Below are 102500 nucleotides of genomic sequence, written 5' to 3' on the forward strand. Positions count from 1 at the left end.
TTTCTTTCCATCATGTTTTTACTTTTTCTTTTTTTTTTCTTAGGTGTTGCTCTGTTTTGTTCATCGTTCTTCTCACGGTGTTGAGCTCGTAGAGCAGCAGTTTGACTAACCCTGTGGGTCGTGCCCCGACCCTCAACCGTTCTGTAGAGGGACTTATTTATTTGTAGAGATTATACTATAGTGCTCTTATTTGTATTTGTATGGGGCATTTGTAAAAACTGCTTTAGAAATAAAAAAATAAAAAAGTCAGTCAGCAGCCTTTGCGTTGTCTCTTTTTTTGTCTGTATTTGTGTGTGTGTGTGTGTGTGTGTGTGAGAGAGAGAGAGAAAGCGAGAGAGAGAAAGAAAAAGATAAAGAAAATGTGTGAACATAAACCAATGCAAAATTAACCAAAATAAATTTCCATTAAGTGTACTTATAGAAGAGAAAACACTAAAGCCTTCAATTTAACATTATTGCTTCGCATGCAAGTCCTGCTGATTTGACGATATCGGACCAGGAAGCCATGACATTTTCCTCCTACAGATACAGGTCTTGTTATAACCTCTATGTACACTTTCAAAGTTTGCAATACTTCGGTTTGTCTGTAGAAACCCTCACCACACTACCACAGAAGAGCATTGTTAGTGGTATAAAATACCAACGTGGCACCTTGCCGGGTTAGCATCTCTGTAAGCCCATTCAGTGACAAAATAAACGGTCTTGCTCAAAACGCCACTAATTAAGGTAATTTTGCTCTCAAATCAAAAGTTAAAAGTTGTTAACTACCGTAAATAGACCCTAGGTTGTGTACTCCGGTGTTACACTTTAAGACATAATACGTGTGTATGTTTGTGTGAGAGAGAGAGGACTTACTGCTGATCAGCTGGTAAAGTGCAACTGCGGGGGAAAACCTCAAGAGTCATATGAGCTAATACCAGGGGTGTCAAACATACGGCCCGCGGGCCGGATGCGGCCCGCTAGATGGTTTAATCCGGCCCAGACTTGTAGAGAATACATTTCTGACGATGTCAAAAAAAAAAAAAATCTCTAGCCCATTCCTGTGAGGAGTTATGAATTTTCAAAGAAATAACCGAAATGCTTAATTCAGCCGCTAGGCGCAGCCAAAAAACAAAAACAAAAAGTTCGGAGTTGACTGGTCCTGTGCTGTCAGTTTGGCTACATTGTCGGGAGAAAAGCAGGCGTTGCGACAAAATTCAGAGACAAAGTGCAGCCTGCAAACGGAGGACAAGATGTTTGGGCATTTTATTGTATTTTGCACCAGGAAGTGTTGTGTTGTAAAACACTGAACTTGGATCATGTTAAAGTGTGGTTGTGCAAACTGTAAATTTAATCAGGTCGCGAGGTCTGACTCACCGTCAGTTTGACTGTTTTCTTAGCTGTAGTACGGTGGTTAAGCCGAGGTGCCGTACTCAAGCGTTTCTTTGAACTACGAGAGGAAATTGGACAGTTCTTGGAGAAAAAAGGCAGACCAGTAGCAATTTAAATGCCCGGAATGGGTGCAGGATCTGGCCTTTATGGTGGATAGCCTATTACACAGCACCGCCACCTAGCCTACAAAATTATTTGATCTGATGTAACCTAATCGTATCAGTTGATCGTATTGCTCATGCACTGCTAACTTATGTTTGTTAAATTCATTTTATTTGTCATACATTTGCACATTTACATTTTTAAAGCAGGATGTTAACTTTCTTCATAGCTCCCACTTGAGTTTAGTGTGGTGAGTTGGTTCAGGTGGTCAGATGTAAAAATGTAGGCCTATCCACTCAACTATAAAAATAAACCAGTTGTTTATGAGAGTGAAATGCATTTTATTTCAATTTCATTGGCCTCTCTGAATAAATGTGTAATAATCTAATATATACCTTGTCATTATGTAGGCTACAAATGTAGGCTTAAGGGTAAAGCATAGCCTACTGAAAAAAACTAAGCTGGAGATTTGGAGTTGTCAAAGGATGTTTTGCAATTATTTCACTGGTCCGGCCCACTTGAGATCAGATGGGCTGTATGTGGCCCCTGAACCAAAATGAGTTTGACACCCCTGAGCTATACTATAGATAGATCAGCGAAACCCTGGAAGCACACACACACACTTATATTACTCATACAACAACAAATGAAATACCCATCCACACGCATTCCAAACATTTTGATATACCTAACACACCCTAATGTACTCAAACTTTGGACACTCATCGACTTACACAAACACAACACACGCTCTGGGTCCCATAGTGTCAACCCTGGCACGCTTGTCAGTTGCTGGGAACTGGCACTAGTCTTCATCACTCACACCATCAGTCATAGCAGTCTATTCACTTTTTAGTAGGTCTACTGACAGGTATATACTCATTTCACACATACACAAACATACACACACACATCAAAGGGCCAGCACCCATTCCATCAGTTTGATGACTTACTTCATTCGACATACTATTGAATTTCTTCATGCTATGTGTGCTGAGTGTGTTTCACTAATTCACAGATTGGGATAAATGCAGAGACCAAATTTCCCTCACAGGATATACAAAAGAGTATATATACTTATATATTGTGAAAGAGTGTTTAACAAAAGCTTTTGACACGCCGATGATGGCTAGGCTGAAATGCGTTTGTGTTAGCGGACATGATCCAATAAAAAGCATTGTGAGAAAAAGCTTTGAGAGACTAAATGTGTTTCATGTGATCATGTTTGTGTCTGTGAGTGTGTGTTTGTGGTTGTAGGCCTACGTCTGTGAGTGTGCATCTGTAAGTATGTGTCTGTGGTTGTGTGTGTCAGATGTTCACATACTGCTCCTCAGATGGAACCACATGCTTAGGTCAGTTAACTGACTATTTTTAGGATAAGTGTCCATCTGCCCCTCCAACTCCCCAAAGAAAAGAAATAGGATGATCACACACATACACACACACAGACAGACACAGAGACATTAGCGTGCCTAAGATCTCTGGGTGCCTCCGCACCATCCTGAGACTTATCACGCGCCATACTTTAGGTTCTTCTCGAAATGCAGAGATGTGGCAGCTCCATGCCACATGTCATTCACAAGCCCAAAAAGACGGAACAGAGCAGGCACTGGCACCAGACCATGGACACAAAGCAGGGTGGAGTGTGTGTGTGTGTGTGTGTGTACGTGTGTGGGTGGGGGGTGGTGATGGACGGATGATTCTGGGAAACTTTACAGTACAGTTCAAATAAGTAGAGAGAAATCTGAGAAGGGGAGTGGCGATTATGCAGTGGCGTAACTATAGTAGGTGCAGCAAGTGGGCCCGTGACCTCCCGGAGCACGGAGAGTGACGCGTCACTTTGACGATCTATCGGAAGATGAGCGCTTAACCGATGCAGAGAGATACTTCAAAGTGCAGGTATTTAATGCAACTCTGGACATCATAATCAGTCAGCTCTCCCAAAGATTTGCAAGTATGCGGGAAACTTGTCATGTGTTTGAGTCTTTACGTCCTATGACCCTTCAACTCGCAGGTGATGATGAACTGCTTGAAAAGGCAAGACGTTTGTCAGACCATTATAGCAGGGACATTGCACCGACATTCCCAACACAATTCCTCTCATTCAGGTCTTGCTTTAAAGCAGAGATTTTACAGAAGTCATCTATTTTTCAACTTGCCAAAATGCTGGTGGTAGATTATGACAGTGTAACATCCACATTCGGGGAAGTGTGTACTCATGTTGTTTCTGACATTGCCTGTGACTGTGGCAACAGCTAAGTGATCTTTTTCCAAACTCAAACTTATTAAGACCTATAGGCAGGGTAGGAATTTCACGGCGGCCACGACGGCCATGGCCGTCTTTGCCCCTTGCGTTGGCCGTGATGCCCCATTGAAAATCAGAGGTTTACAGGCCACTGTGGCCTTGGTGCCCCCTTCTTTCAATATTCTGGTTTGCGTCCGACTAATAGCGTATTTTATTAGCCTATGGCCTGACAAAATAATCTTAGCATTCACAGCGCAAATTAGTAGGCCTATTTTATGCAGTGGAGAAAGTGACAGCGCATGGCAAGAAAGAAAGTGCGTCCAGATTCACCCATTCTTCTCAGTTTAACTACAGTACTCGCGAAGTAGCCTACTCATCATACAGACATCACAAGTATCACATCACATGAAAGAGCTTTTTCTCAGCTTGTAAACGATGTTAGCCGTTTGGTGAACGGTTCGCGAGACAAATAAATACTATGATTAAATAGAATCATAAATTCTAGGTCCTGCGCCTATCTTCCTACCCATTTATCTTGGTGGAATACTTCATGAACCCTTCGTTCAAAACATGGCAAACCATATATCAAAATAAACAGCAGACCTTACCGAACACGAAGGTTTAAAACAGTCCCCTGTACAGTTAGCCGTTCCAGAGTAATCCGGTTTTGAATTTGCAGCAAATTTCGACATGCATGTCTCCAAATTTGGGCTTTAAGTTTCACAACGTGTTTAAATTTTTCGATGTGATTTCATAACAGGCCAAATACAAAATGTAAATGTTACAAATATCGCCTATATGTCGGTAAATATTAAAATCAGAGGATATACAGCTGACTAAGAGTTTGTTAAAGTAGCCTTAATGATCACAAAATGCTAAGCATGCATCTAGGCTATTTGAGTTTCTTAAGCTGTGCTTAAATGTTCAATACATGACTTCATAACAGGGCAAATATAAAGTAAATGTTAAATATAGCCTAGATATCTGTAAATATTAGATAATCAGATGATTTACAGTTCTGTGTAATATGTCATGTTTCATGTTTTTGTAATGTTTCATACAGTGATACAGGTCTACTGCAGTGAATAGGCTAAATACAATGTTGATCATTTTTAGAGCCTACTACTCTATAGGCTAACTTTGGCCTTTGTGCCCTGACATGTGGCCTTTGTGCCCCCCACCAAATATGCACAACTGAAGGCCAAGTGGCCTTGCCCCTAAAATGGTGAAATTCCAAGCCTGCCTATAGGCCTACCTAAGGAGCAGCATGGGGCAGGAGAGGCTCCGTGGGTTAGCTATCCTGTTAGTGAGGTTGTTTAAGGCTCAGTCATTTCAAATTTGTGTTAAAGTTTGGTTTTCACTTCCAAGTTGAAGTTTAGGGTCTATAGAACAATTTGAGTCCGAGTGTCAAACACACAGATAAAAAATGGCCTCTGGGGGGCGCCGTAAAATATATAAACTGCTACAACTTTCCATTAGATTATCCAATTTTAACATATGAGGTATGTATGGATTCAGAATCAAAGGGAGAAACTGGTGTGCTAAGCATTTGGTTACCAGATTAAAAACACACTTTATAATAAACACACTTTTAGCCCATGGACAGCAAAATTGTGCTTTTCTTTTAGATAAAGGGTGGAAATGCCCTCAAAGTTGCAATGAAACATAATTTTTAACTAAATTCTTTGATGCAACAGTTGCTTTTCTGGACCAGTGAGTGACATTTGGGTAATTTTCTGCGGCACACCTGATGATCTCTCACGGCCCCAGTGGTTGAAAAACACTGTCGTAGGCCTAATCCCTTGCATTGCCACAAACAAACATTAGGCCTATGATATCCCATGCATGATAGATAGATAGATAGATAGATAGATAGATAGATATACTTTATTGATCCCTAGGGGAAATTCAAGAAATGACATTTTTCAAAGTAAGGTCTGACCCAAAACTTGTTGCAACAGAATTTATTTTCACATTTTTATATTTCAATTGGTGATTTAAACACCATAGTAAAAGTCCATGAAAATCCAGTTGGTGGAAATATGTTAAAATGAGGGTTGTTTTATGCATTATCTTTCAGCAAATACTGACAAAAATGGCATTAGAATGTTGTAGAATAAGCATTCTAGAATATCTGATTTTTAGAATATTGCATTGTTGAGGAACATTCTTTTCCTTTGAATCAATGGAAATGGTTGTTGACAGGGATTGACTGATAGACTGTCTGTCCAATCAGAGGGGCCTGTATGATGCCTCTTTACTTTGTACAATTTTGAGATGGGGTTAAATGGGGGTTTCTGGGCTATAGGGCCAGATAATAGCGGTATTAAACCGATGATGTATCATCTTGAGGGTCACCAAGTCCCCAAAAAATCTTCAAAAGTGACCTCACTGCTAATAGCTTATTTAGAGGGCATGCAGGTAAAAGCCTGTCCAGCCATTTAACTACTAATGTTAACGGCAGGAGTTACTGAATGGTATGAGATTATGAGATTTTCCTTTTTCTCCAAATAAATTTGCTTCCCTTCAAGGTTGGATTTTTCCTCATTTCTTTCATTGTGAGATTACAATAAATTAAAGTTTTTAAATTAAAATTAAAGTTTTTAGTCAATTTTAACCGAGGTGCCAATAATTCTGGAGGGTACTGTATATAATTGCTATAATTATTGCTATAATTTTAAACTATATTTTCTGATTCAAAGCTGAACAACTGAACAACAGCTGAACTACAGCTATAAAACGGACTAAAAGCTAGATTCATGTCAATTCAGGTTGGTTTTTACAAAGTTAAATTGTGTTTTGTTTTATAAATCATGATATTGAATTATGCAGTGCAAGATGCCTCAAAGACAGTAGACAAATGCAGAAAGAAAGCCACAAAAGGCAGTGGATCTCTCTCTCTCTCACACACACACACACACACCACACATACAAACAAATAGATAAAGATTTCACCTGGTGGGGTAAATGATCTATATACTATAGTATGATGTAGTTTGTTGTAAGATTCCATGTTGAATTTTGTTTCAATATGGGTCGCTATAATTTAACGGATTGAACTGTAAATTATGCTGACATATGTTTAAAAATCTTGTTTCATGTGCCCCTTTTTCAATTTGAGCCCCTGGCCCTCCAAAGGTCTCTGCACGGCCCTGATATAGAGAGCTAGGCAATGCCCATGATGATGACTGAGCTGTGTAATGGGTCTGTTGCCTACTTTAGGCTATCACGACTACTTCATGACTACCTAAAACCGTCTTTATTCAGAAACTGTGTCATTGGTCATTGATTTATGTACTCAAAAATAGCCCTCTAGCCTTTTTCACAAGCCTGTATTACGCAATGGGTTCCTCAAAAGTCCACGCACATTATTATTGATTTACTTTCTTCCAGATATAAAGTTCTTTTGTGATTGTTTTTGTGAATAAAATGATGGCTTGATTGAAAAAAGTTGGTACTCATGATCCTAAATTCATAAACTCAAAGTTGCAAGTTGCAAGTCGGCTTTATGCAGCCATATTTGTGTATGGGTATCTTAGGTATCTTTGTGCTTCAGGGATATTCTGAACAACGATCTTAAATCGAGTTGAGTGATTACCCAGGCTTTATTTACAATAACTTTAAAAATTATGTTTCATAGCAACTTTGAGGGCATTTCCACCATTTATCTAAAAAAAAAAGCACAATTTTTCTGTCCATGGGCTAAAAGTGTGTTTTTAATCTGGTAAGTGCTTAGCTCACCAGTTTCTCCTTTTAATTCTGAATCCATACATACCTCATATGTCATACCCCACTATGTCCATTGAAAATACGAGAGCCAGAGCATTAAATATTGGGAACATCGTTGACGATTTTGCACAACGAAAGGCTCGTAAAATGGCCTTCTTCTAATGGCCTAATTCACGCATATTAAGGATTGTATGCATATGAATGATTTTATTTGGTTTCTGGACGGTTAAATAAGTTAGGCTACATTAAATTTTGTTTCTGCGCAGTGCGAGTTTATAAGCAAGCAATCTACGCTTGCCGTTTCAGCAGAGGGTTGAAGAGGCGCATTGAGTGTTCCCATAATTCCATGCGAGTTGATGTTAATGCAGTAATATTAGATTACCCTGGCCTGCAGGCTGTTAATAAAATTATTTTTTAATGTTTTTACATGTAATGGATATGTAGTCGTGTGTTTTTTATTTGAAATTGTAATCTGTAACTACTAAACTACTTCGGTGCCTCAGGCCCTTTGCATAAACAATTGAAGTCACCCTTAATGTGTATTGCATGTATCAGAGCTAATTCATCCTGGGCCAAAGTTCGTCGGTATGGGGCCCGCGTAGCGCTCTCGCACCTGGGCCCACCATTGGTTTGTTACGCCACTGCGATTATGCCATTGTGTCCATTGAAGGTAGACCATAGGCCTGTGCCCACCCAACCACACACACCTTTAAAGAAGTTTAAAGATGCCCTGCCACACGTATTTCATTACTTTGTGGTAATGTCCGAAGTTCTACCATGGACTCTGTAACATTTTTTGTGGAAAACATGCCTTGGTTATCTTGTTTCAAGCCATAGTGTGGTATTGAAAGCCTGCATGAAGACTCAGCTCAATTTGCGCCAGTTCTCATTAATATTCAACGAGCTAAGCTGCTTGACTCTGATTGGCTAACAGCTAGTAGGTTTCGTCCATAACATGACAGCCATAGAGCATCACAGTCCCGCCCACAGGAGTTTCCGGAAGTAAGAATTCAATGCAATTTCTCCATTCACAATTCGGGTATAAGCCATAAAAACTTAACTGCACATGGTAGACTCAAAACCAGCTACGGCTGTACTAAGCGATTTTGTATGCTCATATAGACGCCAAAAGTTCACGGGGCACTAACCTCGTTTTGAGATAAATGTCTTTTATTCGCGATGTCTTGGATAAGTACTTACCCACACCTGAACAATCCCACAATCCCACAGTGATGCCTCTGATTGGTGGAAAGGCCGTTCAGTCATAGTTTGAAACTTGAATCAGCGAAAATTATTGACAAGATGGCGGAGTCTTTTACTGCCTATGGCGAAAATCTTAATGTGAATAAAAACTTTCTAGACGAACATTGGTACTTGTATCAACAAGGATTGTGGTTTATATATCACACGAACTTAGTCAGGGCCAATACACCATCAAATAGAACACTGTAAATGCTAGTTTGAACACTTAACTTTTCAGGTAGCCGATAGGCTAGCTAATCATTAGCCTTTCAGACATTAGAATGTCATTAGAATGCTGCTAACATTAGCCTACATGCTGCAACACAGGTATGAAATATATTATGTTTTAGTGACCTTGTTGTTTCTATGAACATGAATTGTTGTTTATATGAAACATCAACTTAGACGAGGCATAAAAAGCCCTGTATATCCCCATTAAGAACGTAAACCTTTGAACTAGCTAGCTAGCTGATAGCAAAGCTGGATGCTACCACCGGGTAGACACTGCAGTAAAATGGTTAGCAAACCGTCCATGCCCCCGGCCCGTGAATATTTCAGTTTCAAGGACGAAATCAAGAGTGTCTAAAGGGGTGAAAACCACTTTAAATCGGGTCACATTATTGACTGTTGTGTGTCGAGGGTCAGCTTGTGGGTTTTGTATGGGCCAGCATGAGGAACAAGACCTATCAAACCTACGAAGTTGTGTGGTGAGTTTTGCAGGGAGGTTGGTATGCTAGTTAACATTAGCTAGGCTACTGTAGCCTTCATACTGTACGAGCTATATCAATCATTAACCTAGAAATACTTCTTCGTACATTTAATGAACATTTTGTGTAATAATTCAAGTTAATAAACTGAATATGGTGGTCCAAGAGCAGACCATGCACCGGTCCATGCATCAGGATGGCAGTCAGATACGAAGCACTGCACAATGTTGCTAACGTTAACGTTAACCGCTTTCACACACACGATATAAAATACACGATGGTAAATATAACATTCAATTGTACCTTTGACTTTTTTTGGACTTTCTATTCGTTTTTTCACTCGAAATGATATGTTGTATGCTTATGAGTTACACCGTAGCTGATTAGCCTAAGACATGCTCTAAAACTCTTTAGATACGGATTTTTCCAAAACGTCAATGGGAGAAATGAATGGGAAATTTACTTCCGGAAACTAAGCTCTCTCGGAGGAGGGGCGGGACTGTGATGCTCTATTATCAACTAATTTTAGCTTCATGGCATGAACTTAGCTTGGCTAGCGAGTGCTAGCATTGTCCAAATGTGCATAAATAAAACCTGCTAGGCTAGCGAGTTCATTAAACCTGTATAACATAGCACTTCCTTGAGTTGACAATTACGTTTTACTTACAGGCACTGGTGGTCATAGACTGCGATGGTAGCCTGCTCCAGGCTTCAACAGCAACCTTTTTGCAAAGTCTGTGGCATTGTTCCAAAAAATAAACTGAAGCCATTTGATCCTCAAGTCTGGGTTCTTGGGCAAAATGCATTGTTGAAGTTCTATTTGTGCATAGCGCACAAGTCCGTTGACATTCAGCCATCTTTGCATAGGCCTACGAAAACTAAACGAGCTAAACGAATTTTGTGGGCAAGGTCTCCACTGGTCGAGCTCATGAATAGTAATGAGCTCATCAATTCCACGTCAATCTGAAGAGCTTTTGCAATTGGCCAAATTTCTCTGCTTATTTCTTTTCAGTGGCTAGAGCTGACAGAGGAGTTAGCTGTTTTATTTTCACATTCACAACATAGCAAAAACACATATTGACCTAACATGTTTAAAAAAATACAAGTAAAAACGGTTTTGTGTGGCAGGGCACCTTTAAAATAATTGAATATAACAAATGTATGATCATTGTTATATAACACACACTCTCTCTTTCTCTCTCTCACACACACACACACACACATAAAGCGCAGATATAACCTCCGGAGTACATGCGGAGGTTTGTCAAACGGAGGTCCTACCCTTCGGATGATTCAGATATGATGCTAACCTGCGGACCTAATACTGACCTTATACGGACGTATGTGTGAACGACATACACGCACATTACAGAATCTCCGTGTGGTTGTCGAGTGAGGGGTGGGGGCTTGTAGAGTTCACAAGCTGCGAGCTATGACGCAGAATATATGCGGCCGCTGCCTGTCACAGCTGCTTTTTGTTTAAAAAGTGTAGCCTATGCATTATAGGCTAAAGAAGAGAAATCTATTGTGCGTAGGCTAATACTTGAAGTAGGATAGTCACGTAAGTGCGCACATACAGTATTTGTATGTGTGCTTCGAATAAACACATTTATCTGTTTTCAACGTTATGTACCAGAATCTGGTTTGCGTTGGAGAGAGAGAGCATGCACACACTTTATGGTAGGCTACCAGCCAATTCAGTAGGCTAACTCAAGACTTCAAGGCCATCATACAACGTTTTTAAGCAACAAACAAAATACTAACATAACAGTGAAGTTTTTTCATGGTTTATTTCTCCCCTAGCATGATATGATTTGAATTTAGACAACTACGCCATTTCAGCGCGGTGTATGAGTAGGCCTAAGAGCGAGAAGTTTTATAATGCCCTTGCCACTCCGACTCATCAATAAAAACTGCGCGCACACACACCAGACCACTTGACTTTACATCATTAAACTATTTCAGTATATTGCTTTTATGATTGTCAAAACCACACCTAACTTATGGCGTCTCCACTCCACAGCAAAAGTGTCCTAACCACGTTACAGCTACGTTTCTATCTGAGCGACTCCAATAGTGAAAGGATTTCAGTGTCATATTTCGGTAGCACTAGCTAAGCTGTCGTGGAACTCGAGATGACATGTCTACTGATAGGCAACAGGTCTCACCCACACGAAATTCTAATTGCAAAAGATGCATCCTACCTCATCTTTTGTAGGCTACTGTAGTTATTCGAAATTGGGCTTTTCACAATCCAACGATATATCCAAAGTGCGAACTAGTTGGTGATGGTCTATGAAAACTGCCAGTAGGCTATGTATGCTACACGGAGTTCTGACAGGGCTGTGCATGGCCTAATAAGCAGGCAAGATATAACCCACGATCGCCATGGTTTCGTTGTCAATTCGTGTTTGTGGTAATAATGACAGCAACAATAAACCATCTGTACACTGTAAAAAATAACATTACATCTTACTGCAGTAACACAAGTATACTTTACTTACTATAGGCTGACCTAGTGTTCTTACTAGAGTAACATTAGTAATGTGCCGAACTTGCATCAATGGGGTCTAAAACTTGAGATACACGAGTAAGCTTCACAACTCAGACCTGAGTAAACTGGACTCACGCAGTGCACACGCGCACAGTCAGCAGAGGGAGCGTTCTGGATTCCACAGCCAACGGTCGGCAGTGTTACGGTGTGGCTGACTTTTGGGATGGGAGTGTAACGCAGCTTCACCAGTGACTTGCTCTGTCCGGTAAGTTTACAGTATGTATTAATGTGTCAAATGTTTACAGTATAGGTTGAACTAACAGCATTTGTGCAAAACTGTACATTGGGTTTCATTAACAGCTGGGGTAATGTTAAGTTCAACTTGCTAAGTGGCCGATATATGCGCTAGCTGCTAACAGTTTGCAGCTAACTGATAGCAGCTATGCGAGTTAACATTGCCTCAGACCATGCAGAGCAGAAAACAAATATTCTAGGTATTCAAGCCCTTTGATATTTTTTGTTATCGAAGTTATGAGGAAGTGGTGGCGCCTGGGGTCTAGAACTAGCTGCTAGGCTGTATAAATTTGCCAATAGCAGTTGTCTTCATGAGCTCTTAATGAAGTTTAGTTCTAACGCTTGCTAGCATGCTAAGTTGATTCAAAACGTGTAAAGATTAAACTGTGTATGGTTTACGTCGATATTCCTACTGTATTGATAAAACATTGATAATTGGACTCATAACCTTACTGACTGAGAAAGCCATGGTCTTTTATCTAAAATCTTTCGTTGTGATTTAGCAAGACGACTTAGGTTGCAGTGTGTGGAATTTAAACGAATGTGCCGTTATTGAGGTGCAAAATGGCGTCATATAATTCCAACATATGATTGACATTTTAAATTATATTGTGATAAATGTACTAGGCCTGAAGCAATAGAGAAAATTCAGTTGCCAAATCATAATATTTTTAGCTTATCAGTATTAATTAGGTCTCTGGAGAAATAATTTAAATGAACATTTAATGTGATAAACTTAATCAGCTGTTTTAGTTAAACATGGCCAATAGATGCATATTGATAATAATTTTGCCCTCTTTTTCTTTTTGCAGTTGGAAAACTGAAAATGCAGAGCAATGAACTGGACATGTAAGTTGTGCTTGTTTGGATGTGAAGTCAGAGGTCAGTTGCTCAAACACTACAGATTGAAACATGGAGGTTACACCAGAATACGACCGAAAAAAATTGCAGAGGGTGGTGAAAACTGGCCAACGCATCACCGGTTCCTCACTCCCCTCCATCAAGGCCATCCAGGGCAAGTGATGCTTGCGTAAGGCGCGCAGCATCATCAAAGACTGTTCTCACCTCAACCACAGACTGTTCACCCCACTCCCCTCTAGGAAGCGTTACAGGTCTCTCTGCACCCGAACCAGCAGGTTCAGAGGAAGCTTCTTCCCTGCGGCTGTCACCCTACTGAACTCTAGCTCTGCATCCCGGTGACAACCAACCAACTAAGCCCCCGCCCGATGCCTCCTTGCCTGTGCCTGTTGAGGTGTCCACCATGACCATGGAAACCTTGACGGGGGACACCCACCCCCGCGGACAATTGCACTACTCTATCCCACCCATAGTGTTCTATTTATTTACAAATGTACATACTGTAATTACACTTATACATGGCATTTTCTACTGCTCTTCATACTATTCATCCTGCACATACACATATTCTTACTACTCTTATAATGTTACTGTTTCTGCACTACAATGTTACCCCACTGCACATAGCTGTATACTGTACATATATGTCTATATGGTTCATACCGAATATCCATATTTATTCTGCTAATACACTGCACATATTTATACCTAATTTATATTACTCTAAACCACCTTCTGTAAACCAACTGTATACTACTGTTTACACCGCATATTTCTTATCCTGTCTATGCACCACCTGTCTTTGTATATCACATTGCATTTTTCTGCTTTTTTTGCACTTCTAGTTAGACGCAAACTGCATTTTGTTGTCTTTGTACTTGTACTCTGCAAAATGACAATAAAGTTATCTAATCTAATAGTGCCAACTATTTGTGTACATTCTGCAAGTAAACTTTACTATCCAACATAAAGTACCCTTTACAACTCAAAGTAAGGGTAACAGTAGTAAGGGTAACAGTAGTAAATACAACTTTGTTTTTAAGTAAGCTTTACTCGAGGGCATGAAGTAAACTTTACTAGTTGGAAGTAAGTAACCAGAACTTTAAAGTCTTAAGTAAGGATAACTTCTTCTAAGTAAGCATTACTTGTAGACATCAAGTAAACATAACTTGGAAGAGAAAAGTTTTGTTTACTTAACTTATTTAAGGCAACGAGTTTCCACCCTTTTTTCAAGTAACCATTACTTATTATTTTTTACAGTGTATCTTACGATCTTCATCATTCTTGACAGATCACCAGACTCCTCTGGATGGTCATATGCATAGCCTATAGCCTACCTTTAGTTTTCATTTAGATTTTAAACACGAATCTACTGTCTTTACTGCCGGGAGAGAAAAAAAATCCTGTAATATTTTCTGTAGCCTAATTCTGCCTAAGGCTATCAATGAACAGAAAACCGTGTTGGCTAACAATTTATTAAATACTCCTGTTATTGTCGTCAACGACGTCACTGTAGGCTATACTGCCTTTTCAGCGCCTTCTGCTTATGATTCAGTCTTTTGAATTCGTTTGGCCTTGCCATGCAGTTGTAGGCTACAACGTGCCATTCCCTTCATGTATTCTATCAAAATGTTGTATGCCCTCATGGACAGTAGCTCCGTGATGTCTGCATCTTTCCAGGTCGGAGATTTTCTGGACAGCACTATGCCACTCCATCATAACACTGGCATTTAAGTCAGATCTAACCACATGGACGCACGAAAGAAACATCACCAACACGCCCTCTCACTAGGTGTGATTTTAACAGCATGTTCTACTTCTCGTTCAGACACAGCACATTTACATAATGTCCGGAGGAAATACTAGGGGGGGAGTAGTATAAACACCGGGTGAATTCGGACTTCCATATGACCGGTTATGTCGTTCAGATATACGGCCCCACCGTTTAACATCGGCAGTACCTCCGGTCTTACACGTATGTCTGAAAGCGCTTATACACATACATACACACACACACACACACATACACACACACACACACATACATATACACACACACACACAAAGCTTGCCAAAAGCTGGTAGTGGTGGCAGCGCGTGTGTTGAAGATGTGACGACATAAGGGTACACCATTAGCTGTGGCATCCAACTAAGGACACACTGCAGGGGGGGGGGGGGGTACCATTAAAGGGGTACAGGGGTGAAGGGATGGGCTGGGAGAGAGGAGAGGACAGTGTGTGGGTGGGGTGGGGGTTATACATCTAATCTCCACTGCTCAAACACATTTCCCATCAAGGTGAAATGAGATGGGGGATATCATGTCTGTCTGTGTGTGTGTGTGTGTGTTTGATAAGTGACATTGTGTGTGTTTGAGTGTTTGCTGAACTGACTGTGGGAAGCTGCAGGTGTGTGTCTGAGAGCTGTGCTTTACTGAGTAAACACACAAGTGGCCAAAACACACTAAGGTCAAATTCACAGCCACACACAAACACGCAGACACACACACGCACACACACACACACACACACACACACTGTTATTTACAGATAAGAGCTCCGGCTCTCGTTGTGCTTGTCAGGAAGTTCCTCTCCAATCTGGAACCCATGTGGAGGAAGGCCTAGTTAGTTTTTACTTACTGCCTACCCAACTCTTGACAGACACACACACACACACACACATGCATACGTGGCTGTAGTTGTGGCATTTTACATGGGGAGAGGGGATGATACAAAGGTACAGAGGGACATTGAGCAGCTGGTGGAGAGTGTAGCCTGGGCTACATGATAACAAGAACTAAGTGATGGAGCAGGTATAATCTAACCTGACCTGTTACTGTTGGTTTACAATGACTGCTGCAGGTTTTGGCCTCTGAGTGATTGCCAATGAGGCCTAAATGCGCCCACTTTCAGTGATCCACGTCACTTAGTTGCAGTCTTGGGCAAGTTACTTCAAAATCGTAATGTACTATGCATTACTTATTACTGTCATTTCAAAGTAATTTGTTACATTATAATATTACTGTCTCTGAATTGTAAGGCATTATACTATTGCATTACTTTTAAGTTACTTTCACCAAAATATCTAGAAATATGGATTTGCCATTCTAAATGCAGTTTATTTCGCTCAATGCAGCTCATTGCTCTTCCAATGGAGGGAGATGTGGTATAGCATAATGACTGAGCTAGGCTTAAGGCTAACAACATACAGTAAGAATGCAATAGGCGCAGTGCTCATGATGCAAAACAAGGAACAATCATAGTCAGAATTTTGTTAAAAACCGACAAAAGGTCAAAGTCTGGTAAATTGTGATATAAATACTGTAACTTTAAGGCCTAGGCCTGCTCAATAGAGAGCCTATTGTAAATTAAAGCTTAATTAAGACATGTCAAGATGGTGGCCTACTGGCCATTTCGGTGCCCTAAGTGAGTGGCTTTGAGTGAGTGACATTTAAATGATAACTTAAACACCTAAAGTAAAATAAAAGACCTATTATAAAGACCATTACTGTGTGTTTTTTAACATTAATTTCTGAAGAAATGCTGTTTTCTTATAAATGGTGCACGGTCACTTTAAGAGCATTGATCTTTACGTTCTCATAATGCCCTTTTGTCAGCTCTTGTTTACAAGCTTTGTTTGTTGAGTTACATTGATAGCACAATATTAACAATAATATGCACAATGTTAAGTTGTTTTAAGCAGCCTTCATTGCTTTGGAAAGTATGCAATGACATGTTGCTTCACATTTCGTTTTGCAAATAAAAGTGAATTATGAGCCTGGTATCCACCTAGCTATCTGAATGGATTTTTTTGTCGACTTGGCCTATCATGTGCTTCATGTAGCCTAAATGCTTGGGAAACTAATCATTGAAGACCCACCAATTCCATTTTACTAGTACTACGTGGTGGAGATTGAGAGAACCCAAAAAGTATCAAACTTCCATGTACCATGGTGTTAGTGCATTCTGACATTGTAAACGTTATTGATGAAGAGTGAAACGCAGTTTGCAGTAAAGCTACTATTCATTGGTTACATTTGGGTGCCCCCTCTGTCCTTTGGTGCGCTACGCAAAGTGCGTGATGCGCGTGGTGGGAGCGGTGGCACTGCCAGGCTACACAATCTTTTTTCTGCATTTATATCCCTTTATTATCTTTAATTCAAGTTCACAGCTCAAAGCTGACATGCACTAGAAGAACATAGTTTGTGTTTTATCAAGAATAAAAAAGATTAGCGTGGCACCACTTTAGATGTTTCATTATGACTTGTGCTATTTCGCGAGGCATAGTGAGATCTTTCCGTTTCGCACACAAAGTGCACTAACTATTATGTTCTTCATATCCTTGTCTCTGACAAGCTAAAAATAATGAGCGTAGGCTTATGTCCATCCCACAAATAGAGTCCGACTTTGAGTCTGCTGCAGCCACAGTCATCTTCAACCAGTATCAGGAGACGTTCTACTATTTTGCGCGGATTTTTTCTCGTCTGTTGTTCTCGGGGTGGTGTTTGCGAATATGTATCAAAACAAAACAAGCGCTTAATTTTGGGTTAAAATGCATTGTAACTCGCGTTTCTGAAGTTTGTACCGAGTAAATATTACCCAATTTTATTTTTGTAATGCCTTACATTACCGCGTTACCGCAAACAGCAATATATTACAGTAATTACATTACTTTTGTAACGCATTACTCCCAACACTGCTTAGTTGAAAAGATATGCATATTTAAGAGTAATGCAAGGATTATGTATTTAATTAGGTGTGACTGACCGATTTAAGGGTCGCTTGGGCCAAATATGCCAGGGCCGATTTTTTGTCCCAGTCTGTCCCTAAGTTACTCATCTTGCACTGGATCATCTTCCTCAATCTGAATATTCATTGTTTTGCACCTTTATGTCACCAAAAGTAGGCTATTGGTTTTACCAAAATATTTGGCAAAGCCAAATAAAGCCATTTTCTTCAACAAAATAAAATACAAATGATAGAATACTATTTTGTATTTGAAATACTTATTTTAAATCATCATCAACCGTTTTTTATTCAGGGAGAAATTGACTGAGCATCAAGCTCTTTTACAGCAATGCCCTGAGTTTACATGTATCAGATTATTGCCGAAAGAGAGGAAGGGGTGTGTGTATGTGTGTTTGTGTGTGTGTGTGTGGGGTGGGGGGTAGAATATTTTTTATATGATTTATTTTATCTTTATACCAATATTCATATATAACTTGTTATACCTAGCTTTGTCAACAATGACTATTAATTCATGCAAATAAAAAACCCCATTTGATTTTTATTTTAATTTGAGAGAGAGAGGGAGAGAGAAAGAGAGAGAGAGAGATGAAGAGACACTGAGTTACTGTGAATGAGATGGGTCACCTCATCCGATACCGTAGAACCCTAAGGCAGGGACTGCTCTCTCACAGGCAATCTGCAAAACTGACATCACCATGGAAACCAATCCGCCAATCTGCTGCGAGCGTGGCCAACAAGCCTGTCTGGTGGAGCAGCATCCAACACAACTCTGAATCAGCACCAACTGGTTTACTAGAACTGAGGGGGCAGCCGTGGTCTACTGGTTAGCGCTCGGACTTGGAAGCGGAGGGTTGCCGGTTCGAACCCCGACCAGTAGGCACGGCTGAAGTGCCCTTGAGCAAGGCACCTAAACCCTCACTGCTCCCCGAGCGCCGCTGTTCCTGCAGGCAGCTCACCCGCCGGGATTAGTGTGTGCTTCACCTCACTGTGTGTTCACTGTGTGCTGGGTGTGTTTTACTAATTCACTGATTGGGATAAATGCAGAGACCGAATTTCACTCACGGGATTAAAAGAGTATATATACTTATACTTATACTTATGATTGATGATGACTTACGATACTTATACTTATATATATACTTATATATATACTTATACTATACCTATACCTCTCAGTCACAGAGATGAGCCGTATGGAACAAACTAAAGTATGTTAGACTGGTGATCAGGAGTGGGTTCAGCTTCATCTTTCTTTCAGTGCTATGATGAACATTCAAAAGCATTCATTAAATTTTACCTCCTTAGATTTGGTAGCAGGGGCGGACCTGCCATTAGTCATGGTCAGGCAATTGCCTGGGGCCTCGGCCACCAGGGGGCCTCGTCACCCCCATATCGTTTTTTTTTTTTTTTAAATAAATGATCACGCATCCAAACAATATATTCTAATCCATAATAAAGATTGGAAAAATATTTTGCCTCATGATTGCTCATAAACTCATCATAAAATCAAATGACTGCAGTGCAGGTCCCAGCAACTAGCTAGTCTGAACGAGGTCTTGGTGAGGTGTGGAGTTGAGCGATTGACAGCAGCCATGAAACGTTTCCAGAGTGGAAGTGATAAACGAAAAAGAAAAAGGGAGGAGGAAGAATTTAGAAAGAAATTGCCTAAATTAACCAACTTCTTCCAGTCGAAGAATTCTTCCACGGAAAAAAGTAATTTGGACAGTGATGCAACAACATCTGCAACATCTGCTGAGCTGGGTGGTGTAGCTAATGCTAGCTGCAGCAGCTGTGGCACTGATGCACCACCACCAGCAACTTGCACTACATATTCTTCTACTGATGATGATGATGATTATGATGTTGATCTAAGTGAAACAGTCGTGAGGGACAAGATCACTGTCACTGCCGAAGTCCGCACTGGTGCTGTTGGTGCTGCTACGGACACAGTAGCAGAAGCTTTGGGTGCAACGAAACCAGTAACGTGAGTAGCCCTAACACGATACCTAGCACTACAGTTATCAGTGACGACCCTGCATTATGGCAAGACACCATAAGAGATGCAGAGCGAGTTGAAATCGTTAAAAAAGGCCCCGTGCAAATTAATAACTTTTTTCCCCCCAAATTCCCCAAAAATGCAGATAAACCACCCAGAAGATTTACGGTTGAACATTATTACATGAGCATGAAAAATGGAGAAAAAATAAACAGAAAATGGCTAGTTTATTCGGTCAGTGCATACGCTTATTGTTTTGGATGTCGGCTTTTTGGAAGATCGAACACCTCATTTAGTTCGCACGCACGCACACACTCACTCTCACTCTCTCTCCCTCTCTTCTACACATAGCCTACACGGACAGACTCTCATACAGTACATAGCTACATAGAGTATATTCACACAGACGCCAAACCCCTAGCCTACACTTTCTCTCTCTCTCTCTCTCTCAGACAGACACACACACCATTCATAGTAATACTTTCAAAGGTTTTTAGCCTACTACTGTTTCTTGATTGTCATCTATGGCAAAAAATATTTGTTGTATTTGAGTATGCCTCAGCGTCCCATTATTACATAATAAAGTGTGTTTTAGTTTTAGGGTTGTGGTGTGTGTGTGTGTGTGTGTGTGTGTGTGGGGGGGGGGCTCGGAGGGGCCTCGAAATCCTTTGCCTTGAGCCTTAAAGTGTCCAGGTCCGCCCCTGTGTGCTGGACAAACAAGTCGGATCCATGGAGGCCCTACCTCTCAACTTACAGGACTTAAAGGATCTGCTGCTAACATCTTGGTGCCAGATACCAAAACACACCTTCAGAGGTCTAGCGGAGTCCATGTCTTGACGGGGCAGGGCCATTTTTGCCGCTAAAGGGGGACCTAGACCTAGGCAGGAGGTCATAATGTTATGACTGGTGTACCAAAATAAGTAATCAAATACAGCAAACAAAAATGTAAACTTTTAAGAAAAATAAGAAATAATGCATTTTTAAAGACATCTCTTTTGTGTAATTTGTTACTTTGCTACTACCAAACAGGGGCGGACCTGGACACTTTAAGGCCCAAGGCAAAGGATTCCGAGCCCCCCCCCCCCCCCAACACACATACACACACACACACACACCACAACCCTAAAACTAAAACACACTTTATTATGTAATAATGGGACGCTGAGGCATACTCAAATACAACAAATATTTTTTGCCATAGATGACAATCAAGAAACAGTAGGCTAAAAACCTTTGAAAGTATTAGCCTACTATGAATGGTGTGTGTGTCGGTCTGAGTGAGAGAGAGAGAGAGAGAGAAAGTGAGAAAGTGTAGGCTAGGGGTTTGGCGTCTGTGTGTGAATATACTCTATGTAGCTATGTACTGTATGAGAGTCTGTCCGTGTAGGCTATGTGTAGAAGAGAGGGAGAGAGAGTGAGAGTGAGTGTGTGCGTGCGTGCGAACTAAATGAGGTGTTCGATCTTCCAAAAAGCCGACATCCAAAACAATAAGCGTATGCACTGACCGAATAAACTAGCCATTTTCTGTTTATTTTTTCTCCATTTTTCATGCTCATGTAATAATGTTCAACCGTAAATCTTCTGGGTGGTTTATCTGCATTTTTGGGGAATTCAAAGTTATTAATTTGCACGGGGCCTTTCGATTTCAACTCGCTCTGCATCTCTTACGGTGTCTTGCCATAATGCAGGGTCGTCACTGATAACTGTAGTGCTAGGTATCGTGTTAGGGCTACTCACGTTACTGGTTTCGTTGCACCCAAAGCTTCTGCTACTGTGTCCGTAGCAGCACCAATAGCACCAGTGCGGACTTCGGCAGTGACAGTGATCTTGTCCCTCACGACTGTTTCACTTAGATCAACATCATAATCATCATCATCATCAGTAGAAGAATATGTAGTGCAAGTTGCTGGTGGTGGTGCATCAGTGCCACAGCTGCTGCAGCTAGCATTAGCTACACCACCCAGCTCAGCAGATGTTGCAGATGTTGTTGCATCACCTAATTTTTTTTTGAAAACGGCACTAATCATTTCAGAGGTTTTCGATGGATTGACCGTAGGTCGGAAAAGTGGAAAGAAGATTAGCTTCAAGGCTATTTTTGTTTTGTTTTAGCATGACTGTTTTTGAAGATGATCATGTATGGTAGCTTCAACATTAACACGACTTGGTGAGGATGATATTAATAATAATACATAAATAAATGTTTAACTTTGATGACTTTGAAGGCGAAGGAAGTGTGAGAAGAATTTCTGTGTATCTATCATACGAGTTACAAGATTCAGTTCGATGGCTAACGTCACGAAGTTAAGTGTGAGTCTGCGCAGTACTGGGGGGACCAACTGAAAAATCGTTCTATTTGACTCAGTGCCCTCCCATTGAAAACGACGGAGTCTGTTCGTCCATTTCTTTTACTGTCTATGGTCCGCCCCTGCCAGCACATCCCACAGATGCATGCTCAATTAGATTGAGATCTGGGGGATTTGGATGCTGTTTCCATAAAAGCGTGACATGGTCTGCAACAATGCTTAGGTAGGTGGTTGTGTCAAAGGAACATCCACATAAATGGCAGGACTCAAGGTTTCCCAATAGAACATTGCCCAAAGCATCACACAGCCTTTGCCGGCTTGCCTTCCTCCCATAGTGCATCCTGGTGCCATGTGTTACCCAGGTTAGCGACACACATGCACCCAAGTCAACACCAATCCTGAACCATTTTTGCTTTGTGGCAGGGCGCATTATCCTGCTGAAAGAGACCACTGCCTTCAGGGAATACTGGCCATCCACATGATGTAAAAGAAAACGTAATTCATCAGACGAGGCCGTCTTCTTCCATTGCTCCGTGGTCCAGTTCTGATACTCATGTGTTCATTGTTGGTGCTTTCAGCAGTGGACAGGGGGCAGGAATGGGCACCCTGACTGGCCTGTGGCTACGCAGCCAAAGTCCTTTTAGGCAAGTCCCTCCACTCGGCGGCCATATTGCAACGCTTTTTGGCACTTATCGGGCATCTATTTCGGCAGAAATGTGCGTGTGCAAGGCTTCACGACACCAACCTTGCTCCAGTGTTGAGATCACAACACAAGATTGGCACGATGTCTTCACAACACACCAGATTATTGGCTCAATGTATTCACAACACACAGCATGATTGGCTCAATGTATTCACATGTTGACGTTTTTCCGCGGAAGGGGTGGGATAGGTGAAGACAACTGCCATTTTGGCGTTACAAACTAACCCCATGCATTTCTAAGGGTTTTTTGAGTGCTGTGTCTCCTCATTAGAAAGTCTCAGATGCAGCCCCATACACAACAAAACTGTGATGCACTACAGTATGTGTTCTGGCAACTTTCTACTAGAACCAGCATTAACTTTTTTTTTTAAATTTGAGCTACAGTAGCTCATCTGTTGAATTTGACCACACGGGTCAGCCTTCGCTCCCCACATGAATCAGTGAGCCTTGACCGCCCATAACCCTGTTGCTGGTTCACCGCTTTTCCTTCTTTGGACCACTTTTGATAGGTACTGACCACTGCAGACCGGGAACACCCCACAAGAGCTGTAGTGTTGGAGTTGGTCTGACCTAATTGTCCAGCCATCACAATTGGGGCTTTGTCAAAGTCGCTCCTACGCTTGCCCATTTCTCCTGCTTCTAACACATTAACTTTGAGGACAAAATGTTCACTTGCTGCCCAATATATCCCACCCACTGACAGGTGGCATGATAATGAGATAATCAGTGTTATTCACTACACCTATCAGTGGTGATAATGTTATTATATGTTATTAGGGGTCTAAAGATCTATTCTAAAGAGTATCTGTTCAGCATAGACTAATTAATATTAAGTCTTAATTATGAATTATGTATATTTATGGTATTTGTTTATTTTCATTATTGATCATTAATATTGTGTTGACATTATTGCTATTATTACATTAATGTAGTCTTTACAAACTTTTAAAAACTGTTTACTGTTAATTTTTAACTATTGTATTGTTTTATTTTGTAAGTCGCTTTGGACAAGAGTGTCTGCTAAATTCAATAACCATATTATGGCTGTTTGTGTTGAACTCCTGTATCTTGCACGTACACAGCCAATTTACTAAGGGAGTCAGAACATTTTGCTCAGCTGTCTGTGTTAATGTCCATGTTTCTCCCTGTGTGTATTAGTGGCAGCTTTGGTCTTTAAGCTCCATGTTGACAGGACATTCATTTCTGATGAATGATATAGCATAATAAGACTGTTTGCTTTTTATCACATTCAATATTATCAATAAACAGGCAAAGTAATTTCCCTCCTTTTATTTCTGTCCCTGCATCTCAGACACGATCTCATTACACACACACACACACACACACACACACAACACACACACACACACACACACACACGCACACACACAGTGACGCATTGTGGTCTGACTCATCCAGGTTAGAAGCAAACACACAATATCCAAGAACGCAACAAAGCACAATTTCACAGATGCACTATGACACAACGGCACAGAAATAGGAAAGATCAGTTAATCTTAGACTTTTAATGACTCACTGTCAATTGTCCGACTGTAATGTTACAGATCCTAACCCAAGATTTCCCATGTCAAAATACAGCTTCATCATTATCCAGAGCAGGCCCAAGCCCTGATGGGGCCCTAAGCAAAATTTGATTTGATTTGGGGGCCCCCTACCACCTTATTGCCATCAGTAATATTGAATATTGTCAACACCCCCCCTCCCCCCCAATATAATAATATATATATATTATATGATCCAAAACAATCACACTTATTTCAGAAATGTCTTCATCTTCATGTCAGTCAGTGAGTGAATTACTGTGAACTGACCTCCACTTCCTGTTTAAAGCATGCCTGTGACTGCATAAACTGACCTCCACTTCCTGTTAAAGCATACCTGTGACTGCATGAACTGATCTCCCCTTCACTCTTAAAATGAATGTGTTAAAAAACAACACAACTTGCGTTGCTTTTAACACATCTCTGTGTCCAGATAGGGACAACACAGTTTGTGTTGTCTCCAAGACATTCGTTTTAAGAGTGATACTGTTAAAGCACACCTGTGATTGTATTGCTGTGGAATCACATGGGGGACTGAGACAGCGCTCTCACATCTCACACCTGTGTGTGCTTCTTGGCTTGTTGTCCTATTTGCACATCGTGTGGCTGATCGTTGAACTGGGTCATGCAGCTCTGGTCAACCAGATGGACTGGTATTAGGGAGTGGGGACTTTGAACAAAACCAAATGTTAGTGTGTTGTCCCTCTCTCCCGTCCTTGCACACAGAGACAGTTTTACATTAACACACACAAACACACACACACACACACACAGGTTACTCACTTACAGTATCCCTCCACTAACTCTCCTAAACCATCTGGCTTGAAACAGCAGCAGCTCAGTGGTAGGGCCTCTGTGGCTATAGGGGCCCTTAAAGGCAGTTTGTGTTTATGTGTCTGGTCTGTGTGTGTGTGTGTGTGTGTGTGTGTGTGTGTGTGTGTGTGTGCTTGGGAGGGGAGGGGTGGGTCTCATTCCACAGTCCACAGTGTGTGGCCCCCTAAAGGCAAAGCAACTGAGGGTGCTGTTTGCAGTTTGTCATGTGATTATACTCCACACACACACACACATACCACCCCTAGCATTTCTCTCTCTCACTCACACACACACACACACACACACACACAAACACACACACACTCACACACACACAATACACTCCTTACTTATCTCACACACAGACTTGCAGAAGGTCAGGAGTGGGGAGACGGGTAGTCATGTGCTGTGTGTGTGAGTATGTGCGGGGAACTGAAACTGAAAAAAGGGCCTCCGGTACCCTTACTGTGCCTTTGGCATCACACACACACACACACACACACACACACACACACACACACACACACACAACATCCAGCCACACTCCTCGCCTTCTCATGAGGTACTATAAAAAAAGACTTCTACAGAGTGCAAAACAATTATTTCTGTATCTAACACACAGCCTTCTATTAGGTGGACAGTGCCGTTTACAGTAAGAGAATGCCAACCACACTTCAACCAAACTAGGCTAGTTAATTGGCAGATCTAGCGTCAACTAGACACAGTCTATTTAAGGGCGTTTCTCCTCTTTGATTGTTTGCACTGATGATGGTCTGAATGGGACCGAAAACGTTTTGCACTTTGGTAGCACGATACCCTGTTTGCCCCATACCAGAACTGTATCTAACACATACACACACACACACACACACACACACACACACACACACACACACACACACACACACACAAAGCTTCTAATGTCTAATGCAAGTGGCTTTCTTGTCAATCATCTTCAGTGACAACTAAACAAACACACTCCTGCCCTCTGCTGGTTTGAGCATTGCATTGCAGCCACACCATAGGGTTTGGTTAGCATGAGGATTGAGGAGACAAGTCATTACAGTAAGATAACATTCATAAACAGACACACACACACACAGGGCCAGAGTGGGGCAACTTTTCAGCAAGGGAGTTTCAGGCCCAAGACCGGCCCACTTTTTCCATGGTGTATGTAATTGGATAAATGAAGCAACAGTTCAGCTTACTTTCCTAGTTTTTATTAGTACCATGATTCAACAAATCTGTAAAGGTTATTTAATATTTAATTTAATCTGAGAAGTTAAAAAATATTCCACTATTCCACAAGGATAGGTTGATACGTTAACAAAAACATAAAGAAAGAAATAAAACATTTGAAATGTATCCCACTCTTCCACAAAGAGGCATATCGAACTACTGTTTACACATGATGTTCTGCATGGGTACTGTTGTTTGGTGATTTACTCCATTACTACGCCCACTTCTGAGTAAACAAGGCATATAGGTTTATCATATACTGCTGTCTGTTCTTTCTTACATTAAATAACTTTAAATTCATAATGTTTACTTTGTTATCCTGTCTACCTGTCCCTAGTCGTGGCCTCCTCAATGCTAATTTTGGGCTCATCCTCATTTTCAGCGGGGGACTGGCTTATCTGCAGTGGTGGAATGTAACGAAGTACAAATACTTCGTTACTGTACTTAAGTAAATAGTAGTCGAATATAGCCTAACCTAAAACTAGCTTAATTAAAATGCCACTGCCCATACTATTTTTTCTTTTAGAATATAGATATTAAGATAATAAATCATTATGCAAATACTTTTACTTTTAATACTTAAAGTACATTTAAAAGCAGGTACTTTTTACTTTTACTTAAGTAGGGTTGTCATTGTGGTACTTTTACTTTTACTAAAGTAAATATTTCTCTGTGTATTTGTAGGCTACTTTTACTTAAGTACTGAGATTCAGTACTTCCTCCACCACTGCTTATCTGCTGCTCAGAGTCTACAAAAAAAACATTAAGAGGTCATTTTACTGCATACACAGATAAAGCTTGAGTTTTGTTATCAATATTTGCATAATATTTGCAAAGTCTACGAATCGCCATATATGGGGTGATAAAAAGTCTAATATTTTGATTAATTTAATATTTTGCTTGCAAATAGGTTGACAACGCTACAACGTTCAATATTATCACAATAATTACGTTGCTAATCATTATGCCTATCTCTCTTTACCAGTTACCACTTGTGTCTGTCCTCTTGAAAAAAATGGCTTTCTTAACCTTGCGTTTTTAGCCCCTCCTGGCTATTTTCTTCCATCCATTCTCCCTGACGCTTATCATTACGGTAGGGCCGACCTGGCTATCGAATCTGAAAACCTTTGGAAAAGACGAGCTATATGGACCCAACCAACTTTATTTGGGAGAGGAAAACTCGCTCACATGGTAGGCCTACAACCCATGCAGAGGCTGTGATGTCAGGCATAGAATGCAGAACGTGTGAACTAACTTTAAGACAAGATAGCTATAACCAGAGACGATTAATAAAGGATCTTTGCTATAACGTGACAAACGTCAATATTTTTTTGACAGCCCAAAAGTGAAGTGAAAGTGAAGCAGCCCACTGGGAATTCTCCCGATTCTCCAACCCGGGCCTGCACACACACACACACACACACACACACACGCACGCACGCACACATTGTAGAATGAAGGATGCGACTGAGCTCAAATCTCAGATGAGGATGTTGTTGAAGGGGAAATTCACGGAAGATTTTAATCTATTTAATTTCCTCTGGACAACAAGGAGATCACTTTACGTCCTGTTAATTGCAGAATCTCGGTACGTGTGTGCAAGTCACTGAGTACATCTGTGTGTCATTCAGCCTCTGAGTGTGTGTGTGGTGTGTATGTATGTGTGTGTCTGTATGTAGGGGTGCAGACCAGTCAACATGACATGAGACAGGACCAGGGCATGGGAAAAAATCGGCTGTTTTGGTCATTGATTTTTTAAGTGCACATCCACTGAATGAGAGTGTGCCTATGTATTCACAGCGGATGGACTGCAGTTAACCCTATCGCCTCCATGCTCGCATCTGAATGACCAGTCCAGACCTGTGACAGATCCGTGCCGGATCAGGGATAGATTTGTGTCTGGAGGCAACTGCTATCTGCAGAGCTCCATGTCTTCTCAGCCAGCAACTCAGATCAACACAACATCACCATCAGATTGGATCAACAATGAGTGGGATGGATTGAACCAGATTACCTTTTTTGTTTTTTACATTTCATTTCACTGTAAACTGCTGGTTGGTCTATGAACAGCTATCTATATATTTTCTGTATGTTTTTGTAGGGCCAAAGATTATTTCATCACTTATTCATTTCAACACATGCTATAATGTTAACATGAAACTAATAAGCAATAAACACATTTGTATGCAAAGTGCAGTCTTTTGTCTTCTTTCTTATCAGTTATAAGTTTGGCCCAGCAAACTCTAACTCTAACTCTAAAAGATGAAAAAGAGGCTGAGTGAAGCCTGCTTCTATACACAATTCCATTCAATGACACATGCAGAGATGTGTGAATGTGTGAGCGCTGTTGTTGGTGGGCTATATGCAGGGCTGTAGTGGAGGCTAAAAACAGGTAAACACAGTTTATCCACCTCTGAAATGTCAGAAATAGAGTTTATCCACCTCTTATTTGACCAAATATAGTGCTATCCCCAGCTATATGTGTTCTGGTTTTCAGTGTGTGTCTGAAGTATATGGTGAGTGAGAGAGGGTGTGTGTGTAGAGGGTGTAAGGTATGAATGTGGGAATGTGTGTTGTGTGTGAGTGGAGCTTGGCAGCAGTTTAATTTGTGGGCCTCCAGAGTGAATAGACAGTATGGAGACGTATGTGTTCATTCTAATTAGCTGCCTGTTATGAATAGTGTGTGTGAGAAAGCTTTGGAATAGACCCTTGGGAACGTGTGTGTGTGTGTGTGTGTGTGTGTGTGTGTGTGTGTGTGTGTACAACAGTGTGAGTTGTGTTGCTTTCCTTTGCTTTGAAACATGTGTGTGTTATAAGTGTATGTTTGTGATATGTGCATCTGTTTCATTGCTTTATTTCCACTCACCAGCGTTGTCACATTCCTCAACCCACTGTGAAAACACTCAGCATGGATCTGGCGTGGAATGGCATGGCGTGGCATAAAGGCGTTGATTGCATGAGAAAGCCTCCTGGAATGTGACATGTCTAGGTTGATTCATTCAAAGCATTATGCTCTTTTTCTACACCACACACTTCACAGGCCTGCATTCCCTGCTGCTTTTGCAGTAGGCCACACACACACACACACACACACAACCCTCCCACTAGCATGTTATGCAGGGTTGCCAACACACAAGCTTTTGGCGATCAATCAAAATGGAATTTACATACAGCATCTCACACATTTGATCAGTTTTTGGTCGATCTTCACAATCTACACCAGGGGTCGGCAATTACGTTTGGACCCGGGCCAATTTTTTTTCAGACAATGGCATCGCGGGCCATAGCTTTTGTAATGGGGGGGGGGGGGGGGGGGGGGGGGGGGGTGTTATAGGCCTACTATTTAAATTATTAATTATTATATTATATTAAAATAAACATCATCTAACTTTTAAAATGCATTTAATTTAATTCCATTAAAAACGTTTATTTGCTTATGTGCGCTGTTTTTATGCCGCCTGCTGCATCTCCTGTCGTCTCTCATGAAACAGGCGACTTGCCTAGCAACTTGCCGTAACTAATGTGTAGGCTACAAATATTATTCTTTTGGATGACGTGTAAATGATTAGCTGAACATTGCTATATGCTAGTTATCGATGCAAAATGTCGTTGTCAAAAGCCTTGAAAAGAAAAATTGATTCAGAATGCAGGACCTACAAAGAAGAATGGAAGCAGAGGTATGTGTTGAGCCTGCCTGCATTTCTTAATGCCAAGCCTATTAATTTAACGAAACATAGGCTATTTTTGACCTTGCCCACTGGAAGAGGGAGACAGGACACTGTTGTTGTTTTTTTGCACAAGATTACGCGCACTCGCGTGCCAATACCGTTCCGACCTGTGCGTCATGGATAACTGCAAGGATGTTCCACCTGTTTTGTCACTTTAGTAGGACTATCATCTATATCTCAATAAATGTTTTGAAATTGATGGGATTGCTGTAGGCCTTTTTTTCTTTTTAAAAACATGGGGTTAAAAAAAAAATTCATTCAACAGCAAATTAACGTCATCTCGCGGGCCAGATAGAATCAATGGCGGGCCAAAATTGGCCCGCGGGCCACTATTTGCCGACCCCTGATCTACACTATCGTTCAGAAAGATAAGCATACAGTGGGCCTATGCTTCTTTGTTAAGGTACTCTGCAAGCAATACTCCCGTCCAAGAGTGGCGCTGTAAGTCACAATCCTCCAGAAGGATGTTGTTGCCGGATGTGCATGGCGTAGGGTCCTGCTGCTGGAGAGTACCCATGTGTCTCGGCAACTTTAACTGTGATGTAAAGCAGACTTCGCTGTACGCCATTCGTGTCAAACACAGTGAAACAGAAAAATGGGTAAAAAAGGCAAAAAAGAAAAGAAGGTGAAAGGGGCGGAGAAGACGGCCGCCAAAATGGAGAAAAAGGTGTCCAAACGGTCGAAAAGAGAGGAGGTAAAGCGTTGAACGAGTAACGTTGACCACTGTTGTTAGCAGGGAAAAATATGATTCGATCGATACACATAAATTGTCAACAATCTCTCTGTCTATTTGTGCTCCATGGTAGGAGGATCTAGAGGCGCTTATTGCGGAATTTCAGCAGTTGGACGCAAAGAAGACGCAGGTAGTGGAGACCACCTGCCCACCGCCCTCACCCAGGTGAGTGGCTGCAGTATGCAGAGCTGTCAGTTTAGAACAGACATGGGCAACATACCACAGGCAGGCCACATCATTTCCCTAGCCTAGGCTACTATTGTCTGATCCACATGTTCATAGTCTAATTCCGCATAGAGTTAATTTAATGATGGTCTTTAAAATGTTGCTGAGTGTTGATCAAATGGTGGCACAGGCCTATGGTTGTACTGACTCCTTCACATTTTCATGGCCTAGCCTAAATATATAGATATTGTACTGCTTTTTTTCAGTCTTTGTAAAAAAATAAAAAAATCATTTTTGAGAATGAGGATTAAATACTGGACATAGATTAAATATTGCCGTTTTTACTTTTACTGTCTCCCTCACATTTTCATCTGTTCTAACGAGTAGTAACCAAAACCATATGATTTACTTAATGTTATACAAGAACAGAATATAATTGAACAGAATTGAGTTCAGACTTGAGTTCGGTATTTTGGGAACGGCCCTCAGTCCCAGTTTGTCATGTGGCCCCTTCGGGAAATTAGTTGCCCACCTCTGGTTTAGAATCTCTCATCTTAACCCAAAAGAACTTTGAGGTGTTCATGCTCCCTGTGCCCGCAGGCTCAACGCCTCTCTGTCCGCCCACCCCGAGAAAGACGAGCTAATACTGTTTGGTGGGGAGTTTTTTAACGGGAAAAAAGTAAGCATTGCATGTTTTCATCACTTAGGCTAAATCTAGAGATGTGTGATATGACTGCAACAAGAAGGTCCAGAAAAGATGCAACAATGAATTCTACATTTTGATGCAGTATGATTACATTAATCCAGACTTCCATCCTGTAATCAACCCTTGTGTGTAGATTCTGTAATGTGACATTGAATAAAGCTGAATGTTTACTTGATTTTCAGACTTATCTGTACAACGACCTGTTCTTGTACAACATCAAGAAGAACACTTGGATGAAGCTGGACATCCCCAATCCCCCTCCTCCACGCTGTGCTCACCAGGTACTGTTTCAGCCTGCCTGTAATATATGGACCCTTTCAACAATAAAAACAAAAACAATCCTTGAACGTTCTATTTGGTTCCCAATCTACTTCCTCTGCATTAAGATAACATATGGAATGTTACACCAGAAGTCTTGTGGGGTCAACTATGATGCTGATAATGGAACTCTCTTGAAAGGGTCTATATCAGGGGTGTCAAACTCATTTTGGTTCAGGGGCCACATACAGCCCATCTGATCTCAAGTGGGCCGGACCAGTGAAATAATTGCAAAACATCCTTTGACAACTCCAAATCTCCAGCTTAGTTTTTTTCAGTAGGCTATGCTTTACCCTTCAGCCTACATTTGTAGCCTACATAATGACAAGGGATATATTAGATTATTACACATTTATTCAGAGAGGCCAATGAAATTGAAATAAAATGCATTTTACTCTCATAAACAACTGGTTTATTTTTATAGTTGAGTGGATAGGCCTACATTTTTACATCTGACCACCTGAACCAACTCACCACACTAAACTCAAGTGGGAGCTATGAAGAAAGTTAACATCCTGCCTTAAAAATGTAAATGTGCAAATGTATGAAAAATAAAATGAATTTAACAAACATAAGTTAGCAGTGCATGAGCAATACGATCAACTGATACGATTAGGTTACATCAGATCAAATAATTTTGTAGGCTAGGTGGCGGTGCTGTGTAATAGGCTATCCACCATAAAGGCCAGATCCTGCACCCATTCCGGGCATTTAAATTGCTACTGGTCTGCCTTTTTTCTCCAAGAACTGTCCAATTTCCTCTCGTAGTTCAAAGAAACGCTTGAGTACGGCACCTCGGCTTAACCACCGTACTACAGCTAAGAAAACAGTCAAACTGACGGTGAGTCAGACCTCGCGACCTGATTAAATTTACAGTTTGCACAACCACACTTTAACATGATCCAAGTTTAGTGTTTTACAACACAACACTTCCTGGTGCAAAATACAATAAAATGCCCAAACATCTTGTCCTCCGTTTGCAGGCTGCACTTTGTCTCTGAATTTTGTCGCAACGCCTGCTTTTCTCCCGACAATGTAGCCAAACTCACAGCACAGGACCAGTCAACTCCGAACTTTTTTTTTTGTTTTTTGGCTGCGCCTAGCGGCTGAATTGAGCATTTCGGTTATTTCCTTGAAAATTCATAACTCCTCACAGGAATGGGCTAGAGAATTATTTTTTTTTTTTTTTTGACATCGTCAGAAATTTATTCTCTACAAGTCTGGGCCGGATTAAACCATCTGGCGGGCCGCATCCGGCCCGCGGGCCGTATGTTTGACACCCCTGGTCTATATGGACCCTTTCAACTGCATAAACAAACATGTGCATACCCAAAGCCATTTCCGGTGGCACAGAAAACAACATTGAGTGTAACTTGGTGACAAACAAAAATAAATGCATAAATAAATAAAAAGATAAGTTGTAAAGTCAACATTTTCTAGAGCATTACGCTAAAATCCGATTCATTTTAATTTCACAGTAGGCCTATCTGCGTTGGTTGAATGTTTCAACCGGAAACCTTCTGGGAAAAGATTGGTCTATACCAACAGGTCTTGGGTGGTGGCAGAACTATGATGCCCTTGGGCAGCATTATCATGTGATTTCTTTGTGTGGTTTGGAGTGTGACGTGTGTGTGGTGCATTTGAAAATTTCACATGAATCAAATATTGAACATGAACGTGAAGGCGCCAGTTGACTGTGTTCCAGTACAAATATTTCAACAGCTTATCTGTCCTTGTGTGTCACTCTTGGACATTGTTGGAATATCACTGACTTTTGTTGTGTCTATAGGAAATATGCAGAAGTTCCTGCTTGAATAATGCTTAATTGAGTCTTATTTGGACCTATATGGACTTGAACCTAGGTCCTCGTGGGTACCGGACCCATATGTGTTATGGGATGCTGCCACTTGAGCCATTGCTCCCCCCCCCCCCCCTCGTTACAGGGTTTTGAGTTGAATGTTCAGTACTGTTGTGTGATCCCCGCCTTAAAACACGATCCAGGCAAATGGGGACCTTTGCTGTTCTTCTTTATGACCACCAGGGGGCCTGCTTGCCCTTGCAGTTCTTGGCCAGACTGCTTGCCAGTGTGGTTTAATGAATGTGACCATATCACTCTAGTGATGTGCAGTCAGCTTTCAATCATTCTGGATATTCAGTTTGGCCTTTTGTTTTTGTTTCCACCTTGCCAATGACTGTGTTTACATGCACTTCAGTATCGCGGTTTTGTGCTTGAGAAATCTGGTTATGCTAGCTGGAGGACTTTGAAAAGAAACCTGGGAGACTGTTCCCTGTATACACCTTATCCATTGCTTCTGTGTATTGGTTTAAAAATGTTTATGCTGAGTTGTGTCTTATCTCCTCTGACAGGCGGTGGTGGTGGCTCAGGGTGGGGGGCAGTTGTGGCTGTTTGGTGGAGAGTTTGCTTCCCCTGACGGAGAGCAGTTCTACCACTACAAGGACCTGTGGCTGCTGCACCTCAATCCGCTCAAATGGGAGCAGATCAAGTAAGATGTGCAACATATACTGTATATGCACATAGGTATTCTGTTGTCATTGAATATACTATTTCTTGCACCGTATCCTAACTACATGCGACGCGAATGAGCTTCAGGGACAACATTAGTTTGATTTGAGGGTTAGACGACAATTTGAGCAGAACTTTTGTCAGACAGTCGGTTTCTATTTTCTTTGTGTTGCTCACATCGTCCTGCTATATTGAGTGAAAAACATGATGCAATACAGGGGCCTATTGAACGGATTCAGTGTGGACAGAGAGCATGCAATGCTGTGCGACAGTCGGACGCTGTCATGCAGTTAGGACAAGCTGTTACTCAGGCACACTTATAAAGAGACTCTGACATATAGGTGTTCCATATGTGTGTCATATATTGCATTCTCATCAACCTCACAACTCATCAGGGTTTTTCTTTTTATCTCTCTCTTTTTTGCACTTGTCACTCTGACCCCCCCCCCCCACACACACAAACACACACACACACACTCTCACACACCATTACACCCTACCCCCCAAACACACACACCATAACCCCCCCCCCCCCCACACACACACACACACACTCACACACCATTACACCATACCCCCGAACACACACACCATAATCCCCCCCCCCCATATGATGGCAAGATGACGCTGATGTTAAATTGCGAAGGGATTTCTGATATGTTGTAATATGTTATGATTTTAACCCTTAGAACCCGATTGACGCAAAGTGCGTCAAAAAACACACCCTTTCTTCTCTGTTACATTGCTCCGGAACTGTTCATCGCAGCGAGATGAAACCTTTATTGCATGACAGAGCAGAAGGGGGGCTTTCCAAAGAGACTACACACTTGTCTGTACGATCAAGTACGAAAATTAAAAAAAATCATGAAATTAAATCAAATTGCATCATATTTACAGTCTATACTTCTCTGCGTTCACCTGCGCACCCATTACTCTCGTTTGAATTACTCGCGAACCCGTAATCGCATAGATATGGCAAGCATATCAGATGAAAGAGGAGACACAGAGCTATCCATTGGTACCATGTATATCGATCCTTCTGGCTTATAAAAACAGACGAAGTAAATGCAAAATAATAACATCATGTACACAAACCAACGCTGCACCCATTACTCTCGTTTGAATTACTCGCGGACCTGTGATCGGATAGATATGCCACGCATGTCAGATGAAAGAGGAGACACGAAGCTATCATTTGAGACCAAGTACATCCTTCTGGATTATAAAACAGACGAAGTGACAGCAAAATAATAACTTCATATAGCTGGACTTACCCCACGTTTTTGTCTGTTCTTGTGGCAAAGCATGTTTATAATCCAACTCTATCGTGTGTTTCTCTATGGCAAAGCATGTTAATTATCCGGTTTTGAGATCCTAGCAAATTCCTGCATGGCATTCAATTCAAGGCTCACATTGCATCCCAATTTGTTCAACAAAGAAACACCTTTTTTGCCTTTACTTTGTTCATGGCAATGCAGTAAAAAGTTGAGAATCATTATGAGTACATACACCATAGGCACGCAGGCTAACACGCAACCTCGGGTCAAGTCAGGTCAGATCAGTTCGTGTCACAGATATGGAGCGCAAAAAGGTCATTTTTCAGCACTAAATAAAAAATGTCATTTATTTCTGTAAATCACACACCGCATATTTCTGTAAATTGCTCAGCCCCAGAGTATCCCTCCAACATGGCAATTATATTGCCCGATTCAGGACAGTCTGCCCTACACACACATGAAATGCATGTAAAGCTATGAGCTTGCTGTGGTCGAAATATAAGAATTTTTATAATATGCTTTTTATATTTTAATTCTTTAAAAATCAAAATAAAATCAAAGCTAGTACTAATACATGAAATGATGGCAGATCTGGATAGCCTAGACTCTGCTGAATAAAGCAATATATAATATGTGTGTGTGGCACTTACAATGACCAGAATAAATCCAAAACACACACCCCACACACACACAACATACCCCCTCTCCACACACACAATTAATATACCTTTTTATTACTACTATTTTATTTATTTTGTAAAGTGGCTCTTGAGCACAAGACAAGAGTACTTGACAAGAAACTTGAACGTCAATTTCAACTTTAACTTGTTGTTGTTGTTAATTATGTATGCACTGTGTTTGTGTGTGTGTGTGTGTGTGTGTGTGTGTGTGTGTGTGTGTGTGTGTGTGTGTGTGTGTGTGTGTGTGTGTGTGTGTGTGTGTGTGTGTGTGTGTGTGTGTGTGTGTGTGTGTGTGTGTGTGTGTGTGTGTGCAGAGCTCCAGGCGCTCCTTCAGGTCGCAGTGGCCATCGGATGGTTCTGTGTAAACGACAGCTGCTGGTTTTTGGAGGCTTCCATGAGAGTACCAGGTATGAGCACACATTACACTGGCACATGTGATGGCAGCAGGTAGGGCCACACATTACACTGGCACATGTGATGGCAGCAGGTAGGGCCACACATTACACTGGCACATGTGATGGCAGCAGGTAGGGCCACACATTACACTGGCACATGTGATGGCAGCAGGTAGGGCCACACATTACACTGGCACATGTGATTGCACCAGGTGTGGGCACACTTTACACTGGCACACGTGGTGGCACCAGGAATGGGCACACTTTACACTGGCACATGCGGTGTCATTAGCACACTGATCTCTAGCACCCGGCACAACTGACACAGGCACGTTCTGTTTCACTCAGAGGGGTGTACATGCACAACGGGTGTGGACTTGCATTCAAATTTAACACAACCTGGTGCACAAAAAGAGAAGCACAATATAAAATGCACTGAACACAAAATGTATGGGTACGATTGGAAAATAAAATCGAGCCACTAAATTAATTTATGTAATAGCAGTAATTTTTGTTGATTTGACTTTTAAGATATCTGGATTTGAAAAGAAGTTGAAGAAGAAGTAACTTTGTAGATTAGAAGTAGAAAACTTGATAACATACATCTAGGCTATGTATGTACAGTAATTATGTATGTTGAATAGTATTGGTATTTGGCAGCTTGGGACATGTTCATAAACTCACTGTCAGTGGGCTACAAACGGTCAGTGGGCTACGACTGGTATCAAAAAGAAAGTCTGAACAACTGGCAAAACTCTGCTCAGCTGTGATGGCCAGTCTTGCTGTGTGGCAGTTTGTGTGTGTGTGTTTTATGAACCCATGAATGTCAAAGCCATATCATCTCTGAAAATATTGTAATCTTATCTGTAAAGAGTTTGGGTCCAAAATGCTATATCCTCCATTTTAATGAATTTTTATAAATATTTTTTACATTTTTACATTTTGTTTACCAAGTACTTTCAGTGGAAATGTAATTGGGTATTGTTATTTGATTTATTTGTTCTCAGTCAAAACAACAGAACTGCAATTTTATTGATATTACCTGAAATACTTACTCACTGAAATACATATTAATGTTTCCAAAAATGGATTTATAGTGTTTTGGAACCAAACTCTTTCAAATTTGACTGGTGGGTTCAAATAAAGAATTCAAATGTGTGTGTGTGTGTGTGTGTGTGTGTGTGTGTGTCCGTGTCCCACAGGGACTACATCTACTACAACGACGTGCACTGCTTCAGTCTGGACTCGTTTAGCTGGACTCGTCTGGCCCCCTCGGGCTCGGGCCCCGGTCCTCGCTCTGCCTGTCTGATGACCGCCACTTCAGACCACTCCGGCATCATCGTCTACGGAGGCTACTCCAAATCTGTGAGTGGCTGCTGGCTGTTTGTTTCAGGGTACCTGCGGGGTCTTAAAAGTATTTAAAAAAATCTTAGTATTGAAGTATTGAAAAAAATCTTCTCTTACATCTTCTCTTACATTTAATATTGTAAAATTAAGGCCTTAAAAGTATTGAATTTTGTTTACAAAATCTTGATTTTCATTCACTAGGTCTTATTTTTTCCTTTGGTAGTATTAATGGATATCGTAATGTCAATTAATTTCCATAAAGACCATGATATTGTAGGTTCCAAGGGGAAAATATGCATCTCTTCAGAACATAAACAAACTAATGTGAACACTGTTTTCACAACATGGATTGTTAAACAAACTAATTAGCACAATCTGCAAGTAGCCTAGTAAGTAAGTAAGTATATACTCTTTTGATCCCGTGAGGGAAATTTGGTCTCTGCATTTATCCCATCCATGAATTAGTGAAACACACTCAGCACACAGTGAACACACAGTGAGGTGAAGCCACACTAAACCCAACGCAGTGAGCTGCCTGCTACAGCGGTGCTCGGGGAGCAGTGAGGGGTTAGGTGCCTTGCTCAAGGGCACTTCAGCTGTTCCTACTGCGACCAGTTGGGTTCGAACAGGCAACCTTCCGGTTACAAGTCCGAAGCCCTAACCAGTAGACCACAGGTGCCTAGGCTGCAGGTTAAAACATTTCAAATCAAGTTTACAAATAGAAGCCTAGTCTACCCTATTTTATTTAATAATGTTAGCCTGAAAAAGTGTCTCAAGCAAATGTTGTTCCAACAAATATACATATCATGCTTATTCTAGTAGGCTAATGAGTGTCCATAAGGCATATGACATCTTCAAAAATGCCTAATAATTCAGGTCAGGCTCAGAAATTTTCTTTGTTTTAAGGCCTTAACCATGTCCGATAAAAAAAAACTTGTAGATTGTACACACCCAAATTATATTTTATGTGAGGCGTAGCAAAGTCAGCACCCAATTCACTTCTACTGTATCCAAAGTCATGAGCAACAGGCAGATGCAAGACATGTGCAAAAAATCACCACTTTATTCAATGGCCAATAGTTTAGACATTGCCTACATGTAAATCTCGTTCACTAACTCTGTTTTGGCAGCAGTCACACCAATTTTACAAAAGGTTTCTAGAACTAACAGTAGGGTCACATGGGATCATGTTTTGTTGCCCTGTCAGATTTTACTGAGAGAAATGCAAATAATCTAGTTAATAATGTCGTATTGTTATAATGTTATATTTATTTTTATATGTATTTATTTATTTATATTTATTTTTATTTATTTATTATTTATTTATTTTCTTATTTATTTTTATTTATCTTATCTATTTTTTTGTCACTGCTACTAATCACACTTAGTTTGTGTTGATGTATGGCCTTTTGTGTAGATGTATGGTCTTATTGTTATGACTTATTAGCTAACCTTTTCTTTGTATTTGTTCAGCACTTTGGCTCAACCCCTGTTGTTTTTAAATGTGCTATATAAATACATGACTTGACTTGACTAATTAAGATATGGACACAGTGCCATCGGTTTGAAAAAAAAAATGGTATCGGGACATCCCTAACGCACACACACACATACAGTGCCACCGAAGTAGGATACCCTGGTTGTAGCCTGTTCATTTTGGCCTGTAGAAGAAAAAAAATGTTGCGAAGTTGGTATTAAATTATAAATATAAGAGTTTGGATTGGAGAGTCTGTGAAGTGTCTTGGCACTCAAGTGAATCACCTGTCCCCCCGGCCTCTGCTTTATGGAGGGTCTAGGGGAAGTGGTCATGGCACTAGTGTCCACCATCAGTAGCTTTAGGTAGATCTGTCCTGCTCAGGTTCTGTTCCATTCACCACTTGATGATGGATTAATGAGAGTGTCCCCCCCCCCTCCCCAACAGAGGGCCAAGAAGGACGTGGACAAGGGCACTATTCACTCAGACATGTTCCTGCTCAAGAGAGACGGCAAAGACGACCAGGGTACATTCACATTACACCACACAACAGTGCCGACTGTTTGTATGAATATAACAATGTGTGTACTGCATGCACACAAGTGTAGACTAATACATGTCCGTGTGTGTGTGTGTGTGTGTGTGTGTGTGTGTGTGTGTTTGCACATCTGTGTGAGTGTGTGCATGTGTGTGTGTTGAGTCTGCTTGTTGATTTTGGTGTATGTGTCATAAGAGACAGAGTCACATACTGTGTTTGCTTGGGCAAATAGAACCACATATATGTGAGTGCATAGCCTAATATGAATCTGTGTTGTGTTGTGGTGTGAGCGTGTTGGAGCTGCTACTGGTTCCAGTATCTGACCCTTAGTCTCTCTCTCTCTCTCTCTCTCTCTCTCTCTCTCTCTCCCTCTCTACCTCTCTCTCTCTCTGTCTCTCTCTGTCCCTCTCTCTCTCTATCTCTCTTTCTCTGTGTGTCTGTCTTTCTATCTCTATCTCTCTTTCTCTGTGTCTCTCTCTGTCTCTCCATCTCTCTCTCCCTCTCTCTCTCTCTCTCTCCCTCTCTCTCTCTGTCTCTCTCTTTCCCTCTCTCTCTCTATCTCTCTTTCTCTGTGTGTCTGTCTTTCTATCTCTATCTCTCTTTCTCTGTGTCTCTCTGTCTCTCCATCTCTCTCTCCCTCTCTCTCTCTCTCTCTCTCTCCCTCTCTCTCTCTCTCTCTCTCTCTCTCTCTCTCTGTGTCCCTGCTGTAGAGAAGTGGGCCTGGTCCCGTGTGAGCCCTGGGGGTGTGAAGCCGGTTCCCCGCTCTGGCTTCACGGGGGGAGTGTGTGTAAGCGCTGGGGCCCGCACCCTGCTGTTTGGGGGCGTGTGCGATGACGAGGACGAGGAGACGCTCGAGGGAGATTTCTTCAATGACCTCTACCTGTACGACATCACCAAGAACCGTTGGCACCCTGCCAAGTTAAAGGTGTGTGTGTGTGGGTGTGTGTGTGTGTGTCACAATTAAAGTAAAGTATCACCTGTTGTCTTTTACCCATATATGCACACATATATATATATATATATATATATATATGTAGCTGCGTGTGTGTGTGTACATACATACACACACGCACACACATATTGCTATACATATACTGCTCAAAAGAATTAAGGGAACACTTCAATCATTCACTGGATCGGTACTCTGACACTGTTTGGCTCTGAGCACAAGTAAAACTTTTGAGGCGAGTGTTTTATTTAGCAAGAACTGTCAGACATTCTGTGAATGTAGTTTGAGAATGGAGAAAAGGGTGGAAGGTTTAAAAAAATGTGTTTTAACAATTGTGGAAAACTACTAAGTGTTCCCTTAAATTTTTTGAGCAGTATACATACACACACACACGAAAACACACACGTCCATGCACACATTAAAAACTCTTCACACACACTTGCAGGGCACCAAATCAGAGCGGAAGAAGCGGCGACGGGGGAGGAGAGCAGGGGACGGGGACGGGGGTCAGTCGGAGGAGACGGCCGAAGACAGCGCGTCGCCACAGGAGCCTACTGAGATCATCAAGGAGATCGTCACGGAGGACGGCACGGTGATGACCATCCGGGAGGCAGTGCCCGTGGCCAGGGCGGAGTCTGAGAGCGAAGAGGAGGAAGATGAGGAGGAGGAGGATGAGGAAGAGGGTGCGGCGGCCTCGCTGGTGGAACCCTGTGCCCGCTCCAACGCCATGGCAACCGTGAAGGGGGGCCGTCTCTACCTGTACGGGGGCATGTTTGAGGTGGGAGACAAACAGGTGACGCTAGCCGACCTCTACAGCCTCGACCTCCACAAGATGGACAAATGGGACGTCCTGCAGGAGATGGACCCCAGTAAGTACTTGTGTGTGTGTGTGTGTGTGTGTGTGTGTGTGTGTGTGTTTGAGACCAGTCAAATTCTGCTTCTGCTTAAATTCAACAACAACAACAATGCATTGCACTTATATAGTGGTTTCTCAAGGCATCCAAAGCATTTTACAGTGATGGAGGAACCTAACTAACCACCACCAATGAGTAGCATCCACCTTGGTGATGCATAGCAGCCATTATACACCAGAACGCTCACCACACAGCAGCTGGGGGTGGAGAGTGATGGGATGAGGAAATCAGAAATGATTTTCACCTAATACCCTCATTATACACGTAACACACATTATGCACATATAACGCACTCTTAATTTAAAATCTGAAACAAATATTAAGATTTAATAAATAAATAAATAAAGGTAAATATCCTAAAGGTAAATATCCTGGTCCTATCCTATCCTGGAATGTAGCAGTGGTGTCAACAGGTTCAGACATGTTTCTCTACAGACATTCAGATGTGTGTGTCCATGTGTGTTTTTCTACAGAGGCTCAAGAATGGCTGGAAGAGTCTGATGAGGAAGATGATGATGACGGGGATGAAGAAGCCAGAGGCGGAGAGAGTGATGAGGAGAGTGAGGAAGAGGAGAGTGAGAGTGAAGAAGGTAATCACCTATACTCCTGTCCTTTTCCTTTTTCTGCGTGCATGCCTGTGTGTGTGCGTGCGTGTGTACACGTGTGTGAGCGTGTGAGTGTTTGTGTGTGAGTGTGCATGCATAGTGTAGTTATATCAGCAGCAGTATTGTGTGTATTACTTGTACTTGTGTAACCTCATGTTGTGTGTGCATCTCAGCAACAGCTGTGTGTGTGTGTGTGTGTGTGTGTGTGTGTGTGTGTGTGTGTGTTGCAGAGGGTGATCACCCATGTGTGCAGGCCGGTGAGTCTCTGGAAGCGTACCAGCATCGGACAGAAGCGTACTGGCTGAAACTGGCACGGACCAACATGGGACAGGATGCCAAGGACAAGAAGGTGCAGAAAGTGGCTGTAGCCATGGCCAAAGTCTTCTACGAGGACCAGTGAGAGCTGTGACCTGAACTGTTTGTGTGTCTGTTTGTGTGTGTGTGTGTGTGTGTGTGTGTGTGTGTGTGTGTGTTTTTGCTAAGATTTTTGTACGGTTTGCACGCTTGTCGTGTGTGTGTGGCTGTATTGCCAACCATTTGTATCTGCAGATGGTTGCTGTATTAAAGACTTTATGCCAATCTCTATTTGTATGTGCTATTTGCACACACACACACACTCTAACACTCTTAGCCCACTGATCCACGTTCCTTGTGGTGAAACAGTGACACACACACACGTCACACTGAGCTAAACTCCTGCAGACTGAAGTAGGTTTTAAAACCACAGGAGTCCAGATGTCATTTCCTTCACAGGATTCACCTTGGGTCAAGTGCATAGTGTACCTATAAAACAGCTCTCTCCGACACAGTTTAAGTTACGGTGAATTCTCTTTGGACCACGAGGCACTGAGCAAGGTTTAGAGAGGTTAAGTGCATCCCATGTGGGGCGGAGGTTCCTAATAATACGGCGGAGGTTCCTAATAATACCTGGAATGGAACAGGAGCTGTGTGCAGGTGGAGGAATTTCAGATTAGATTAGATTAGATTAATTTTATTAATCCTCTGAAATTGTTTTTGGACAAAAAATACTGGTTGCAAAGTACAAATGAAGTCCTTGGGTTATATGTTTATAAAATTAAAATTGATTTTTTTCCCCATCAAAGAAATGTTAAAATTCTGATCTGTAGTTGATTTATTTTTGAAATCATCAGAAAGCTGCCTTAAGGTGTAAACATCAACACATAAACAGGCTGTGATGAAAGATTGTGATGGACTGTTTTAGTTCTAAATGCACTTCTGAGAAAAGCTCAATTGGATATGCAGAATTATATACCGTAATCACCATTCTGTGATTTTTGCTTCCTTAATATTTCATGAATAATATCATATTTGCACCTCATCATATTTTATGTTATTTGGTCCAAAATAATACATAAAACAACCAATAAATAAATACCCCCATCCAGCTAAGTACAGTCCAATTACAGTAAAGTACAGTGTACTTGCTCATTGTGCAGGTTTAACCTTGGTTAAAGGCTGATATGTCAGGCTCCTCACTGTACAGCAAGATAAGGTTGTTATTATTATAAGATAAGAAAGATAAGGTTTATTATAAGGTTATTATTATAAGGACGCTCAAAGTCTGAGTAGCCCCACTCTGTCTCTAACTCTGCCTCCATCTGATTGTCCAGCTCTGGACCCTGAGAGCCCTTAGGGACAGTCCCTGCTCAGGCTTGCTACAAATGCATATTGTATGGCACACACACACATACACACACAGTCAAATACAGAGATACAGCCACACTAAATAATACAGGTTGATCCATGCATACGTACACCTACAGACATGAGTCGTCCCAGCGTCAGGGTTGTGATTGCATGCGTGCTGTTGTTTCCAGAGCCGGGTATATGATGCGTGTTCCCTGAGATGGGCTCAGGTTGAGATCCGGGAACATGATGCGTGTCGTGACATGGACTCGGGTCGAGCCTGGGAGTTCCTTCCATAATTGAAAGCAACTTAACGAAGCAGCAAGAGGAAACTTCACAGCCAGAGAGCAATCAGTGTAACACACGTCCCTGTGTGACCCACTTTTCTGTGTGTGTGTGTGCGCGTGCGCGCAGGGAGTTATGAATAATAGATTTAAGATGGATGAGGTTATACTGCTTCCTCTCCTTTCTCTTTCTCTCTCTTCCTCCTCCCACGTCTCCTTCTGTCGAGCTCCATATCTCCCGTCTGAGTGCAGGTTTTATAAATAACTAACAGGCCTTTTTTTTGGCTTCCGCTCTGACGTCCTGAGGAGCACATGCTGCCTTCGTCATCATGCACATGCGAGCATCGAGCACATGCTGCCTTCGTCAGTAACTGTGTGTGTTTGTGTGTCTTCACACTCTGTCTTTACTGCGAGAGCTTAGAGTTCTATGTGGCTCTACAATGTGTTCTTAGACCGTCTTAGACAGTCTTCACCCTTTGGAGGGGAGTAAGACTCACAACAGCAAGCATGTACTCACCTGGGTTGCTGCATCTCACAGACGCTCTCACTCTAACTCTGCTCTCTTTGCATCCATTGAAGGTAATCAGATTTGTATGGACCCTTTCAACAAGGTAAACAAAAACAATGCTTGAACATTCTATTTGGGCCCCAATCTACTTCCTCTGCATTAAGATAACATATGGAATGTTAAAAAGGAAGTCTTGTGGGGCCAACTATGATGCTGATAATGAAAATTCCATGAAAGGGTCTATAGAGCCATTACTAGAAGTATTTCATGGAGCTTTTAGCGAAATCGAGAACGCCAAAGGCAGTTGCAATCCCCTTTTATAAAGGAGAGAGGTAAGATAGTTGGAAAGAGGGAGGTGTGTGTGTGTGTGTGTGTGGGGGGGGGGGGGTAGAAAAAAAGCGGGAGCCTAAAATCTGGCACAATATTTACATTCAATACTCCATTTCTCCAGGAGAGAGGAGAGCAGTCACTGCACTGAGCAATAACTGTGACTGTTATTGTCCCGCTTTAAATAACATGGCGGTTAAGGCTTTGTGAATGACGAGTTCTGGGTGGAACACGCGGAGGGAGTAGGTCTCTCTCCTCGTGATTGGTCCACTCAAAGCTGCCAGGCTCACGAGGGAGAGAAGAGCCCTACAGGTTCCGCTGCCACACTCTCCGTGTCTCCATTTGAAACCCCATAATATTCTCAAAGGGACAGGCCACAGTGTGCTGCGCTGATTGCGATTCTGTAATCTCTCCTGAAATTGGCAAAGCAAACACACTCAAACACGTCATACACACACTCACTCTCTCACATACACACACACACACACACAGAGGTACAGACAGGTCACACATGGGCGGATTGTGAACTTTCGGGCCCCTGGGGCCAGATGTATTAAGGGCCCCCCACTTATTGTCGTATATGTGGGAGGGGGGGGTTTGGGGGTCCTCCCCCAGAAAACTTTTAATTTGTTTGATGTGATTTCCTGTATTCTGGTGCATTTTGGGGATGGCCAATACTAAATTCAATCAGATTCATAGCCTACATCCTGATTTGTTGATACTGAGGCAATGATTCCATGCAAAGGCTTGGGCTTCAGGGCCCCCTGACCCCTTGGGCCCCTGGGCCTGGGCCCGGTAGGCCCGTGCAGTAATCCATCCCTGAGGTCACAGAAAGGACAGTAGGTGTCTGTGGAAGTTAAGTGAATTTGAGTTCCAGTGTTTGTTTTTATAATTTGATTTGTTGTGTGTTTTGTAACAAAATGATACACACACACACACACACATGCTCATCATTATGTCAGAGATGATACTGATTAAATCAGTCCACCACATGGAGCCCAAGTAATAGTGTAAGCTGTGCAAAACAGAGGTCTTCTGTGTTTTATGTAGGCTAAATCAGTGCACATGTTTGAGTGTTTCTGTATACTGTATATGTGTGTGTGTGAGAGAAAGTCTCTGGGAAAGTCTCTGGGAAAAAAACACAAAACAAGTGTTATTACTTTCAAACACTTTCATTATTTTCTCCACAAAACTCAAAACAAAAAATAGACCAAATCAATCAACCCCAAAGGAAAGAAAGAGAGAAAAAAAGAAAGGGATAAAGAAAGAAAGAGAAAAAGTACGGGATAAAGAAAGAAAGCAGAGGCGAGAGAAAAACAGGCATGCTGAGGCATGCGGCAGGCGCAGAGAACCATGGGATATCTCCAGGGTTACAATAAAAAAACACAACTGAACTCAGGACCCCCTCATACACACACACACACACACACACACACACACACTCCAGTTTAGAGCAAAACTCACTGTCAGCCTCTTTACTCTTCTCTGAGCTCTTTGACCTGACCTCTACTGCATGACCCAAGACGACCAAAACCCTGCAATGAGGAACCTGCCACACATGTAACAGATGACCTTTGACCTATTTTGACTTCACTTGACTGCCTCCTGGGTCCTAATCCATTCCAGTGTCTGCTGTGCTCTGGGACACAACCTGGAGTTGGTGAAGCACTGTAGCTGGCCAGGTACACTACAAACCCCTGGACTGTCAACTTCCACTAACACACACACACACACACACACTTGAAACAGATGCATATTTCTGTCTTGCACATAAGCACACAGCAGCTCTTTCTAGTGATGTTCTGTTATGCCGGACGGAGAAGTGGAGATAGATGTGAACAGAGGAAAGAGGGAATAGAATAGGGAAGCGAATGACAGGAGGATGGGAGAAAGAAAGGAACAAAGAGAGGGAGGGAGGGAGAGAGAGCACAGAGTATGGATGATGCGTGAGTGATGTTATGTGAGGGATGTAGTTGTGGAGGTTGACATATCTGTCTCTCTGCTGCAGAGCACATGATACACACACTCTTCCCATCTGCTTTGATGTGTGTGTGTGTGTGTGCGCTAGTGAGTGAGTGTATGTTTGTGCAGTAGTAGTGAGTGAGTGTGTGTGTGTTTGTTTGTGTACTAGTGTGTGTTTGTCTGAGTTTGTGTTCAGTTCTAGAGTGCCCCCTGCTGTCTCGGCTGATTTGGCAGCAGGATGTGCACCTCTGGACTGAGCTAACCTTATGCACATCCGCCCCCCAAAATAGACACCATTTCAAAGCATTTAAATTATTCCCACCTTTTTTCTGTTCCCACAATAATTGCAAAACTAGAGCAGTTTAATAACTTTATATATTTTTTGTCCCATAATTTGTCTATACAAAACTAAAACATACGTTTGCATGCAACTTTTTTGTTGTTTTAAAAAACAAGGCATTCAGCGTTCTTTTCAGGTGTCTTGCAAACAGCTAAAAAACTTTTTTTGCATTGTTTTTTAAATGCTCTTTTTTCATAAATAGTGTTCTTGAAAGCAGCAGTTGGAACATAACAGTCTCTGACCATCCACAATGGAAGTCCTGCATCTGTCATACACAAGGTAGCCAAGGGTGTGTATGTTTGTCTGTGTGTGTGTGTGTGTGTGTGTGTGTGTGTGTGTGTGTGTGTGTGTGTGTGTGTGTGTGTGTGTGTGTGTGTGTGTTTGTGTGTATGTGTGTGTGAACTTGAAGAAGAAACATATTCTTATCAGAGAGGGGAAAGTGAGCGAGAGGTAGAGACGGGGTGCTGCAATGTGATTGGCTAAAATGAGTGGGAGGGACCATCTGGCAGGAAGAGAACTGCAGCCGTCACACCGAAGGTCTGCAGAGGAGGAGCTCAACAGCGCCCTCTGCTGGTAACAGAGAGTGGGGTCTGCGGCTCAGCTTAAGACTTAAGATCTCCCATCTGACCATCACTGGAAAAATGTTTCAGATAAATCAGATGACAACACAAAGCTAACACACACACACACACACACACACACACACACATACAATGCAGATGGACTACAGCCTTCCTGCAGCGTAGAGTTCCTCATGCTAACAAGTTGGTCTGGATATGGACTGGCTCCCCCTGGTTACCTTGGGTAACAGCAGGTTGCCATGGTTATGTACATTCTGTGGGAGTGGCTGACCAGGCGTGAGGGGACCAGGAGGCTCTTCCAGCTGATGCTCCAAGAGAGGTAGTCCTATTTCAGACCTCAGCACACACACACACACACACACACACACACACACACACACACACGCACACACACAGACAGACAGACAGACACACACAGACACACACATACAGACAGAGACACACATTCATTTATATGCATGGCATACAGGCATGTCAGAGTGGAGGTGGACAGGAAGAGAGTGTGGTGGGTTGGATGGGGGTGGGGGGTGGGGTGTAGGAGAGATGATGCAAGATAACTGGTGAGAGGGATGAGAAGTTGCAGTGAGGGAAAGAGGGAGAGAGAGAGATGAGATGTAATGAAATTAGAGAACTGTTTTTCAATCATTGAGACTTTTCAAATCTCCCCTCCCAACATAATATATAAACACACAAACACACACAAACACACATACATACACATACACACACACACACACACACACACACACACACACACACTACTGATGTAATTTCAAAACACTCTCCTCACGTGACACCACACACATCATATAACAACACACTCCCCTCCCACTTACATACACAAACATAAAGCCATACACACCCCTATAAGAGTAACTTGTCCCTCATGATAACAAACACTCAACTCCATAAGAACATCAAAGCCACCAGCTGCATTGGAAAGGCAGGAAAGTTTCAAAACAAAACCAAAACCAAAACAGAAGAATATCATACAGAAAAGCATAAATGGATAACTTAATACATGTACTGTATAAATGGATAAGTTTAACTACAAGTCTTTTACAAAGGATGCAGTGACTGTGGAATGACACCCAGAGCTGAACGTTCCAGCATATTCAGGCTTGCAGGCCTGGTCAGTTCATCCAGACATCCTGCTGCGCGAGTGGGTCCGTGTCACTGCGTGTGTGTGTGTGTGTGTGTGTGACCAACCAAACACGCGTGTGCGCGGGTGTTTGTTTTGTCCATGTCAGATTCATTCCTTCTCTTTCCTCCTTTAAAGGGACACCAGGCAAGCCTGATGCTTTTTCTCTACGAAACTCCCCCCTCGCTCGGTCTGAAGCTCTTTTCCTTTTCTTTGCGTCTTCCGTCAAGGGTTTTCGCTGCTTCTTCGCCGGCTCTGCCATTATACACACGTTTGCAACAATCTCTAGCATTTCGTTAGCCTGCCTCTGTGCTGTAAACTGATCCTGCTTCGGTCGGCGGGTAGGATACCCCCGAACTTGCAAGTGGGATATTCTTCCTACAGGCAGTAGGGGCAGGCGAGAGAGCCTTCATTCGCCCCGTAATGAGTCATTTAACCATATACCGACTTAGGAAGATGATTAATTAACACAAAAACGTTGCCTGGTGTCCCTTTAATTACTCGTCTGTCAGTCCACCTGCCCGTTTATTCGTCCATCCGTCTGATCTTCTGTCCATCCGCGCAGTGAGACACATGAGGAGGGTGGGCCATCCCATCCCGGACCAAAGAGTTCAAATAAAAAAATGAATAAACAAGATGGCAACTCCTATATTGAGCAAAATCACCATGACAACCAGGATGGAGCTGGAGCCCTGTTGAGAGAGAGTGAGAGAGAGAGAAAGAGAGAGAGAGAGAGAGAGAGAGAGAGAGTCAGTGCAAACCGCCATGACACTAGGAGCTTGTATTCCCTACCTAAAGCCTCTAGACAGACACATGTGCTGTATATTCACACACGTGTAGAATATGGATGTGATGTAATGTTGTGTGTGTGTGTGTGTGTGTGTGTGTGTGTGTGTGTGTGTGAGAGAGAGAGAAAGAGTATGTGTGTGGTAAGGCTATGGCTGCCCATAAGGCTGTGTAATGTCTATGAATAACAAATGTTCCTGTGTGACTAAATGTCTGCATACCAAACACATTGTGTGCATGAGTGTGTGAAAATGTTTATGTTTATGTGCACATGTATAAGTGAATAAGCATGTGTGTGTGTGTGTGTGTATGTATGTGTGTGTGTGTGTGTGTATGTGTGTAGCTGCAGTTGTTTCTGTTTCATGTTAACCTGTCTTACACAACTCTGCTGCAATGCCCGCTCTCAGCAGCTACAAACATTCCCCCCTCCCCTTCCCCCATCCTCCGCTCCGATTGGCTCCATCTGAAGCGAGGCATAAGCTGTTCCCTAGCAACAAAGGTGGGCGAGCCAATGCTGGGCAGTGCTTGGAAAAGGAGCGCTTTACCAGACTGCTGTTACTAAGGAGCAATAGGCATTCACTAGGGCACCTGTGTGTGTGTGTGTGTGTGTGTGTGTGTGTGTGTGTGTGTGTGTGTGTGTGTGTGTTTGTGTGTGTGTGTTTGTGAGTACGGCACATGTTTGTTTACTTACTGTGTTTGTGTGTGTGTGTGTGTGCTTGTAAGCCTTGGTCCTTTCAGTTCCTTTCAGGTTTCACGGTATCACACTACAAACGACTGAGGAGAATACCACATCTTGCTTGGCAGATGCTTTTATCCAAAGTACTCTTCATACACCAAACATAAACTACTCTGCAGAAGCACAAACTGAACACTTAACCTTCACAATATAGACCACCTAAATGATCCCATCCCCTAAATGAGCCAATCAGAAAACATTGTGGGAAGTCAGGTTTAGTCGGGTGTTTAACTGAGTCGTGCCTGAGATTTCAAATAAAAACAAACTCTACTGTAATCCTGAATATCAAAGCAAAATAGGCCGCATTACGTAACAGAGGTGATTCTCTCTCAGTCCAAGCACTTTCACAGAGTAACCCAGAGGTGACTTCTCATGTTGTCCTTCGGAGAAGCGAGGTTACGTAATTAATCATAATAATGACATTTTTACATTAAAGTTCAGTGTATTAAATATATATATATATATCCAGCAGTAGCCCCAAAGCATTACAGCAACAGCCCAGTGTGCCCCACCTGCACCATGTGTGTCAGTCTGAATGGCACACATGGACTCAGACCAAACAGTAATGGTAACTTCCCAATTGTGTAGCTTTAAATGATATTTCAATGCCAAAATTGTATACCAGTCAAAAGCAATGGATGGACACTCAAATATGACCAAAAAAGAGGTCCAGGACTGTGGTATGGAAGAGCGTAACAGACTTGGTCTGTGCAATATGGTCCAGTATTCATAGTAAAGTGGTGCACTGGTGCAGAACAGCAGAACCGTTTACTGACAAGAGCTGCAAACATGTTCACTTGTAAACTTCTTCAAACAAGATCAAGTATTGTATTATATGAATGTTTAGAGAGTAAGTGAGAATAAAGAAAGAGAGAGAGAGAGAGAGAGAGAGAGTGAAGTGAATGAAAAGAGTAGATTACAGTGCTAAAATGGAGTGGAGGAGAGAGAAAGAGATAGTGAGAGAGCTCTGTCTCACCCCATTAGTTTTGAGCTGGGTGGTCTTGAAGTCATCTTGTTCTAGTGCAATGGGACTGGACTTCTGTGGGGGGGAGAGGGTCAGATCCCTGCGCAGCGGCCGACCGTCCGGCTTCTCTCCTCCGCCTCGGGCGTCCTGCTTCGACTCCGAGTCGCCCCCCGCCCCCCCTCTGTCCTTGCTGCACTCGCGCGCCCGCTCGCGCTCCCGGAGCTTGGCCCGCTGTCTCTGCTGCGCGTGCGTGGGGTGCGCGTCGCCGTGGTGACGCTCCTCGTGTCCGTGCGCGTGCCCGTGGTGCTTCTGCGCGGCGTCGCGCGGCTGCAGCGGTCGCATCTCGATCTCGTAGTTGCTCAGCTTCTCCTCGTCCAGCTGACCCAGGCCCTCGCCGCCGCTCTGCTGCAGGAGCCGGTGGCCGCTCCGCGAGCCTCGAACCCCTGCCCTGTGATTGGACGAGGAGGAGGAGGAGGAGGAGCCGTGCTCTCGGGGCCTGTGATTGGCCGGATGCTTGCTGTGTCCGTTGCTGTGTGTGTCCTGTGCTGACCCTCGGGCCCCCCCACGTGACCCCTCCATCAGGACCTGGATCTCCGTGGCGCCACCACCACCCCCGCCTCCTCCTCCGCCGGCCTGGTCATCGTCCACTGCGGTCTGCCGCAGGAAACGAGCACTCTTGCGCCGGTGGGCGGAGCTCTTGGGGGAGGACGGCCGACTGGTGGGAGGGCTTGAGGTGGGAGGCGTGGTCTTCGAGTAGAGGTCAGGGCTGTCCGCCGTGCCACTGGACTGAACCTCCAGCTCGTTCTCGCTGGACACCTGCTGCTTCGGACGTTGGCACTCCACACCTGTACACACAGCACAGAACAGGACAGGACAGTCAGATGTGGACAAGAGACTACATTACAGAGACTTCATTACAGAGATTTCATTTGGGTCAGAAGATCAACACTTCATTAGGCACCGTAGGGATGTCAAGTGATTCTAAGCCAATTCACTTTTTGCCATACTCAGCAAATAATTATTTCCACACAAACCGTCTGTTCTGTGTGTGCACTGAGAAAAAAAAAAAGAACTCCAACACCGTCCTGCTATTCTACAGAGCCCTGACTCTGTGAACTAAAAATAAACTAAACTAAAAACAGTGTGCACCCCTGCACACACTACACTGATCAGCAACAGGTGGCGGTAGTGTGCACCTACACAGTCCACTCAGATGCCTCTACTGTATGTGGTGATGGAGGTGTTTCTCATTCCCTTTCAATGGGCACTGGTTCTGCTGCATTGCGTTGTTTGCATTGCATTTGCTGCTTGAGGCATAAAGTTGAGAAAAGTCAACTCATGTCAAATCATGATTATGCAAATGAGCAATGACAGCTCTCAACCAAGTTCAGTAGATGGCCAGAGATGGCTGCATTTGCAGATAAATGAAATATACACGGCACAATCTATAACTCCCACTATTGTAACCCAAAAACACATCTGAGGTGATTATTGGGCCAACTATACAACGTCAGCAAGTTAACCACCCAGTGTGAGCTGGTTTTCATGCTGACCTCGTTGGATATCTGGACAACACGGAGCATAGGCGTCTTTGGTGTCTTTGTCTTTGGCTATTTCTAGGTCATTTTTTGATTTGTAAACAAAAACAAAAAAATGCCTCATAGCACCTTTAAGCTTTAAGCACTGCGTCACAGAACAGTACATTACAGTAAAACCAATGACTTCTAGTGAGCATCTGTAGGTAAGCTTGAGCTGAATTGCACTATACTATGAAGTATAAAGCAAAATTGCACTTCAATCAGAAGTGCACAAGCTGTGAGAAATACATGAGAAGAAATAGATACAGCTCTTTGTAATGAAATCAAGTCCAAGAGTAAATATAGTCCGTGTATATTAGAATTCTAGTAGGCTAATTTTCGATTCTAAAATATTTTTAGCATGATAAGCACAGACGGAAAAGTCCAGGAGATATCACTGATACAATGTTGTTGCTATAGTGACTGAGTAAGTAAGCTTTTTGCGTATTCACTCTCTCAGACATGTTATCTACAAACTAGAATTTCCACATTCAATTTTATATTGTGGGATAATGTGGGAAAAGCCAAAGACAGCTCTGTCTTACCCTAGTAAGTAAAGATAAATAATACATCTTCTCTCATCAATTTCAGGAACTTCCATCGTTTCAGTGGACAGTGATCTTGAGCAGACCTGACAGAGTAGCTATGTGTCCATGTTTATCTGTGTGAGTGTGTGTGTGTGTGTGTGTGTGTGTGTGTGTGTGTGTGTGTGTGTGTGTGTGTTTCTGTGTTTCTTCCTCCTCCAGGTTGGTGTGTGTGGGCGCTTTATAAAGGTCAGTGATGACCTCTTTTCAGCCTCCTGTTGCTCTTGGCATTACTCAGCTCCACCTGGCACAGCGGGGGACGCCACCAGTGTGTGTGTGTGTGTGGTGTGTGTGGGTGTGTGTGTGTGTGTGTGTGAGCGAGCTTCCTGACGCTCCTGTTGGCATCACTCACCTCCGTTTGCCACAGTGGGGGAGAGAGTTTGTGTGTGTGTGTGTGTGTGTGTGTGTGTGTGTGTGTGTGTGTGTGTGTGTGTGTGTGTGTGTGTGTGTGGTATATGTATTTGTGTGAGTTGCAAGTTATAGCATCCTCGCTTATCACATGATTCCATTGCTGTGCACAACTGAGTAAAATTTAAACCCACAACTAAGATGTAACAAATTCTGCCTAAGCATTAGTTTTCCCACTAATGTATCCACTAAATCTTCTAAACTGTTACTTTCCCCCCAAAAAAGCTAAGTGTCCACACTGTCCTTCAGCACTCTGCCCCAAAATAAATCAGACATTTGTGTTTTGTTACCAAATAGTAGGTGCCTGTCTTCATGATGGTTATGAGCCATTCTATACCAGTCTAACAGCAGTGAGGTAATATTAAGCTTCGCAACCTTCTTTAAACAACAATGTGGAGAATGATCAATCAATCAATCAATCAAAATTTATTTGTATAGCACTTTACAACAACCAGTAGGCGTCCAAAGTGCTTCACATCAGAGACTAAGAATAAAAACAGCATATCAAGCAGTAAAAAGATTGACATGTAGACATAAATAGAATTTTCACACCACTACTGCGTATTAAAAGCCATTCTAAATAAGTGAGTCTTTAGTTTAGACTTGAAAAGACCAACGTCTGTAATTGTACGAATATCAGGGGGTAGCTTATTCCAGAGTTTCGGGGCAGCAACCGCAAAAGCCTGCTCACCCCACCGTTTATACCTGGACCTTGGGACCTCTAACACCAATTGGTTAGAAGACTGCAAAGACCGCAAAGGGACTTAAAAACAAACAATAAAATCTTAAACTCTATTCTAAAACGCACAGGGAGCCAATGTAGTCTGTAAAGAACAGGAGTGACATGTTCGCGTCTAGGTGTGTTTGTTAAAAAGCGGGCAGCAGCATTTTGCACAAGTTGCAGACGTGAGATGGATGTTTGATTTAAGCCAACATACAGGGCATTACAGTAATCCAATCTTGAACTATAAGCATGAATCGCCTTTTCTAAGTCATGCCTGTTAAGGAAGTGCTTAACTTGAGCCAGGAGACAAAGCTGAAAAAAAAAACTCGTTTTTACCACATTAATGATTTGCTTGTCAAATTTCATGTTACAATCAAAAGTAACCCCCAAATTTCTAACAGCTGGCTTAAGATATGTAGCCAGAGCTCCCAAACTCAGAGCTGGACCGTTTGGTGATGCATTGATAACTTCACAGGACACATCACCGCAGCAACAGATAAGAAGGCTGAAGCTTAAACAGGTAATGTGTACACACACACACACGTGTATTCCACTGAATGGAAATGCATGAACATTCATATAGATGTCTCCCTTGGAAACAAAAGGGTATATTCATGTAAACTGACTCGAATTTTCAAACAAGCCCTTTGGCAGCTATGGCCTTGGTGACAGCCTTTATATAGGAATGGTGTTATTGTTAATGAGTCTGATGGAGATCTGTCATCCTCACCATTTCTGCGCTGCTGGAAGGAGGGGCTGAACTCTTTTGCGGTGAGCCGGGCTAGACGACACTCATCCTGGGCCTTTAGGGAGGCGCCCACGGCAGCTTCCGCCTTACCCCGAGCATGGGACGTCCTGGAGAGAGAGAGAAAGAGAGAGAGAGAGAGGGAGAGACAGACAGAGACAAAGAGAGAGGTGTTACAAAGAGGATATTCTTCAATGACATAAGGACTGCATATTTGTTGAGAAGCATCACTTTCAGATCACATCACAGATTCGCCATGGCATCAAAGATGTGCTGGCTCTAAAATGCTATCCTGACATGCTGTAGTAAGATCATTACGACATGACAATTTTTTGTCACTTGATCACCACACACACACACACACATACACATTTCGAGGTAGGAGAAACAGAGAGCATGTGCTATGGTGACTGTAACTGGTTCATGTCTCCAGTGATGTGTCAGTCTGTGTAAACATGCCCAGAGAACCCCTCTGAGCAGTGTGAGTGAGGATGTGTCATTCTGCATATGTTTTGTGGCTGGTCTTGACCTGCTTCAGTTTGTGGATGAGACTTTATGTAGAGAGTATGCCTTTATGAGAGAGTATGCCTTAATCGTTGAGCCGGTGTTTGTGTATCAGAGACAGCGTGTGTGAGGTATAGTCGGAGACAGCGTGTGTGAGGTGTAGTCGGAGACAGCGTGTGTGAGGTATAGTCGGAGACAGCTTGTGTGAGGTATAGTCGGAGACAGCGTGTGTGAGGTGTAGTCGGAGACAGCTTGTGTGAGGTATAGTCGGAGACAGCGTGTGTGAGGTATAGTCGGAGACAGCTTGTGTGAGGTGTAGTCGGAGACAGCGTGTGTGAGGTGTAGTCGGAGACAGCGTGTGTGAGGTATAGTTAGAGACAGACAGTCAGTGTGTGTGAGGTGTAGTGGACTCCTTCGTCTGGTTTTAGGCCGCTATTAACTCTAACCCTCTAAGAACTGCAGACTCATCAATAATGTATCCACAGAACCAATGTTCCCTACTAGAGTACTCTCTCCAGCCCCCCCCCCACCTCTCTCTCTCTCTCTCTCACTCACACACACACACACACACACACACACGCACGCACACACACACATATACACACACCGACACACACAGACACATGTGGTATAGCCCTCTACATTATTACCTCTTATTTTGACTTCTCACCCTGTCTGTCTATCTGTTCTTCTGCCTCACTACTGCTCTTCTATTCCTCTCTATCCCTGTTTCTCTCTCTCTCTCTCTCTCCTTGTTTGTGCAGTAGCTGTCTTGATGCAGTATTGCATGTCGATGTTTATGGATTTTTTCCTGTTTCTTTTTGCCCCTGGCTCACTTCCGCCAGCCAGCCTGTCCGCCAAGCCAAGCCAAACCATGCCATGCACAGCAAATGGGCAAGTGTGTGTGTGGGTGTGTGTGTGTGTGTGTGTGTGTGCATGTGCATAGAACAGAGCAGAGAGAGAGAGATAGTGTGTGTGTGAGAGTGTTTATTTGTGTGTCTGTTGGCATAGATTTATTGGTGCATGTCAGTGTATGCATGAGAATGATTTCGGTGTCTTCGGTGGACTGATGTGCGTGGGTGTGTATATGTATGTGTCAGCAGTGATAGGCATGTAGTCCTGTGTGATGTTTGTGTGGTAAGCCAAGATTGTGTGTGTGGGAGGGAAAGAGAATGAGTGTGTATGTGACGTGTGTGTGTGTGTGTGTGTGTATATGAGTGGGATGTGGGGACTGTGTGTGGAGATATTCCTCCATACTAGTTACATGTTCTATGCAAATGCATGTGATGTGTTTAATGTGTATGTGTAAATGTAATGTCTTTCAGTGTGTGTGTGTGTGTGTGTGTGTGTGTGTGTGTGGTGTGCTTTAATAAAATGTGCACATGAGTGCATGTGTTATGCATCTTAATATGTATACATGAGTGTGTATATGATGCATTTAATGTATGTGTGTACGTGATGCATTATAATGTGTGTATGTGGGAGGTGAGATGAGGTCAGTATTGGGACCAAAGCAATCTGTGGCATAGCTTTCCTCCTGTGTCCTAGCAACCATTGCAGTGTGTATGGGGGGAAGGCTGGATACCATCAAATAGATATAGATAGATAGAAGTTGCTGCAGCCAGGCAGCTACAATGCTACACTCTGGGGGCTCATGAACATGGGGGCTCATGAACATGCCCTGAGTGTATAGCCGGAATTCTCCTTTAACTGAGAAAGGGTTAGCCCAGCCAGCAGCTCAGACATCCATCCATCAGAAAAATGTGCAGTGGTCTCTTAATGTTTTCCGGAGCTGTATGTATCGGACCAAATACATTACATGCACACCTTGCTATCAGTAATATATGAATAAATATATTACATACATTTATTATATAAATATGATGAACATATTTCATTCAGCAGAAAACATTTTTTTTACAAAAAAAGGGAAAAAGCCTTTGGACAAAATTTCCTGGACAAAATACACTTAGTAACCTGCCGACTCAGAGAATGCCTTGACCCTTTGGTGCATTTGAAATGTCTTGTAATAACATATATAATAAAACAACATTCCTTTTTTACTGTAGCAAAACATTTTTTTTTTTCAAGCGGAACTTTGTTTTTATACATGAAATTCCTTCTGTAACTTGTAGTCACACAATGTATTATGCTTAATCCCTTCCCTCTGCATTTTGTGGCAAAAAAATATAAATGTGGGCTAACTACATTACTTGGACAAAATTACTTTACTCTATAAAATGAGTTTATTTTGTCCACAAATTGAGAAGTGCATTCAAACTTATGCCCAGAAAATTAAAAGCATGACAGTTAACTCAATGCACAACATGAGTCTTCCATTTTGTTTTACTGTGCTATGTGTTTTTCCCCCATTAGTGTGTGTTTTTGTTGTTTTTGTTTTTGGACTGATGATGAATGATAAATAATCATTAAATCTAAAAAATTGATAAATAATGATATTACTTATGATACATTTCACATCACGGATTGCTCTCTGTCAATAAAATCTCGTCTGTTGGTCACTTGGCGCGCCATACAGCCACATACTACATGCTTTCATGGTACACAAAATGTATTTTACCGACCTGTTAATGGCCAAGTGTGCATCTAAACTAAGTGGTAAGCAACTAGTAAAGTTAGCACATCAGCATCTAGCTAGTTATTATTTATCATCCAGGGACCACATGGAGAGACTTATGCCACAGTTGAGTATTGAGATAGTGGACATTTAAGCACAACTGCATGACATTTAAAGGTCATGTGTCTTGCAGTTTAATGAAACATGTCAACATGAGATTAGTCTTGTCAGGATGAACCATGAAAGAAGAAATAGTTCTCACTCTAATATATTCACTGCAAACACTGCTTATCTAACCAAGTGTTATTAATCTTATTTTAAGATAAGAAAGTTTGACTCTTATCAAGACAAATTTGCTTAACACACTTGCAGCCCAATTTGCTTGTTTTTAACTTTCTAACACTGTTCAGGACCAAAAATGACCGATTTACACATTCCCTGTAGCATAAATATGGTATTTTTCATCAGATTGCCTCAAGACCTTAGGATGTCCTCAGTGCCGCTGCAGGCCATTTCAAGCCCTAAGCGGAATTACATTGTGGTGCCTTTAAATTACATAATGTAGCCCTCTCACCAATCTGAGTTTAAACATGGTCAGTAGTGGGAACCGGATAATCGCAAACTCTTATAGCTTCGTCTTTGTTGCTTTCATGATTTCCTTTTAAAAGTTTCTTATATTAAAAAGAAGATACACAATGACAATCCAGCTGGAATCTGCCTGTATCTTTGTCTCTCTCCTGTGCACGCAAGATGCGTTCCCAATTAAGCGGAGTAATTAAAGTTAGATCTGCTACATGGAGGACCCAAAAATTAACATCCTTGCATGTACAGTACCATGCTATTACCATTGTAAATTACCACTGTAAACGTTCTCAAGGAAGAGTGAAACGCAGTTTGCAGTTTTTGGTGCCCCCTCTGTCCTTTTGTGCGCTACACATAGTGCGTGATGCGCGTGGTGGGAGCGGCGTCACTGGATGTCCTTCACAAAAGGCATTTGAACACATGAAATTCATTGTCTAACTTCTTTGAATTTTGAGTGATTTATTCAACACACTTTTTTTTGTTTACGGTCAAAAATGACCGCCATAGGTGGGAAAGACTATAATTTTCATCCAGGAGATGAAAGACACCTCTATACACACACTCCTACAACTTTCCTGTGCTTGTGTGCCCATTCTACACATGAATCATACTTTCCACAAGAAAGCTTTGAGTAATTGGGAGCCCAGTGTTTTCTTGAACTAAAGTACTTCTCCCCCAATGTGAACCACACCTGCCAAACAAATCAATCTTGTGTAAATTATAGGAACCCATCTCAATGTTCGCACACACATGCATGTGCGCACACATGTACACCCACTCACACACACACACACACACACACACACACACACACACACACACACTCACTCACACACACACACACACAGCAGTTCATGTTGTCATGTTGCCACTTATGCATATGAACCACCAATGTTCACACATACATGCATGCACACACACACCCACACACACACACACACAAAAACATACACACACATGTGGGGCAGTCGTGGCCTACTGGGGGGCAGCTGTGGCCTACTGGGGGGCGCTTCGGACGTGTAACTGGAGGGTTGCTGGTTCGAATCCCGACCAGTAGGAAGCGGCTGAAGTGCCCTTGAGCAAGGCACCTAACCCCTCACTGCTCCCCGAGCGCCGCTGTTGTAGCCGGCAACTCACTGCGCCGGTATTAGTGTGTGCTTCACCTCACTGTGTGTTCACTGTGTGCTGAGTGTCTTTTGCGACGCCACATTTTCAGTACTTCACTTCCATTAAATCATCAAGAAAAAATATCGACATAAGAGTGACATGACACTGTCATGAACACATCACACTCTCATGACACATGAACCCTAACCCTAATCCTAACCCTAACCTCTAACCCTAATCCTAACTCTAACCCTAACCCTAAACCTAATCCTAACCCTAACTTGTTATGACAAAAAACCAATGTAACTTAATAACAGAAGCGTTATGTCATGAACGTTTATGACTTGTTTATGACACGTTCATGACACGTTCATGACAGTGTCATTTCACTCGACATGTATGTCGATACTGTCAAGTAAAGTGTAACCAAAAATAAGCAAGCTTTATTGATAATAAAAATGTATCAACAACTTATTATAACATATCAATGTAGGTGTCATAGGAAATTACAAAAAATGGCATGTTGCCCTGAGGCAACATTGTACCATAACGGACTCGCTTATGGCCATACCAAATAAACTAATTAGGGAAGAAAGTGCATTATATTTGTAATTAAATTAGCAAGGCAAAAGAAAATATTGCATATACCTGTAAGTAAACTGACAAATCTATTGCTTGCATTTGTTAGAAACAGAGTTTTAAATATGTAATACTTTACTTTTTAATTGCATATGTCTGTTTCTTTCCACACTTGCAACTGCCTGTACACTTTATGTGTGCCTCCTAAATTTTATTTCATTCTACTTTCTTACCTTTTACTTTTAATGCAAATCAGGTTTCTCAGCCAAGTATACTTGTGTATACAAGGATTTGGTCTCTGCATTTATCCCATCTGTGAATTAGTGAACACACAGAGCACACAGTGAACGCACAGTGAGGTAAAGCACACACTAACCCGGAGCAGTGAGCTGCCTGCTACAGCGGCGTTTGGGGAGCAATGAGGGGTTAGGTCTGGGGTCTCAAACTCCGGCCCAATTCCGGCCCGCGACCTAATGTCAAAATAATATGTAATTTGGCCCTTGAGGGTATTTTTAATTGCAACAAACAACAACACTGGTTAAAATAGACGATAGATCCAAGACGGTGACAAATCCCATTTGTAGGCTACTCTCCTCCAGTTGCTAGACATCCAGAGCTTCGATTCAAGCCCAAATTCGCTGCACAAAGTTTTCAGGCCTATTACACACGAGAAACACGAAGATGTGCATTTGCAGGCCATAATTTTGCACAAATTGAAGCAGAAATAGGCCAACACCAAATGTTGAAAAAACTTTCACGTGTGATGAAGTCTTGGGTAGGCTATGTTATTCACCTTTTCTGATTCTGAAGGAGAATATCTGCCTTATCTGCCGATTATGATCGACTATTGACAGTGATAGACACGGTGCGTCTGTGAATGGCGGTGCGTCTTTGCGTGTATACGACTGTGTCCACTAAGCATACCGTGCTTATTTCGACCCTCTGCCCAACATAGCTGGAGGTGGCAGTGGTAATGGTGATGATAGTGTCCGTAATGGACGTGGTACAGACAGCAGGGGTAGAAAAATAGGGCTCTAAAGAACTGCAAAGTCACCCAGGAACTGATTTGACCAGGCTACATTATTGTAGGCCTATAATAACGGCTTGTGGTTATAGGCTAGTAATAGTTTACTATTGTTGGTTTACATCTTAGGCCTACTGTTTTCCTGTTAATTTGTTATATGGGTAATATGACAAAAAAGAAAGTAAACCTGCTCAAATATGTTCAACATCCAGTATTTACTGAAAGGTGCATAATTTGAGGTGCTTGCTATCCAGTGGCAAATTAGATGGGAAATTTACCCCCTTCATAAACTTTTGCTTATACTCAAAGATTTTTATATTTACAGTAGGACTTTATCTCTGACCACTTTCAAACCTTTTGAAATTTTAATGTCAAAATCCAATGGTGCTGTTTTCTTAACCCTGGCGCCTAAAGTTTGCCATGCAGGTTTAAATAGGTTATGAGAGGAAAATATTTTTTATTTGGTGTGAAACACACATACCTGTTTTTATGCTTTTTGTTTGTTTTTATAATTTGTATTAATATTTATTTTATCATTATTTTATTTATAAGCTAAGGTTGCTAGCACAGGTGTCTTAAAAAAAGATCACTTGCAACACTTGCACTTTCTGTTTGCAGTTTTGTGTGGTATTTGAAAAAAAACATTGCATTTTCAGAAATAGCCGGCCCTCCAATCAGATGACGTTGGCAGAAGTGGCCCCCAGCTCATTTGAGTTTTAGACCCCTGGGTTAGATGCTTGTTCAAGGGCTTGTTCAGCCGTTCCTACTGGTCGGGGATCGAACCGGCAACCCTCCGGTTACAAGCCCGAAGCCCTAACCAGTAGGCCTGCCTGCCTCCCTTTTTACCCTACAATGTTTAGTGCTTTAAGTACACGATAAAGTGCTCTACAAATAAAATGTATTATTATTATAAAAAAGAGCCTGTTTTTTTCATGTTGCGATCATAGTGCAGGTTTTGTACTGAAGTTTGAGGCCAGGTGGGGTGACTGCTTTCTCCTTTTGCTACATAATGCCAGAAGTGAAAGGGATTGCTGTGATGCTAAAGGAAGTGCGCTCAAAGTAAGAGTATGAGGGACCCCATGGAAAGGCAATGCATTAGTTAGGCACCCTGTGATGAACAGTGGATGGAAGGATGTACGAGGGGCACCTGTATGTGTGAAGTGCATGAGTGTGCTTCATGAAGTTTTACAGAATGCCAGCATATGGTTGAGTATGTGCCCTGACTACCATACCAACATCCATGGCTTTTTGGTGTTGCGGTCAAGCTGCACACTTGCTACCCCATAGCCCCAAGTTTGAAGCCTGACTGATCCCTCTATTTGCTACAGTGTAGGCCTATCCACTGTGTTTCTCTTTTGAGACAAATTGCTTACTAAACTTTCAAAAAGTCAGGCGCTGGTCTCAGAGAGAAAATGGATGTTGCTATGTGTGCATCAGTACGCATACATGGGTATACATGTATGTGCACAAAGTCATGGATGTGTGTGGGTGCTTGTATGTGTATACCTGAGGGGATGTTTGGGGAGATTTATGGAGCTGTTTACCAGTAAATAACAGTGATCTTGATGATATCATACGATAATTTGTATGTTTTAATCATTATAACTACATGGTAATGGCAATGGTACAATGTTGCCTGGGAGCAACAACTGAATTTAGATTTAGATTAGACTAAATTAGATTTTTGTAATAAGACTTGTAATACATTGAAAACCAGATATATATTTTTGTTCTATGTTAAGTTATAGGTGTTTTAAATGAATAAGTTAGCTTTAATTCTTAAAAATAGGAATTATTTTACTTTTTACCGTTATGGTACAGTGTTGCCTTGAGGCAAAACATTTTAAAAATATATATATAAAAAAAAAAATTATAAAAAATATTATTATTGTTAAAGTGTACATTTTTAAACAGAAAAAACAATGCCAATATTTTTCCCCACAAGGATAGCATGATGCGTACCATACTTTTTGTCATTTTTATTGGTATTTATGTTAAAATAAGAACAGTTAAAACTGTCGAGAACGAGACAGTACGAGAAAGCACCAGGTAAGCGTTTGCCGTGTTAACACTGAAAGAGATATGCAAAAACAATATGAAGACTAGTTGGTTGTCTCATTAGGGAAACGTTCCCCTGGGACCGTTTTGGCTTAGCTTACACACGCTCAGCAGTATTCTTTGGTTACCAAACCAAAGTTTTGGATTAATAGTGCCTATATCTCGCTACGTTTCACAAAATATAAGGGCACAAACCCTGAACTGCCGTCTATGAGTTAACTGCCACATCTTGGTGGGTTTTTTTTTTTCGCGAGCAACCCGGGGGATAAAGCTCAATTGTCAACACGCTCGACTTCCGCTCCGAGGTGCAGCTGTTCGCAGGTTCGAATCTGGCTGCGTGCAGGGCCGAGCCGTGCAATTCAACCCAACGCACGAAGACCAGACCACAGAATGTCCAATAAGGACGGGCTCTGACCAGACTCAGCACACAGGCGGATTCGAGCTACAATGCTAGCTTGTGTAAGCTACAATTTAGTTTGACCAGTACTGTAGTACTGTAGTAAACAACGTCTAAACGTCTCTCTTTCCGCTGGGTTGCTGGCTATTTGCACCTCAGAAACGTGTCGGGTGGAACGTTTGGCTGGGTTTGCCAAAACGGTCCCAGGGCAACGTTTCCCTAATGAGACCAGGATGCAAGACTTAGGACTTCGGACAGCTGACTGAAAAAGGTTTGATGATGTTAGGGACAGGGCACAGCATGATGATTACAGTAGGCCTACAATTCATGACAATTCCTACCATAAAAGAGAACCTATATAAAAACCTGAACTAGTTCATGGAGCATAGGTCTATTGAGTAGAACATCATGAATAGCAGCAATGAGATGATTATTATACTCAGTAGTAATACAATTCCTAAATATGATATAATGAAATGAAATAAATGTGTTACAAAGGTGATATGATATGCACAAGGCTTTAGGCAAAGCAGCCTGACTGAAGTTGCTGACGCTACAGCTACACTCTCGCAAATTATACTACTGAACTGTATTCTCATGCTTGGGTCATACTGTTGACTAGTTAAGCAAACTGGTAAAACAGTTGCAAAAATTAACAGTTAACTTATAAGCATGGACCCTAGTGGTTATGCTTAGCTGTGGTCTTATTAGCCTGTACCCTATAAGTGCTGCTTATGCTGAACTCTGAGTTGGAGTAAGTACTCTAGATAATTGCTTTCATAGTAAACTATTTGCAGGGTAGTCTGGAGCAAAGAGGACATAGGTTATGCTAATATTATTGTTGGCCAGCAGCCCTGTTGGCACTTTAGGGAGAGTTATGCTCAGTTTTGAGCTGGTTAGCCTGCACTCAAATTGACTGATAATGCATAGCATGGTGCTATGGGGCGAGTCTGATGCACTTAATGAGATTGAAGGGTTAGCAGGACAGACAAATATAGCAGTTGCATACCTATGCTAGGGAGATACCATGTGCAATAATATGCCTAGCTAATTGGTCTGAAACGGTTCGATGGTGTAGGTAAAGAAGTTTGCGGGGTGGGGGGTTGGTTGCTCTGTATGGGGGGCAGTGTTGATTAGTATTGATAGACTGGCTGTAAACCGAATCTATTGAACTGGGTTATATTTTAGTGAGCTAATTAAATCAGGTGGCAACACAACAACTCGATTAAATCTGTCAACTTCCACAGTATAAGGCCCCGTTTACACGAAGGGATGACGCAGATATTTCCCTGCGGTTTGGCCTCTCATTTAAGTCACCCTCTCCCAAAAAATCAGAAAAAAATCACAGGTGTTTGTAGACCAAACCTATGCATAAATCTTAAATAGTATATCTGTATCACTAATGGTTCCAAAACTACAGCCCTTTGAAGTTTCAAGTCATTTTAAGCATCGTGGTGAACAATCCTTTTTGTTCAACTTCCAACATTATTGGCTCTTTTGGTATTTCACACACATTAGTGAAACTATGTGAATAGAAGTACATTTTCCTGTTGAATTAAACAATCCAATCAAATCAGGTGTATCTTGTGTAATTTCCCCTCTGCAAAGCTCTGAAAATGGCTATAAATTAATTATGTGAAAAAACATCACCACCTTTGAGGGCTTGTCATTCAAAAAGTATGTGACACATCAGATTTCTTTCCCACTCATGTATGGATTATAAGGTCATGTCCATGCATTAACTTTGGTTGTTAACATTATCATATTGTCAGAGCATTTTTATTAAATTGGGCTTGATTTTCAAAAAGCCCGTTTTCATCTTCTCATTTCACCACGTGGACAGTTAACAGGATTTTTTTTAATTTTACCATATATCATTCTGTATGTGAGGATCATCTGCCCAAAATTTGGGCTTGTTGCTGAGTTTCTTCATTGAAATAAGATTTTTTACAAATATTGTCTATAAATCCACTGAATTTGTACTTTATCTGCAGTATCACTTTGCACCACATGTGGTGCTCTTTTAATACAATGGAAGTCAATGGAAGAGTAAGAGAGTCACTTGTTTGCTGCACATATCCAATCTAAACACACAGTTTATGGTTCATATGGTTCAAGTAAAAAGGGGTTTCTAAAATTCAGTGCATTGTCAGATGCAGAAAAATCAATACTAAAGATTTATCATCTTTTTACAAATGCCTCTTGGATCCACGAGTCCTCAAACCTTGTTATGAATACTTGTGATGGAAACACACATGGTCATCTTCATCAAGTGAAATACCTTGATGAACTGAATTTTAGAAACCCATTGTTTGATTGTTTGTTAAAGCACTGATCTCCATCTTGATGCTCTTTGTCTATGTATCACAGAGGACTGCATCCCAAGCATGACGATGAATATAGACTTTGCCTAACCAGCTGGCTAGAAATTATTAAAGTGCTCACAAAGGCACTGATAGGTTGAAGCAGGTGTAGAAAACTCATTACAAAGATGGTAATTATGCTAAATCCTCTTGCTGCATGTATGATGACCAGTCAGTCTTATGTGTGTATAATAACTTGATCAGTTTATTTTCTCTAAATAAGATTTATGTATGAGTAGTATGTTGTTCATGTTGCAATAATTATTTGGACCAATTCAACTATGAACCATAAACTGTGTGTTTAGATTGGATATGTGCAGCAAACAAGTGACTCTCTTACTCTTCCATTGACTTCCATTGTATTAAAAGAAGTGGTACTGCAGATCCAGTACAAATTCAGTGGATTTATAGACAATATTTAAAAAAAATCTTATCTCAATGAAGAAACTCAGCAACAAGCCCAAATTTTGGGCAGATGATCCTCACATACAGAATGATATATGGTAAAATTAAAAAAAATCCTGTTAACTGTCCACGTGGTGAAATGAGAAGATGAAAACAGGCTTTTTGAAAATCAAGCCCAATTAAAAAAAAAATGCTCTGAAAATATGAAAATGATAACAACCAAAGTTAATGCATGGACAGGACCTTATAATACATATATGTGTAGGAAAAAAATCTGATGAATTTGTGTCACATACTTTTTGAATGAGAAGCCCTCAAAGGTGATGATGTCTTTTCACATTATGAATGTATAGCCATTTTCAGAGCTTTGCAGAGGGGAAAGTATACAAGATACGTCTGATCCGATTGGATATTTTAATTCAACAGAAAAATTTACTTCTATTCACATAGTTTCACTAATGTGTGTGAAATACCAAAAGAGCCAATAATGCTGGAAGTTGAACAAAAAGGATTGTTCACCACAATGCTTAAAATGACTTTTCAAAGGGCTGTAGTTTTGCAACGATTAGTTATACAGATATACTATTTAAGATCTATGCATGGATTTGGTCTACAAACACCTGTGATTTTTTTCAGATTTTTTCGGAGAGGGTCACCTGCCAAATTGCGCTGAAATTGGGTGATTTCACACGGAATGACCCAGAGGGTGAAATGTCCGTTTATGAAAATAGCCGGTCATGTATAAACGTAGCCTAAGTCTTCTTGTTCTTTCATTGTCTATCCCAGTGTAGGGCAACTGCAACGTGACTAGTATGTATCCAAAACGACAGAGACAAAGACTCTGGAATCAAACTCAGTTTATCCGAGTTCCAAGCGCCAAAGCTAGCGCCTTTTTGCGCTACCACATCTCAAAGCCTAAGCTATTAGGGGATGGGGATCTCCTGTTTGTCCAAGTTCCAAGCACCAAAGTTAACACCTTCTTGCCCATACCACATCTCAAAGCCTAAGCTATTAGGGGATGGGGATCTCCTGTTTGTCCAAGTTCCAAGCACCAAAGTTAACGCCTTCTTGCCCTACCACACCTCAAAGCCTAAGCTATTAGGGGATGGGGATCTCCTGTTTGTCCAAGTTCCAAGCACCAAAGTTAACGCCTTCTTGCCCTACCACACCTCAAAGCCTAAGCTATTAGGGGATGGGGATCTCCTGTTTGTCCAAGTTCCAAGCACCAAAGTTAACGCCTTCTTGCCCTACCACACCTCAAAGCCTAAGCTATTAGGGGATGGGGATCTCCTGTTTGTCCAAGTTCCAAGCACCAAAGTTAACGCCTTCTTGTCCTACCACACCTCAAAGCCTAAGCTATTAGGGGATGGGGATCTCCTTATATGGGCAAAGATAGCAGTTTTGGGTCCTTTTCATGGACGGATTATGAACTTTTGGGCCCCTGGGCCCAGATGTATTAAGGGCCCCCCACTATGTGGGAGGGGGGGTTTGGGGGTCCTCCCCCAGAAATCTTTTAATTTGTTTGATGTGATTTCCTGTATTCTGGTGCAGTTTGGGGATGGCCAATCCCCTTGGGCCCCTGGGCCTGGGCCCGGTAGGCCTGTGCAGTAATCTATCCCTGGTCCTTTTTGTTGGTGAACTTCAGAGGACTTTTGGAGCAACCCTTTTTCCAATGGCTTCGTTCATACATCAGCCGCACATTAGTCAACTGATGACCATCGGTGTTGGTGAAGTGGAGCTGCAGATCTATGCTCATCATCTTCCCAGACGTTATTAGATGTCTGACTGCCGGCTTGGTCGACAGTCCCCATTATATGTAGTTAAAATAGCTATTTAAGAATGAGGAGACTTGGCTACTATTCGACTGCTAAATCACTAGATCACTAGTCAGTGCTGTAGACCGCTGACAAAATGGCTAAAGGGTGAATGGGCTACACACTGTGTATGAAAGTAATATGAAATGGGACCTTTTTCTACAGCAACATGTAAGTTGTGAAAATCTTGAAAATCTTGTCAACTAGCACAAATCGGTAGTCGTGAAACCCCTAGGGTACACTAGGCTACTATAACTAGGTTACTATAAGGCTGAATATAAACATGTGGTTCTAACCACCTACCACCTGTAACTCTGTTTTAAGGAGCAACTCAAAATTAAAAGCATGGGGTAGGAGTAAAAATATGAGAAATTAGATTGTCCTGTGTGTGCCTGCCTGTGTGTGTATGTTTGTGTGTGTGTGTTTCTGTGTCTGTGTGTGTGTGTTTGCGTACAATACACACAGATAAAGAGGGAGAGAGAGATAGAGTTGGCCCTTTTCCATCTCTGTCATCCTGGCCTCTCCGGCTGCAAGCCAACACTGCTGGCATAATGCGGAAATCTCTCTTCCTCTCTCTCTCCCTCTTTCTTCCCCCCTCCCTCCCTATCTCCCTATTTCTCTCTCTCTCTTTCCCTCCTGCTTATGTGCCTTCAGGAATGACCCAAATAACTCCAAACCAAAGAGCATGTACTGAGCTATAAGCATATAAGAGGCAACTCCCAACAGACAGAACCCCATAGAACAACTGATTCTGGAATACGGACCCATAACTGGACTCGTTCTATTCCTGGGGCTCGTGCTAGCTTGGACTTTCCACAGCGTTCATCTTACTTCAGTGAGAAAGGCGAAGAAACAGGCTTTCAGTGTGTCTGGCTAGGGTACCAAACGGTTCTTTTAAGGGTATACCAAGAGATCCCTCTGTATTCCTCCAAAGGCCTTGGAAAATGAGGACTAATGAGTGTACATAAAGCAAGCAAGGGTGCCAATAAACCACCACACTCATCATCACTTAACTAGTCCAGCCAGAGATAGGTCCAATGAGCCACCTGACCCCTGACATCGTATATTTCCAACTGAAAAGCTTCTCATCACTAACCAGAGGACCATCTCTTGATGAGACGCAACCCTGCTCACCTGGACTGGGCGATCTCGGCCTTCTGCTTGGCGACATCCGCAGCCTTCTCAGCGGCGTCCACTGCTCGGTCCACCTTCTCTCGGATCTTACTGGCACGGAGCGGGATGAGGTTCTTCCTTTTCCCGCTCACCAGAATGTTCTGTTTGTACTTGCCCTCCTCTTTGGTTCCGTCGGGGAATGTGGTGCATCCATATCCATGACGCTTGTTGCTAAGCCACTCGCCCTGGTAGCACAGTCCGTCGGAACGCCGGCTAACTCCGCAGCCCGTACGCTTGTCGTTCTTCCACTCGCCCGCGTACGTCTCGGTTGCCGTAGCATCCACGTCGTCGGGGATGACCTCAGCAGCGGCCAGCTCCGACTCGCCATCTCCCAGACTGATGGTGGAGTTGACGTCGGAGGCGTTGGATGCGGAGCTGACCGTGCTCATCCCGGCCTCGCTGCGGAACGAGCTCTGTTTGCTCCGCTGGCTGCTCAGCGAGCTGCGCGACTCGGACTTGCGCAGCTTCAGGCCCGACAGCAGGGAGCGCCGGAACAGCCCGCGCCTCTTCGCTGCCCCCAGGAGCTCCGTCTCGCTGCTCTGGGCCGTCAGGACAAAGCCGCCGCGCGACACGGAGGGGCTGGTGGCCATGCCGCCCGGAGCGCCCCCTGCTGGCCCCGCCACGCACCCCATCCTGTCGGGCAGCAGGGCAGAGCCGTTGCTGTGCTCGGAGCGAAGGGAGTTTATAGAGGTGCGCAGCGGGGAGCGGATGACAGCCGCCATCCCGTACGGGACGCTCTGACGCAGCCCGTAACCGTGCCGCATGCCACCCACCCATTGGCCCTGGTACGTACCTAAACACAGGAGGGAGACACACTGTCAGTGTACATACACAACACATTATGCGCATAGCAACGCATGCAAAACATTTCTAATTTGGTTGATGCATATAATGTTCATGCACGTGTGTGTGTGTGTATCATTTATGTCTACCATGTGAAATATGTATACTTAATGGTGTGGAGAGTGAGAAAACATGACATCACACAAGAGTGACTGCATGGATTTGTGGGAGAGAAGCAAAGAACGTTCGGAGAGACCAGTGGTCACCAACCTTTTTGAGCCCAAGATTCCTGACCTCGCCCTGAACAAAGGCAAGATCTACTTTGAAGCGTCAAAAGAGAATCAAAGCTAAAATACTTCCAATTTAAGGCCTTTTATTTAGGCAAATGTATCAGGTCAAAAATATCACATCCTCCACCCCCTTATACAGGCGTCAATGAGATAACAACACTTAACATAGTCTTTACTTACATGATTTTGGTTTTGATTTTCTAATTGGAGTAAGTGTTTGTGACAACACGTCATGATAAATTTGATAATGTTTGATCGATGTTTGAAGAATCTTTCAAGTAATGAATGCGCACGAAAGTGAAAGTAACCTAAGTCTAGGCGCTCCGTGTCTGTGCACGTCTGCAATCGATTACATTCTTCACATGGAGAACAAATTCCTGACAGCTCCTGATCGCTAAACTTTCGTTTTCATTTTCTGCCAGTTAGCAGTTGATGTAGAAAAGGCTAAATAGTAGACCAGTTCCACCTAGCCATCCCATTGAACCCATTCAATTTGGCACCACTTTGACATCAAATAACGTTACAGCTGAAGCGTTTTAAGCCTTTATATGAACTTTTTCTATTTTTGGAGTAATACAACATTGTGTGATTGCCGTCATAACCTCGTAACTGACTTAAAATAAACTTTTTTTCCGAAATCAATGCTAACGTGACGTAATTTACGTAATGAGCATGCGACCAGAGCGGTAGAGATGCGCGGATGGGCTATTATTTTTAACCGTAACAGCATAGCAAAACGTATCATCCATCCGGCATCCATCCGTACCAACGTTTTTTGACCAATTTTCAAAACCGCACCCGCCCGCCATCCGCTGGTTGTTTTAATGTATATGGGTGATGCGTTTGATTGGTTCAACCGCCACCCGCCCGAATTTAATTAAAATATTATATTTCTTCACGTCATCCGCCCGATCCGCGGCTGTAACCGCGAACCGCGCATCTCTACGCGTCTGAAAGCGTCGCACAGGAGCAAAATAACTGTATTCTCTGGATAAGTGCGAAAGCATTGGAGCACAACATTTCAGCGAAGTTTTGATGGATTGACAGTAGGCTATGTGGCGAGTGCTGTTTATATGAAATCACATTTATCTACGAACAACTAGGACATTTAAGAAAAGTAATGTAGACGTTGTGGTAACGAAGTAAGGGGCTACATACCTAATCTCTCGGTGCAGCTATCACAAGAGTTACACGAGTCAGACTACGTGCCTACATTACATCTACGTCCCCTGAGCCTGCGCAGAAAGCCAACAGGAAACGGTTGAAATTTGCTTAACCCGCCTCGACTGACGTCTACGTGATGACTCTGTCCATATCTTTTACTGTCTATGAGTCTGACGGATGGAGTGTGCACTTATAGGAAATAGCTAGGACCAAAGCCTGCTTACCACTCATCAGCATAAATGACCAGACCATGGACGGATTATGAACTTTCGGGCCCCTGGGCCCAGATGTATTAAAGGAGAATTCCGGTGTGACCGTAATACAGTATTGACCTAAAGTATGTTGAAACAAGATACCGAGTGTGAATGTATGTCTCATAGCTCATCTCGGCTTGTCAAAGTTCTCAATGTCTCGTTTTAATTGTCAAGGCCCTCGGAAGTCTACCAATGAAGTATGGAGCTACTTTGAGCCTCGTAAATGGTGTAAAACAGTGATTTATTTGCATGGCTAGGCCGATGCCCGAGGCACCCCCATAGAAAAACTGTTGGTAGCATCGGCTAACTAGCACCAGATTTCTGAGTGCAGGGGACAAGCCGAGATGAGCTATGAGACATACGTTCACACTCGGTACCATGTTTCAACACACTTTAGGTCAATATCACACTGGATATCACAAGGGCCCCCCACTAATTGTGGCATATGTGTGTGTGTGTGTGGGGAGGGGGGGTTGGGGCTTGGGGGTCCCCTTAGGGGTCCTCTGTACTCTGAACACTGTAGTGAGTCAACATTAAAGACACTGGATTGAACACTTTACTAAGTCAACAGTAATGACACTGGACTGGACACTTTACTAAGTCAACAACAGTAATGACACTGGACTGAACACTTTACTAAGTCAACAACAGTAATGACACTGGACTGGACACTTTACTAAGTCAACAACAGTAATGACACTGGACTGAACACTTTACTAAGTCAACAGTAATGACATTGAGAGCAACAGTGGCGTGTTGATGGTGACGTGAGACTGGCAGTGCTTGTGTGAGAGGCATTAAACGCAACACTAATGATATTACAGGAGTGGCAGTGCCAGTCTTAATGACATTATAAGCATTAGTGCAGGATGCAGCAGTGATCACGCCATTGTTAGAGGCACCTGCAACAGAAACTGTGGTAATGTCATTGGAGTAATGGTAATGCTGTATGTCATTGGAGTAATGACAAGGGTAATAATAATAGTAAAGAACTTGTTGTAAAGACAGTGCTAAGTAAAGACTCAAACCAGCATTATTAGAAGCAATGGTAATATTATTTATAACAGTAGATAGAGAGGGAGAGGTGATATGATACTCAAACTATGATATTATATTCTGTAACAGTAGAGGAGATGCAGTGTTTGGGACAGTAGTAATATGTCCCTCCAGGTTCTTACGGATGTTTGTAGATATTTACAGGCAAAAAACCCCAACAACAACAACAACAAAATTAAATAGGGGCAAATCACAAATGAGGCAGAATTGCAACCCGTAGCAAATAATGCGGAACATATCTGCATTTGCCTAATTTGTGCAGTTGCAATGTTTCTGGCCGGACGGAGTAGGCCACTTAGAACAGCAGTGCTAGAAACAGTCTCAATAACGCTGCAGGCATAGTGAAATCAATGGTGATAATGCCTGAGGAACAGTACTAATAGAGGTTGCCACGGTAACAATAGGAGCAGCGGTGACAATGACATTGAGAAGGCAGTGATACTGTATCACAAGCAGAGATAATATGATCAGCTGTTGCATTAGTGCCACAGATGATGACATAAGTCATAGTAATGTGACAGGCAATAGTAGTGGTACTGGGAACAGTAGCATAAGAGGTAATGAAACCTCTGGAGCATTAATACCATAATAGTAAAATTAGTCCCAGCAGTATTTAACTAACCAATAAGTTTGTATGGTTACAGTTGAGGTATACTGCAGATGCTATTGTCAAAACTGAAACTGTATTAGAGTCAGTCATAATGATATCAAGACCTGAAGTGCTCATCAATCTGGTCAAATAAAATATTTATGCTGAGACCGATCTCCACTACAGACTTCTGTGGCATTTAACAATACACCCGCTGGATGAGGCCATAGGCTGAGGAAAGCATTTCATAGATCCACATCTGACATGAGTATGACATCATGCAGACAGTAATGATATTGATTATAACATGATGTTAACAATGTAAATATCCTCAACGTATATTTTCCTTTTCAAAATATCCCTGACAAATGACAGTATGGTGACAAGTATATTAGCAATGGTCACTGTGGACAGACAGACAGTGGCACTTTACACTGGCAACACAAGTGTTATCAGTTATCTCTGAGGATTTGTGTTCGCACTTGTCATTGCATAATGACATTATTCTCACTACAACGGAGGATCCTGTCATTTGTCTGTCTCCTCTCCTGCATCTCTCTGCACTTGTCTTTTTCTCTTCTTCCTCTCATCCCTTCTTTCATATCACTTTGTCCATGCATCCTCCTTTCATCTCTCTCCTGACCTCTTCTCTGTCCTGTTCCTGTCCTCTTTCTATCCTCCTCTCTCTCCCTCTCTCTCTGTTGTCCTCCTCTGTATGCCTTTGTTGTCCTCCTTCTCTCTGCTGCTCTGAGACCAGCCGCTACTTTGCTCTTTCCACTCGCTCTACTCACTGGTGCTGAAATCTGGGACAATCTCTCTCTCCCTCCCTCCATCTCTCTCGCTCTCTCTCATCCTCCCTCTCTCCCTTTCTCTATCTGCCTCTCTCCCTCCCTCTCTCTTATGCATACTCATCTGCTCTCTCCCTCTCGCTTCAACTCACAAACACATACACACACACAGAGACATACACACACACACACACACACACACACACACACACACACACACACACACACACACACACACACACACATACAAGCAGACACTCACACTCACTCACACACACACACTGGGTCCATAAGATCCATGCAGCAGCGGGTTTCATCGATGTGATTGTTGTGTTGTGTGTTTAGCTGTTGTGTTTTTGACCGATGCATGTGATGTAACGCTCGACGGCTCTGAGCTGGTTACTCAACCCTTGCCTCTCTCTAGAATAGCCTCGCTGGAATCGGCTGGGTGAGTCCAGGTCTAGACAGTAGAAATCCTAGCAGGGTTTTACTGTATTCCAACTGCATTCTGGGACAGGTGAATGCACCCTTAGTGCAGTGCTACTAAGCAAAGCAAAGTGGTTGACCCAAAATACTGTGGGGGAGTTTTTTTTATGACCTATCTTTACTACTCATAACAGCAATATCACTGGGACTCACTTTTATTTCTCCTTCTCCCTCTCTATCAGCATCTCTCTTTCTCTCACTCTCATCTCTCTCTCTCTCTGTCTACATTTGTGCTCTTTCTCTCTTTCCTAATCCTCTTTCCCTTCGACCCACTGTTTCTCCTCTTTTTCTTGCTCTCTCTCTCTCTCTCACACACACACACACACACACACACACACACACACACACACACACACACAGAGCTTCATAAATATGCCCTTGTTCCCTGACATTGTATTGATCTCTGTGTGAGTTCGTTTGTGTGCGTGTGTGTGTGCGTGTGTGTGTGTGTGTGTGTGTGTGTGCAGGCGTGCGAGTGAAATGTAAAGAGCTTGTGTGGCTCGGTGCGCTTCAGTGGGATGTAATCAGCACTCCCCCACTCTCCTTATCCTGTCACCTCCAGCGTGGTGTCTAAACATCAGTGTGCATGTGTGTGTGCATGTGTGTGTGTATGTGTGTGTAGGTGTGTGTGTATATGATCTCATAAGTACTCCAGAGTGTATAACATGATTGAATTGTGGAAAGGCATTAGATTAGAATTTGCTTTTATGCAACAGGTTTGCTTCTGTGCAGAATTATGTGCAGTTTATCTCAGTACATTACATTGGTACATTGGTACATTACATTTCCCAGGTCAGATTTAGATTTAGATTGTTCAAAAGCAAAAAAAAAAGTAAAACCTCACTTAGCCCATAAGGACGTGTATGGATGTGGCCATCATGAAAGAATATTCAGTAACAGACTATATCAGACAATGTGTTCAGTCATGTTTTGATCAATAGACTTTAAAGATCATCCTTACATAAAATCATTCAGAGAGATCTCATTCATTAGAATGGACAGGTTTTATAAGGTTTTTTGGGGGGTTTCGCAAGATGTAGTACAACAAACTTCGTATTGTATGGGGTCATTTGGGAAAATGTAAACTTTCTCTATAACAAGAGTGGTTTTGAGGAGTGGTTTGACTCAAATGAATGCTGATTACTGTTCTTTCTTTTTCAAAGTTTTTGGAATGAAAGTTGTCGATCATCATAGGTTGGATAACAAGTTCTCAAAGAATGTACATGACATGCAGGATTGTCCCAATATTTCTCAACAGAAGGTTGTTATACAATAAGGTTGCTATACAATAGGTGTTGCTATACTGCCAATATTCTCAAGTGATTCTCTGGATCCTGCTCCAATATTTTATATATATTTTCTAAATAATCACAAAGTTGAATTGATATTGTTGTCAGTGACATGAATAGCATTCAACTTGCTTGAAAATAATATTGAGTTGGTTGGAGACATCCCTATTTAACAATGTAAGTATTTTACTTTTGAGATATAAACTAAGCATTTTGAGTTAGTTATGGGCTTATGCAGGTAATCCATTGCGTGGTATGAATTGTTTTGAGAAATGCTGTTTTTAAAATGTTAAGGATTATTTTTTTAAAAAGGGAACCAAAGTGGCTGAGACAAAACTGTAAAGATGACACAGCTACACCACTTAACCAGCATGCCAAAGCCAATTCACCACTTACAGTTATGCTTCTGCTAGGGCACACATGAGGAGAGACAGAGAGTGCTGACATTAGCCAGCCCACATGTTCATCCATGTAGGCAGGTTGGCTCTCAGCACTTCTCAGAACACCCTGGCATGTCTCAGAGCCCACCCGCACCTCCCTGCCCCCAACACACACACACACACACACACACCCTGGCATGTCTCAGAGCCCACCCGCACCTCCCTGCGCCCACCACACTCACACACACACACCCTGCACCCAACACACACACACCCTGGCATGTCTCAGAGCACCCTCGTATCTCCCTGCCCCCAACACACACACACACACACACACACACATCCTGCCCCCAACACACACACACACACACACACACACACACACACTGGCATGTCTCAGAGCACCCCCGCATCTCTCTGCCCCCAACACACACACACTTCACACACTTCTCCACCTGCCACATACAGCATGCACATACACTCTCTCATTCCTCTGAAGTACACACACATAGCCCCCACCCCCACCTCACACATACAGTTCTCTCTCTCTCTCCTCTATGTCTTACAGACACACACACACACAAACAGAACCAGCCACTACAGACACAAAGGTACAGCAAAGCAGGGGATTATGGGGGCACAACACCACAGGCACATTTCCAACTCTCACAGCTCCATGTGTGCGTTTTACTCTTTACGCCAGTTAGGTCTGATTATTTTTAGGCGTGTGACTTCTGAAGTGAGGTCGGGCTGAATGCTTCTTACACACTTCCACCTTCCTGCATGCACACAGAACAGACGAGTTTCTCATTCCTTGTGTACAAAGGTCACAAGTAAACAGAAATCTCTCATTTAATTGTAAATAGATGCACCCTGTTCCATCATATCATCTGCCATTGTGTGGGTGTGAGTGGTGGGCTGGGTGACAGGGAGATAAAAAAATCAGGCTGCTCACTTCATTTCTGGACCGATACTGTCTGGTGAGTGCTGACATACAGGAATTTCTCAAACTAAATGGTGATGAAACAGTATCACTTCTGTCACTTAAAGCTGATTTGATGCAGCTTAAAGCCAAAAACAAATAAAAATAAACACTGTACAGTTCTCTGATGTATTTGCCTTGAAATGTGTGTGTGCGTGTGTGTGTGTGTGTGTGTGTGTGTGTGCGCGTGTGTGTGTTTGTGTGTGCCTGCGTGAGTGCATGTGCGAGCGTGAGTTTGTTCTCCACAGGCATTGCACAGTTGGCAATCAGAGTCCTACAGGATATATAGGCTACATCACTTCTTTTGCCTGTGTGTGTTTGTGTAATGTGATATGTTTATGTAGGCTATGTTTGTTGAGGGAGTATTGGAGTATTTGAGTCCATCTCAAATATCTCTCTCTCCCTCTTTCTGTGTGCATGTGTGCGTGTTACAACTGAACTAGGATGTGCAGTTCTTGATGGAGACTCTTGGGTATCAGAATCTGTCCCGGCTAGTTCTCTTGGAAACACATTTTCTTCCCCCCGACCATCTGCAGCTTCCCTTAAATACGTCAGGCCTGCGTGAGTCAAAGCTTCTCGAGCACGGAAGAAAGGTCCCCCATGGGACAAGAGAGCACGTAAACTGTTTTTCCTTTGTTGTCACAAATCTGTAACCATGAGCAACGCCCCTAATTAGTGTAGCAACTATCAACGGAAGGTGAAGAGCACACCGGCACTAATGCTGATCGGATAATAATAATCATTTTTGTAACAGTCACTAGCGCTGCATGCTGCTTTTCACTAACACAGTTTCACAGGAGAGCAGTCACGACGCCGCTCTTCTGGCGCTGGCCCTGGTACTGAAACTGAGAGTGGGCGGATGCTTATTTTTGGTTGGTTTAGAACAACGTTCATATTCAGTCTGAATATTCGAAACACGACAAGCGGAGCCGGTTCTGTATTAATCACGACGGCCCTGTTGCTTATCCAGGCGTGGATGAACAGCTCGTATGGGAAATCGTTCCCCGGAGGACTTTTGTGTTCATCAGTGCACATGTGATTTCAGTTCCCCGCAGACACGAGAACCGGGCTCTGACGACGAAGCCGTAAATATCTGCATGCGTAGTCGATTAGCTCAAAAGCTGCCGGCCATTGTTTTTTTTTTGTTTTTTTTTGCGCGAGGCTGTTCTGTCCGAGTGGCTCAGTCTCGCATGTCAGTTATCGGTCACGTAGCCGTGGTTATCTGATTATCTACGTTTGTTTCCTTTCAGCGACTGCAACTCACATGTCGAAACGAATTCACTCGAGTCGCGCCCCTTTGCCCACTCGATGCGCTATGGAGGGATGGAGCAGAACGGTAACGGTTAATGCGGACAGATCAAAGACGCGGAAACATCACAGCCCCCTGATTTAATCACGCGCCTCTCCCCAGGCTAGACTTATAATCATTTCTTTAACTATTTGCGCCTCATCATGTTTCTGGGTTGGAAGTGTCCGAATGCATATTCTCTCACATATTTAGCAGGGAGAGATAATTGGCCGTATTTAGCCACATTGAGAGAATCCCAGAGTGAGTTAAATTAATCCAGAGATTACTGATATTTAAAGTAAAGCAGACATTAGTGCGTGGCGTTGAAATTAATTATTAATCTGTCTCATTGACCAAGTCAGCTCTGGCACTGGCCTCTCTCTCTCTATCTGCGTGTGTGAGGGAGAGAAAGTGTGAGAGAGAAAGTGTGTGTAAGAGGGAGAAGCAGGAGTCAGACTGCGTGTGGCCTACAGAACGGCCCATTCGTTATGGAAACGCGGGGATCGATTCAGAGATTGATTAGGGGACTCAATCGGTTGTCTATATGTGTTTGCAAACATCTCAAATGTTAAGAAATAAAATATGTGAAGAATTCTTGGAGGTTTAGGAGAAATAGCCCTACGACACAAAGAGACGTTGACAACGTGTGAAGGGGAAGTCATGTCGTCTGCACTGGCTGGCTGCCTTTAGGCTAGGCCTACTACAAAAATATACACATAAGCTTTCTTTACCAAAATTCACTATCCAGGGCGGTACACTTGCTAACGACGCCACACAACACAAAATAAAGCCCCTGTTAAAAGCTAAATCTCTCAGTAAGCTTACACCGACTACGAGGCTGTTATCCGGGTAAAGGGATTTCGTTTAGACTTTTTCCTGTCGTGCAGGCAGTGGCGTCCTTCTCATCTGAAACAGTCTTCATTTCAAGGATTACAATGAGCAGGGAGAAAGAGACCACGATGACTCCTAAGAATAGTTTTTAGCAGAATCAGGCGAATTTATAATGTTCATTTGTGGATTACATTTGATATGAAACTTGAATATTTGTAGCAGAGGGTTTGGCAGTTTGTTGCAGTTAATGCCTGTGAATTCTTGGGCCTTCAAACAAACTGCATTTCAACTGAGTGGACCAAAGTCTGGAAATGGAGTAGGCCCTTGACCGTTTTGGTGATTTGTGATTTAAATATGCCAACCTTAGTTGTCAATATATCTCAAGAACTGCCTACAGGCAGAATGTATGAAGAGGATGGAGCGTTTACCTTGATTCATCAGTTCAATGTTAGGCTACCTTTAGCTAACTGAAGGCCTGTTTTAGAAAGTAAAGGTATAGCCATTGTAACTCTCCATCTCTGTCCCTATCTGAGACTCTCGGTCTCCCTCCTCTGCCTACCTGGTAATGATTAAGCAGCCCAGATTAGCACCCAAGTAAGTAAACACCATTACTGGGCCCGACCAGCCAATCAGCAACCAGAACACTCCATCCCTGGTGACATGCTGACCTGCTCCTTGTGTCTCCACGGAAACCTACTGTACAGGGACAGCAGAGCTAAAACACTCTCCGCATACACGAGCGCATGCTCTCTATGTGTGTGTGTGTGTGTGTGTGTGTGCGTGTGTGTGTGTGTGTGTGGAGGTGTCAAAATACAGATTGCCAACCTGTATGCCATCTAAACAAAACTTTTTCCAGAGGGATGTCATGTTATGGAAAAGAAACACTTACATGCCCACACAAACACACAACATATTGCAGGCCTGATAATCAAAAACACAAAGCCCATCTATACCCATAACCCTGCCCATATCTCCTTCTCGCCTCACTCTGTCCCTCCTGCCCATTGCAACCTCTCTGCTTCCTCTAGTGTCTAGTGGGGTCTGTGCCAAGCTTGGCAGGTGCACTGGCCTCTCTCTCTCTGAGCCTGCAAAAGTCTGTGTGTGTGTGTGTTTGTATGTATGTATGTGTGTTTGTTGCTGAAAGTGAGTATGTGTGTGTGTGTTTATATGTGTGTATGTTGCTGTGAGTGTGTGCGCTGCATGTGTGTTACATGTGCCTGTGGTGTGTGAGTATACTCTGCTTGTGTGTGTGTGTGTGTGTGTGTGTGTGTGTGTGTATGTGTGTGTGTAAGCCTCTATGTCCCCCTGCAGAAGTAGAGGAGATGCCACAGGCAGGGTGGTGAGAGATGGAGAGAGAGGCAAATGGGCTTGAACACAACAACAGCCAGGAGGAAACATTTGAGCTCTGTGTGTGTGTTTGTGTGGGAGAGAATGTATTAGGGTTAGGGTGTGTGTGTGTGTGTGTGTTCGTATGTGTGAGAAAGAGTGTTAGAGAGAGGGGGCATATGTTCTAGGTACAAACAAGTTGTGTATGGGAGTGTACCCTTGTGCATGCATGTCCGTGTGTGTGTGTGTGTGTGTGTGTGTGTGTGTATTCACCTCCGTCCGAGTACGTTTCCGTTCCATAGCCGTCCTGCAAGCCGTTGTTCCACGTTCCCTCGTACTTGCCGCTGGTCCCGGTACTCTCCCGCAGGCCGTAACGGCCCTTGAAGCCGTGGGTCCACTCGCCCTTGTAAACCCACTTGCCCTTGTTCTCCACGCCCAGGCCGTGCCTCTTGCCCTGGGCCCATGTCCCCTGGTAGGTGTTCCCGCTGGGCCAGGTGTACATGCCCAGCACCTCGAAGCCGTGGCTCCACGAGCCGCAGTACTCTCCCTGGCCCTTGGGGCCCGTGCAGATCCCATGTCCGTGGGCCTTGCCCTCTTCCCAGCCGCCACAGTATGACCCCCCATCATCAAAGTTGAACCTGCCCCCAGTGGACATGCATGAAATAGGTTTTTGGCAAATACCCCAAACCTCAAAAAAAAAAGAAAAAAAAAAAAGAAAAGAAAGCGAAAAGAAAAGTAAAGGAATCTCTAAGCGAGCTCTAATGAGTGGACTGAGTGTTGTCGAGAGGTTACGAATAGGAAGAGCTGTGATAGGAAGGTGCAGTAGCTAACCCCCCCCCCCACAGGTGGTGCCCCCACCCCCTGAGGAAAAGCGTGAGAGTTTCAGACCATTCTCCTCTCCGCCTCCAACTACTGCGGCCTAAACTCCAACTCGGATCAGAGGCCCAGGGGGCTCAAGCTGAGGAGGAAGCCAAGACCTGCCATGTGTCACCCCTCCCTCCGCCTCGTCTCCTCCTCAGCTCCCCCTCTCCCTCCTCTCTCTCCAAGCCCCACTGGCCCTTTTGACGTTGGGCCGCAACAGCAGCAGCCCCCCCCTCCTGCGTCAGACGCCTGGAGCTCCGCGCGACGCAGGCCAGACACCGCACCGCTCCCGCAAACGATCACACGCCTTCCGCCGAGTTACGACACAACATCCCATGGGTTATAAACAACCTCATCACGCAGCAGTGGCAGCGGCAGCGGCAGCAGCAGCATCCCGGTGGGCTGATATCATGCAGCAGCAGGCAACCACCAAGCTACGAGAGGCAGAGTAGTGGCAGCATCCGATGCGTTATGAGAATGATAAATCCATGCTGATGGCGAGGCAGGGGCTGGGACTGAGGCGTCTCCGGCACGCGGTCATCCCAGCCGACCGGCCCGCCGCCGCTGATGTTGCTGCACCGCCGCTCGAGAGAGACGGACAGATGGAGAGAGAGAGAGAGAGGGAGAGGGAGAGCAGGAAGAGGGGATGACTGGAGAGGGAGAGATGAGGCTTGCGCTGGCTTTGCGCTCTCCTTTAGGAAAACAGCACTGCGGAGTGTGATCCACGCACACACTCACACACTCCTGCTGCACACACACACATATGCTGGCACGCATACACACACACACACGCTCAGTGGTGCTGGCGCAGATCCTCCACAACAAAAACACCTGATTAATTTCTCCTCTCCTCTGCCCTCATCTCCTACCCCCGCTCTGTTGTTTCAGCTCTCCCCGCATCTCTCCCTCTCTGATTTCCCCTCTCTCCCTCTCCGGGTGTTGCGTCTCTTTTCCTCAGCGGTTGAGGCGAAATATCCACAATCCTGCGCTGTTATGCTGCTTTCTGTGAGTGTGTGGGTCCTGTGCTCCCCATCAAACTGCTCTCGGCACGCTTTTTTCCCCTCTAGCTGTCGTTTGTCGTCGTCTTATTTCCTCCCTCTCTCTCTCTCTCTCTCTCTCTCTCTCTTTCTGGTGTCTCTCAAATCTGCTCATTAGAGGAGGACTGTTCCAACCCAGCCCGTTCCCCCTCCCCCTCACACGCACACACTTTCTCCCTTCTCTTAAAGAAACAGGCGCACATTTATGTCTCTCTCTCTTTCTTTCTCTCTCTCTCTATGTCTGCAGTTCAAGAAACAGGAACACACATATGCATACCCATCTCTGTGCTCTTTGCTCACTCTAAACTGAGGTATCTCTGTAAATATCTGTAAATTCACAAACCTAACTTTCCTTTTACAGAACCATTCAGCAGCAGCACCGTCTCTCTCATTCTTCAAACAGAATTTCAATATTTGCAGATTGTTCATTAGGAGATGAGGGAGGTGGGACTCTTTGATTTCTTACTTCCCAGTTCGGATTTAGTTAATATTATCATCACTGTATTTCCCACTATTTATTTACCCATGGCGTGGAGAATACGCAGCAATCACATAACCAATAGTCATACAAAATAAACATAATGTCTCAAGAATGTAAAGGGAGAATCCAGCATGACTGATTTGACCTTTTGCTTGACATGGAAACATGTCAATCTGTTTTGTACTGTATACGTAGTATACGTATATATACTCTTTTGATCCCGTGAGGGAAATTTGGTCTCTGCATTTAGCCCAATCCGTGAATTAGTGAAACACACTCAGCACACACACAGTGAGGTGAAGCACACACTAATCCTGGCGCAGTGAGCTGCCTGCTACAACAGCGGCACTCGGGGAGCAGTTAGGTGCCTTGCTCAAGGGCTCTTCAGCCACTCCTACTGGTCAGGGGTTCGAACCGGCAACCCTCCGGTTATGAGTCCGAAGCGCTTAGCAGCTGGCCACGGCTGCCCCACACTGTGGTGGAAGTTGCAAGCGTTACTTTACCATAAAACTTAAAACTTGATAATAAATGCATGGCACATGGCAGCTGTACAATGAAAACCCTAATATGTGTAATGCCAGCCATGATGGATTCACCCCAAACATACCGGCAAACTAGAAAGGCATGCTGTAGAGAGCATACCTCCACCAAAGCCAAATCCCATTTCCTGAAATATTAGCGATTGTGAAACTAAATTCCAGCAGATTCCAGAACAAATGCCCCGTGAGTCACTCCAAAATGTAGCAGATTCTTCCATGCTCTCTATATTAGTACATCTTTCCACCAGGTTTCAGGGAAGTCAGGTCAGTAGTTTATGCATGCTCCCTAACAGACCAACCAACCAACAAACAAATGAAAACAGACAGGGTTGCACACATAATCTCCTTGCCAGAGGTAATAAGAGTGGGCCTTGTGTGACTGTATGTATGGGTCCACAGGATATTCAAGCACATATTCATGCTTCCGCCTCTTACCATCTGGCTACACAAACTCCGAAGTGCTCCTTTGTAATGCGTGTGTCTTTATCCTGCCAATTAGCCAGGATGAGCTCACATTGAGCTGGGTAAAAATACATCTAGACATGACACCCCTCCCTCGGTAGCCTCACCTGTGCCTTACTTGCTGAGCCTCCCACCTGCCACAGGAAACGATAGTGGTGGTGGTGATGGCGGTGGTGCTGGGGGGAGCACTGCCTCACTCTCACAGCAAACCTTGATCTCATAACCCACAAGTAGGCTACTGCCTCAGTCTGATAAAGCAGTAAGTACTGCCTCAATCTTATGATACCCTGCTAAACACTCTGGCACTGTCCCAATCTGCCTCAATCTCATAACACTCTGGTACTGTCCCAATCCCAAAACAACAGTACTGCCTCAATCTGTCTCAATCTCATAACACAACAGTACTGCCTCAATCTCTCTCAATCTCATAACACAACAGTACTGCCTCAATCTCTTAACACTCTGGCACTGTCCCAATCTGTCTCAATCTAATAACACTCTGGTACTGTCCCAATCCCAAAACAACAGTACTGCCTCAATCTGTCTCAATCTCACAACACAACAGTACTGCCTCAATCCACTGCCCACCACTACACTCTTCACCTGGCAGTGCAGTCCTGTATCAGTCTCACAGCACACACACGCCCTGCCTAAATGTCACACACACCAGTACTGCCCCAACTCTAGATCGCCTCTGCCTTAATTCCACAACTAGGTCAATTTTTGCCTCACCGTCCAGGCAGCAGTATAGTGTCTCAATCTGACCGCATACCTGTAACACCTCACTATTAGGTCTATCTCAGCCACACACCTTCAGATCAGATCACTGTTGAGCACTGGCTCCACTGAGCGGGACCTCTGTCTCAGCATTACATCATGTTGGCGGTGGTAGCGTAGTGGCTAAGGAGCTGGGCTAGCATGCAGTAGCCTGTAAAGTTGCGTGTTCAATTCCCGACTTCCACTGTTGTGCTCTTGAGCAAGGCACTTAACCCCGAGTTGCTCTGGGGACAGTGGCCTTTGATTTGGATAAAAGCGTCTGCTAAATGCATAAATGTAAATATATATCCACTCTGTAGCAACTCCACTCCAATCCAATCCATTACCTAAACTAGGGATGTCATTCACATTAAGTACATAGCTGTCTGAATAGACTTCATAACAACATTAGAGCTATTGTCTGTGTAGGGAAGAGCTGCTGCAGCCTTAGCAATATGAGATCTGTGATATTGTCACAGCCTAGCCATTTGTACACTGATTTTTGTTACATTTAGTTTGTGTGGGACCATATTAACAGACTGCCCCCACACCCTTCAATGGTTAGAAGAACCAACCCTACTTATATGAAACAGAACAACCAGGTGACCAATCAAAGCCTGTGCCAGGTATGTACAGGTGTGTTGTGAATATGCATGGGTGATTGTGTACATACTTACATTTGTTGATATTGTGCGTAAGTAATATTCAATTCAGTAAAAATCAAAAATTAAATAGCTTATTACTGTACATTTTAACAGCATAACTAGCGATCTGTAACTTATTACATTCCAAAAGTAACCCTCCCAACCCTGTTCGCATGTGGCGTGTGTGTGTGTCTGTAGCTATTGTAGAGTAATGTAATTAGAGTGTGTGTGTGTGTAGCTATTGTAGAGTAATGTAATTAGAGTGTGTGTGTGTGTGTAGCTATTGTAGAGTAATGTAATTAGAGTGTGTGTGTGTCTGTAGCTATTGTAGAGTAATGTAATTAGAGTGTGTGTGTGTCTGTAGCTATTGTAGAGTAATGTAATTAGTAGGGGTGTCACGATTCTTCAAATCCTCGATTCGATGTAATTTTCGATTTTAAAGTCACGATTCGATTCGATTTTCGATCTTTTTTTTGTATATTACTATTAATGCATTTCTTATATGTTATTTACTCTTTTTGGCCTTTTCCTTTTCTGTTTCAGGGGGCTTTTATTTTGAAACCGCTTTTTATTTTGAAACCGTTCCAACCGTGAGGTTGTAATGTAAACAGAACTAACATTAACCTAAAACATGTGAACATAGTGAAATGAAACAACACAGAATGATAATTTGATTGTTTCAGCACACGCCGAAGAGACCCAAGGTTAGTGTTCACGGAATATGTACTTATCAATGTGCATTTTAAGCCTGAAAGTAACTTTGGACTGTAACTAGATCACCTTTTCACTTGCAAGTTGAGTAGGCTAAGTTAGTTTTAATTGACGTGAATGAATGAATACTTCCACACCGGTGATTTCAAAGTAGCAAGAGGGGCTTTGATTTCGGTAGGTTGATGTGTATATTTTAACTGGCTGCAGCCTAAAAAATTAGAGGAGTGTTGACGCTGCAGTTCAATACGTGCGTGTGTGTTTGTGCTTCTTAGCAGCTGGACGTGACATTGGGGGTGTGGCTGCATCGTCGATTCTACTTTTAAGTTCGAAGTTCGAGATTGAGATGTAATTTCGATCGATTTCGAAATAAAATCGAAATCGTGACACCCTTAGTAATTAGAGTGTGTGTGTGTGTGTGTGTAGCTATTGTAGAGTAATGTAAATAGAGTGTGGAGGGTTGTCTTCTCCGTGTTTCAGGCATACCATTTCAAAGTACCACACACACACACACACACACACACACACACACACACACATACCCACACACACGCACACCATTAATTGCTTTCTCACATAAGCAATGCACTCAGTCTTCACACACATCTGCAGAGTTATTTTAAGAAGAGTATGATTGCCAGAAAGGTACAGTTTTGTTTTTCATCATACCTGCCGCAATACACTTGTACAACAAAAAATCAAGTGTACTTGATTAATACTCTATGCAGTCCACTGAATTATCTGTCATTTTGTGTGTGTGTGTGTGTGTGTGTGTGGTGTATGTGTGTAGCTATTGTAAGAGTGTAGAGGGTTGTCTTTTCCGTGTTTAGGCATACCACCGTGGCATAAACGCTAGCAGAGAAATTGTGCTGATGAGGAGAGCCTATCAAAGCTACACGCCTGCCTAAAACACACAGCCATAATCAGCTCAGGCTGATCCCATCTATGCTGCTAATCTAGAGCAGCACGAAGGTTGAGGGGTTAAAAGAGATATTATGTGTGTGACTTGTTTGTGTTTTTGTGTATGTACTGTATGTGCGTGTCAAACTGTATATGCATGTGTGTGTGTGTGTGTGTGTGTGTGTGTGTCATAAGCATGCACTCCAAATTCAAAAGCACACACACACACACACACACAGACACACAGACACACACACATGCACACCCCAAGTCATGTGTAAGTCATGATATGTAGGTACGCAGTTACAGGCAAACTACAAATATCTTTAAATTCAGGTGAGGTGTTAAAATGGGTGATTATGTGTTGGTAAAAGTATGAAAATGGAATGTGTGTGTGTGTGTGTGTGTGTGCGTGCGTGTGATGAAAGAATCAGACAGAGAAACTGAATAAATGAGTTGTAGTGAGTGATGGGCCTCTGTTTTCCTTTTGTACATCTTTTACTATGTCTTATAAATGGTGCATCTCAGGACATATACACTATCTACAGAAGGGTGCTTAAGGATCAGGATCACTGCATGGCTCATTTACCTCTGATGGATAGCGGTACCTGATTTGGATTTATTATCTCTGCTGCTCAGTAGCTTGGCTTTACATAGTGTGAGGTGTGCTGCCTCCTGTGGCCACTGTCCTGAACTGCAGCCTGATAGATCACCAGAGCTCCCTCTAGTGGCGAGTCCAAACAGGTGAAGCTGAAAGATGTTCTCCTCGGCCTCATGAATGTACTTTCATGTGAAAGTTATACCAGATACTTTAATGTGTGCACCGTAAACTCAAAAACTCTGTAAGTTTCTGGTGAGCACCAGACAGTTTCTCGTGCTCACCAACTTTCACTAACTAAAAAAGAAAAAAAAATGCACATGTCCCTTTAGGGGCTCTGTAAAAATGCACTAACATGCATAGCTTCTAGGTTATTTCAAGATGAAAATCTCTTTCACCAAAACAAATATTTCTAACAAGCGTTTGAGGATCTACAATTGCTATTGAATTTAGCAAATAGGGGGGCGCTGTGGTGCAATGGGCTACATCATCCATATCACCAGGGGAGCTGCTAGAAAATTTGGGCCCTATGACAGACAATAATTCTGCCCCCCCCCCCCCCAACAGTACATAATATTACAGGGGGGGGGGGCTCTTCGGGGGCCCCCCATCAGTGTTGGGCCCTTTGAATCGTCATGCCCCCCCCCCCCCCCCCTAGCATCACCCCTGCATATCACATTCAGATCCAAGTACTACGGTCACCTGGGTTCGAGTACCACCTCCGTCATTTCTCGATTCCACCCAATATCTCTCTTCCACTCGCCTCCTGTCATTCTCTTCACTGTCCTGTCTCACTGAAGACAAACAAGCCCAAAAATATACTTCAGAAAAAGAATAGAAAAATAGTAACCTCAAATGATACTGTTGCTTAAAGGCAGTTCTTGGTGGGGTGCACCCTCTAGTGGCACAAAGGTGTAATTATTTTACCTACAGAGCATGATGCCTGGTTATCTGTTCCAGGTGGATAAACCAAAAATGCAGACTGACAAAATTACTCACAATCTCTAGATGAAGAGAAATATTCCAGCATGCTAATGATCCAAAGCACACTGCCAAAATAATGCAACAGTAATGTAATATAACTACAACCAAGCATGTTGCTGCCTTGAATCTACAACACAAAGGACGGAGGAAGAAATGCTGAACATCTCTCCAAAAGTATTTGTGGAGAATTGAAGAATTGAAAAATTAGAAAATTTGAATCTCAGGAATAAAATGTTTACTAACTTCTGATGCATTGTGTTTATTCTGTGGAGCCTACATTTTTAACACAGTAGCCTACATCTAAATTTAGTTTTTTCTTTTTAAAGGCCCCCATGTTCATGCCACTGATCGCTCGAGCTAGGTAGAACCAATTGTTTTCGTTTTCTTTCTGTACCAACAGTAGTCTACTCGGTGACATTGAGAAACAGAGATTTATGTGAAATATCGCCAGAATTCTCCTGTAAAGCTGCAGTAGGCAAGATTTTTTTGATCATATTGACTGAAACCAACACTATGCTCCGACAGAACAACATAAATCAGCCAGTTTTAGAAAAAAACCCGCACTTCTATCTCCACCTAGAGCCTGTTATGTGTTTTGCAAAAATCCACAGCTCCCGGTTCTTCTGGTCCAATCAGAGCAGGGCTGTGTGAGATCTGACTGTCAATCACAGTCTGGTGCAGTCTAATCTGAGTTCCCAGAAGTTTGCATCATGCTGAACGAATTTCTGGGCCAAAACCTTCACAACTGTAAAACAGCTACTTTCAGAGACGCCCACTGATCTCACTTCCGTTTTGTTCATGGGCAAAAGTCCATACTGAAACCAGTGCGAAATAGCTGCCAATACAAACGTAATTGAAGCATGTTTAGAGTCGATTTTTGAAGAAATTGAAGTTCGAAACAACAGTTGCTTTAAACCTTTAAAGTTATGTCTCATTTGCCTAAGCAAAGGCTAACCAGAGATGGCTACAAAGGCAAACTAAACGCCATCGGTTTGGTTATTAGTTTGCTGTCGCCGGTATTTTCATAAAGCACCCAGTACATGTGCATACTCTCATGTCTGCCAGTACCACCTCTCCGCGATTGGCTATTGAAAAAAGCTTTGCTCGTAATCAGAGATATTCCCCCGCCCTATTTTCCCCTGAATCCAGGCGTATACCTCTAGACTAGGTGCAGTGTGGTGCGCACTGACGAGCACAAACTCGATGAGAGGGTGCTCCGTGGTAGTGGGGCAGGGGCATGAGAGTTGTAAACATTTAACATTTTGGGTAAGTCCCCTTAATCTGTCAGACTTGCCAACTGCAGCTTTAAGTGGTACTGCACAGGAATGTAGGCTACTCACAGTCAGTTGTATAGGCCTACTGCATTTGTTTTGCCACTATGATTGACTTTCTGCATGTTGAGGGTTGTTGGTATTGTGTGTGAAATGTCCTGAGGCTGTGGTCAGAGTTGATGGCAAATGTATTTAATTTAAACCAGCCAATATCCAGCCATGTTACTTCTCCCGCTTGGCTTTTCTATTTTTTTAGATGTTCTCAGGGGGAAACAGAGGATTTCCCATGGAAGAGTGACTTCACTCAAGCACTCAGACTTCAAGTTTATGTTAGGTCAAAATTGATAAGCTTAGCCAGGCTGATAAACATCTCATAGACTGAGATAATGAGCTTTAAATAGGAAAACAACCTTGTATGCAATTGCATTTGGTACAGTTCAAAAGCAAAATCTTGATGAGCCAACCTAACTCAAGATCTTATCTTATAAATCTGTGAGAACCCTGAAGCAACACCAGTGTTGTGTGCACTGTGTATGAGGGGATTTCTGACAAATCCCTGCAGCAGAAAGTCTATGAGATTTTCTCAAAAGTTAATAACAGTAAATATGTTGTGTTGTGGAAATTGAGTAACAGAAGGTTGCCGTGCTGTCAGTTTACACGTGGTGTGCGTGCAAGCTAGATTGGAATGGCTGATGTTTGGACATTGGATGTGTCTGAGATCACACCTTAGCTTGGTGCATAGTACAGTAAAAGGTCCAAACAGCACATTCACTGCGCGCTGGCGCCACCGATGGCAGGGTTGACGTCATTATTACAATTCCAGAGTTCAGCATTCTCTGCAGGCCAACGAAGTTACACAGTCCATTCAAAACGTCTTTCCAGAATCATTAAAAACACGTTACTGTAAATGCAACCATAACAAGGTGACTATAAGCCAATACCTTACAATAGACTAAAATTATGTGTGCTGGGTTCTTTAAAATAAAAAGCATACTTACTTAACTGTATAAATCAGAACGAACTGTAAGCGCATGGAAGAAAGTTGTGCTCTGTGGATACTCTACGGGCCAATCCGTGACGCTCATGATGTGACGGACATGTAGCGCACCTAATGGAAAACGAGAAAGTGGGCTGGATGACTGTGGAGTTTGGGATAGAAGTACACAGCTGTTTCGCTCGGTTTCAAGGCACGAGCACCAGGAGATGACAGGAAACGTGTGTTTTTCATTGTCCTGGACCTCGCAGATTTCTCGGAGAAGAGGGAGAAGACTGACTCCATTTGCTCAAGAAAAAAGTTGATCGTCACCAGGTTTTTCAGAGTAGGCAATGGGAACAAACTTCTATTAGGCAGCAAAACTATAAGCCTTCAGTGGAGTTTACATATGAGGTTGTTTATTGGCCGACGCTCCCTCATCTTACTAATGCCATGCCACGGATTTCATCTGGGAAAATCTTTAATGGCGAGCAACAAAGAGTGAAAACATTTTGGACGGCGAGGGGAAGACTGGACAGCAACGTAATTACTCTTGGACAGAAATGCTTTTCAACATTTAACATTTTTGTCGCAGGACGGTAGGCTACATGGTGTGTTCCATAACCAACTGACGTGGGGCTCTCGGGGGGCTGGCCGAGAAAGGAGATCTGGCTGAGGGGGCTACGCGCACACAGGCTACACATACACACACACAAACACACACAAACGCTGTCAAACACCCACGCTTTATTTGACTAGAATATCTTTTGAATATTAAACAAACCACACGCTACTAAGCTATGGTACAACGGGTGCTAGACCTAAGTGACACAATAGGTTGTTATGCAGGCTTACATATTTACAAATTAAGGTGCTCCATCCACAGTGTCCGATTGTTGTTAAAAAGTAGCCCAGCAGAGCAACTGTGACAACTCAGACGTGTTACGTTATACGACATAGTTTTCACTGGAATGGAAGTATTGGAATTTTATTGAGCGTTCGTAGTTCAATGACAGCCTTAAAGATGGTTGAGACGCGGAGCTCCCTTCAGAGGGAAGGGGTCTACCGCTGGTTCTCCGTCCTGAGCTCGGCACAAAGGGCCGAGTTCCTGTGCGGGCTCTTGGATCTTTGTGTCCCTATTGAGCTGCGTTTCCTCGGTTCCTGTCTTGAGGACTTGGCCCGTAAGGACTACCACTCCCTCCGGGACGCCGAGATCAAAGCCAACAACCCGGCGGACCTCGCGAACCTGACCAACATCACGGACGAGGTGGTGAGGAGCAAATTACTTATTTCCCTCGCGCTGCTCAGCTCGGATAACAGGGAGGCGGCTGGGGTACTTTTTCGTACTCTGACACATATCGACACCATCATCAACAACTATGGACTACAGCTTAACGACGGCCAGACAGGCGAACAGTTCCTCTTGCTCTTCACCATGGCTTCCAACCATCCTGCTTTCAGCTTTCATCAGAAACAGGTGCTGCGCCACGAGCTCACACAGATCCAGGAGATCCTGCAGCTGACCGGTGGCGAGCAACAGCACGCGACTCCACTCACCCAGGCCTGCACCGTGCCCACGTGTATAACCGCGCCTTCCATCAACTCCTGTCACTCTGGCTGTGCATGCGCCAGCACGGTAGGTGCTTTACAGTATGCGTATTTACGTATCGGGTGTCGGCCAGAGTTCATCCGTTCCCTCACCACTAACTCACCTGTGGTTCCCAAAAACCTCTCAACTTAACTCATAAGGGAACGTCTCTATGCGCGTTACTACACAGTATTCTAAAGCAGTTTAACGTTATAATCCTAATACACAAGTATCTTCATCGAGGAAAAACACCGTGGGGGGAAGGCGGGTGCTGTTTGTTGGCCTGCACTTGTTAAGGTTAATATTACATGTTAACGTATGGGAAATTACTTGTGTGCTGTGTGCTTTGTTTATATACTAGCTGGTTTCCTACATCAGTCTTATCAGCCCCATGTCCAAACACACACGGCACCACAAGTAGCAAGGGGTACCACTAATGGCTGGGATATCACTGGTCACTGGAGGAAGATCTCCTATAGGGAATGTTTGTGTCAGTTGGGGGAGATTTGCATGCCTGTCAATGCTAGTGTGACTATGGCAGCTTCATTTTGTTTTCCATCATTCACAAAGCATGTTTTCACTTTTATTTGTAGTAGTGAAGAAAAGCAGAGGGAGGGTATTGGTTAATATGTTTTTCAGGCTTAGGACTGAAGACATGACGGAGGCACCTCCTAGTTGCCTACATATAGTATACAATTATGTTGCTTCTTAATATAACACACATAAACAGTAAAAAGTCCTTCCTCAGTGTTAAGTAGTAGTAGGTTTATAAACACCCCTCCCCTACTTATAAGCGTGTAACAACACAATAGCTCTGCTATATCTTGGGTTTCCTCATCCAAACATCCTCGTGATGTGTCCTTACCTGCCCACTTTTGTTGCAGGGTTTGGCCCCTCTCTTAAAAGCAATCCCCCTTCTGTAGCAAAACAGGTACAACTGCTCACTTGTTGCTTGCATTGTTGTGATTTCAGAAGCAAGTTATCCTCAATGCTGGAGCCTGATATTGACTCACCAGTGGCTGTCACTGAAACACAGGTGATTTTGAACTGATGTGGATCCAGATCCACACCAGGGTATTCTGCTGTTTTGGCCTGGCAGCACAAGACCAGCGGCCTGGGTGGCCATCATCCCTGGCCGTTGAGGCATTAACTGGCTGTTGGATAGAAACCAAGCCAAGGATATGAATCCTTTATACAGTAAATTGTTTAATTTGAGTGAGAGAGGGAGTGAATGTGAGTGAGAAGAATAAGTGATGGAACACGGGTTTGTACGCCCCACTCTGAAAACTCAGTGCGTCTGGGTCTCTGGGCTGTCTAGCCAGGCCTAGCTGGTGGCTCAGACTAGTCTCAATTACTGGGTTTCAATTTAGCTTCATAATGCAACATTTCAACATTTTAAATAGGAAGTCCAGGGTGGAAATGATTGGAAGTTGTTTAAAAGTCTAAGAAAAAAAAGCTGGAAGGGGTTGAGTAATGATTCGCATAGGGTATAATGCAACTATGGCAGATGGAAGTAGACATTTATTTTGTGGCGAATTATGTTTTAAGTTTCCGTGACAACCTAAAGTTTTGAACCAACAGCTGTTCACAACTCCTCCCTTTATCAGGGAAAGGGTCCATTTTTAAATCCGCATAACATAATGAATGGAAACAGGCGTGGGCTCACGTTTCCTCTTCAGAGTTTTCATGAACGTGCTTAAAATATGCGAACGCAGCTCAGCTCAGCTCAGCCCTGAGCTCCTCTCCTCCAGCGCCCTGCGGGTACGGATGAAGTCCAAACCTTCCAGCAGTGTCCAGCTGTGACAGCACAGTACACCCTTTTAGCCTGGAGATGATAGAGTACCAGACATGGGTGCCTCAAACAGGCCCGTGTTTGGGGCTTGTTTACTGCTGTGTGTGTGTGTGTGTGTGTGAGAGAAGTCTGCTTCTGTTTTGAAGGTGGAGAGATAGTGTTAGTATGTATGATGTGTCATTTGTTTTTTGTTGCTTCTACAGTGAGAGAAGAGCAGAGCACACACTCACACACACCCACACACATACACACAGACACATGCATGCACGCATAAGCACACATGCACACAGACTCGCAGAGAAGGGGTTCTCTCATGTTTACCTGTGCCTTCTATTCCCACAGGAAGTGACATCACTTCCTGTCATGTCTTCCTGCTCCCAGGGTTGGTTTTGGCCCCCTGCTGTTTGAATGTTAATGATAGAGAACATTGGTTCCTAGGTAGGGGGAGTTACTCTCAGATCAGCCAGTGAAAAATGTGCCCCTCGGTGCACAGTTGGCTGTGTGCATATCTAACGGGCTGGGCTAGAGTGCCATTGGCCGGCCGGTGAGTCTGGTGGGCTCTCCTGGTTTGTGATTGCTCAGAGTAACATTTGGCTTCTTGCCTGTGATTGGCTGTCCTGGTGGAGCTTTTTTATTGGATAGCCAGGTTGGCAGTGGTCCTGGTGAGATGTAGGCTTTTAAACATGTGTCTGCGGGAAAGTCCCGCCTCAGCAGCATCGTGTGTGTGTGTGTGTGTGTGTGTGCTGCTCACACACACTGGGATTGAGTATTTTGTTGGTGTTGGCTGGAGTTGAGCGCAGCTCAGCACATTTCTTCGGGCTGAACTCAGGCATGTGTGTGTGTGTGTGTGTGTTCATGTGTGTGTGTTTTTGAAACTCTCCGGTGAATCATCAGGAAGTGCACACAGCTCGGTGATTCAAAAGCTGAGCTAACCCAAACATGAGTAGTACGCACACACACACACACACACACAAACATCCTACACACATACTTTTCGCCCTCAGTTCAAACTTCTTCCCTTCTGTTGTTATCCACACACATATTGTATACAGACTGGTCCTTTCATTCATCTCTCTCTATCTCCCACCTCTACCTCTCCCTCTTTCTCTCTCTCTCTCTCTCTCACACACACACACACACACACACACACACACACACACACACACACACACACACACACACACACACCCTGAGAGATGTAAATACAGTGAAGATCACATCTCAAGTGTCCTGTGAGAAGCCACAATGCTGCAGTTGTTCGTGTGGTGAATGGGTCCCATCTTGTTATTTCCCTGTGAATTTGTGTTTGTGTGCTTGTGCCTGTTTATAGTGCTACTCTTGTGTGTCCTGTGGGAATCCAAATCAGAGCTGTGTTCAGACAGGAAGTATTAAATAAAATAAAGGTTGCTGAAAGGTTAGCTCTGATCAAACTACTATCACATTTGACTACTTCTAATGGGTTTAGGACACCAAAAACTTGATAGCAATGATATTTAATTAAAGACTTAATTATATTTAATTTGATTAAAGATAGCCTGATATGATATACTGTATGTAATGTCAAATATACACAGGACAGAAGAGGTGTTAAATTCCCACAGTGACAAATCAAGTGAACAACCAAGTGAACCACCAAGCCTATTTAACATTACACAACACAACGCAAGATACAACGACTGGCTGCCGGCAGTGGCAAACGCGCCGCATGTCGTACCCAGGATCGGTGACTTGCGCATACGTATAAATCTATTACACGTATTACACTTAAATGTCAGGAAGTGGAATACCTGTAGCTTCCAGATGGTCACATTTTGTGGGACCACCCACAAGAGTTTGAAGTGAGGGAGATTATTTTAGGGGTAAAAATAGCATATGAAATTTGAAATGAAATTTAACGCACATAATGTTAAGACTTAAGCTCTGGATTCTTTGGACATGTTGGTGCTGGTGTCCTCCATCAGTACTGCAAGCAAAATGTGTCTCTTTGATATTCTTATCCTATAACATATTCAATTTGCTGATGCTTTTATCTACTACCATTTGGGCATTTCTGGTGTGCAATACTGTAATGGAAATGACATGTAAAATACTGCAATCTATGCCAGCCTTAGTTTATAGTTTAGCTATGAAGTAGATGATTTGTCCAGAGCAACTCACAAAACATGAAAATAGAATAAACAGCAATGACAAAAATAGTCTGTCGGCATACTGCAGCAGAAGAGGCAGATGTGAAGATAACATAGTGGCCTTGCTGGTGAATCTGCAGTAATTGTTAACAGAGGTTTGAACTGAGAGCCTGTGTGACTGGACAGAGCGCAGTCAGCATGAATGGAGCATGTGCTCGTCCTTGGAAAGAAACAGAAACACTGAAAAAAAGGTGCAATACTGAACAGAGGAAAAGAAAAGCCCCGGGAGGGATGGAAAATCAGACTGAACGAAAATAGGAACGTTTAGAAATGTGGTATGGAGACATGGAAAGGCTGAACATTGGAAAGCTGGTTTTTGAATCAAAATTCATTACCGTGTTCATTACCAAACTGCTTTGAACTCTGGGTAGATGCCCCAAATCTTGCTCATGAATTGTGATTCATTCCCGTGATTCATTCTGGAACCAAACTCTTCTGAACTCTGTCTAGGTGCCCCAAAGCTGGTTTATGAATTGTGATTCATTCCCGTGATTCATTCTGGAACTGAACTGCTCTCAGAGCTGAAGCCTGACTCCAGCCACCTAATTTGGGTCTGGTCATACTGGGCTATACCGCAGCGTAGAAGACCAGACATAGGCCGATGCTTAGACTGCTACGGGAATATTTGTGGGCAGCCGTGGCCTACTGGTTAGCACTTCGGACCTGTAACCGGAGGGTTGCCGGTTCGAACCCCGACTAGTAGGCACGGCTGAAGTGCCCTTGAGCAAGACACCTAATCTCTCACTGCTCCCCGAGCGTGCTGTTGATGCAGGCAGCTCACTGCGCTGGGATTAGTGTGTGCTTCTCACCTCACTGTGTGTACACTGTGGGCTATGTGTGTTTCACTAATTCACAGATTGGGATAAATGCAGAGACCAAATTTCCCTCACGGGTTCAAAAGAGTATATATATTATACTTATACTTACTTATACTTAAATTGGCTTAGAGTCTTACCTAGAACAACTCACGGGTTGTTTTCAAATATTACGTCTGTGTTTGTGTGTACAGAATAGGGGTGTCACGATTCTTCAAATCCTCGATTCGATGTAATTTTCGATTTTAAAGTCACGATTCGATTCGATTTTCGATCTTTTTTTTGTATATTACTATTAATGCATTTCTTATATGTTATTTACTCTTTTTGGCCTTTTCCTTTTCTGTTTCAGGGGGCTTTTATTTTGAAACCGCTTTTTATTTTGAAACCGTTCCAACCGTGAGGTTGTAATGTAAACAGAACTAACATTAACCTAAAACATGTGAACATAGTGAAATGAAACAACACAGAATGATAATTTGATTGTTTCAGCACACGCCGAAGAGACCCAAGGTTAGTGTTCACGGAATATGTACTTATCAATGTGCATTTTAAGCCTGAAAGTAACTTTGGACTGTAACTAGATCACCTTTTCACTTGCAAGTTGAGTAGGCTAAGTTAGTTTTAATTGACGTGAATGAATGAATACTTCCACACCGGTGATTTCAAAGTAGCAAGAGGGGCTTTGATTTCGGTAGGTTGATGTGTATATTTTAACTGGCTGCAGCCTAAAAAATTAGAGGAGTGTTGACGCTGCAGTTCAATACGTGCGTGTGTGTTTGTGCTTCTTAGCAGCTGGACGTGACATTGGGGGTGTGGCTGCATCGTCGATTCTACTTTTAAGTTCGAAGTTCGAGATTGAGATGTAATTTCGATCGATTTCGAAATAAAATCGAAATCGTGACACCCTTAGTACAGAATAGAATAGATGGAATAGAATAGGTCTTTATTGTCATTGTCACAGGTACAACAACATTTAAAGTGTTCTCCAGTCAGTGCATCCTTCATATATATAGTCTATATATAAAAAAATAAATATAAATAAATACTTTTTAAAAAGAATAAATAATTTAAGTGCTAGTGTTACCTAAAAAATAAACATATAACATCATTAACAGCATACATTGACACACACAGTCATACACACCCAGTCATTGCATAAAAAAGTATGAACACACAGGCATTGTATAAACATTGTGTGTTTTCTTTTTGGAAGGAAAGCATGTGTGCATGCATGTGAGAAATTACTGTTTTTTTGTGAGGTGTCTGTCTAGAAATGTGTATGTGTGTGTGTGTGTCTGTGTGTGTATCCCCATCGTATTTGCCTCATTTGGTTGTGGTCCTTCCGCTGTAGGCTTCACACCGAGAGGTTGCCATGGCTCCGACTGATGAAAGTGTCCCCCCTGACACTCTGGAGGTGACACCTGCAGCACCCCACACCCAGCTGGAGCTACAGGGCAAAGGTCATGAAGGGAAACCCAATAAAGGTATTACAGACACACACACACACACACACACACACACACACACACACACACACTTAACATACTGAATGTTATCAAGAGCTGCTTTCTATTAAAAACATTTACTGTTATGCTTATACTGATATTCTCAAGTCACTTATAAAATCTGTGCTTGTCGTGTTTTCCAGAAGTATATACACACTGCTTTCACTACAAAAGGAAAGTCAGTAAGGATATAACTAGCAACACTTTGAAAGCTTTAGCCATGTTGCCACACCATTAGATCATGCCTATTCATTTCAATTGTAGAGACTTTTTAAGAAATCATTCCTCACAGTATCTATCCAGCTGCAATTGATCAGTGATGCCTGAGTATGTCACAGTGGGCATGGTGAGTTGAGGCTGGTGTGTGGTTAGCATTCTGGTGCATAAAATGGCTCCCGTTCATCACCCAGGTGGTGCTACACACTAGTGATAGTTAGTGAGGTGCCTTGATAAAGTGCTATATAAATGCAAGTTGTTGTTGTTGTTGTTGATATAATAGGACATGGGGAGCTCAGGCTCTTAGACTATGTGGATGGGTAGAGCCCACTGACATAACAGAAGATTGTCTGTCTCCAGGTACAGAGTCATGTTTGTTTGCATAATGTGAGTGTTCATGTGAGAGGCAAAGGTCTTGTTCTGACTTGTCTTGACTAAGAACATTTGAGGAACGATGGAAATACAGCAAGCATGCATGTATGTGTTGTCATGTGTGTGTTTTTGTTTGTGTGTCTTCATCATCTTCGAAACACTTGTATGCTCCAGTGAATATTTGAATTTTTATTATTATTATTTTAAAGTATATTTTGGGGTCTTTTTTTAGTGGAGATAGACAGGAAGTGAAGTGGGAGAGAGACAGGTGGGGGTGGGATGAGGAAATCATTACGGGCACACAAATTACACACATTACATAAGCAAAACAAAGAAACAAGAAAATATCTCAGATCCACTGTTTATTCTAACTTCATTAACAGTGACGTGGTAGCAGAACTTCTACCGTGATAGTGTCACTGCTATGTAATGTTACTGTTGTATGTTATGCTATGCTATGTTATGCTATGTCATGCTATGCTGATTCTGTGCATTTTAGCATAACTGGGATATAGGAGATATAATAGGGATACTAATGTTCAAATAGTATATCTCGAACGGTTAACCAACTGTTCGACTATCCTACACACACCTACCCAAAACCACTCCACACGGGCACACAAACCCAAAACCATTCTACACAGGCACACAGACCCGAAATGTGTATCTGAACGCTGAACAAATGGTCATACATGTGTGTGTGTGGTTGTGTGTGTGTTTATTTGAAGGATGAATATGTAGTCTGTATGTTTGGAATATTCTGTGCTTTAAAGTATGTAAGAATTGTGTGTTTATGTGTGTGTGTGTGTGCGTGTGTGTGTGTGTTAACTCTCTTCTCTATGATGGGTGTGGAATCAAATCTATGAGTGGCAGCTTAAGCTGCCTCTAGGGTGTGTGTGTGTGTGTGGGTGGGTGAATGTTTGTGTGTGTGTGTGTGTGTGTGTATTTGTGACTGCATGCCCTGGTTAAGCTCCCTGGCATCAGGTATGCAGCAGCTGTTACTGCTGAAGGAGGATGTAGAGGTCTGGGCACTGCCCCGTGTGTGTGTGTGTGTGTGTCTGTGTGTGTGTGTGTGAATGAGTGTACAATAGAAAAAGAGGGAGAGTGTGCTGCATTACTCTGCATCTCTTTCCAACATTTCTCCCAGTGACTGTTGAAAGAGAAGTATTTGAGGGTATTGTGTGTGTGTGTGTGTGTGTGTGTGTGATAGAGAGAGAGAGAGAGAGAGGGATATATATAGAGAGAACATAGATTGGTGTTAAACATAAACCTTCACAAAGAGAGTTAATACACACAAGGACACTATAGAGTACCACAATTACCAGAATTCTATCTCTCTTTATGTCCGTTTTGCTTTCCATAATGACAGCACCCAGACAGACCTATCCATTCTAAATCACCTAACTATATAAAAGCCCTCAGCTGCTTCAGTATGTGAGCGTGTGTGTGTGTGTGTGTGTGCGTATGTGTGGTACTCTATTATTTTAGATATATGGGCTTCGGCAGAGTCAATGTAGTATGACTGGCTGTGTGTACTAACACTTTACTGCCTGTGTCAACATGTCTCCTCACCCCTGTCTCACCTCATTCACTCTCTCTCACTTAGTCTCTCACTTTCTCTTCCTACACACACACACACACACACACAC

At 42.9% G+C, this 102500-nt stretch overlaps 4 protein-coding genes across 4 annotated transcripts in view; 3 read left to right on the top strand and 1 right to left on the bottom strand.

Moving 5' to 3' along the window:
* The window catches only part of slc7a5 (solute carrier family 7 member 5), a 20067-nt gene extending 19811 nt beyond the window's left edge, over window positions 1-256 (top strand). Inside the window, exon 10 of the mRNA XM_076269681.1 lies at window positions 1-256. This exon is cut by the window's left edge and continues 2054 nt beyond it. The gene's annotated coding sequence lies outside the window, so the exon portion shown is untranslated.
* A 30367-nt stretch (window positions 257-30623) lies between these two features.
* Window positions 30624-43337, top strand: klhdc4 (kelch domain containing 4). Its single transcript, XM_076269654.1, has 12 exons — window positions 30624-30825; window positions 30938-31029; window positions 31630-31708; window positions 31918-32016; window positions 34421-34557; window positions 36849-36941; window positions 38132-38294; window positions 40198-40276; window positions 40999-41213; window positions 41683-42106; window positions 42625-42741; window positions 42987-43337. Exons 1-12 carry the CDS (start codon window positions 30727-30729, stop codon window positions 43154-43156), a joined length of 1767 nt encoding a protein of 588 aa, XP_076125769.1. The 5' UTR covers window positions 30624-30726; the 3' UTR covers window positions 43157-43337.
* A 6820-nt stretch (window positions 43338-50157) lies between these two features.
* jph3b (junctophilin 3b) lies at window positions 50158-82815 on the bottom strand. Its single transcript, XM_076269587.1, has 5 exons — window positions 82434-82815; window positions 70616-71447; window positions 56056-56180; window positions 52045-52877; window positions 50158-50238 (listed from the first exon to the last, which is right to left on the bottom strand). The coding sequence occupies exons 1-5, from the start codon at window positions 82813-82815 to the stop codon at window positions 50158-50160; spliced, it is 2253 nt and encodes a 750-aa protein (XP_076125702.1).
* A 9801-nt stretch (window positions 82816-92616) lies between these two features.
* The window catches only part of zcchc14 (zinc finger, CCHC domain containing 14), a 29189-nt gene continuing 19305 nt past the window's right edge, over window positions 92617-102500 (top strand). Inside the window, exons 1-2 of the mRNA XM_076269845.1 lie at window positions 92617-94010; window positions 100110-100242. Of these exons, the coding sequence (XP_076125960.1) occupies window positions 93384-94010; window positions 100110-100242 (760 nt within the window). The 5' untranslated portion in view covers window positions 92617-93383. The remainder of the gene's footprint in view (window positions 94011-100109; window positions 100243-102500) is intronic.

This window comes from Alosa pseudoharengus, unplaced genomic scaffold, assembly GCF_046254945.1.
Source record: "Alosa pseudoharengus isolate Yale_2024_CS ecotype anadromous, Long Island Sound unplaced genomic scaffold, YU_APseudo_1.1 YU_APseudo_1.1_scf_10, whole genome shotgun sequence".
In the NCBI taxonomy this organism is placed as follows: Eukaryota; Metazoa; Chordata; class Actinopteri; order Clupeiformes; family Clupeidae; genus Alosa; species Alosa pseudoharengus.

Excerpts from the sequence above, each read along its gene's own strand:
- jph3b (XM_076269587.1), bottom strand. The coding sequence starts at position 82,815 with ATGTCCACTGGGGGCAGGTTCAACTTTGATGATGGGGGGTCATACTGT. Across the intron at positions 71,448-82,433 it reads GGAAACGTACTCGGACGGAG|GTACGTACCAGGGCCAATGG; the intron begins GTGAATACACAC and ends TCCTGTGTTTAG. Across the intron at positions 56,181-70,615 it reads GCCGAGATCGCCCAGTCCAG|GACGTCCCATGCTCGGGGTA; the intron begins GTGAGCAGGGTT and ends CTCTCTCTCCAG.
- klhdc4 (XM_076269654.1), top strand. The coding sequence starts at position 30,727 with ATGGGTAAAAAAGGCAAAAAAGAAAAGAAGGTGAAAGGGGCGGAGAAG. Across the intron at positions 36,942-38,131 it reads GGCTTCCATGAGAGTACCAG|GGACTACATCTACTACAACG; the intron begins GTATGAGCACAC and ends CGTGTCCCACAG. Across the intron at positions 41,214-41,682 it reads GGCACCCTGCCAAGTTAAAG|GGCACCAAATCAGAGCGGAA; the intron begins GTGTGTGTGTGT and ends ACACACTTGCAG.